Source organism: Oncorhynchus kisutch, unplaced genomic scaffold (genome assembly GCF_002021735.2).
Source record: "Oncorhynchus kisutch isolate 150728-3 unplaced genomic scaffold, Okis_V2 scaffold3840, whole genome shotgun sequence".
NCBI classification, from domain to species: Eukaryota; Metazoa; Chordata; class Actinopteri; order Salmoniformes; family Salmonidae; genus Oncorhynchus; species Oncorhynchus kisutch.
The window spans coordinates 204,417-325,472 of record NW_022265785.1 but is presented as its reverse complement, the minus strand read 5'-3'; the positions used below and the strand labels follow the sequence as shown (position 1 = coordinate 325,472).

The following is a 121,056-nucleotide window of genomic DNA, read 5'->3' as shown; positions in this document are numbered from 1 at the left end:
GACGTCACCGATTGAAACGCTATTAGCGCGCACCGCTAACTAAGCTAGCACCTACTGATCAACCTATTGTGTGTATTGACACTTCATATTGGACAAGTCCACTAAGATGTCACCATACACCATTAAAGCCTCACAATGTAAGACATACATCATCAGAGTGGGCCTCCAACTTAAATGTAAACAATGGAGCAAATGCATCACATGTGAACATCACTTGATTATCAGAGGTGTGTATGACATCAGATAGAACTACTCAGACATTCCAAATATCACTTGATTATCAGAGGGGTGTATTATGACATCAGATAGAACTACTCAGACATTCAAATATCACTTGATTATCAGAGGAGTTTATTATGACATCAGATAGAACTACTCAGACATTCCAATCAGGCTTCATCCATATCATGAAGGTGATATTGATCCAACCATTTCCAAAGTCATACCGGGCTGATGGAAACAGGATATGCCTGTATACCTTTCTAAATGCCGACAGACGATTTGTTACTTCGTTTGACATGGTGGGGTCTTTTGTGTCAGTAAAAATGTATAAACGAGAATTGGCGGTATTAATCCTTTATGCGCAAATATTGATTTTATAACGATAATGTCTTCGTTAACTTGGAGTCACGCGATGATATATTGTGTGGTCTCCCACTACGACTTGGGAACCCATGCAGTTTATTAGGGCTACAGAGTAAATAAATGATGAACTTCACAGGGTGGTGAAAGTGCACGTGATGAGCTTGATGCTCCTTTCCAATACATTTTGAGGGTCTTCTGGTGACATGATGATGATTGATGCTTGGTTGCCATTTGACAAATAAAATAATGTCGCTCTTATCCATAATAATCTCATCATGTCGGTAGCCTACCAGCAATGTATCTTTGAGCTGTTGGCTACAGTGCACGGGACAAGAGGACTTTTGCTATATAACTCAACGGTTTTTCAAAACCATCAGTAGAGTTGAAAATGCAATGGAAACCCATTCAACTTGCACTTTTTCACTCAGTACATGGAATCCAACAGGAAAACATTTTTTCCGTGCCTTACGTCATCACGCAAAGACTTTATCTGCAATAAACATGTTGATGCAACATTTCCGGTGGGAAATGCGTATATTGTTTCATGCAGATTTGAGAATATTGACATGAAAATCTGTCGCAAATTGCATGGAAATTTAGCTACTAATGTAGATATTGATCCGACACCTGCCGCTTATTCAAACCAGCCCACTGGGCACAGACATCAGTTCAACATCTAGTTTCTATTTACATTTCTTTGATTCGTCAACTAAAGTGAATTCAACATGAAATCAACACAAAATGTCCACCTGTCATTGGATTTAGGTTGCCAGTTGGGTGAAACACAAAATGTCACCAGTAACTGGTTACCAGTTGTGTGAAAATTTATAAAAAAATACCTTATGTAGATGGATTTTACAAATCCAATCCGTTTTCCACAAGGGTCATCACATGGATTTGTTCTGTTCAAATCAAATCAAATGTTATTGGTCACATACACATGGTTAGCATATGTTATGGTCACATACACATGGTTAGCAGATGTTATTGGTCACATACACATGGTTAGCAGATGTTATTGGTCACATACACATGGTTAGCATATGTTATGGTCACATACACATGGTTAGCAGATGTTATTGGTCACATGCACATGGTTAGCAGATGTTATTGGTCACATACATATGGTTCGCAGATGTTATTGGTCACATGCACATGGTTAGCAGATGTTATTGTGAGTGTAGTGAAATGCTTATGCTTCTAGATCCGACAGTACAGCAGTATCAAACAGATAATATCTAACAAATTCCACAACTAAACCTAATACACATAATCCAGTAAAGGAATGGGAAATATAGAAGTAGAAAACATGGATGAGCAGAAACACAGCAGCTAAGATGCAATATATAGTGAAGAATAGATAGTGAAGGATACAGTATTTACAGTTGAAGCTAAAGATTACATACACTTAGGTTGGAGTCATTAAAACTCATTTTTCAACCACTCCACACATTTCTTGTTAACAAACTATAGTTTTGGCAAGTCGGTTAGGACATCTGTGTCATTTTTTAAAAATCTGCCAAGATCTCAGAAAAAAATGGTAGACCTCCACAAGTCTGGTTCATCCTTGGGAGCGATTTCCAAATGCCTGAAGGCGTCCTCTGGTCTGATGAAACAAAAATAGAACTGTTTGGCCATAATGACCATCGTTATGATCGGAGGAAAAAGGGGGATGCTTGCAAGCCGAAGAACACCATCCCAACCGTGAAGCACACAGGTGGCAGCATCATGATGTGGGGGTGCTCCGCTGGAGGAAGGACTGGGGCACTTCACAAAATAGATGGCTTCATGGGGGAGGAAAATTATGTGAATATATTGAAGCAACATCTCAAGACATCAGTTAAAGCTTGGTCGCAAATGGGTCCAAATGGACAATGACGCCAAGCATACTTCCAAAGTTGTGGCAAAATGGCTTAAGGACAACAAAGTCAAGGTATTGGAGTGGGCATCACCACACCCTGACCTTAATGCTATAGAAAACAGATCATTTTTACCCTTTAAAAAATAGTTATAGGGGGAGGTCCGGGGGATGTCTGTCTTTGAAAGGGTCATTGTAATATTTAAGATGTCCCCTTTACTGATGACCTAAACCTAAAAGTCAAGGGGTCTGAATACTTTCCAAATAAACTGTAAGTGATTGAGGAGAGAGCATCATTGCTATATTCTAATTACAATCATTGACCCATAAGGGAACACACGACCAAAGCAATGCGTGACCCATGCAGAATTAAAACAATATTCATCTTAATGAGAAGTATAATCGAATAAACAAATGGTTGCTGGTGGGAACATCAACATTGTATTTAGTTAGGATTTCATAAGGCCAGGAATGTCATTGAGAATAACAATAGACAATTGTTAATGTTGCTAGTTTAGGGATGAAGATAACATTGAACCTTCACTAAGGATGTTTTTTTAATTTGACGTGGAAACAATGTTATTCAACCAGTGGGAGGCTTGTAAAAGCCCACAGGAAAGTGGAATGAGGAACTCTTCATTGAGACAATCATGAAACAGCAATCTGTGGGTGAGTTGTAGTGGATATTATAATATAAGGATCTGCTGGAGTCCAAGTCAAACCAAGATTCTTTATTTCTGAGCTCAGAGAGAACAACAGAGTTTGGTATTTGGTATTTTACTAGGATCCCCATTAGCTGTTGCAAAAGCAGCAGCTACCCCTCCTGCGGTCAACACAAAACATGACACAATTGTCACGTCTCTCGTCGGAAGGCATGGACCAAAGCGCAGCATGGTAAGTGTTCATGATTTTTATTTAATCAAAAAACATTCAAACAAAATAACAAAGAGAAGAACGAACAGTTCTGTAAGGCAAATCAACTATACAGAAAACAACTACCCAAAAAACACAGGTGGAAAAAGGCTGCCTAAGTATGATTCACAATTAGAGACAACGATAGACAGCTGCCTCCGATTGGGAACCACACTCGGCCAAAAACAAAGAAATACAAAAACACATAAAAAGGAACATAGAATGCCCACCCTAGTCACACCCTGGCCTAACCAACATAGAGAATAAAAGCTTCTCTATGGCCAGGGCGTGACAGCCGCTCTGTTCTGGGCCAGCTGCAGCTTTACTAGGTCTTTCCTTGCAGCACTGGACCACACGACTGGACAATAATCAAGATTAGACCAAACTAGAGCCTGCAGAACGTGCTTTGTGGAGAGTAGTGTCAAAAAAGCAGAGCATCTCTTTATTATGGCTAGACCTCTCCCCAGCTTTACAACCATTGAATCTATATGTTTTGACCATGACAGTTTACAATCTAAGGTAATGCCAAGTAATTTAGTCTCCTCAACTTGTTCAACAGCCACACAATTCATTACCAGATTCAGCTGAGGTCTAGAACTTGAGGAATGATTTATACCAAATACAATGCTCTTAGTTTTAGAGATGTTCAGGACCAGATTATTACTGGCCATGCATTCCAAAACAGACTGCAACTATTTGTTAAGGGTTTCAGTGACTTCATTAGCTATGGTTGCTGGTGCTTATATAGTTGAATCATCAGCATACATGGACACACATGCTTTGTTTAATGCCAGTGGCAGGCCATTGGTAAAAATAGAAAATAGTAGAGGGCCTAGAGAGCTGCCCTGCAGTACATCACACTTCATATGTTTGACATTAGAGAAGCTTCCATTAAAAACCCTCTGAGTTCTATTAGATAGATAGCTCTGAATCCACATTAGAGGTTGAAAAGCCATAGCACAAACATTCTTAAACAAAAGGTTATGGTCAATAATATCAAAGGCTGCACTGAAATCTAACAATAGAGCTCCCACAATCTTCTTGTTATCAATTTCTCTCAACCAATCATCAGTCATTTGTGTCACATGTTGAGTGCCCTTCTCTATAAGCATGCTGAAAGTATGTTGTTCATTTGTTTACAGAAATATAGCATTGTATTTGGTAAAATACAATTTTTTCCAACAGTTTGCTAAGAGCTTGCAGCAATCTTATAGGTCTGCTGTTAGAACCAGTAAAGGCCGCTTTACCACTCTTGGGTAGTGGATTAATTTGGCTTCCCTCCAGGCAAGAGAACAAAGACCTTCCTCTAGGCTCATATTTAAAATATGTCAGATAGCTGACTCTATAGCCACTCCTACTGTCCTCAGTAGCTTTCCACCTAAGTTGTCAATGCCAGGAGGTTTGTCATTATTGATCGATAACAATTTTTCCACCTCTCCCACACTAACTTTACAAAAAACAATTTCATCTGGTAAAAACAGGTCAACACATTATAGGCAACAATATAAGACAACGGGAGCACTGTGTATGTTCTCTGATGAATTGTAAGAAAAATGAGATGTGAAATATCAATATACACGCTAAGAGTAGTAATTTCTCTCTCCTGTGTGGATTCTCTAATGACATTTAAGTGATTATGAGTAATATGTTTTCCCAAAGTCTAACCTTCTGTAAGACTTCTCCTCTGTGTCATGCTCTTTCAGGCTTCGTAAATGGGCAAAAGCTTTGCACTCCGGGAGGGAGTGGTAATGAATCTCCCATCTGTGTATTTTCTCATGTTGGTTCAGGCTGTTTTTATGGTAAAAACTCCTTCCACACTGGGAGCAGTGGTAAGGCTTCTCCCCTGTATGTAATAGCTCATGGGCTTTCAGGATTCCTGAACGGCTGAAACACTTCCCACACTGGGAGCAGTGGTATGGCTTCTCCCCTGTGTGTACTAGCCCGTGTCGTTTCAGGCTCCCTAACCGCTTAAAACACTTCCCACACTGGGAGCAGTGGTAAGGCTTCTCCCCTGTGTGTACTAGCCCGTGTCGTTTCAGGCTCAATAACCGCTTAAAACACTTTCCACACTGGGAGCAGTGGTAAGGCTTCTCCCCTGTGTGTACTGGCCCGTGTCGTTTCAGGCTCAATAACCGCTTAAAACACTTTCCACACTGGGAGCAGTGGTAAGGCTTCTCCCCGGTGTGTATTCTTTCATGGTCTTTCAGATTCCCTGAATGGTTGAAACACTTGCCACACTGGGAGCAGTGGTAAGGCTTCTCCTCTGTATGTATTCTTTCATGGCCTTTCAGATTCCGTAACTGCTTAAAACACTTGCCACAGTGGGAGCAATGGTAAGGCTTCTCCCCTGTATGTACTAGCTCATGGGCTTTCAGGATTTGTGACCGGCTGAAACACTTTCCACACTGGGAGCAGTGGTAAGGCTTCTCCCCTGTGTGTATTCTTTCGTGGACTCTCAGATTCCCTAACCGCTTAAAACACTTGCCACAGTGGGAGCAGTGGTAAGGCTTCTCCCCTGTGTGTATTCTTTCGTGGCCTTTCAGATTCCCTAACCGCTTAAAACACTTGCCACAGTGGGAGCAGTGGTAAGGCGTCTCCCCTGTGTGTATTCTCTCATGTTGTTTCAGGGCCCCTAACCTGTTACAACCCTTTCCACAGTCAGAGCACTGGTGTCTTCTTGATGGTTTGGACATCCCTGGCTCTGGTTCTTCTGAGTCTGGTCTTTCTCCTGCCAAAGACAGTGTTTAAAAGAAAAAATAGAGACCGAAAGAAACCTCCACATGATAAAATAATAATAATAAAATAATTTTGCACGCCCAATTTTTCAGTTTTTGAAATTGTTAAAAAAGTTTGAAATATCCAATAAATGTCGTTCCACTTCATGATTGTGTCCCACTTGTTGTTGATTCTTCACAAAAAAATACAGTTTTATATCTTTATGTTTGAAGCCTGAAATGTGGCAAAAGGTCGCAAAGTTCAAGGGGGCCGAATACTTTCGCAAGGCACTGTATCAATACTCTTACACAAATGCTTGATTTGCTATGGTTGAAAAGCATATTTTGAAAATCTGAGATGACAGTGTTGTTAACAAAAGTCTAAGCTTGAGAGCAAATATATTTATTTCATTTCATTTGCGATTTTCATGAATAGTTAACGTTGCGTTATGCTAATGAGCTTGAGGCTATAACTGGATACAGGTTTTTTTTATAGCCAAACGTGAACAAAACGGAGCGATTTGTCCTACACAAATAATATTTTTTGAAAAACTGAACATTTGCTATCTAACTGAGAGTCTCCTCATTGAAAACATTGAAGTTCTTCAAAGGTAAATTATTTTATTTGAATGCTTTTCTTGTTTTTGTGAAAATGTTGATGGCTGAATTCTAGGCTTAATGCTATGCTAGCTATCAATACTCTTACACAAATGCTTGTTTAGCTTTGGTTGAAAAGCATATTTTGAAAATCTGAGATGACAGTGTTGTTAACAAAAGTCTAAGCTTGAGAGCAAATATATTTATTTCATTTCATTTGCGATTTTCATGAATAGTTAACGTTGCATTATGCTAATGAGCTTGAGGCTATAAATAGAATCCCGGATCCGGGATTGCTCGACGCAAGAAGTTAAGGAGAAGTTTATCTAAAGTTCCATGCATAACACTTGTATTTTCATCAACATTTATAATGAGTATTTCTGTAAATTGATGTGGCTCTCTGCAAAATCACTGCATGTTTTATAACTACTGAACATAACACGCCAATGTAAAATGAGATTTTTGGATATTAATATGCACTTTATCGAACAAAACATACATGTATTGTGTAACATGAAGTCCTGTGAGTGTCATCTGATGAAGATCAAAGGTTAGTGATGCATTTTTATCTCTATTTGTGCTTTTTGTGACTCCTCTTTGGCTGGAAAAATGGCTGGGTTTTTCTGTGAGTTGATGGTGACCTACCATAATCGTTTGTGGAGCTTTCGCTGTAAAGCATTTTTTAAATCAGACACTGTGGCTGGATTAACGAGACTTGTATCTTTAAAATGGTGCCTAATACTTGAATGTTTGAGGAATTTGATTTATGAGATATCTGTTAATTTGTATTTGGCACCCTGCAATTTCATTGGCTATTGGCGGCAGAACCCTGTTCCCAGACAGGTTAAGACTCCATAATGTGTCATCATTAGATGCTACAGGACTCCTTTAAGACTCCATAATGTTTCATCATTAGATGTTACAGTCCTCCTTTAAGACTCCATGTTTAGAATGTGTCTGGAAGCGCTACTCTATTCTACTCTCATCCTTTCAGTTTTAATAATATTTAATAATAATAATGTTATAACAGGTAATAACTAACTTTAATAACTAGGGTTAATACCTGCCTGGCGCTCCAACAAAATATTTATTTACCCCCCTCTAACAATACCGCTACAGAATTAGCATAGTAGGCCATGTAATTTAAGGTAATCTGAAATATTTAGGACTAACTTATTCCTTGCCACCCATTCTGAAACTCACTGCAGCTCTTTGTGTTGCTGTCATTTCAGTTGAAAAAAAAGCTGCATTGAAGTCTAGCAAAACTGCCCCAACAATATTTTAATCATCATCAATTTCTCTCAACCAATCAGTCATTTGTAAGTGCTATGCTTATTGAATGTCCTTCCCTATAAGCTGAAAGTATCAATTTGTTTACTGTAAAATAGCATTGTATCTACAACTAACTATTATTATTATTTTTTTAAATATAAGGGTTGGTAACAGGCTGATTGGTCGGCTATTTAAGCCAGTAAAGGGAGCTTTACTATTCTTGGGTAGTGGAATGACTTTAGCTTCCCTCCAGGCCTGAGGGCACACACTTTCTAGTAGGCTTAAATTAAAGACAAGGCAAATAGGAATGGCAATATTGGCCGCTATTATCCTCAATTTTCCATCCACGTTGTCAGACACCGGTGACATGTCATTGTTGATTTGTTTTCCAAAAATGTCATTGAAGACGCTCCAAAGATTTTTACTATCATCCTTCATGTAATTTATTTTTGTTTCATTGTGTAGTTTCTTCTTTTTATTCAGTTTAGTCACATGATTTCTCAATTTGCAATACGTTTGCCAATCAGTTATTCAGCCAGACCTATTTGCCATCTCTTTTGCCTCCCTCTTCATCATACCATTTTGTAATTCCTCATCAATCCACGTGGATTTAACAGTTTTTACAGTCATTTTCTTAATGGGAGCATGCTTATTAGTAACTGGGATAAGCAGTTTCAAATGTGTCAAGGGCAGTGTCTGGTTGCTCATCATTACACACCACGGACCAACAAATATTATTTACATCAACAACATAGGAATCACCACAAAAAATGTATGATCTCTTATACACAATATTAGTCCCAGCCTTAGTAACGGTGTTTTTTCTAGACATGGCTACTATATTGTGATCACAACTACTGATGGATCTGGATGCTGCTTTAAAACCCATTTCTGCAGCATTAGTAAAGATATGATCAAAACATGTTGATGATTTCATTCCTCTACTGTTTGTAACTACCCTGGTAGGTTGACTGATAACCTGAACCAGGTTGCCAGCACTGGTTACAGTTTGAAGCTTTCTCTTGAGTGGGCAGCATGATCACAGCTTTCCTCCAGTATTAGTTAATTAATTAACAGTGTCTTGAGTTTAGTTTGCCTGTTCTACAGTCTAGTAAAGATAGGGGCGTTGATTGGGACAGCCAATGTAATATCCATAATGTTTTAAGGAAAAGTTTTTGTAAAACAAGCACCTTACATTGGATCGTTGAAACTTTCTCTCCAAAGCTAACTTTCATCAAGGTTTTATATGGCCAATTGGTTTCTCTCTATTCATTGGCAGAATCCTTTTTCAGTGTTATGATATTCATAACATCCATATCCACCAGTCTATCTTCCTGTCAACTAACATAACTCCACTGGTTGTCCTGGTAACAGATACCAGTGGTCAGATCTATTGTATTTGTTCAAACTAAACTACAGCACTTACTTTGATGTGTCAAATCTGATCCTTTCATCTCTTCTCCTCCTCTCACAGTTCCACTCAGCCCTGTTGTTTTCCTGCAGTCCACCAGCAGCACAGACAACCTCTTCATACCCAGCAGTAAGGTGCTACCGGGAGAGGCACGATACAGGGACTCCGGGAGAGAGGAAGGGCTAGCGTTGTCCTGGTAACCATAAAGAGGAGACACAGACACACATCATTATGGATGCTGATGTCACTGTTGTCATGAAGTGCTCTACAGAAACCCAGCCCAGGCCCCGATAGAGCAAGCTGTATGCTAGACCAGACCAAGCTGTACCATCTGGTGTTCTGATCTGGAGAGACTCTTCTCAGCCTCGTCAGCATCAGGATGCTGTTGAGGCTCCCCAGAGGATCCAGGATAGTCATGTCTCTCTCCTGTGGGGAAGAGAACATGAAACCGATTGTAAACTTATGATCTTCTATTGCAATCACAGTCTTACAAGAGGCATTAATATGTCTAAATAGGGCCTAAAATGGCCACTTTCATCATGATTTCCGAAAATATTGTTTGTGATGCAAATGTAAAAGGCTCGTTCCACAAATTGGTTGGCTTTTGCGTCCCATTGATCTTTTAAGTAGAAAATATGCACCAATATTGAATTTTAAAAGACTGTTATATTAGACGAGGTGCACTTTAATGTAGACCACATGGAGAATTCAATACATCTAATTTAAAAGTCATAGTTTGTGGGGAATAGTTTGTGCCCCTGTTTAAGACAGTACTCACTGGTGTTAATCTGATATTCTGTCTCTTCCTCTTTCACTCCCAAAACGTCTTTCTCCTTCACCTTTATTGAGATAGCATCCTCTTCCTCTCTAAAAGGTTCTTTCTCTTCTTTCACTATAACAGCCTCCTCTTCTTTCACTATAACAGCCTCCTCTTCTTTCACTGTAACAGCCTCCTCTTCTTTCACTGTAACAGCCTCCTCTTCTTTCACTGTAACAGCCTCCTCTTCTTTCACTGTAACACCCTCATCTTCCACGACAATGTTCAGTCCCAGAGCTTCTTTTTCCGTCCAGCAGACCACCTCTTCATTAGCAAGGGAGGAGTAGTTTAGTGAACTCATGGTCAGGGATGTTAGCTAGTTAGTTAGCATTAGCGACTAGCCTAGTGCTAACCTCAGTATCAATCTTTAACACGTTTTCAAATTTAACAAGAACATTAGGTTAAAGGTCATCGGATGATAAGTCAACAGAAATGCGTTTAAAACACTGAGATTAGGTAATGTTCACAAACACGGTGTAAAGCGTCAATCTATCGGTTTTATGTTGGCTAGCAAGCTACTGAGGTGGTTGAAAGAGTAGCCGTGTTGTTCCTGAAGAAGCGTCCCGTCCAGTCCATTATACGTCACGCAAGAAGCATCACCTGAAAGACGCCCATCGCCATCTGCTGACTGGAGTGGGTAACGCAGTTTGGAAACAATAGTTACTACACTTTTGTATTGGAAAGAACGTCATAATAATTTAACAATAAACTGATACATTTTCTCTTGCGTCTTACAAATAATACGTTCCTGTACACAGACGTAGAAGCTTAATATGAATATGTAGATGATGAATAAATACATCTATGAATAGGTAGTGTGTTAATATACATTTGCTCTGTTCATTTTCACATTCATTTTTATTAGATGTGACCATACTATTCCCTTAAAGCTATGCTCTATAAGATACAAATCGTCCTGTACAGAGCAAATGCATCACATGCAAATAGCACTTGATTATCTGTAGTGCTTTACACTGGGTAGACAAAACATTAAGAACACCTGCTCCTTCCATGACCGTAGACTGACTAGGTGAATCCAGGCTAAAGCTATGAACCCTTATTGATGTCACTAGATAAATCCACCTCAGTCAGTGTAGATGAAGTGGGGAGACAGGTTAATAAGGAATTTTAATCAGTGAGACATGAGACATGGACTGTGCATGTGTGCCATTCAGAGGGTAAATGGGGAAGACAAAATATTTAAGTTACTTTGAACGGGGTATGGTAGTAGGTGCCAGGCGCCCCGGTTTGTGTCAAGAACTGCAACGCTGCTGGGTTTTTCAGCTCAACAGTTTCCCATGTGTTCCAAGAATGGTCCACCATCCAAGCAGTGGCGGTCAGTGCCATTTAAGATGAGGCAGGACCATTTGTTTTTTCATGAGCATGGCCTTATTTCTATTACAGCATATTGGATGACTGTCATTCATATTCCATTCACCTTGTTCAATGTAACAGTGGTAGGTTTAGGCTACAACATGATACTAACATTTCCCCTATACCCATCATGAGGTAGCAACCTAGCTTATGAATGAACGTGTAGAATGTAGGTTCACACAGGTCGAGAGAACATTTTGAGGTCACTGACAGTGACACATTCAATATCGACTTGCACACTCTCGCCTGCATCTAGCTGAAATAGAGATTCTATTGGACAAATTCACGTATGTTTATCCTGGTTGTGTTCCGTTTAAGAAACATTTGTCAACAGAATCGGCTGAATGAAGACGCCCCTGATCATGCATAAACACAGTTCACTTTCATTACAGACACGTTGTATTCCTTCTTGCATCTATTTGCTCTCCTCTTATCACCTTCTCCCTTTGTTTCTGGACTTCAATTGCACAACACAACACATTCCCTCAGAAGAGACTAATTGAGTCTCTTCTGAAGGAAAAGGCGGAGGTTCCTAGTCCATATTAGGTTCCTCTCTAAAGCTAACTTTTATCAAGGTTTTATATGGTCTATTGGTTTCTCTCTTTTCATTGGCAGAATCCTTTTTCAGTATTATGATATTCATAACATCCATATCCACCAGTCTATCTTCCTGTCAACTAACAGTACTCTGCTGGTTGTCCTGGTAACAGATACCAGGCCATCTTCCTGTCAACTAATAGAACTCTGCTGGTTGTCCTGGCAACAGATACCAGTGGGCAGATGTATTTTATTTGTTCAAACTGAACTACAGCACTTACTTTGATGAGTTAAATCTGATCCTTTCATCTCTTCTCCACCTCTCACAGTTACACTCAGCCCCGTTGTTTTCCTGCAGTCCACCAGCAGCACAGACAACCTCTTCATACCCAGCAGTAAGGCGCTACTGGGAGAGGCACGACATGGGGACTCCGGGAGGGAGGAAGGGCTAGCGTTGTCCTGGTAACCATAAAGAGGGGACACAGACACATATCATTATGGATGCTGATGCCACTGTTGTCATGAAGTGCTTTACAGAAGCCCAGACCAGACCCCGATAGAGCAAGCTGTATGCTAGACCAGACCAAGCTGTACCATCTGGTGTTCTGATCTGGAGAGACTCTTCTCTTCCTCGTCAGCATCAGGATGTTGTTGATGCTCCCCAGAGGATCCACGATAGTCACGTCTCTCTCCTATGTGAACGAGAACAGCAAACAGACGGTAAACTTATGACCGTCTATTACAATCAAGAGGCATGAATATGTCAAAAATGGCCACTTCCATCATGATTTTGTAAAATATTGTTTCTGTTGCAAATTTAAAGGGTCATTTCCACAAAATGGGTGCCTTTTACATCCCTTTGATATGTTAAGTAGATTTTAAAAGCCTGTTATATTAGATGAGGTGAACTTTAATGTAGACGACATGGAGAATGAGAATTCAATACATCGAAGTCCCAAAAACATATGTACCAATGGCAGATTATCCCTTAAACAATTCCCACAGTACTGAACGACATATTCAAGTGTTGAACTGAAGTAGAATGCCCCTTTAAAACAATACATTATTTCAAGAACTACATAGTGTCCCTGTTTTTAAGACAGTACTCACTGGTGGTAGTCTGATCTTCAGCCTCCTCCGCTTTCACTCCCAAAACGTCTTCCTCCTTTTTTATTGAGATAGCCTCCTCTTCCTCTTTTACTCTAAAAGGTTCTTCCTCTTCTTTCACTACATTCTCTACTTTCAATGTTATGGCATCTTCCTCGTTTTTGATTCTGAAAGCTTCTACCTCCTCCCCTTCCACTTTGACAACCTCTTTCCCATCTTCCTCTTTCACTGTAATATCATCCTCTTCTTCTTTCAATGTGATTGCGTCCTCTTCCTCCCTTTTCATCCTGAAAGCTTCTTCCTCTCCTTTCACCAGAGCTTCTTTCTCGGTCGAGCTTTGTGAGCTCATGCTCCGGTCGATTAGCCTAATGCAGTATCAATTTAGTAACACATTTGCTAATTTAACAAGCAAATTACGTTAAAATGAACTAGTAGATGGGTAAACATAATTATATTCAAAACACTAAGAGTAATATACACACGATTGGTCTAAAGAGCTTCAAAGACTCAACTTTATGTTCGCTAGCAAAGCAACACGTTGGTTGAATCAGAAGTCTTTTGTCGCTGTTGAAGAAGCCTCCAGTTCCGTCCACTAGATTATACGTCACGCAAGCAGCATCACCTGAAAGACTCATATCGCCATCTGCTGACTGGAGTGGGTAACGCAGACTGGAAAAATATTAATAACAATGTTTATTCTGGCAAGCCATGTCATGCGAAGAAATTTAAAAAGAACCAGATGTTATGTTTTCTCTTACTTCTTACAGCCAATACTTTACTCCAGGGCTGACCTGCCCGTTAGACAGGATTAGGTGACAGATTAAAGAGTTTTCCACTTTTGTCATCGTTATTCTGAACCGACTGCCTGCAAGTCATCGTTAAATTTGCCTAAGTGATATGTATTTTCCTTCAAGTTTCTGAAGAGGAAACAGTCAGGAAATGCCCCTGTCTGAGTGCATTTGTCTACCACTATGTGTAGCTGTTAGCGATGATGCTAATGACAACCATCTTCTGGTTGATGGAAAAGCTTTCCCAAAAAATCTTGTCAATTAAATGTTAACTACAAAGTAGTCTATGCCTCCCTGGCAGAATGATATCATGACTATTTGCATCAATCCAGTTGTGATTTGTTCAGCAGACTCTGCAATCACATGTGTGCTACAGAGACACCACTAACCAAGCAAGGCTCTTGTGTGCTACAGAGACACCACTAACCAAGCAAGGCTCTTGTGTGCTACAGAGACACCACTAACCAAGCAAGGCTCTTGCTGGTGTCACTTCAATTAAAGGGTATCTACACACAAAAATGAACATGTCTTAGATTTTTCTCAGACTTCAAAAGTGGTCTCCTGATGTGGTTTAAGTGTTGTCGTGGACTTAGAACATCCAATGTTGTTGTTTTCTATTAACAGTGTGATTTAGAGACAAACAGGGACAAATCAGAAACCTGGAAAAACTAAATGGAGAAAATGGAATTAGGTTCAATAAAACGGATTAGATAGAGATGTTATAGAGCCATAAATATTCTATACATTTTCTCTCATTACTGTATTATCTAGGGATAGTGTAGAGTAACAGCTGTATCCTGAAGTGACCTTTAACCTCCCTGCTCCTCAATACTTCTTCCACTGGATCAAAGCTTCAGCCAAGTAGGATACATGATGGTGGCAACACATGGAGGTGGGTTGGATATAGTCATGGTAGGATACATGATAGTGACAACACATGGAGTTGGGTTGGATATAGTCATGGTAGGATACAATGAGCAGCAAGATGTTCTTTACCATTCGGCCATCAGGTTTGCCACTAATGCTGCTTATAGGACACATCACTGCACTCTATACTCCTCTGTAAACTGGTTGTCTCTGTATACCAGTCGCCATACCCACTGGTTTAATGCTTATTTATAAAACCCTCTTAGGCCTCACTCACCCCTATCTAAGATAACTACTGCAGCCCTCATCCTCCACATACAACACCCATTCTGCCAGTCACATTCTGTTAAAGGTCCCCAAAACACACACATCCCTGGGTCGCTCCTCTTTTCAGTTCGCTGCAGCTAGCGATGGGAACAAGCTGCAAAAAACACTCAAATTGGACAGTTTTATCTCCATCTCTTCATTCAAGGACTCAATTGTGGACACTCTTACTGACAGATGTGGCTGCTTCGTGTGATGTATTGTTGTGCCCAATAATGTATGTACCATGTGGTGTTGCTACCATGTTGTTGTTATGTAGTGATGCTACATGTAATAATAACATGTATGATTTAGAAAAAGTTCTTTAGTAAAAAACATTAGTGACATAATTTAATTATTTTATTAAATGTTGTATTTAATATTACATAGTAAACTTTAACAATGGTAATATGTATGTTTAAATGACTACTAAATTTCTCTCTCTCTTTCTCTCCCCTTGGCTGCGAATGTTAAGGGTTAAGAAGTTGTGAATCTAGGGGGCCCTTGCACACAGGGGAACTATATGGACACAAAATAATTAACAACCTGGTCCCCCAGGTGTCTTTGAAAACATCTGTTTTACTAACGTCCTAAACAGATCATTTAAAAAAAATTGTTCTAGGGGGGGATGTCTCAGTCTTTGAACGGGTCATTGTACTCTTTAACTATGCTTCCTTTACTGATGACCTAAACAGATCACTTTTGACCTTTAAAAAATAGTTGTCAGCTATCCAGATATAATGGTCAAGAGGTCGTGAACCTAGAGGGGCCCTTGAACACATGTTGTGTTTAAGTACATATGTTTTCTGTTTATGAAGGAATAAATGATTGAGAGGATAGAGACCACAAAATAAAAGATAACTGTATTCTTGAACGATGTGCCCTTTACTAGTGACTTAAACAGATCATTTTACTCCACGAATAACCTTTTACTGCAGGGGGCTAAAACAGGGGCCTTCAATGCTGCAGAAATGTTTTGGTACCCTTCCCCAGATCTGTGCCTCAACACAATCCTGTCTCGGAGCTCTATGGACAATTCCTTCAACCTCAGGGCTAGGTTTTTGCTCTGACATGCACTGTCAACTGTGGGACCATATAAAGACAGGTGTGTGCCTTTCCAAATTATGTCCAATCAATTGAATTTACCACAGGTGGACTCCAATCTAGTTATAGAAACATCTCAAGGATGATCAATGGAAACAGGATGCACCTGAGCTCAATTTCGAGTCTCATTCAGCAAAGGGTCTGAATATTTATGTAAATCATTTTGTGTTTAATACATTTGCAAAACATTTATAAAAAAGCTTGTCTCCGCTTTGTCATTTTGGGGTATTTTGTGTCGATTGTTGAGGACATGGTTTTATTTAATCCATTTTAGAATAAGGCTTTTAACGTAGTAAAATGTGAAAAAAGTCAAGGGGTCTGAATACTTTCCAAATAAAGTAGGGTAGCCTAGGGGCGGCAGGGTAGCCTAGGGGCGGCAGGGTAGCCTAGGGGCGGCAGGGTAGCCTAGGGGCGGCAGGGTAGCCTAGGGGCGGCAGGGTAGCCTAGGGGCGGCAGGGTAGCCTAGGGGTGGCAGGGTAGCCTAGGGGTGGCAGGGTAGCCTAGGGGTGGCAGGGTAGCCTAGGGGCGGCAGGGTAGCCTAGGGGCGGCAGGGTAGCCTAGGGGCGGCAGGGTAGCCTAGGGGCGGCAGGGTAGCCTAGGGGCGGCAGGGTAGCCTAGGGCCGGCAGGGTAGCCTAGGGGCGGCAGGGTAGCAACCACTCACAACTAACAGTGGGAAAACAGGCTACCAAAGTATGGTTCTCAATCAGTGTTAGAGCCAATTTGGACATATTTGTATAGAAGACTGAACATATGGAGCTCCATGTACATTTGTGTAAATATATTAAATATTAATGTAAATGATGAAATATTAGGTACCTTTATGATGTATATTTACCTGATTGAGATATATTCATTTGTTGTCAGTGTAACTCAGTTTTTGGCCCCCCCTCTTGCCTAGTCATTGTATTGTGGTAAGTGTGTTAGGATAAAGGCAGGAAGTTGGGCCTTCGGGAGGGGGAGTACTTGCTAGATGCGGGAGCGGTATAGTTTTTTGACCATACAGACAGGTCATAATATGTATTTTCCATATCAAGTATTCTATGCTTTAAGTTGATTGGAGAATCATTTATTTGTTAGATATAAGAAGAATAAACATTTATTTTGCACCATATCTCTGGATGTCATTGAATGTTTGGCCGTTTGGAAACCTTGAGTGTGGACTGTATGCGTACCAAACAACCCCGCTTCAGGCTTGGGCAGTGGCTATGGTAAAGAGGATAGGAAGCCACTACAATCAGAGACAAGGAAGCCACTACAATCAGAGACAACGAAAGACAGCTGTCCCTGATTGAGAACCATACCAGGCCAACACATTGAAATAAAAAAACCTAGACATACAAACATAGAATGCCCACCCACATCACACCCTGACCAAACAAAAAATAGAAACATACAAAGCAATCTACGGTCAGGGCGTGACACCCATAAGAGAACACATGACCAATGCCAGGCATGACACATATAGAATTAAAATAACATTATTCTTAATGAGAAATATAATCTAGTAAACAAATGTTTGCATAACCAAAGACATGAAAACGGGTGGGAACATTGTATTTAGCTAGGATTTCATAAGGCCAGGAAGGTCATTGAGAGTAACAATAGACATTAGTTAATGTTGCTAGCAAAACATGACACATAACATCAATAGACAAGAACAGATCAAGGACAGAACTACATACATTTAGCAAAAGGCACACGTAGCCTCCATATCAATGCATACACACAAACTACCTGGGTCAAATAGGGGAGAGGTGTTGCTTGATCTGTTTTTTGAAACCAGGTTTGCTGTTTATTTGAGCAATATGAGATGGAAGGAAGTTCCATGCAATAAGGGCCCTATATAATACTGTACGCTTTCTTGAATTTGTTCTGGAATCTTGTGAACTGTGAAAAGACCCCCGGTGGCATGTCTGGTGGGATAAGTGTGTGTGTCAGAGATGTGTGTAATTTGACTTGAAGAACTTTGATGATATCTGTACATTACAGGAACACCTGTGATGACAAAAGTACAATGATTCATGTTTTGCTTTAGCTTGAGATAAAGAATCAGTGGTAGACACCTAGCAAGTGCATGAAAAGGTCAACTGTACATAGTCAGATGTCTGTGTGTTGAAACTATATTTTAGGTAACAGATGGATAAAGGGAACTAAGAGTTCCTGTTGATACTATGTTCCAGTCTTACATGACTAGGTAGTGGATTAATTGGGCTTCCCTCCAGGCCTGAGAACAAAGACCTTCCTCTAGGCTCATGTTAAAAATATGTCAGATAGGAGTGGCTATAGAGTCAGCTACTGTCCTCAGTAGCTTTCCATCTAAGTTGTCAATGCCAGGAGGTTTGTCATTATTGGATCGATAACAATTGTTCCACCTCTCCCACACTAACTTTACAAAATTCAAAACTTGCACTGCTTTTCTTTCATGATGTTTTTTTCCATCATTCTTTATATCATTGATCTTGGCTTCTTAATAAGTTTATTATTTTGATTGAGTTTGGTCACATAATTTCTCAGTTTGCAGTACGTAAGCCAGCCAGATGTGCAGCCATACTTATTAGCCACTCCTTTTGCCCCAACTCTTTCAAACATACAGTTTTTAAATTCCTCATCAATCCATGGAGCCTTAACATATCTAACAGTCAGTTTCTTAACAGGTACATGTTTATCAATAATTGGAAGAAGCAATTTCATCTGGTAAAAACAGGTAAACACATTATAAGGCAAGAATATAAGACAATGGGAGCACTGTGTATGTTCTCTGATGAGTTGTGAGTCAATGAGATGTGAAATATCAATATACATGCTAAGAGAAGTAATTTCTCTCTCCTGTGTGGATTCTCTAATGACGTTTAAGTGATTGTTATGAGTAATATGTTTTCCCAAAATCGAACCTTCTGTAAGCCTTCTCCTCTGTGTCTCATGTTATTTCAGGCTTCCTAAATGGGCAAAAGCTTTGCATCCTGGGAGGAGCGGTAATGCATCTCCCCTGTGTGTATTATCTTGTGCTGTTTCAGGGTCCCTAACTGGTTGAAACACTTGCCACACTGGGAGCAGTGGTAAGGCTTCTCCCCTGTGTGTATTCTCTCGTGCTGTTTCAGGGCCCCTAACTGGTTAAAACACTTGACACAGCGGGAGCAGTGGTAAGGCTTCTCTCCTGTATGTATTCTTTCGTGTCTTTTCAGATCCCCTTCCCCGTTGAAACACTTGCCACACTGGGAGCAGTGGTAAGGCTTCTCCCCCGTGTGTATTCTTTCGTGTTTTTTCAGATACCCTGCCCAGGTGAAACACTTTCCACACTGGGAGCATTGGTAAGGCTTCTCCCCTGTGTGAATTTTCTCATGGGCTTTCAGGTGTCCTTTCTCGCTATACATCTTTTCACATTGCGAGCAATGGTAAGGCTTCTCCCCTGTGTGTATTCTCTCATGTCGTTTCAGCTTCCCCAAATCGTTAAAACCCTTTCCACACTGGGAGCAGTGGTAACGATTTTCCCCTGTGTGTATTACCTTGTGCTGTTTCAAGGTCCCTAACTGGTTGAAACACTTTCCACAGTGGGAGCAATGGTAAGGCTTCTCCCCTGTGTGTATTCTCTCATGTCGTTTCACCTTGCCCATATCGTTAAAACGCTTTCCACAGTGGGAGCAATGGTAAGGCTTCTCCCCTGTGTGTATTCTCTCATGTCGTTTCAGCTTCCCCAAATCGTTACAACCCTTTCCACACTGGGAGCAGTGGTAAGGCTTCTCCCCTCTGTGTATTCTCTCATGTCGTTCCAGCTTCCCCAAATCGTTAAAACGCCTTCCACACTGGGAGCAGTGGTAAGGCGTATCCCCTGTGTGTATTCTCCCGTGTCGTTTCAGCTTTCCCAAATCGTTAAAACCCTTTCCACACTGGGAGCAGTGGTAAGGCTTCTCCCCTGTGTGTATTCTCTCATGTCGTTTAAGCTCATTTAAGTGGTTACAACCCTTTCCACAGTGGGAACACTGGTGTCTTCTTGCTGGTTTGGACGTCCCTGGCTCTGGTTCCTCTGAGTCTGGTCTTTCTCCTGCCAAAGACAAGTGTGTTTTTTTAAATAGAGACCCGAATGAAACCTCCACATATAAAACGGCCTTGCTACGAGGGTAAATCCTAATCAGATCCCTCAATAACCTAAGGCCAGTTTTAACAATCTCAGTGTGATTTTAAAACAAATGTTGTCGAGTTTCCTGGTAATTACTGACAATGTTTACACTACTTATTTATTCATTCTGTTTGTCAGAACACAAAAAACTAAACAGTTCTAGGACACTCAAGACACAGACGTCACTGGATTCCAATCGAGCAGGTAGTTCTAAATATATAACTTTCATAGCTGTATGATACAGAATGCGACCTACAGTCGTGGCCAAAAGTTTTGAGAATGAAAAATATTAATTTCCACAAAGTTTGCTGCTTCAGTGTCTTTAGATATTTTTGTCAGATGTTACTATGGAATGCTGAAGTATACTTACAAGCATTTCATAAGTGTCAAAGGTTTTTATTTACAATGACATTAAGTTGATGTAGTGTCAATATTTGCAGTGTTGACCCTTCTTTTTCAAGACCTCTGCAATCCGCCCTGGCATGCTGTCAATTACCTTCTGGGCCACATCCTGACTGATGGCAGCCCATTCTTGCATAATCAATGCTTGGAGTTTGTCAGAATTTGTGGGTTTTTGTTTGTCCACCTGCCTCTTGATGATTGACCACAAGTTCTCAATAGGATTAAGGTCTGGGGAGTTTCCTGGCCATGGACCCAAAATACTGATGTTTTGTTACCCTTGCCTTATGGCAAGGTGCTCCATCATGCTGGAAAAGGCATTGTTCGTCACCGAACTGTTCCTGGATGGTTGGGAGAAGTTGCTCTTCGAGGATGTGTTGGTACCATCTTTATTCATGGCTGTGTTCTTAGGCAACATTGTGAGTGTGTCCACACCCTTGGCTGAGAAGCAACCCCACACATGAATGGTCTCAGGATCCTTTACTGTTGGCATGACACAGGACTGATGGTTGCGCTCACCTTGTCTTCTCCGGACAAGCTTTTTTCCAGATGCCCCAAACAATCGGAAAGGGGATTCATCAGAGAAAATGACTTTACCCCAGTCCTCAGCAGGTCAATCCCTGTAACTTTTGCAGAATATCAGTCTGTCCCTGATGTTTTTCCTGGAGAGAATTGGTTTCTTTGCTGTCCTTCTTGACACCAAAAGTCTTCGCTTCACTGTGCGTGCAGATGCACTCACACCTGCCTGCTGCCATTCCTGAGCTCTGTACTGGTGGTGCCCCGATCCCGCAGCTGAATCAACTTTAGGAGATGGTCCTGGCACTTGCTGGACTTTCTTGGGTGCCCTGAAGCCTTCTTCACAACAATTGAATGGCATTTTAATGGCATCGGACCGAGGCTCTGCATCTGTCCTCGTGCTCCTAGACCTTAGTGCTGCTTTTGATACCATCGATCACCACATTCTTTTGGAGAGATTGGAAACCCAAATTGGTCTACACGGACAAGTTCTGGCCTGGTTTAGATCTTATCTGTCGGAAAGATATCGGTTTGTCTCTGTGAATGGTTTGTCCTCTGACAAATCAACTGTAAATTTCGGTGTTCCTCAAGGTTCCGTTTTGGGACCACTATTGTTTTCACTATATATTTTACCTCTTGGGGATGTTATTCATTCATTAATGTTAACTTTCACTGCTATGCGGATGACACACAGCTGTACATTTCAATGAAACATGGTGAAGCCCCAAAATTACCCTTGCTAGAAGCATGTGTTTCAGACATAAGGAAGTGGATGGCTGCAAACTTTCTACTTTTAAACTCGGACAAAACAGAGATGCTTGTTCTAGGTCCCAAGAAACAAAGAGATCTTCTGTTGAATCTGACAATTAATCTTAATGGTTGTACAGTCGTCTCAAATAAAACTGTGAAGGACCTCGGCGTTACTCTGGACCCCGATCTCTCTTTTGAAGAACATATCAAGACCATTTCAAGGACAGCTTTTTTCCATCTACGTAACATTGCAAAAATCTGAAACTTTCTGTCCAAAAATGATGCAGAAAAATTAATCCCTGCTTTTGTCTCTTCTAGGTTAGACTACTGCAATGCTCTACTTTCCGGCTACCCGGATAAAGCACTAAATAAACTTCAGTTGGTGCTAAATACGGCTGCTAGAACCAAAAAATTTGATCATATTACTCCAGTGCTAGCCTCTCTACACTGGCTTCCTGTCAAAGCAAGGGCTGATTTCAAGGTTTTACTGCTAACCTACAAAGCATTACATGGGCTTGCTCCTACCTATCTCTCTGATTTGGTCCTGCCGTACATACCTACACGTACGCTACGGTCACAAGACGCAGGCCTCCTAATTGTCCCTAGAATTTCTAAGCAAACAGCTGGAGGCAGGGCTTTTTCCTATAGAGCTCCATTTTTATGGAACGGTCTGCCTACCCATGTCAGAGACGCAAACTCGGTCTCAACCTTTAAGTCTTTACTGAAGACTCATCTCTTCAGTGGGTCGTATGATTGAGTGTAGTCTGGCCCAGGAGTGGGAAGGTGAACGGAAAGGCTCTGGAGCAACGAACCGCCCTTGCTGTCTCTGCCTGGCCGGTTCCCCTCTTTCCACTGGGATTCTCTGCCTCTAACCCTATTACAGGGGCTGAGTCACTGGCTTACTGGGGCTCTCTCATGCCGTCCCTGGAAGGGGTGCGTCACCTGAGTGGGTTGATTCACTGATGTGGTCATCCTGTCTGGGTTGGCGCCCCCCCCTTGGGTTGTGCCATGGCGGAGATCTTTGTGTGCTATACTCAGCCTTGTCTCAGGATGGAAAGTTGGTGGTTGAAGATATCCCTCTAGTGGTGTGGGGGCTGTGCTTTGGCAAAGTGGGTGGGGTTATATCCTTCCTGTTTGGCCCTGTCCGGGGGTGTCCTCGGATGTGGCCACAGTGTCTCCTGACCCCTCCTGTCTCAGCCTCCAGTATTTATGCTGCAGTAGTTTGTGTCGGGGGGCTAGGGTCAGTTTGTTATATCTGGAGTACCTCTCCTGTCCTATTCGGTGTCCAGTGTGAATCTAAGTGTGCGTTCTCTAATTCTCTCTTTCTCTCTCGGAGGACCTGAGCCCTAGGACCATGCCCCAGGACTACCTGACATGATGACTCCTTGCTGTCCCCAGTCCACCTGACCGTGCTGCTGCTCCAGTTTCAACTGACCTGAGCCCTAGGACCATGCCCCAGGACTACCTGACATGATGACTCCTTGCTGTCCCCAGTCCACCTGACCGTGCTGCTGCTCCAGTTTCAACTGTTCTGCCTTATTAATATACGACCATGCTGGTCATTTATGAACATTTGAACATCTTGGCCATGTTCTGTTCTAATCTCCACCCCACATAGCCTGGTTCCTCTCTAGGTTTCTTCCTAGGTTTTGGCCTTTCTAGGGAGTTTTTCCTAGCCACCGTGCTTCTACACCTGCATTGCTTGCTGTTTGGGGTTTAAAGCTGGGTTTCTGTACAACACTTTGAGATATCAGCTGATGTACGAAGGGCTATATAAATAAATTTGATTTGAACCGCTCTCCTTGAAGTTCTTGATGATCCAATAAATGGTTGATTTTGGTGCAATCTTACTGGCAGCTATATCCTTGCCTGTGAAGCCCTTTTTGTGCAAAGCAATGATGACGGCACCTGTTTCCTTGCACGTAACCGTGGGTGACATATGAAGAGCAATGATTCCAAGCACCACCCTCTTTTTGAAGCTTCCAGTTTTGGGGGGGGGATTCAGTTCAATTGCATGGAAAATAGGGACATTGTAATTGATTGCAATTCATCTGAACACTCTTCATAACATTCTGGAGTATATGCAAAAAGCCATCATACAAACTGAGGCAGCAGATTTGGTGAAAATTAACATGTGTCATTCTCAAAACTTTTGGCCACGACTGTACACACTTCCTTAAACATAAAATAAGTAAATAAGTCATTTTAAGTGGAAGTCCAAAACTTGTTTTTATGTTGAAGACACAAAGCACATCAGTAAAATCTCCCCGTTGTTGAAAGGGTTCAACACCTGCTGTTTTAGTGGCCCAATTTCTTATTTAGACGTTCACAGATTTAACATTTTGACTATCGCTGATGTCATATTTTGGGTAAAGTAAAAAATAAAGTGAAATATTTGGAAAGATGTTCCTAAAACTGATAATAACTACAATAAACAAATTATAAATGCAACATGTAAAGTGTTGGATGTTTAATGAGCTGGGAAAAAAAGATTGCAGAATTTTTTACATCCCTGTTAGTTAACATTTATTCTCTGCCAAGATAATCCATCAACCTGACAGGTGTGGCATATCAAGAAGCTGATTGAACAGCTTGATTATTACACAGGTGCACCTTGTGCCGGGGAAAATAAAAGGCCACTCTAAAATATGCAGTTTTGTCACAACACAATGCCACAGATGTCTCAAGTTTTGAGGGTGCGTGCAATTGGCATGCTGACTGCAGGAATATCCACTAGAGTGGTTACCAGATAATTGAATGTTCAATTCTCTACCAGAAGCCTTGCAACGTCATTTTAGAGAATTTGGCAGTACATCCAACTGGCCTCACAACCACAGACCACATATAACGACGCCAGCCCAGGATCCCCACAGCATCTGAGACCAGCCACCCGAGTTGTATTTCTATTTGTAATGAAGCCCTTTTGTGGGGAAAAAATCATTCTGATTGGCTGGGCCTGGCTCCGCAATGGGTGGGCTTATGCCCTCCAGGGCCCACCAATGGCTGCACCCCTCAGTCATGTAAAGTCCATAGATTAGGGCCTAATTGATTTATTTACAATGACTGACTTATATGAACTGTAAATCGTTGAAATGGTTGTTTATATTTTGGTTCAGTATACACACAGACACAGTGCATTCGTTAAGTATTCAGACCCCTTCGCCTTTTCCAAATTTTGTTTCATTTCAGCATTATTCTAAAATTGATTAAATTGTTTCCCCCCTCGCCAATCTAATCTCAGAAAAAAAAAGAAATGTCCTCTTACAGTCAAATGCGTTTATTTTCAGCAAACTTAAGATGTGTAAATATTTGTTGGAACATAAGATTCAACAGCATACAATAAACTGAACAAGTTCCACAGACATGTGACTAACTGAAATGGAATAATGTGTCCCTGAACAAAGGGGGAGTGTCAAAATCAAAAGTAACAGTCAGTATCTGGGGAGCTGGAAACAGCAGAAGGGTAGCCTAGTGGTTAGAGAGTTGGACTAGTAACCGAAAGGTTGCAAGTTCATATCCCCGAGCTGACAAGGTACAAATCTGTCGTTCAGTTAACCCACTGGCCGTCATTGAAAATAAGAATTTGTTCTTAACTGACTTGCCTAGTTAAATAAAGGTAAAATAAAAATAAATACAAAATCTGGTGTGGCCACCAGCTGCATTAAGTACCTACAGGCCCTCAGTCCAGCCTCTCTCAGCCTATTGCGGACAGTCTGTGCACTGATGGAGGGATAGTGCGTTCCTGGTGTAACTTGGGCAGTTGTTGTTGGCATCCTGTACCTGTTCCGCAGGTGTGATGGTCGGATGTCCCGATCCTGTGCAGGTGTTGTTACACGTGGTCTGCCACTGCGAGGACGATAAGCTGTCCGTCCTGTCTCACTGTAGCACGGTCTTAGGCGTCTCACAGTACAGACATTGCAATTTATTTCCCTGGCCACATCTGCAGTCCTCATGCCTCCTTGCAGCATGCCTAAGGCACATTCACACGGTTGAGCAGGGACCCTGGGCATCTTTCTTTTGGTGTTTCCAGATTCAGTAGAAAGACCTCTTTAGTGTCCTAAGTTTTCATAACTGTAACCTTAATTGCCTAACTTTTGCAAGCTGTTGGTGTCTTAACGACCGTTCCACAGGTGCATGTTCATTAATCGTTTATGGTTCATTGAAGCATGGGAAACAGTGTTTAAACCATTTACAATAAAGATCTGTGACGTAATTTGGATTTTTTACCAATAATCTTTGAAAGACAAGGTCCTGAAAAGATACGTATATTTTTTTGCTGAGTTTAGTTTGTATATGTTTTATGAGTTGAAAGGTGTTTTTTTCTCAGACATAAACAAACAACTCCAGGTGAAAGACAAAGGCCATAGCTGTAATAAAATAACAAATTAACTGGCAAAGCAGCAGAGTGAGGCCCGCACCCAGCAACGTCACGAGTCACATTTTGCAGCTGTTTCAAAACAGCACTACAGGGAGAGAAAGGGGGAGAGGGAAAAAATCCACGGGACTAGTTTCAATGTATGGAATCACTTAGAAGTTTCTGGATTTTGGGTAAACTTCTCCTTTAAAGCATCCAACTCCATAGTAATTCATCATTAGATGCTACAGTCCTCCTTTAAGACTCCATCATGTTTAGAATGTGTCTGGAAGCACAACTCTATCTATTCAACTAACTTTAATAACTAGGGTTAATACCTGCCTGGCGCCCCAACAAAACTTGATCTATACCCCCCTCTAACAATACCGCTACAGAATTAGCATAGTAGGCCATGTAATTTAAGGCAATCTGAAATATTTAGGACTAACTTATTCCTTGCCACCCATTCTGAAACTCACTGCAGCTCTTTGTAAGTGTTGCTGTCATTTCAGTTTCTGTGGTAGCTGACGTGTACAGTGTTGAGTCATCCGCATACAGACACACTGGCTTTACTCAAATGTCGTTGGCATGTCATTGGTAAAGATTGAAAAGGGTAGGTGCCAAACAGCTGCCCTGGGGAATTCCTTATTCTCCCTCGATTTTGTTGTACAGGCTTCCATTAAAGAACACTCTCTGTGTTCTGTTAGACAGGTAGCTCTGGGGTGGCAGGTAGCCTAGTGGTTAAAGCGGTAGGCCAGTAACCAAAAGGTTGCTGGATCTTATCCCCGAGATGACAAGGTAAAACTCTGTCGTTCTGCCCCTGAACAAGGCAGTCCTAGGCCGGCATTGAAAATAAGAATTTGTTCTTAAAGGTTAGCTTTTTTTGGAACTCTTTATCCACAATATAGCAGGGGGTATAAAGACATACGTTTTTTCAGCAGCAGAATATGATCGATAATGTCAAAAGCCGCACTGAAGTCTAACAAAACAGCACAAACAATATTTTTATCATCATCAATTTCTCTCAGCCAATCAGTCATTTTTAAGTGCTGTGTTTATTGAATGTCCTTCCCTATAAGCCTGATCACAGCTTTCCTCAGTATTAGTTAATTAATTAACAGTGTCTAGAGTTTAGTTTGCCTGTTCAACAGTCTTGTAAGGATAGGGGGGTTGACTGGGACAGCCAATGTAATATCCATAATGTTTCAAGGATAAGTTTTTGTAAAACACGCACCTTACATTGGATCATCTTGAAATTTTCTCTCTAAAGCTAACTTTCATCAAGGTTTTATATGGTATATTGGTTTCTCTCTTTTCATTAGCAGAATCCTTTTTCAGTGTTACATCCATATACACCAGTCTATCTTCCTGTCAACTAACATAACTCCACTGGTTGTCCTGGTAACAGATACCAGTGGGCAGATCTATTGTATTTGTTCAAACTAAACTACAGCACTTACTTTGATGAGTCAAATCTGATCCTTTCATCTCTTCTCCTCCTCTCACAGTTCCACTCAGCCCCGTTGTTTTCCTGAAGTCCACCAGCAGCACAGACAACCTCTTCATACCCAGCAGTAAGGTGCGACCGGGAGAGGCACGACACATGGACTCCGGGAGGGAGGAAGGGCTAGCGTTGTCCTGGTAACCATAAAGAGGGGACACAAACGCACATCATTATGGATGCTGATGTCACTGTTGTCATAAAGTGCTCTACAGAAACCCAGCCCAAGCCGATAAAGCAAGCTGTATGCTAGACCAGACCAAGCTGTACCATCTGGTGTTCTGATCTGGAGAGACTCTTCTCTGCCTCTTCAGCATCAGGATGTTGTTGAGGCTCCGCAGAGGATCCACCATAGTCATGTCTCTCTCCTGTGTGAATGAGAACATCAAACAGATGGTAAACTTATGATCTTCTATTGCAATCACAGTCTTACAAGGGGCATGAATATGACTAAAAAGAGCCTAAAATGGCCACTTTCATCTTGATTTCTTAAAAAAATATTTGTGTTGCCTTTTTATATTTTAAGTAGAACATACGCACCAATATTGAATTTTAAAAGACTGTTATACTAGATGAGGGGAACTTTAATGTCGACCACATGGAGAATTCAAAACATCTAATTAAAAAGTCCCAAAAGTATATGAACCAATGGCAGATCGACCATTTAACAATTCCTACAGTAAGAATGCCCATTAAAAACCCCACATTAGTTCAACAACTGCATAGTTTGTGTCCCTGTTTTCAAGACAGTACTCACTGGTGTCAATCGGATCTTCTGTCTCCTCCTTTTTCACTCTCAAAACGTCTTCCTCCTTCACGTTTATTAAGATAGCATCCTCTTCCTCTCTAAAAGGTTCGTTCTCTTCTTTCACAATAACAGCCTCCTCTTCCTCCTTTTTCACTCTCAAATATTCTTTCTCCGTAAAGCAGACCTCCTCTTCATTAGCAAGGGAGGAGTAGTTCAGTGAGCTCATGGTCAGGGACGTTAGCTAGCTAGCATTAGCGACTAGCCTAGTGCTAACCTCAGTATCAATCTTTAACAAGTTTGCAAATTGAACAAGCACATGAGGTTAAAGTTCACCAGTAGATACGTCAACCGAAATTTGTCTAAAACTCTGAGATTAGCTCATGTACAATAACATGGTCCAAAGAATCAATATTTTAGTTTTATTGTCAAGCAGGCTACCGAGGTGGTTGAAAGAGTTGGCGCCTTGTTGTTCCTGAAGAAGCGTCCCGTCCAGTCCATTATACGTCACGCAAGAAGCATCACCTGAAAGACGCCCATCGCCATCTGCTGGCTGGAGTGGGTAACGCAGTTTGGAAACAATAGGTACTACACTTTTTGTGTTGGAAAGAACGTCATAATAATTTAACAATAAACTGATATATTTTCTTTTACGTCTTACAAATGATACTTTCCTGTACACAGACGTAGAAGCTTAATATGAATATGTGGATGATGAATAAATACTTCTACGAATAGGTAGTGTGTTAAAACACATTTGTGTTATTACTCTGTTCATTTTTCACATGAGTTTTTATTAGATGTGACCATAATTTTCCCTTAAAGCAACGCTCTATACAATACAAATCATCCTGTAAACAACAGAGCAAATGCATCACATGCAAATAGCACTTGATTATCTGTAGTGCTATACACTGGGTAGACAAAACATTAAGAACACCTGCTCCTTCCATGACTTGAATGATGAATCCAGGCTAAAGCTATGATCCCTTATTGATGTCACTAGTTAAATCCACTTCAATCCGTGTAGATGAAGGGGGGAGACAGGTTAAATAAGGAATTTTAAGCCTTGAGACATGAGACATGGTAGACAAAATATTTAAGTTACTTTGAATGGGGTATGGTAGTAGGTGCCAGGCGCCCCGGTTTGTGTCAAGAACTGCAACGCTGCTGGGTTTTTCAGCTCAACAGTTTCCCATGTGTACCAAGAGTGGTCCACCACCCAAACAGTGGTGGTCAGTGCCGTTTAAGATGAGGCAGGACGATTTGTTTATTCATGGCCTTATTTCTATTACAGCATATTAGATGACTGTCATTCATATTCCGTTCATGTAACAGCGATAGGTTTAGACTACTACATGATATTAACATTTCCCCTATACCCATCATGTAACAGCGATAGGTTTAGGCTACTACATGATATTAACATTTCCCCTATACCCATCATGTAACAGCGATAGGTTTAGGCTACTACATGATACTAACATTTCCCCTATACCCATCATGTAACAGCGATAGGTTTAGGCTACTACATGATACTAACATTTCCCCTATACTCATCATGAGGTAGCAACGTAGCCTATGAATGAAAGTTTAGAATGTAGTGGTCAAGTTCCTCAGTGCTCCGTTCCTCTCCTTGCTTCTTTTGTATGCTGTTCTCCACTGTTTACGCTTCTCATTTGAATATTAATTAGTAAAAATGAATTGTAATAACAAGGTTTAAATTAATTCTATATTTATTTCAATTCATTATACTGGACATTTCAATATATATACAGAATCAGTCAGTGGGACTGAAATATTACCAGAGCTCAAGAATGACCCAAATACTGTTAGAATAGAAATGGTTTTCGCTGTCTGTTATTTTTTCACATCTAAATGTGGCCATACAACTCCCTTAAAGTGAAGGTAGCTAAATGTAACCACATGTAACATATGGATCTGCATTAGTATAGCATCACAAGTCCCTATTGCAAAGTTACACCTCTCTTTTCTATTTTTCCAGTACATAAAACCCATCAGAATTCCAAAGAATGCCGAAGTCATGTCAGAATTGTTTTTTTTACAGGCTGTGAAGTAATATGGAGGACCCGGCTAGCCAGCCTATCCCCTACAATGTCAACTCTGACAGAAATATCTTCAAATAGATCACTGCAAATGAAACCAAATCGTGTGCACTCATGACTAGTGGTTGTCTGTCATAGTTGAAGTGTACCTATGATGAAAATGACAGGCCTCTCTCATCTTTTTAAGTGGGAGAACTTGCACAATTGGTGGCTGACTAAATACTTTTTTGCCCCACTGTATATATATTTATGCACAGTGGGGAGAACAAGTATATGATACACTGTCGATTTTGCAGGTTTTCCTACTTACAAAGCATGTAGAAAAGCATGTAGGGGTCTGTCATTTTTTTATCATAGGTACACTTCAACTGTGAGAGACGGAATCTAAAACAAAAATCCAGAAAATCACATTGTATGATTTTGTGAGTACACCCCTCACATTTTTGTAAATATTTAAGTATATCTTTTCATGTGACAACACTGAAGAAATTACACTTTGCTACAATGTAAAGTAGAGAGTGTACAGCTTGTATAACAGTGTAAATTTGCTGTCTCCTCAAAATAACTCAACACACAGCCATTCATGTCGAAACCGTGAGTACACCCCTAAGTGAAAATGTCCAAATTGGGCCCAAAGTGTCAATATTTTGTGTGGCCACCATCATTTTCCAGCATGGAGTACACGTCCTGGTAATCCGTCTGGCCCTGCATTGTGATCTGAGGACCCATGCCAAACCTTTTCAGTCTCCTGAGGGGGAATAGGTTTTGTCGTGCCCTCTTTATATAGCCAAATTATTTTTCACCCAGGAAGCTCGGGTAAACAGTGGTTGTTGTGCACTGCTGCCACTACCATGCCTGGAGTCCATTTTGACTTTGTTGATATGAGCTGTGTTAGCGAGCTGCGATAGCGAGCTGTGCGGATAAGCAGCTAACTGCCTATGTAACAGTATAACTTTAGACCATCCCCTCGCCCATACCCGGGAGCGAACCAGGGACCCTCTGCACACATCCACAACAGCCTCCCACGAAGCATGGTTACCCATCGCTCGTTACCCAAAAGCCGCGGCCCTTGCAGAGCAAGGGGAACCACTACTTCAAGGTCTCAGAGCAAGTGACGTCACCGATTGAAACGCTATTTAGCGCGCACCGCTAACTAAGCTAGCACCTACTGATCAACCTATTGTGTGTATTGAACATTCATATTGGACAAGTCCCACTAAGATGTCACCATACACCATTAAAGCCTCACAATGTAAGACATACATCATCAGAGTGGGCCTCCAACTTAAATGTAAACAATGGAGCAAATGCATCACATGTGAACATCACTTGATTATCAGAGGTGTGTATGACATCAGATAGAACTACTCAGACATTCCAAATATCACTTGATTATCAGAGGGGTGTATTATGACATCAGATAGAACTACTCAGACATTCCAAATATCACTTGATTATCAGAGGAGTTTATTATGACATCAGATAGAACTACTCAGACATTCCAAATCAGGCTTCATCCATATCATGAAGGTGGATATTGATCCAACCATTTCCAAAGTCATGACCGGGCTGATGGAAACAGGATATGCCTGTATACCTTTCTAAATGCCGACAGACGATTTGTTACTTCGTTTGACATGGTGGGGTCTTTTTGTGTCAGTAAAAATGTATAAACGAGAATTGGCGGTATTAATCCTTTATGCGCAAATATTGATTTTATAACGATAATGTCTTCGTTAACTTGGAGTCACGCGATGATATATTGTGTGGTCCTCCCACTACGACTTGGGAACCCATGCAGTTTATTAGGCTACAGAGTAAATAAATGATGAACTTCACAGGGTGGTGAAAGTGCACGTGATGAGCTTGATGCTCCTTTCCAATACATTTTGAGGGTCTTCTGGTGACATGATGATGATTGATGCTTGGTTGCCATTTGACAAATAAAATAATGTCGCTCTTATCCATAATAATCTCATCATGTCGGTAGCCTACCAGCACTGTATCTTTGAGCTGTTGGCTACAGTGCACGGGACAAGAGGACTTTTGCTATATAACTCAACGGTTTTTCAAAACCATCAGTAGAGTTGAAAATGCAATGGAAACCCATTCAACTTGCATTTTTCACTCAGTACATGGGAATCCAACAGGAAAACATTTTTTCCGTGCCTTACGTCATCACGCAAAGACTTTTATCTGCAATAAACATGTTGATCCAAACATTTCCGGTGGGAAAATGCGTATATTGTTTCATGCAGATTTGAGAATATTGACATGAAAATCTGTCGCAAATTGCATGGAAATTTAGCTACTAATGTAGATATTGATCCGACACCTGCCGCTTATTCAAACCAGCCCACTGGGCACAGACATCAGTTCAACATCTAGTTTCTATTTACATTTCTTTGATTCGTCAACTAAAGTGAATTCAACATGAAATCAACACAAAATGTCCACCTGTCATTGGATTTAGGTTGCCAGTTGGGTGAAACACAAAATGTCACCAGTAACTGGTTACCAGTTGTGTGAAAATTTATAAAAAAATACCTTATGTAGATGGATTTTTACAAATCCGTTTTCCACAAGGGTCATCACATGGATTTGTTCTGTTCAAATCAAATCAAATGTTATTGGTCACATACACATGGTTAGCATATGTTATGGTCACATACACATGGTTAGCAGATGTTATTGGTCACATACACATGGTTAGCAGATGTTATTGGTCACATACACATGGTTAGCATATGTTATGGTCACATACACATGGTTAGCAGATGTTATTGGTCACATGCACATGGTTAGCAGATGTTATTGGTCACATACATATGGTTCGCAGATGTTATTGGTCACATGCACATGGTTAGCAGATGTTATTGTGAGTGTAGTTAAATGCTTATGCTTCTAGATCCGACAGTACAGCAGTATCAAACAGATAATATCTAACAAATTCCACAACTAAACCTAATACACATAATCCAGTAAAGGAATGGGAAATATAGAAGTAGAAAACATGGATGAGCAGAAACACAGCAGCTAAGATGCAATATATAGTGAAGAATAGATAGTGAAGGATACAGTATTTACAGTTGAAGCTAAAGATTACATACACTTAGGTTGGAGTCATTAAAACTCATTTTTCAACCACTCCACACATTTCTTGTTAACAAACTATAGTTTTGGCAAGTCGGTTAGGACATCTGTGTTAATGACACAAGTCATTTTTTTTTTTAATCTGCCAAGATCTCAGAAAAAAATGGTAGACCTCCACAAGTCTGGTTCATCCTTGGGAGCGATTTCCAAATGCCTGAAGGCGTCCTCTGGTCTGATGAAACAAAAATAGAACTGTTTGGCCATAATGACCATCGTTATGATCGGAGGAAAAAGGGGGATGCTTGCAAGCCGAAGAACACCATCCCAACCGTGAAGCACACAGGTGGCAGCATCATGATGTGGGGGTGCTCCGCTGGAGGAAGGACTGGGGCACTTCACAAAATAGATGGCTTCATGGGGGAGGAAAATTATGTGAATATATTGAAGCAACATCTCAAGACATCAGTTAAAGCTTGGTCGCAAATGGGTCCAAATGGACAATGACGCCAAGCATACTTCCAAAGTTGTGGCAAAATGGCTTAAGGACAACAAAGTCAAGGTATTGGAGTGGGCATCACCACACCCTGACCTTAATGCTATAGAAAACAGATCATTTTTACCCTTTAAAAAATAGTTATAGGGGGAGGTCCGGGGGATGTCTGTCTTTGAAAGGGTCATTGTAATATTTAAGATGTCCCCTTTACTGATGACCTAAACCTAAAAGTCAAGGGGTCTGAATACTTTCCAAATAAACTGTAAGTGATTGAGGAGAGAGCATCATTGCTATATTCTAATTACAATCATTGACCCATAAGGGAACACACGACCAAAGCAATGCGTGACCCATGCAGAATTAAAACAATATTCATCTTAATGAGAAGTATAATCGAATAAACAAATGGTTGCTGGTGGGAACATCAACATTGTATTTAGTTAGGATTTCATAAGGCCAGGAATGTCATTGAGAATAACAATAGACAATTGTTAATGTTGCTAGTTTAGGGATGAAGATAACATTGAACCTTCACTAAGGATGTTTTTTTAATTTGACGTGGAAACAATGTTATTCAACCAGTGGAAGGCTTGTAAAAGCCCACAGGAAAGTGGAATGAGGAACTCTTCATTGAGACAATCATGAAACAGCAATCTGTGGGTGAGTTGTAGTGGATATTATAATATAAGGATCTGCTGGAGTCCAAGTCAAACCAAGATTCTTTATTTCTGAGCTCAGAGAGAACAACAGAGTTTGGTATTTGGTATTTTACTAGGATCCCCATTAGCTGTTGCAAAAGCAGCAGCTACCCCTCCTGCGGTCAACACAAAACATGACACAATTGTCACGTCTCTCGTCGGAAGGCATGGACCAAAGCACAGCGTGGTAAGTGTTCATGATTTTTATTTAATCAAAAAACATTCAAACAAAATAACAAAGAGAAGAACGAACAGTTCTGTAAGGCAAATCAACTATACAGAAAACAACTACCCAAAAAACACAGGTGGAAAAAGGCTGCCTAAGTATGATTCACAATTAGAGACAACGATAGACAGCTGCCTCCGATTGGGAACCACACTCGGCCAAAAACAAAGAAATACAAAAACACATAAAAAGGAACATAGAATGCCCACCCTAGTCACACCCTGGCCTAACCAACATAGAGAATAAAAGCTTCTCTATGGCCAGGGCGTGACAGCCGCTCTGTTCTGGGCCAGCTGCAGCTTTACTAGGTCTTTCCTTGCAGCACTGGACCACACGACTGGACAATAATCAAGATTAGACCAAACTAGAGCCTGCAGAACGTGCTTTGTGGAGAGTAGTGTCAAAAAAGCAGAGCATCTCTTTATTATGGCTAGACCTCTCCCCAGCTTTACAACCATTGAATCTATATGTTTTGACCATGACAGTTTACAATCTAAGGTAATGCCAAGTAATTTAGTCTCCTCAACTTGTTCAACAGCCACACAATTCATTACCAGATTCAGCTGAGGTCTAGAACTTGAGGAATGATTTATACCAAATACAATGCTCTTAGTTTTAGAGATGTTCAGGACCAGATTATTACTGGCCATGCATTCCAAAACAGACTGCAACTATTTGTTAAGGGTTTCAGTGACTACATTAGCTATGGTTGCTGGTGCTTATATAGTTGAATCATCAGCATACATGGACACACATGCTTTGTTTAATGCCAGTGGCAGGCCATTGGTAAAAATAGAAAATAGTAGAGGGCCTAGAGAGCTGCCCTGCAGTACATCACACTTCATATGTTTGACATTAGAGAAGCTTCCATTAAAAACCCTCTGAGTTCTATTAGATAGATAGCTCTGAATCCACATTAGAGGTTGAAAAGCCATAGCACAAACATTCTTAAACAAAAGGTTATGGTCAATAATATCAAAGGCTGCACTGAAATCTAACAATAGAGCTCCCACAATCTTCTTGTTATCAATTTCTCTCAACCAATCATCAGTCATTTGTGTCACATGTTGAGTGCCCTTCTCTATAAGCATGCTGAAAGTATGTTGTTCATTTGTTTACAGAAATATAGCATTGTATTTGGTAAAATACAATTTTTTCCAACAGTTTGCTAAGAGCTTGCAGCAATCTTATAGGTCTGCTGTTAGAACCAGTAAAGGCCGCTTTACCACTCTTGGGTAGTGGATTAATTTGGCTTCCCTCCAGGCAAGAGAACAAAGACCTTCCTCTAGGCTCATATTTAAAATATGTCAGATAGCTGACTCTATAGCCACTCCTACTGTCCTCAGTAGCTTTCCACCTAAGTTGTCAATGCCAGGAGGTTTGTCATTATTGACCGATAACAATTTTTCCACCTCTCCCACACTAACTTTACAAAAAACAATTTCATCTGGTAAAAACAGGTCAACACATTATAGGCAACAATATAAGACAACGGGAGCACTGTGTATGTTCTCTGATGAATTGTAAGAAAAATGAGATGTGAAATATCAATATACACGCTAAGAGTAGTAATTTCTCTCTCCTGTGTGGATTCTCTAATGACATTTAAGTGATTATGAGTAATATGTTTTCCCAAAGTCTAACCTTCTGTAAGACTTCTCCTCTGTGTCATGCTCTTTCAGGCTTCGTAAATGGGCAAAAGATTTGCACTCCGGGAGGGAGTGGTAATGAATCTCCCATCTGTGTATTTTCTCATGTTGGTTCAGGCTGTTTTTATGGTAAAAACTCCTTCCACACTGGGAGCAGTGGTAAGGCTTCTCCCCTGTATGTAATAGCTCATGGGCTTTCAGGATTCCTGAACGGCTGAAACACTTCCCACACTGGGAGCAGTGGTATGGCTTCTCCCCTGTGTGTACTAGCCCGTGTCGTTTCAGGCTCCCTAACCGCTTAAAACACTTCCCACACTGGGAGCAGTGGTAAGGCTTCTCCCCTGTGTGTACTAGCCCGTGTCGTTTCAGGCTCAATAACCGCTTAAAACACTTTCCACACTGGGAGCAGTGGTAAGGCTTCTCCCCTGTGTGTACTAGCCCGTGTCGTTGTCGTTTCAGGCTCAATAACCGCTTAAAACACTTTCCACACTGGGAGCAGTGGTAAGGCTTCTCCCCGGTGTGTATTCTTTCATGGTCTTTCAGATTCCCTGAATGGTTGAAACACTTGCCACACTGGGAGCAGTGGTAAGGCTTCTCCCCTGTATGTATTCTTTCATGGCCTTTCAGATTCCGTAACTGCTTAAAACACTTGCCACAGTGGGAGCAATGGTAAGGCTTCTCCCCTGTATGTACTAGCTCATGGGCTTTCAGGATTTGTGACCGGCTGAAACACTTTCCACACTGGGAGCAGTGGTAAGGCTTCTCCCCTGTGTGTATTCTTTCGTGGCCTTTCAGATTCCCTAACCGCTTAAAACACTTGCCACAGTGGGAGCAGTGGTAAGGCGTCTCCCCTGTGTGTATTCTCTCATGTTGTTTCAGGGCCCCTAACCTGTTACAACCCTTTCCACAGTCAGAGCACTGGTGTCTTCTTGATGGTTTGGACATCCCTGGCTCTGGTTCTTCTGAGTCTGGTCTTTCTCCTGCCAAAGACAGTGTTTAAAAGAAAAAATAGAGACCGAAAGAAACCTCCACATGATAAAATAATAATAATAAAATAATTTTGCACGCCCAATTTTTCAGTTTTTGAAATTGTTAAAAAAGTTTGAAATATCCAATAAATGTCGTTCCACTTCATGATTGTGTCCCACTTGTTGTTGATTCTTCACAAAAAAATACAGTTTTATATCTTTATGTTTGAAGCCTGAAATGTGGCAAAAGGTCGCAAAGTTCAAGGGGGCCGAATACTTTCGCAAGGCACTGTATCAATACTCTTACACAAATGCTTGATTTGCTATGGTTGAAAAGCATATTTTGAAAATCTGAGATGACAGTGTTGTTAACAAAAGTCTAAGCTTGAGAGCAAATATATTTATTTCATTTCATTTGCGATTTTCATGAATAGTTAACGTTGCGTTATGCTAATGAGCTTGAGGCTATAACTGGATACAGGTTTTTTTTATAGCCAAACGTGAACAAAACGGAGCGATTTGTCCTACACAAATAATATTTTTTGAAAAACTGAACATTTGCTATCTAACTGAGAGTCTCCTCATTGAAAACATTGAAGTTCTTCAAAGGTAAATTATTTTATTTGAATGCTTTTCTTGTTTTTGTGAAAATGTTGATGGCTGAATTCTAGGCTTAATGCTATGCTAGCTATCAATACTCTTACACAAATGCTTGTTTAGCTTTGGTTGAAAAGCATATTTTGAAAATCTGAGATGACAGTGTTGTTAACAAAAGTCTAAGCTTGAGAGCAAATATATTTATTTCATTTCATTTGCGATTTTCATGAATAGTTAACGTTGCATTATGCTAATGAGCTTGAGGCTATAAATAGAATCCCGGATCCGGGATTGCTCGACGCAAGAAGTTAAGGAGAAGTTTATCTAAAGTTCCATGCATAACACTTGTATTTTCATCAACATTTATAATGAGTATTTCTGTAAATTGATGTGGCTCTCTGCAAAATCACTGCATGTTTTATAACTACTGAACATAACACGCCAATGTAAAATGAGATTTTTGGATATTAATATGCACTTTATCGAACAAAACATACATGTATTGTGTAACATGAAGTCCTGTGAGTGTCATCTGATGAAGATCAAAGGTTAGTGATGCATTTTTATCTCTATTTGTGCTTTTTGTGACTCCTCTTTGGCTGGAAAAATGGCTGGGTTTTTCTGTGAGTTGATGGTGACCTACCATAATCGTTTGTGGAGCTTTCGCTGTAAAGCATTTTTTAAATCAGACACTGTGGCTGGATTAACGAGACTTGTATCTTTAAAATGGTGCCTAATACTTGAATGTTTGAGGAATTTGATTTATGAGATATCTGTTAATTTGTATTTGGCACCCTGCAATTTCATTGGCTATTGGCGGCAGAACCCTGTTCCCAGACAGGTTAAGACTCCATAATGTGTCATCATTAGATGCTACAGGACTCCTTTAAGACTCCATAATGTTTCATCATTAGATGTTACAGTCCTCCTTTAAGACTCCATGTTTAGAATGTGTCTGGAAGCGCTACTCTATTCTACTCTCATCCTTTCAGTTTTAATAATATTTAATAATAATAATGTTATAACAGGTAATAACTAACTTTAATAACTAGGGTTAATACCTGCCTGGCGCTCCAACAAAATATTTATTTACCCCCCTCTAACAATACCGCTACAGAATTAGCATAGTAGGCCATGTAATTTAAGGTAATCTGAAATATTTAGGACTAACTTATTCCTTGCCACCCATTCTGAAACTCACTGCAGCTCTTTGTGTTGCTGTCATTTCAGTTGAAAAAAAGCTGCATTGAAGTCTAGCAAAACTGCCCCAACAATATTTTAATCATCATCAATTTCTCTCAACCAATCAGTCATTTGTAAGTGCTATGCTTATTGAATGTCCTTCCCTATAAGCTGAAAGTATCAATTTGTTTACTGTAAAATAGCATTGTATCTACAACTAACTATTATTATTATTTTTTTAAATATAAGGGTTGGTAACAGGCTGATTGGTCGGCTATTTAAGCCAGTAAAGGGAGCTTTACTATTCTTGGGTAGTGGAATGACTTTAGCTTCCCTCCAGGCCTGAGGGCACACACTTTCTAGTAGGCTTAAATTAAAGACAAGGCAAATAGGAATGGCAATATTGGCCGCTATTATCCTCAATTTTCCATCCACGTTGTCAGACACCGGTGACATGTCATTGTTGATTTGTTTTCCAAAAATGTCATTGAAGACGCTCCAAAGATTTTTACTATCATCCTTCATGTAATTTATTTTTGTTTCATTGTGTAGTTTCTTCTTTTTATTCAGTTTAGTCACATGATTTCTCAATTTGCAATACGTTTGCCAATCAGTTATTCAGCCAGACCTATTTGCCATCTCTTTTGCCTCCCTCTTCATCATACCATTTTGTAATTCCTCATCAATCCACGTGGATTTAACAGTTTTTACAGTCATTTTCTTAATGGGAGCATGCTTATTAGTAACTGGGATAAGCAGTTTCAAATGTGTCAAGGGCAGTGTCTGGTTGCTCATCATTACACACCACGGACCAACAAATATTATTTACATCAACAACATAGGAATCACCACAAAAAATGTATGATCTCTTATACACAATATTAGTCCCAGCCTTAGTAACGGTGTTTTTTCTAGACATGGCTACTATATTGTGATCACAAGTGATCACAACTACTGATGGATCTGGATGCTGCTTTAAAACCCATTTCTGCAGCATTAGTAAAGATATGATCAAAACATGTTGATGATTTCATTCCTCTACTGTTTGTAACTACCCTGGTAGGTTGACTGATAACCTGAACCAGGTTGCCAGCACTGGTTACAGTTTGAAGCTTTCTCTTGAGTGGGCAGCATGATCACAGCTTTCCTCCAGTATTAGTTAATTAATTAACAGTGTCTTGAGTTTAGTTTGCCTGTTCTACAGTCTAGTAAAGATAGGGGCGTTGATTGGGACAGCCAATGTAATATCCATAATGTTTTAAGGAAAAGTTTTTGTAAAACAAGCACCTTACATTGGATCGTTGAAACTTTCTCTCCAAAGCTAACTTTCATCAAGGTTTTATATGGCCAATTGGTTTCTCTCTATTCATTGGCAGAATCCTTTTTCAGTGTTATGATATTCATAACATCCATATCCACCAGTCTATCTTCCTGTCAACTAACATAACTCCACTGGTTGTCCTGGTAACAGATACCAGTGGTCAGATCTATTGTATTTGTTCAAACTAAACTACAGCACTTACTTTGATGTGTCAAATCTGATCCTTTCATCTCTTCTCCTCCTCTCACAGTTCCACTCAGCCCTGTTGTTTTCCTGCAGTCCACCAGCAGCACAGACAACCTCTTCATACCCAGCAGTAAGGTGCTACCGGGAGAGGCACGATACAGGGACTCCGGGAGAGAGGAAGGGCTAGCGTTGTCCTGGTAACCATAAAGAGGAGACACAGACACACATCATTATGGATGCTGATGTCACTGTTGTCATGAAGTGCTCTACAGAAACCCAGCCCAGGCCCCGATAGAGCAAGCTGTATGCTAGACCAGACCAAGCTGTACCATCTGGTGTTCTGATCTGGAGAGACTCTTCTCAGCCTCGTCAGCATCAGGATGCTGTTGAGGCTCCCCAGAGGATCCAGGATAGTCATGTCTCTCTCCTGTGGGGAAGAGAACATGAAACCGATTGTAAACTTATGATCTTCTATTGCAATCACAGTCTTACAAGAGGCATTAATATGTCTAAATAGGGCCTAAAATGGCCACTTTCATCATGATTTCCGAAAATATTGTTTGTGATGCAAATTTTTTGCGTCCCATTGATCTTTTAAGTAGAAAATATGCACCAATATTGAATTTTAAAAGACTGTTATATTAGACGAGGTGCACTTTAATGTCGACCACATGGAGAATTCAATACATCTAATTTAAAAGTCATAGTTTGTGGGGCATAGTTTGTGCCCCTGTTTAAGACAGTACTCACTGGTGTTAATCTGATATTCTGTCTCTTCCTCTTTCACTCCCAAAACGTCTTTCTCCTTCACCTTTATTGAGATAGCATCCTCTTCCTCTCTAAAAGGTTCTTTCTCTTCTTTCACTATAACAGCCTCCTCTTCTTTCACTATAACAGCCTCCTCTTCTTTCACTGTAACAGCCTCCTCTTCTTTCACTGTAACAGCCTCCTCTTCTTTCACTGTAACAGCCTCCTCTTCTTTCACTGTAACACCCTCATCTTCCACGACAATGTTCAGTCCCAGAGCTTCTTTTTCCGTCCAGCAGACCACCTCTTCATTAGCAAGGGAGGAGTAGTTTAGTGAACTCATGGTCAGGGATGTTAGCTAGTTAGTTAGCATTAGCGACTAGCCTAGTGCTAACCTCAGTATCAATCTTTAACACGTTTTCAAATTTAACAAGAACATTAGGTTAAAGGTCATCGGATGATAAGTCAACAGAAATGCGTTTAAAACACTGAGATTAGGTAATGTTCACAAACACGGTGTAAAGCGTCAATCTATCGGTTTTATGTTGGCTAGCAAGCTACTGAGGTGGTTGAAAGAGTAGCCGTGTTGTTCCTGAAGAAGCGTCCCGTCCAGTCCATTATACGTCACGCAAGAAGCATCACCTGAAAGACGCCCATCGCCATCTGCTGACTGGAGTGGGTAACGCAGTTTGGAAACAATAGTTACTACACTTTTGTATTGGAAAGAACGTCATAATAATTTAACAATAAACTGATACATTTTCTCTTGCGTCTTACAAATAATACGTTCCTGTACACAGACGTAGAAGCTTAATATGAATATGTAGATGATGAATAAATACATCTATGAATAGGTAGTGTGTTAATATACATTTGCTCTGTTCATTTTCACATTCATTTTTATTAGATGTGACCATACTATTCCCTTAAAGCTATGCTCTATAAGATACACATCGTCCTGTACAGAGCAAATGCATCACATGCAAATAGCACTTGATTATCTGTAGTGCTTTACACTGGGTAGACAAAACATTAAGAACACCTGCTCCTTCCATGACCGTAGACTGACTAGGTGAATCCAGGCTAAAGCTATGAACCCTTATTGATGTCACTAGATAAATCCACCTCAGTCAGTGTAGATGAAGTGGGGAGACAGGTTAATAAGGAATTTTAATCAGTGAGACATGAGACATGGACTGTGCATGTGTGCCATTCAGAGGGTAAATGGGGAAGACAAAATATTTAAGTTACTTTGAACGGGGTATGGTAGTAGGTGCCAGGCGCCCCGGTTTGTGTCAAGAACTGCAACGCTGCTGGGTTTTTCAGCTCAACAGTTTCCCATGTGTTCCAAGAATGGTCCACCATCCAAGCAGTGGCGGTCAGTGCCATTTAAGATGAGGCAGGACCATTTGTTTTTTCATGAGCATGGCCTTATTTCTATTACAGCATATTGGATGACTGTCATTCATATTCCATTCACCTTGTTCAATGTAACAGTGGTAGGTTTAGGCTACAACATGATACTAACATTTCCCCTATACCCATCATGAGGTAGCAACCTAGCTTATGAATGAACGTGTAGAATGTAGGTTCACACAGGTCGAGAGAACATTTTGAGGTCACTGACAGTGACACATTCAATATCGACTTGCACACTCTCGCCTGCATCTAGCTGAAATAGAGATTCTATTGGACAAATTCACGTATGTTTATCCTGGTTGTGTTCCGTTTAAGAAACATTTGTCAACAGAATCGGCTGAATGAATACGCCCCTGATCATGCATAAACACAGTTCACTTTCATTACAGACACGTTGTATTCCTTCTTGCATCTATTTGCTCTCCTCTTATCACCTTCTCCCTTTGTTTCTGGACTTCAATTGCACAACACAACACATTCCCTCAGAAGAGACTAATTGAGTCTCTTCTGAAGGAAAAGGCGGAGGTTCCTAGTCCATATTAGGTTCCTCTCTAAAGCTAACTTTTATCAAGGTTTTATATGGTCTATTGGTTTCTCTCTTTTCATTGGCAGAATCCTTTTTCAGTATTATGATATTCATAACATCCATATCCACCAGTCTATCTTCCTGTCAACTAACAGTACTCTGCTGGTTGTCCTGGTAACAGATACCAGGCCATCTTCCTGTCAACTAATAGAACTCTGCTGGTTGTCCTGGCAACAGATACCAGTGGGCAGATGTATTTTATTTGTTCAAACTGAACTACAGCACTTACTTTGATGAGTTAAATCTGATCCTTTCATCTCTTCTCCACCTCTCACAGTTACACTCAGCCCCGTTGTTTTCCTGCAGTCCACCAGCAGCACAGACAACCTCTTCATACCCAGCAGTAAGGCGCTACTGGGAGAGGCACGACATGGGGACTCCGGGAGGGAGGAAGGGCTAGCGTTGTCCTGGTAACCATAAAGAGGGGACACAGACACATATCATTATGGATGCTGATGCCACTGTTGTCATGAAGTGCTTTACAGAAGCCCAGACCAGACCCCGATAGAGCAAGCTGTATGCTAGACCAGACCAAGCTGTACCATCTGGTGTTCTGATCTGGAGAGACTCTTCTCTTCCTCGTCAGCATCAGGATGTTGTTGATGCTCCCCAGAGGATTCACGATAGTCACGTCTCTCTCCTATGTGAACGAGAACAGCAAACAGACGGTAAACTTATGACCGTCTATTACAATCAAGAGGCATGAATATGTCAAAAATGGCCACTTCCATCATGATTTTGTAAAATATTGTTTCTGTTGCAAATTTAAAGGGTCATTTCCACAAAATGGGTGCCTTTTACATCCCTTTGATATGTTAAGTAGATTTTAAAAGCCTGTTATATTAGATGAGGTGAACTTTAATGTAGACGACATGGAGAATGAGAATTCAATACATCGAAGTCCCAAAAACATATGTACCAATGGCAGATTATCCCTTAAACAATTCCCACAGTACTGAACGACATATTCAAGTGTTGAACTGAAGTAGAATGCCCCTTTAAAACAATACATTATTTCAAGAACTACATAGTGTCCCTGTTTTTAAGACAGTACTCACTGGTGGTAGTCTGATCTTCAGCCTCCTCCGCTTTCACTCCCAAAACGTCTTCCTCCTTTTTTATTGAGATAGCCTCCTCTTCCTCTTTTACTCTAAAAGGTTCTTCCTCTTCTTTCACTACATTCTCTACTTTCAATGTTATGGCATCTTCCTCGTTTTTGATTCTGAAAGCTTCTACCTCCTCCCCTTCCACTTTGACAACCTCTTTCCCATCTTCCTCTTTCACTGTAATATCATCCTCTTCTTCTTTCAATGTGATTGCGTCCTCTTCCTCCCTTTTCATCCTGAAAGCTTCTTCCTCTCCTTTCACCAGAGCTTCTTTCTCGGTCGAGCTTTGTGAGCTCATGCTCCGGTCGATTAGCCTAATGCAGTATCAATTTAGTAACACATTTGCTAATTTAACAAGCAAATGACGTTAAAATGAACTAGTAGATGGGTAAACATAATTATATTCAAAACACTAAGAGTAATATACACACGATTGGTCTAAAGAGCTTCAAAGACTCAACTTTATGTTCGCTAGCAAAGCAACACGTTGGTTGAATCAGAAGTCTTTTGTCGCTGTTGAAGAAGCCTCCAGTTCCGTCCACTAGATTATACGTCACGCAAGCAGCATCACCTGAAAGACTCATATCGCCATCTGCTGACTGGAGTGGGTAACGCAGACTGGAAAAATATTAATAACAATGTTTATTCTGGCAAGCCATGTCATGCGAAGAAATTTAAAAAGAACCAGATGTTATGTTTTCTCTTACTTCTTACAGCCAATACTTTACTCCAGGGCTGACCTGCCCGTTAGACAGGATTAGGTGACAGATTAAAGAGTTTTCCACTTTTGTCATCGTTATTCTGAACCGACTGCCTGCAAGTCATCGTTAAATTTGCCTAAGTGATATGTATTTTCCTTCAAGTTTCTGAAGAGGAAACAGTCAGGAAATGCCCCTGTCTGAGTGCATTTGTCTACCACTATGTGTAGCTGTTAGCGATGATGCTAATGACAACCATCTTCTGGTTGATGGAAAAGCTTTCCCAAAAAATCTTGTCAATTAAATGTTAACTACAAAGTAGTCTATGCCTCCCTGGCAGAATGATATCATGACTATTTGCATCAATCCAGTTGTGATTTGTTCAGCAGACTCTGCAATCACATGTGTGCTACAGAGACACCACTAACCAAGCAAGGCTCTTGTGTGCTACAGAGACACCACTAACCAAGCAAGGCTCTTGTGTGCTACAGAGACACCACTAACCAAGCAAGGCTCTTGCTGGTGTCACTTCAATTAAAGGGTATCTACACACAAAAATGAACATGTCTTAGATTTTTCTCAGACTTCAAAAGTGGTCTCCTGATGTGGTTTAAGTGTTGTCGTGGACTTAGAACATCCAATGTTGTTGTTTTCTATTAACAGTGTGATTTAGAGACAAACAGGGACAAATCAGAAACCTGGAAAAACTAAATGGAGAAAATGGAATTAGGTTCAATAAAACGGATTAGATAGAGATGTTATAGAGCCATAAATATTCTATACATTTTCTCTCATTACTGTATTATCTAGGGATAGTGTAGAGTAACAGCTGTATCCTGAAGTGACCTTTAACCTCCCTGCTCCTCAATACTTCTTCCACTGGATCAAAGCTTCAGCCAAGTAGGATACATGATGGTGGCAACACATGGAGGTGGGTTGGATATAGTCATGGTAGGATACATGATAGTGACAACACATGGAGTTGGGTTGGATATAGTCATGGTAGGATACAATGAGCAGCAAGATGTTCTTTACCATTCGGCCATCAGGTTTGCCACTAATGCTGCTTATAGGACACATCACTGCACTCTATACTCCTCTGTAAACTGGTTGTCTCTGTATACCAGTCGCCATACCCACTGGTTTAATGCTTATTTATAAAACCCTCTTAGGCCTCACTCACCCCTATCTAAGATAACTACTGCAGCCCTCATCCTCCACATACAACACCCATTCTGCCAGTCACATTCTGTTAAAGGTCCCCAAAACACACACATCCCTGGGTCGCTCCTCTTTTCAGTTCGCTGCAGTGAGCGATGGGAACAAGCTGCAAGAAACCCTCAAACTGGACAGTTTTATCTCCATCTCTTCATTCAAGGAGTCAATTGTGGACACTCTTACTGACAGATGTGGCTGCTTCGTGTGATGTATTGTTGTGCCCAATAATGTATGTACCATGTGGTGTTGCTACCATGTTGTTGTTATGTAGTGATGCTACATGTAATAATAACATGTATGATTTAGAAAAAGTTCTTTAGTAAAAAACATTAGTGACATAATTTAATTATTTTATTAAATGTTGTATTTAATATTACATAGTAAACTTTAACAATGGTAATATGTATGTTTAAATGACTACTAAATTTCTCTCTCTCTTTCTCTCCCCTTGGCTGCGAATGTTAAGGGTTAAGAAGTTGTGAATCTAGGGGGCCCTTGCACACAGGGGAACTATATGGACACAAAATAATTAACAACCTGGTCCCCCAGGTGTCTTTGAAAACATCTGTTTTACTAACGTCCTAAACAGATCATTTAAAAAAATTTGTTCTAGGGGGGGGATGTCTCAGTCTTTGAACGGGTCATTGTACTCTTTAACTATGCTTCCTTTACTGATAACCTAAACAGATCACTTTTGACCTTTAAAAAATAGTTGTCAGCTATCCAGATATAATGGTCAAGAGGTCGTGAACCTAGAGGGGCCCTTGAACACATGTTGTGTTTAAGTACATATGTTTTCTGTTTATGAAGGAATAAATGATTGAGAGGATAGAGACCACAAAATAAAAGATAACTGTATTCTTGAACGATGTGCCCTTTACTAGTGACTTAAACAGATCATTTTACTCCACGAATAACCTTTTACTGCAGGGGGCTAAAACAGGGGCCTTCAATGCTGCAGAAATGTTTTGGTACCCTTCCCCAGATCTGTGCCTCAACACAATCCTGTCTCGGAGCTCTATGGACAATTCCTTCAACCTCAGGGCTAGGTTTTTGCTCTGACATGCACTGTCAACTGTGGGACCATATAAAGACAGGTGTGTGCCTTTCCAAATTACCAATTACCAAATTACCAAACAACCCCGCTTCAGGCTTGGGCAGTGGCTATGGTAAAGAGGATAGGAAGCCACTACAATCAGAGACAACGAAAGACAGCTGTCCCTGATTGAGAACCATACCAGGCCAACACATTGAAATAAAAAAACCTAGACATACAAACATAGAATGCCCACCCACATCACACCCTGACCAAACAAAAAATAGAAACATACAAAGCAATCTACGGTCAGGGCGTGACACCCATAAGAGAACACATGACCAATGCCAGGCATGACACATATAGAATTAAAATAACATTATTCTTAATGAGAAATAGAATCTAGTAAACAAATGTTTGCATAACCAAAGACATGAAAACGGGTGGGAACATTGTATTTAGCTAGGATTTCATAAGGCCAGGAAGGTCATTGAGAGTAACAATAGACATTAGTTAATGTTGCTAGCAAAACATGACACATAACATCAATAGACAAGAACAGATCAAGGACAGAACTACATACATTTAGCAAAAGGCACACGTAGCCTCCATATCAATGCATACACACAAACTACCTGGGTCAAATAGGGGAGAGGTGTTGCTTTATCTGTTTTTTGAAACCAGGTTTGCTGTTTATTTGAGCAATATGAGATGGAAGGAAGTTCCATGCAATAAGGGCCCTATATAATACTGTACGCTTTCTTGAATTTGTTCTGGAATCTTGTGAACTGTGAAAAGACCCCCGGTGGCATGTCTGGTGGGATAAGTGTGTGTGTCAGAGATGTGTGTAATTTGACTTGAAGAACTTTGATGATATCTGTACATTACAGGAACACCTGTGATGACAAAAGTACAATGATTCATGTTTTGCTTTAGCTTGAGATAAAGAATCAGTGGTAGACACCTAGCAAGTGCATGAAAAGGTCAACTGTACATAGTCAGATGTCTGTGTGTTGAAACTATATTTTAGGTAACAGATGGATAAAGGGAACTAAGAGTTCCTGTTGATACTATGTTCCAGTCTTACATGACTAGGTAGTGGATTAATTGGGCTTCCCTCCAGGCCTGAGAACAAAGACCTTCCTCTAGGCTCATGTTAAAAATATGTCAGATAGGAGTGGCTATAGAGTCAGCTACTGTCCTCAGTAGCTTTCCATCTAAGTTGTCAATGCCAGGAGGTTTGTCATTATTGGATCGATAACAATTGTTCCACCTCTCCCACACTAACTTTACAAAATTCAAAACTTGCACTGCTTTTCTTTCATTATGTTTTTTTCCATCATTCTTTATATCATTGATCTTGGCTTCTTAATAAGTTTATTATTTTGATTGAGTTTGGTCACATAATTTCTCAGTTTGCAGTACGTAAGCCAGCCAGATGTGCAGCCATACTTATTAGCCACTCCTTTTGCCCCAACTCTTTCAAACATACAGTTTTTAAATTCCTCATCAATCCATGGAGCCTTAACATATCTAACAGTCAGTTTCTTAACAGGTACATGTTTATCAATAATTGGAAGAAGCAATTTCATCTGGTAAAAACAGGTCAACACATTATAGGCAACAATATAAGACAACGGGAGCACTGTGTATGTTCTCTGATGAATTGTGAGTCAATGAGATGTGAAATATCAATATACATGCTAAGAGAAGTAATTTCTCTCTCCTGTGTGGATTCTCTAATGACGTTGAAGTGATTGTTATGAGTAATATGTTTTCCCAAAATCGAACCTTCTGTAAGCCTTCTCCTCTGTGTCTCATGTTATTTCAGGCTTCCTAAATGGGCAAAAGCTTTGCATCCTGGGAGGAGTGGTAATGCATCTCCCCTGTGTGTATTATCTTGTGCTGTTTCAGGGTCCCTAACTGGTTGAAACACTTGCCACACTGGGAGCAGTGGTAAGGCTTCTCCCCTGTGTGTATTCTCTCGTGCTGTTTCAGGGCCCCTAACTGGTTAAAACACTTGACACAGCGGGAGCAGTGGTAAGGCTTCTCTCCTGTATGTATTCTTTCGTGTCTTTTCAGATCCCCTTCCCCGTTGAAACACTTGCCACACTGGAGGCAGTGGTAAGGCTTCTCCCCTGTGTGTATTCTTTCGTGTTTTTTCAGATACCCTGCCCAGGTGAAACACTTTCCACACTGGGAGCATTGGTAAGGCTTCTCCCCTGTGTGAATTTTCTCATGGGCTTTCAGGTGTCCTTTCTCGCTATACATCTTTTCACATTGCGAGCAATGGTAAGGCTTCTCCCCTGTGTGTATTCTCTCATGTCGTTTCAGCTTCCCCAAATCGTTAAAACCCTTTCCACACTGGGAGCAGTGGTAACGATTTTCCCCTGTGTGTATTACCTTGTGCTGTTTCAGGGTCCCTAACTGGTTGAAACACTTTCCACAGTGGGAGCAATGGTAAGGCTTCTCCCCTGTGTGTATTCTCTCATGTCGTTTCACCTTGCCCATATCGTTAAAACGCTTTCCACAGTGGGAGCAATGGTAAGGCTTCTCCCCTGTGTGTATTCTCTCATGTCGTTTCAGCTTCCCCAAATCGTTACAACCCTTTCCACACTGGGAGCAGTGGTAAGGCTTCTCCCCTCTGTGTATTCTCTCATGTCGTTCCAGCTTCCCCAAATCGTTAAAACGCCTTCCACACTGGGAGCAGTGGTAAGGCGTATCCCCTGTGTGTATTCTCCCGTGTCGTTTCAGCTTTCCCAAATCGTTAAAACCCTTTCCACACTGGGAGCAGTGGTAAGGCTTCTCCCCTGTGTGTATTCTCTCACGTCGTTTAAGCTCATTTAAGTGGTTACAACCCTTTCCACAGTGGGAACACTGGTGTCTTCTTGCTGGTTTGGACGTCCCTGGCTCTGGTTCCTCTGAGTCTGGTCTTTCTCCTGCCAAAGACAAGTGTGTTTTTTTAAATAGAGACCCGAATGAAACCTCCACATATAAAACGGCCTTGCTACGAGGGTAAATCCTAATCAGATCGCTCAATAACCTAAGGCCAGTTTTAACAATCTCAGTGTGATTTTAAAACAAATGTTGTCGAGTTTCCTGGTAATTACTGACAATGTTTACACTACTTATTTATTCATTCTGTTTGTCAGAACACAAAAAACTAAACAGTTCTAGGACACTCAAGACACAGACGTCACTGGATTCCAATCGAGCAGGTAGTTCTAAATATATAACTTTAATAGTTGTATGATACAGAATGCGACCTACAGTCGTGGCCAAAAGTTTTGAGAATGAAAAATATTAATTTCCACAAAGTTTGCTGCTTCAGTGTCTTTAGATATTTTTGTCAGATGTTACTATGGAATGCTGAAGTATACTTACAAGCATTTCATAAGTGCCAAAGGTTTTTATTTACAATGACATTAAGTTGATGTAGTGTCAATATTTGCAGTGTTGACCCTTCTTTTTCAAGACCTCTGCAATCCGCCCTGGCATGCTGTCAATTACCTTCTGGGCCACATCCTGACTGATGGCAGCCCATTCTTGCATAATCAATGCTTGGAGTTTGTCAGAATTTGTGGGTTTTTGTTTGTCCACCCGCCTCTTGATGATTGACCACAAGTTCTCAATAGGATTAAGGTCTGGGGAGTTTCCTGGCCATGGACCCAAAATACTGATGTTTTGTTACCCTTGCCTTATGGCAAGGTGCTCCATCATGCTGGAAAAGGCATTGTTCGTCACCGAACTGTTCCTGGATGGTTGGGAGAAGTTGCTCTTCGAGGATGTGTTGGTACCATTCTTTATTCATGGCTGTGTTCTTAGGCAACATTGTGAGTGTGTCCACACCCTTGGCTGAGAAGCAACCCCACACATGAATGGTCTCAGGATCCTTTACTGTTGGCATGACACAGGACTGATGGTTGCGCTCACCTTGTCTTCTCCGGACAAGCTTTTTTCCAGATGCCCCAAACAATCGGAAAGGGGATTCATCAGAGAAAATGACTTTACCCCAGTCCTCAGCAGGTCAATCCCTGTAACTTTTGCAGAATATCAGTCTGTCCCTGATGTTTTTCCTGGAGAGAATTGGTTTCTTTGCTGTCCTTCTTGACACCAAAAGTCTTCGCTTCACTGTGCGTGCAGATGCACTCACACCTGCCTGCTGCCATTCCTGAGCTCTGTACTGGTGGTGCCCCGATCCCGCAGCTGAATCAACTTTAGGAGATGGTCCTGGCACTTGCTGGACTTTCTTGGGTGCCCTGAAGCCTTCTTCACAACAATTGAATGGCATTTTAATGGCATCGGACCGAGGCTCTGCATCTGTCCTCGTGCTCCTAGACCTTAGTGCTGCTTTTGATACCATCGATCACCACATTCTTTTGGAGAGATTGGAAACCCAAATTGGTCTACACGGACAAGTTCTGGCCTGGTTTAGATCTTATCTGTCGGAAAGATATCGGTTTGTCTCTGTGAATGGTTTGTCCTCTGACAAATCAACTGTAAATTTCGGTGTTCCTCAAGGTTCCGTTTTGGGACCACTATTGTTTTCACTATATATTTTACCCCTTGGGGATGTTATTCATTCATTAATGTTAACTTTCACTGCTATGCGGATGACACACAGCTGTACATTTCAATGAAACATGGTGAAGCCCCAAAATTACCCTTGCTAGAAGCATGTGTTTCAGACATAAGGAAGTGGATGGCTGCAAACTTTCTACTTTTAAACTCGGACAAAACAGAGATGCTTGTTCTAGGTCCCAAGAAACAAAGAGATCTTCTGTTGAATCTGACAATTAATCTTAATGGTTGTACAGTCGTCTCAAATAAAACTGTGAAGGACCTCGGCGTTACTCTGGACCCCGATCTCTCTTTTGAAGAACATATCAAGACCATTTCAAGGACAGCTTTTTTCCATCTACGTAACATTGCAAAAATCTGAAACTTTCTGTCCAAAAATGATGCAGAAAAATTAATCCCTGCTTTTGTCTCTTCTAGGTTAGACTACTGCAATGCTCTACTTTCCGGCTACCCGGATAAAGCACTAAATAAACTTCAGTTGGTGCTAAATACGGCTGCTAGAACCAAAAAATTTGATCATATTACTCCAGTGCTAGCCTCTCTACACTGGCTTCCTGTCAAAGCAAGGGCTGATTTCAAGGTTTTACTGCTAACCTACAAAGCATTACATGGGCTTGCTCCTACCTATCTCTCTGATTTGGTCCTGCCGTACATACCTACACGTACGCTACAGTCACAAGACGCAGGCCTCCTAATTGTCCCTAGAATTTCTAAGCAAACAGCTGGAGGCAGGGCTTTTTCCTATAGAGCTCCATTTTTATGGAACGGTCTGCCTACCCATGTCAGAGACGCAAACTCGGTCTCAACCTTTAAGTCTTTACTGAAGACTCATCTCTTCAGTGGGTCGTATGATTGAGTGTAGTCTGGCCCAGGAGTGGGAAGGTGAACGGAAAGGCTCTGGAGCAACGAACCGCCCTTGCTGTCTCTGCCTGGCCGGTTCCCCTCTTTCCACTGGGATTCTCTGCCTCTAACCCTATTACAGGGGCTGAGTCACTGGCTTACTGGGGCTCTCTCATGCCGTCCCTGGAAGGGGTGCGTCACCTGAGTGGGTTGATTCACTGATGTGGTCATCCTGTCTGGGTTGGCGCCCCCCCCTTGGGTTGTGCCATGGCGGAGATCTTTGTGTGCTATACTCAGCCTTGTCTCAGGATGGAAAGTTGGTGGTTGAAGATATCCCTCTAGTGGTGTGGGGGCTGTGCTTTGGCAAAGTGGGTGGGGTTATATCCTTCCTGTTTGGCCCTGTCCGGGGGTGTCCTCGGATGTGGCCACAGTGTCTCCTGACCCCTCCTGTCTCAGCCTCCAGTATTTATGCTGCAGTAGTTTGTGTCGGGGGGCTAGGGTCAGTTTGTTATATCTGGAGTACCTCTCCTGTCCTATTCGGTGTCCAGTGTGAATCTAAGTGTGCGTTCTCTAATTCTCTCTTTCTCTCTCTCTCTCGGAGGACCTGAGCCCTAGGACCATGCCCCAGGACTACCTGACATGATGACTCCTTGCTGTCCCCAGTCCACCTGACCGTGCTGCTGCTCCAGTTTCAACTGTTCTGCCTTATTAATATACGACCATGCTGGTCATTTATGAACATTTGAACATCTTGGCCATGTTGTGTTCTAATCTCCACCCCACATAGCCTGGTTCCTCTCTAGGTTTCTTCCTAGGTTTTGGCCTTTCTAGGGAGTTTTTCCTAGCCACCGTGCTTCTACACCTGCATTGCTTGCTGTTTGGGGTTTAAAGCTGGGTTTCTGTACAGCACTTTGAGATATCAGCTGATGTACAAAGGGCTATATAAATAAATTTGATTTGAACCGCTCTCCTTGAAGTTCTTGATGATCCAATAAATGGTTGATTTTGGTGGAATCTTACTGGCAGCTATATCCTTGCCTGTGAAGCCCTTTTTGTGCAAAGCAATGATGACGGCACCTGTTTCCTTGCAGGTAACCGTGGGTGACATATGAAGAGCAATGATTCCAAGCACCACCCTCCTTTTGAAGCTTCCAGTTTTGGGGGGGGGATTCAGTTCATTTGCATGGAAAATAGGGACATTGTAATTGATTGCAATTCATCTGAACACTCTTCATAACATTCTGGAGTATATGCAAAAAGCCATCATACAAACTGAGGCAGCAGATTTGGTGAAAATTAACATGTGTCATTCTCAAAACTTTTGGCCACGACTGTACACACTTCCTTAAACATAAAATAAGTAAATAAGTCATTTTAAGTGGAAGTCCAAAACTTGTTTTTATGTTGAAGACACAAAGCACATCAGTAAAATCTCCCCGTTGTTGAAAGGGTTCAACACCTGCTGTTTAAATGGACCAATTTCTTATTTAGACGTTCACAGATTTTCAACATTTTGACTATCGCTGATGTCATATTTTGGTCAAAGTAAAAAATAAAGTGAAATATTTGGAAAGATGTTCCTAAAACTGATAATAACTACAATAAACAAATTATAAATGCAACATGTAAAGTGTTGGATGTTTAATGAGCTGGAAAAAAATGATTGCCGAATTTTTTATATCCCTGTTAGTTAACATTTATTCTCTGCCAAGATAATCCATCAACCTGACAGGTGTGGCATATCAAGAAGCTGATTGAACAGCTGGGTTATTACACAGGTGCACCTTGTGCCGGGGAAAATAAAAGGCCACTCTAAAATATGCAGTTTTGTCACACAACACAATGCCACAGATGTCTCAAGTTTTGAGGGAGCGTGCAATTGGCATGCTGACTGCAGGAATATCCACTAGAGTGGTTACCAGATAATTGAATGTTCAATTCTCTACCAGAAGCCTTGCAACGTCATTTTAGAGAATTTGGCAGTACATCCAACTGGCCTCACAACCACAGACCACATATAACGACGCCAGCCCAGGATCCCCACAGCATCTGAGACCAGCCACCCGAGTTGTATTTCTATTTGTAATGAAGCCCTTTTGTGGGGAAAAACTCATTCTGATTGGCTGGGCTTGGCTCCGCAATGGGTGGGCTTATGCCCTCCAGGGCCCACCAATGGCTGCACCCCTCAGTCATGTAAAGTCCATAGATTAGGGCCTAATTTTTTTATTTACAATGACTGACTTATATGAACTGTAAATCGTTGAAATGGTTGTTTATATTTTGGTTCAGTATACACACAGACACAGTGCATTCGTTAAGTATTCAGACCCCTTCGCCTTTTCCAAATTTTGTTTCATTTCAGCATTATTCTAAAATTGATTAAATTGTTTCCCCCCTCGCCAATCTAATCTCAGAAAAAAAAAGAAATGTCCTCTTACAGTCAAATGCGTTTATTTTCAGCAAACTTAAGATGTGTAAATATTTGTTGGAACATAAGATTCAACAGCATACAATAAACTGAACAAGTTCCACAGACATGTGACTAACTGAAATGGAATAATGTGTCCCTGAACAAAGGTGGAGTGTCAAAATCAAAAGTAACAGTCAGTATCTGGGGAGCTGGAAACAGCAGAAGGGTAGCCTAGTGGTTAGAGAGTTGGACTAGTAACCGAAAGGTTGCAAGTTCATATCCCCGAGCTGACAAGGTACAAATCTGTCGTTCAGTTAACCCACTGGCCGTCATTGAAAATAAGAATTTGTTCTTAACTGACTTGCCTAGTTAAATAAAGGTAAAATAAAAATAAATACAAAATCTGGTGTGGCCACCAGCTGCATTAAGTACCTACAAGCCCTCAGTCCAGCCTCTCTCAGCCTATTGCGGACAGTCTGTGCACTGATGGAGGGATAGTGCGTTCCTGGTGTAACTTGGGCAGTTGTTGTTGGCATCCTGTACCTGTTCCGCAGGTGTGATGGTCGGATGTCCCGATCCTGTGCAGGTGTTGTTACACGTGGTCTGCCACTGCGAGGACGATAAGCTGTCCGTCCTGTCTCACTGTAGCACGGTCTTAGGCGTCTCACAGTACAGACATTGCAATTTATTTCCCTGGCCACATCTTTCTTTTGGTGTTTCCAGATTCAGTAGAAAGACCTCTTTAGTGTCCTAAGTTTTCATAACTGTAACCTTAATTGCCTACCGTCTGCAAGCTGTTGGTGTCTTAACGACCGTTCCACAGGTGCATGTTCATTAATCGTTTATGGTTCATTGAAGCATGGGAAACAGTGTTTAAACCATTTACAATAAAGATCTGTGACGTAATTTGGATTTTTTACCAATAATCTTTGAAAGACAAGGTCCTGAAAAGATCCGTATATTTTTTTGCTGAGTTTAGTTTGTATATGTTTTATGAGTTGAAAGGTGTTTTTTTCTCAGACATAAACAAACAACTCCAGGTGAAAGACAAAGGCCATAGCTGTAATAAAATAACAAATTAACTGGCAAAGCAGCAGAGTGAGGCCCGCACCCAGCAACGTCACGAGTCACGTTTTGCAGTTGTTTCAAAACAGCACTACAGGGAGAGAGAGGGGGAGAGGGAAAAAATCCACAGGACTTCTCCTTTAAAGCATCAGACTCCATAGTAATTCATCATTAGATGCTACAGTTCTCCTTTAAGACTGGAAGCACTACTCTATCTATTCAACTAACTTTAATAACTAGGGTTAATACCTGCCTGGCACCCCAACAAAACTTTATCTATACCCCCCTCTAACAATACCGCTACAGAATTAGCATAGTAGGCCATGTAATTTAAGGCAATCTGAAATATTTAGGACTAACTTATTCCTTGCCACCCATTCTGAAACTCACTGCAGCTCTTTGTAAGTGTTGCTGCCATTTCAGTTTCCGTGGTAGCTGACGTGTACAGTGTTGAGTCATCCGCATACAGACACACTGGCTTTACTCAAATGTCGTTGGCATGTCATTGGTAAAGATTGAAAAAGGTAGGTGCCAAACAGCTGCCCTGGGGAATTCCTTATTCTCCCTCGATTTTGTTGTACAGGCTTCCATTAAAGAACACTCTCTGTGTTCTGTTAGACAGGTAGCTCTGGGCGGCAGGTAGCCTAGTGGTTAAAGCGGTAGGCCAGTAACCAAAAGGTTGCTGGATCTTATCCCCGAGATGACAAGGTAAAACTCTGTCGTTCTGCCCCTGAACAAGGCAGTCCTAGGCCGGCATTGAAAATAAGAATTTGTTCTTAAAGGTTAGCTTTTTTTGGAACTCTTTATCCACAATATAGCAGGGGGTGTAAAGACATACGTTTTTTCAGCAGCAGAATATGATCGATAATGTCAAAAGCCGCACTGAAGTCTAACAAAACAGCACAAACAATATTTTTATCATCATCAATTTCTCTCAGCCAATCAGTCATTTTTAAGTGCTGTGTTTATTGAATGTCCTTCCCTATAAGCCTGATCACAGCTTTCCTCAGTATTAGTTAATTAATTAACAGTGTCTAGAGTTTAGTTTGCCTGTTCAACAGTCTTGTAAGGATAGGGGGGTTGACTGGGACAGCCAATGTAATATCCATAATGTTTCAAGGATAAGTTTTTGTAAAACAAGCACCTTACATTGGATCATCTTGAAATGTTCTCTCTAAAGCTGACTTTCATCAAGGTTTTATATGGTCTATTGGTTTCTCTCTTTTCATTAGCAGAATCCTTTTTCAGTGTTACATCCATATACACCAGTCTATCTTCCTGTCAACTAACATAACTCCACTGGTTGTCCTGGTAACAGATACCAGTGGGCAGATCTATTGTATTTGTTCAAACTAAACTACAGCACTTACTTTGATGTGTCAAATCTGATCCTTTCATCTCTTCTCCTCCTCTCACAGTTCCACTCAGCCCCGTTGTTTTCCTGAAGTCCACCAGCAGCACAGACAACCTCTTCATACCCAGCAGTAGGGTGCGACCGGGAGAGGCACGACACATGGACTCCGGGAGGGAGGAAGGGCTAGCATTGTCCTGGTAACCATAAAGAGGGGACACAAACGCACATCATTATGGATGCTGATGTCACTGTTGTCATAAAGTGCTCTACAGAAACCCAGCCCAAGCCGATAAAGCAAGCTGTATGCTAGACCAGACCAAGCTGTACCATCTGGTGCTCTGATCTGGAGAGACTCTTCTCTGCCTCTTCAGCATCAGGATGTTGTTGAGGCTCCGCAGAGGATCCACCATAGTCATGTCTCTCTCCTGTGTGAATGAGAACATCAAACAGATGGTAAACTTATGATCTTCTATTGCAATCACAGTCTTACAAGGGGCATGAATATGACTAAAAAGAGCCTAAAATGGCCACTTTCATCTTGATTTCTTAAAAAAATATTTGTGTTGCAAATGTAAAATGGTTGTTCCACAAAATGGGTGCCTTTTTATATTTTAAGTAGAACATACGCACCAATATTGAATTTTAAAAGACTGTTATACTAGATGAGGGGAACTTTAATGTCGACCACATGGAGAATTCAAAACATCTAATTAAAAAGTCCCAAAAGTATATGAACCAATGGCAGATCGACCATTTAACAATTCCTACAGTAAGAATGCCCATTAAAAACCCCACATTAGTTCAACAACTGCATAGTTTGTGTCCGTTTTCAAGACAGTACTCACTGGTGTCAATCGGCACTTCTGTCTCCTCCTTTTTCACTCTCAAAACGTCTTCCTCCTTCACGTTTATTAAGATAGCATCCTCTTCCTCTCTAAAACGTTCGTTCTCTTCTTTCACAATAACAGCCTCCTCTTCCTCCTTTTTCACTCTCAAATATTCTTTCTCCGTAAAGCAGACCTCCTCTTCATTAGCAAGGGAGGAGTAGTTCAGTGAGCTCATGGTCAGGGACGTTAGCTAGCTAGCATTAGCGACTAGCCTAGTGCTAACCTCAGTATCAATCTTTAACAAGTTTGCAAATTGAACAAGCACATGAGGTTAAAGTTCACCAGTAGATACGTCAACCGAAATTTGTCTAAAACTCTGAGATTAGCTCATGTACAATAACATGGTCCAAAGAATCAATATTTTAGTTTTATTGTCAAGCAGGCTACCGAGGTGGTTGAAAGAGTTGGCGCCTTGTTGTTCCTGAAGAAGCGTCCCGTCCAGTCCATTATACGTCACGCAAGAAGCATCACCTGAAAGACGCCCATCGCCATCTGCTGGCTGGAGTGGTAACGCAGTTTGAAAACAATAGGTACTACACTTTTTGTGTTGGAAAGAACGTCATAATAATTTAACAATAAACTGATATATTTTCTCTTACGTCTTACAAATAATACGTTCCTGTACACTGACGTAGAAGCTTAATATGAATATGTGGATGATGAATAAATACTTCTACTAATAGGTAGTGTGTTAAAACACATTTGTGTTACATTTCTCACATTTTTCACATTTCAAATATCTCCAATCCAAAGTTAAATCTAGAATTGGCTTCCTATTTCGCAACAAAGCATCCTTCACTCATGCTGCCAAACATACCCTTGTAAAACTGACCATCCTACCAATCCTCGACTTTGGTGATGTCATTTACAAAATAGCCTCCAATACCCTACTCAACAAATTGGATGCAGTCTATCACAGAGCAATCCGTTTTGTCACCAAAGCCCCATATACTACCCACCATTGCGACCTGTACGCTCTCGTTGGCTGGCCCTCGCTTCATACTCGTCGCCAAACCCACTGGCTCCATGTCATCTACAAGACCCTGCTAGGTAAAGTCCCCCCTTATCTCAGCCTGCTGGTCACCATAGCATCTCCCACCTGTAGCACACGCTCCAGCAGGTATATCTCTCTAGTCACCCCCAAAACCAATTATTTCTTTGGCCGCCTCTCCTTCCAGTTCTCTGCTGCCAATGACTGGAACGAACTACAAAAAGCACTGAAACTGGAAACACATCTCCCTCACTAGCTTTAAGCACCAACTGTCAGAGCAGCTCACAGATTACTGCACCTGTACATAGCCCACCTATATTTTAGCCCAAACAACTACCTCTTTCCCTACTGTATTTAATTAATTTATTTATTTTGCTCCTTTGCACCCCATTATTTTTATTTATACTTTGCACATTCTTCCATTGCAAATCTACCATTCCAGTGTTTTACTTGCTATATTGTATTTACTTTGCCACCATGGCTTTTTTTTTGCCTTTACCTCCCTTATCTCACCTCATTTGCTCACATCGTATATAGACTTGTTTATACTGTATTATTGACTGTATGTTTATTTTACTCCATGTGTAACTCTGTGTCGTTGTATGTGTCGAACTGCTTTGCTTTATCTTGGCCAGGTCGCAATTGTAAATGAGAACTTGTTCTCAACTTGCCTACCTGGTTAAATAAAGGTGTTCTCAACTTGCCTACCTGGTTAAATAAAGGTGTTCTCAACTAGCCTACCTGGTTAAATAAAGGTGTTCTCAACTAGCCTACCTGGTTAAATAAAGGTGTTCTCAACTAGCCTACCTGGTTAAATAAAGGTGTTCTCAACTAGCCTACCTGGTTAAATAAAGGTGTTCTCAACTAGCCTACCTGGTTAAATAAAGGTGTTCTCAACTAGCCTACCTGGTTAAATAAAGGTGTTCTCAACTAGCCTACCTGGTTAAATAAAGGTGTTCTCAACTTGCCTACCTGGTTAAATAAATAAATAAAAAGACATACACCATCAGAGTGGGCCTCCAACTTAAATGTAAACAATGGAGCAAATGCATCACATGTGAACATCAATTGATTATCAGAGGAGTGTATTATGACATCAGATAGAACTACTCAGACATTCCAAATATCACTTGATTATCGGAGGTGTGTATTATGACATCATATAGAACTACTCAGACATTCCAAATCAGGCTTCATCCATATCATGAAGGTGGATATTGATCCAACCATTTCCAAAGTCATGACAGGGCTGATGGAAACAGGATATGCCTGTACACTTTTCTAAATGCCGACAGACGATTTGTTACTTCGTTTGACATGGTGGGGTCGTTTTGTGTCAGTAAAAATGTATAAACGAGAAGTGGCGGTATTAATCCTTTATGCGCAAATATTGATTTAATAACGATAATATCTTAGTTAACTTGGAGTCACGCGATGATATATTGTGTGGTTCTCCCACTACGACTTGGGAAACCATGCAGTTTATTAGGCTACAGATTAAATAAATGATGAACTTCACAGGGTGGTGAAAGTGCATGTGCTGAGCTTGATGCTCCTTTCCAATACATTTTGAGGGTCTTATTCTGGTGACATGATTGATGCTTGGTTGCCATTTGACAAATAAAATATTATCACTCTTATCCATAATAATCTCATCATGTAGGTAACCTACCAGCACTGTATCTGTGAGCTGCTGGCTACAGTGTACAACTCAACGGTTTTTCAAAACCATCAGTAGAGTTGAAAATGCGATGGAAACCCATTTTGGAAACCCATTTAACTTGCATTTTTCATTCAGTACATGGGAATTCAACAGGAAAACATTTTTTCCGTGCACTACGTCATCACGCAAAGACTTTTATCCGCAATAAACCTGTTTGATGCAAACATTTCCAGTGGGAAAATGTATATATATATATATATATATATTGTTTTATGCAGATTTGAGAATATTCACATGAAAATCTGTAGCAAATTACATGGAGATTTAGCTACTAAGGTGGATATTGATCCAAAAACCTGCCGCTTATTCAAACCAGCCCACTTGGCAAAGACCTCAGTTCAACATTCAGTTTCTCGTTACATTTCTTTGAAACGGATTTTGGTTGCCAGTTGTGTGAAAATTAATAAAAATACCTTATATAAATCCAATCCGTTTTCCACATTGAATAAACATCATCACATGGATTTGTTTTGTTGAAATCAAATCAAATCAAATGTTATTGGTCAAATACACATGGTTAGCAGATGTTATTGGTCACATACACATGGTTGTCAGATGTTATTGGTCACATACACATGGTTAGCAGATGGTATTGGTCACATACACATGGTTAGCAGATGTTATTGGTCACATACACATGGTTAGCAGGTGGTATTGGTCACATACACATGGTTAGCAGATGGTATTGGTCACATACACATGGTTAGCAGATGTTATTGGTCACATACACATGGTTAGCAGATGGTATTGGTCACATACACATGGTTAGCAGATGGTATTGGTCACATACACATGGTTAGCAGATGGTATTGGTCACATACACATGGTTAGCAGATGTTATTGGTCACATACACATGGTTAGCAGATGGTATTGGTCACATACACATGGTTAGCAGATGTTATTGGTCACATACACATGGTTAGCAGATGTTATTGGTCACATACACATGGTTAGCAGATGTTATTGGTCACATACACATGGTTAGCAGATGTTATTGGTCACATACACATGGTTAGCAGATGTTATTGGTCACATACACATGGTTAGCAGATGTTATTGGTGACATACACATGGTTAGCAGGTGTTATTGGTCACATACACATGGTTAGCAGATGTTATTGGTCACATACACATGGTTAGCAGATGTTATTGGTCACATACACATGGTTAGCAGATGTTATTGGTCACATACACATGGTTAGCAGATGTTATTGGTCACATACACATGGTTAGCAGATGTTATTGGTCACATACACATGGTTAGCAGATGTTATTGGTCACATACACATGGTTAGCAGATGTTATTGGTCACATACACATGGTTAGCAGATGTTATTGGTCACATACACATGGTTAGCAGATGTTATTGGTCACATACACATGGTTAGCAGATGTTATTGGTCACATACACATGGTTAGCAGATGTTATTGTGAGTGTAGTGAAATGCTTATGCTTCTAGATCCGACAGTACAGCAGTATCAAACAGATAATATCTAACAAATTCCACAACTAAACCTAATACACATAATCCAGTAAAGGAATGGGAAATATAGAAGTAGAAAACATGGATGAGCAGAAACACAGCAGCTAAGATGCAATATATAGTGAAGAATAGATAGTGAAGGATACAGTATTTACAGTTGAAGCTAAAGATTACATACACTTAGGTTGGAGCCATTAAAACTCATTTTTCGACCACTCTACAAATGTCTTGTTAACAAACTATAGTTTTGGCAAGTCGGTTAGGACATCTGTGTTAATGACACAATTAATTTTTCCAACAATTGTTTACAGACAGATTATTACACAATCCCAGTGGGTCAGAAGTTTACATACACTAAATTGACTGTGCCTTTAAACAGCCTTGGAAAATTCCAGAAAATTATGTCTATAGCTTCTGATAGGCTAATTGACATCATTTTAGTCAATTGGAAGAGCACCTGTGTATGTATTTCAAGACCTACCTTGAAACTCAGTGCCTCTTTACTTGACATCATGGGAAAATAAATAAAAATCTGCCAAGATCTCAGAAAAAAATGGTAGACCTCCACAAGTCTGGTTCATCCTTGGGAGCGATTTCCAAATGCCTGTAGGCATCCTCTGGTCTGATGAAACAAAAATAGAACTGTTTGGCCATAATGACCATCGTTATGATCGGAGGAAAAAGGGGGATGCTTGCAAGCCGAAGAACACCATCCCAACCGTGAAGCACACAGGTGGCAACATCACGTTGTGGGGGTTCTTCACTGCAGGAAGGACTGGGGCACTTCACAAAATAGATGGCATTATTGGTGAAAATGATGTGAATATATTGAAGCAACATCTCAAGACATCAGTCAGGAAGTTAAAGCTTGGTCGTAAATGGGTCTTTCAAATGGACAATGATGCCAAGCATACTTCCAAAGTTGTGGCAAAATGGCTTAAGGACAACAAAGTCAAGGTATTGGAGTGGGCATAACAACGCCCTGACCTTAATGCTATAGAAAACAGAGCATTTTTACCCTTTTAAAAATAGTTATAGGGGGAGGTCCAGAGGATGTCTGTCTTTGAAAGGGTCATTGTAATATTTAAGATGTCCCCTTTACTGATTACCTAAACCTACAAGTCAAGGGGTCTGAATACTTTCCAAAGAAACTGTAAGTGATTGAGGAGAGAGCATAATTGCTATATTCTAATTACAATCATTGACCCATAAGGGACCACATGACCAAAGCAATGCGTGACCCATGCAGAATTAAAACCATATTCATCTTAATGAGAAATATAATCGAATAAACAAATGTTTGCATAACCAAAGACATGAAAACGGGTGGGAACATTGTATTTAGCTAGGATTTCATAAGGCCAGGAATGTCATTGAGAATAACAATAGACAATAGTTAATGTTGCTAGTTTAGCGATGAAGATAGTGAAGGTTCATCAATGTTAAGCATGTTTTTTAATTTGACGTGGAAACAATGTTTATTCAACCAGTGGGAGGCTTGTAAAAGGCCACAGGAAAGTGGAATGAGGAACTCTTCATTGAGACAATCATGAAACAGCAATCTGTGGGTGAGTTGTAGTGGATATTATAATATAAGGATCTGCTGGAGTCCATGTCAAACCAAGATTCTTTATTTGAGCTCAGAGAGAACAACAGAGTTTGGTATTTGGTATTTTACTAGGATCCCCATTAGCTGTTGCAAAAGCAGCAGCTACCCCTCCTGCGGTCAACACAAAACATGACACATAATTGTCATGTCTCTCGTCGGAAGGCATGGACCAAAGCACAGCGTGGTAAGTGTTCATGATTTTTATTTAATCAAAAAACATTCAAACAAAATAACAAAGAGAAGAACGAACAGTTCTGTAAGGCAAATCAACTATACATAAAACAACTACCCAAAAATCACAGGTGGAAAAAGGCTGCCTAAGTATGATTCCCAATTAGAGACAACGATAGACAGCTGCCTCCGATTGTGAACCACACTCCGCCAAAAACAAAGAAATAGAAAACATAGAAATAAAGAAACTGGAATTCCCACCCGAGTCACCCCCTGGCCTAACCAAAATAGAGAATAAAAGACCTCTCTATGGTGTGACAATAATACAGAACATCAATAGACAAGAACAGATCAAGGACAGAACTACATACATTTTGTAAAAGGTACACGTAGCCTACATATCAATGCATACACACAAACTACCTGGGTCAAATAGGGGAGAGGGGTTGCTTTATCTGTTTTTTGAAACCAGGTTTGCTGTTTATTTGAGCAATATGAGATGGAAGGAAGTTCCATGCAATAAGGGCCCTATATAATACTGTACGCTTTCTTGAATTTGTTCTGGAATCTTGTGAACTGTGAAAAGACCCCCAGTGGCATGTCTGATGGGATAAGTGTGTGTGTCAGAGATGTGTGTAATTTGACTTGTAAGAACTTTGATGATATCTGTACATTACAGGAACACCTGTGATGACAAAAGTACAATGATTCATGTTTTGCTTTAGCTTGAGATAAAGAATCAGTGGTAGACACCTGGCAAGTGCATGAAAAGGTCAACTGTACAAAGTCAGATGTCTGTGTGTTGAAACTATATTTTAGGTAACAGATGGATAAAGGGAACTAAGAGTTCCTGTTGATACTATGTTCCAGTCTTACTTCCAGTCTTACATGACTAGGTAGTGGATTAATTTGGCTTCCCTCCAGGCCTGAGAACAAAAACTTTCCTCTAGGCTCATGTTAAAAATATGTCAGATAGGAGTGGCTATAGAGTCAGCTACTGTCCTCAGTAGCTTTCCATCTAAGTTGTCAATGCCAGGAGGTTTGTCATTATTGATCGATAACAATTTTTCCACCTCTCCCACAGTAACTTTACAAAATTCAAAACTTGCACTGCTTTTCTTTCATGATGTTTTTTTCCATCATTCTTTATATCATTGATCTTGGCTTCATATTAAAGTTTATTATTTTTGTTGAGTTTGGTCACATAATTTCTCAATTTGCAGTATGTAAGCCAGCCAGATGTGCAGCCAGACTTATTAGCCACTCCTTTGGCCCCAACTCTTTCAAACATACAGTTTTTAAATTCCTCATCAATCCATGGAGCCTTAACATATTTAACAGTCAGTTTCTTAATAGGTACATGTTTATCAATAATTGGAAGAAGCAATTTCATATGGTAAAAACAGGTCAACACATTATAGGCAACAATATAAGACAATGGGAGCACTGTGTATGTTCTCTGATGAGTTGTGAGTCAATGAGATGTGAAATATCAATATACATGCTAAGAGAAGTAATTTCTCTCTTCTGTGTGGATTCTCTGATGACGTTTAAGTGATTGTTATGAGTAATATGTTTTCCCAAAATCTGAGCTTTTATCCTCTGTGTCATGTTCTTTCAGGCTTCCTAAATTGGCAAAAGCTTTGCACCCTGGGAGCAGTGGTAAGGCTTCTCCCCTGTGTGAATTTTCTCGTGAGCTTTCAGGTGTCCTTTCCGGTTAAACATCTTTCCACATTGTGAGCAGTGGTAAGGCTTCTCCCCTGTGTGAATTTTCCCGTGAGCCTTCAGGTGTCCTTTGTGGTTAAACATATTTCCACATTGTGAGCAGTGGTAAGGCTTCTCCCCTGTGTGAATTTTCTCGTGAGCTTTCAGGTGTCCTTTCTGGTTAAACATCTTTCCACATTGTGAGCAGTGGTAAGGCTTCTCCCCTGTGTGAATTCTCTCATGCTGTTTCAGATCCCCTGACTGGTTGAAACTCTTTCCACACTTGGAGCAATGGTAAGGCTTCTCCCCTGTGTGTATTCTCTCATGTTTTTTTCAGATCCCCTGACCAGTTGAAACTCTTCCCGCACTGGGAGCAGTGGTACGGCTTCTCCCCTGTGTGAATTCTCTCATGCTGTTTCAGCTCCCATAACTGGTAGAAACACTTCCCACACTGGGAGCAGTGGTACGGCTTGTCCCCTGTGTGTATTCTCTCATGTTTTTTCAGATCCCCTGACCGGTTGAAACTCTTCCCACACTGGGAGCAGTGGTAAGGCTTGTACCCTGTGTGTATTCTCTCATGTTTTTTCAGATCCCCTGACCCATTGAAACTATTTCCACACTGGAAGCACTGGTGTCGTCTTGCTGGTTTGGACGTCCCTGGCTCTGGTTCCTCTGAGTCTGGTCTTTCTCCTACCAAAGACAGTGTTTTTGGTAGAGACCCGAATGAAATCTCCACATGATAAAACAACAGTGCTATGAGAGTAAATCCTAATCGGATCTCTCAACCTGAGGCCAAACAAATGTAGAGCTTCCTGTTTTACAAGTCAGAACACAAAAAACTAAACAGTTCTAGCACACTGAAGACACAGACTTTGCTAGATTCCAATTGAGCAGGTGGTTCTAAATATATAACTTTCATAGCTGTATGATACAGAATGCGACCTACACACTTCCTTAAACATAAAATAACTAAAGAAGTAATTTTGTGTAATAGTTATTACATCAAAGACACAAAGCACATCAGTAACATCTCCCCGTTGTCGAAAGGGATCGACACCTGCTGTTTAAATGGACCAATTTCTTATTTAGACGTTCACGGGTTTTCAACATTTTGACTATCGCTGATGTCATATTTTGGGTAAAGTAAAAAATTTGGTGAAATATTTGGAAAGATGTTCCTAAAACTGATAGTAACTACAATAAACAAATTATAAACGCAACATGTAAAGTGTTGATGTTTCATGAGCTGAAAAAAAAGAATTTTTTACATCCCTGTTAACATTTATTCTCTGCCAAGATAATCCATCCTACTGACAGGTGTGGCATATCAAGAAGCTGATTGAACAGCTTGATTATTACACAGGCGAACCTTGTGCTGGGGAGAATAAAAGGCCACACTAAAATTTGCAGTTGTCACACAACACAATGCCACAGATGTCTCAAGTTTTGAGGGAGCGTGCAATTGGCATGCTGACTTTAGGAATATCCACTAGAGCTGTTACCAGATAATTGAATGTTCAATTCTCTACCAGAAGCCGTCTCCAATGTCGTTTTAGAGAATTTGGCAGTATATCCAAATGGCCTCACAACCACAGACCACATATAATGACGCCAGACCAGGATAGAAAACACTGAAGTTTCTAAAACTGTTTGAATGATGTCTATGAGTATAACAGAACTCATATGGCAGGCAAAACCATGAGAAGAAAATCCAAACAGAAAGTGAGAAATCGAATTTCAAAACACTGCCTATTTAAATCCCTGGTAGTTATGGATGTGCTTGCACTTCCTAGGGCTTCCACTAGATGTCACCGTCTTTAGAACCTGTTTTGAGGATTCTACTATAAAGGAGGGGCTCATAGGAGCTATTTGAGTGAGTGGTCTGGCAGAGAGCCTGGGTCTCATGACGCGCGCTCCCTAGAGAGTTAGCTCCCGTTCCAATGCTTTTCTTCAGACAATGAAATTCTCCGGTTGGAACCTTATTGATGATATGTTAAAAACATCCTAAAGATTGATTGCAGACATGTTTTGCAGACTTGTTTCTATGACCTGCAACGGAACTTTGAGTTTTTGTCATGGAGGAAATGGTCGCGCCTCATGAAGATGGATTACTGGGCTGAACACGCTAACATCAAGTGGCTAAATGATGGGCTTTATGGAACTTTATGGAACAAATCAGTCATTTATTGTCGAACTGGGATTCCTAGGAGTGCCTTCTGATGAAGATCAAAGGTAAGTGAATATTTAGTGTTTTTTCGAACTAATGTTGACTCCAAGATGGCAGAGTTGTCTTTGGCTTTTATGCTTTTTCCGTAAAGTTTTTTTGAAATCTGACACAGCGGATGCATAGAGGATAAGTCCATCTTTAATTCTGTGAATAACACTTGCATCTTTTATCAATGTTTATTATGAGTATTTCTGGGAAATTCACCAGATGTTTTGGAATCAAAACATTTCTGCACGTAACGCGCCAATGTAAACTGAGATTTTTGGATATAAATATGCACATTATCGAACAAAACATACATGTATTGTGTAACATGATATCCTATGAGTGTCATCTAATGAAGATCCTCAAAGGTTAGTGATTCATTTTATCTATATTTCTGCTTTTTGTGACTGCTATCTTTGGCTGGAAACATGGCTGTGTTTTTAGGACTTGGCTATGAGCTAACATAATCACATGTTGTGCTTTCGCTGTAAATCATTTTTTAAATCGGACACGGTGGGTAGATTAACAAGATGTTTATCTTTCTTTTGCTGTATTGGACATATTACATAAGTTTAAAAAAAAATTTGAATTTCGCTCGCTGCCTTTTCAGCGGAATGTTCTCGTGGGATTCCGCTAGCGGAACACCTTTCCCATCAGGTTAACGACCGTTCCACAGGTGCATGTTCATTAATTGTTCATGGTTCATTGAACAAGCATGGGAAACAGTGTTTAAACCCTTTACAATGAAAGACAAGGTCCTGAAAAAGATCCGTAAATATTTTTGCTGAGTTTATTTTGTATATGTTTTATGGGTTGAAAAGTGTTTTTTCTCAGACATACAGTGCCTTGCGAAAGTATTCGGCCCCCTTGAACTTTGCGACCTTTTGCCACATTTCAGGCTTCAAACAAAGATATAAAACTGTATTTTTTTGTGAAGAATCAACAACAAGTGGGACACAATCATGAAGTGGAACGACATTTATTGGATATTTCAAACTTTTTTAACAAATCAAAAACTGAAAAAATGGGCGTGCAAAATTATGAAAGACAAAGGCCATAGCTGTAATAAAATAACAAATTAACTGGCAAAGCAGCAGAGCGAGGCCCGTATCCAGCAACGTCACGAGTCACGTTTTTGCAGCTGTTTCAGTACAACACTACAGGGAGAGAGAGGGAAAAAAATCCAGTGGACTAGTTTTAATGTATGGAATCACTTAGGAGTTTCTGGATTTTGGGTAAACTTCTCCTTTAAAGCATCAGACACCATAGTAATTCATCATTAGATGCTACAGTCCTCCTTTAATTGGGATAGGGGGCAGCATTTTCACTTTTGGATGAAAAGCGTGCCCAGAGTAAACTGCCTCCTAATCAGTCCCAGGTGCTAATTTGTGCATATTATTAGTAGTACTGGATAGAAAACACTCTAAAGTTGCTAAAACTGTTTGAATGATGTCCGTGAGTATAACAGAACTCATATGGCAGGCAAAAACCTGAGAAAAAATCCAAACTGGAAGTGGGATATCTGAGGTTTGTAGTTTTTCAACTCAGCCCCTATTGAAGATACAGTGGGATATTGGTTATGTTGCACTTCCTAATGCTTCCACTAGATGTCAACAGTCTTTAGAACGTTGTTTGACGCTTCTACTGTGAGGGGGGGCTGAATGAGAGGGGAATGAGTCAGAGGTCTGGCAAAGTGCCTTGGTCTCGTGAATATTTATAATGCTATTTCTGACTAATGTTGACTGCGCAACATGGTGGATATTTCTTTGGCTGGTTTGGGCTCTGAGCTCCGTACTCAGATTATTGCATGGTATGCTTTTTCCGCAAAGTTTTTTTGAAATCTGACACAGCGGTTGCATTAAGGAGAAGTTTATCTAAAGTTCCATGCATAACACTTGTATTTTCATCAACATTTATAATGAGTATTTCTGTAAATTGATGTGGCTCTCTGCAAAATCACTCCATGTTTTGGAACTACTGAACATAACACGCCAATGTAAAATGAGATTTTTGGATATTAATATGCACTTTATCGAACAAAACACACATGTATTGTGTAACATGAAGTCCTGTGAGTGTCATCTGATGAAGATCATCAAAGGTTAGTGATACATTTTTATCTCTTTGTGCTTATTGTGACTCCTCTTTGGCTGGAAAATTGGCTGGGTTTTTCTGTGACTTGGTGGTGACCTAACATAATCATTTGTGGAGCTTTCGCTGCGAAGCATTTTTGAAATCAGACACTGTGGCTGGATTAACGAAACTTTATCTTTAAAATGGTGCTTAATGCTTGAATGTTTGAGAAATTTGATTTATGAGATTTCTGTTGATTTGTATTTGGCACCCTGCAATTTTATTGGCTGTTGGCGGCAGAACCCCGTTCCCATACAGGTTAAGACTCCATAATGTTTCATCATTAGATGCTACAGTCCTCCTTTAAGACTCCATAATGTTTCATCATTAGATGCTACAGTCCTCCTTTAAGACTCCATAATGTTTCATCATTGGATGCTACAGTCCTCCTTTAAGACTCCATAATGTTTCATCAATAGATGCTACAGTCCTCCTTTAAGACTCCATAATGTTTCATCAATAGATGCTACTGTCCTCCTTTAAGACTCCATAATGTTTCATCATCAGATGTTACAGTCCTCCTTTAAGACTCCATGTTTAGAATGTGTCTGGAAGCGCTACTCTATTCTACTCTCATCCTTTCAGTTTTAATAATATTTAATAATAATGTTATAACAGGTAATAACTAACTTTAATAACTAGGGTCAATACCTGCCTGGCGCCCCAACAAAATATTTCTTTACCCCCCTCTAACAATACCGCTACAGAATTAGCATAGTAGGCCATGTAATTTAAGGTAATCTGAAATATTTAGGACTAACTTATTCCTTGCCACCCATTCTGAAACTCACTGCAGCTCTTTGTTAAGTGTTGCTGTGATTTCAGTTTCCGTGGTAGCTGACGTGTACAGTGTTGAGTCATCCGCATACAGACACACTGGCTTTACTCAAAAGTCGTTGGGATGTCGTTGGTAAAGATTGAAAAAAGTCAGGTCATCATTTTTAAGGAAATGTTTTTGTAAAACAAGCAGCTTACATTGGATCATCTTGAAACTCTCCCTCTAAAGCTAACTTTATCAAGGTTTTATATGGTCTATTGGTTCCTCTCTAAAGCCAACTTTATCAAGGTTTTATATGGTCTATTGGTTCCTCTCTAAAGCTAACTTTTATCAAGGTTTTATATGGTCTATTGGTTCCTCTCTTTTCATTGGTAGAATCCTTTTCAGTGTTATGATATTCATAACATCCATATCCACCAGTCTATCTTCTTGTCAACTAACAGAACTATGCTGGTTGTCCTGGTAACAGATACCAGTGGGCAGATTGTATTTTATTTGGTCAAACTGAACTACAGCACTTACTTTGATGTGTCAAATCTGATCCTTTCTTCTCTTGTCGTCCTCTCACAGTTCCACTCAGCCCCGTTGTTTTCCTGCAGTCCACCAGCAGCACAGACAACCTCTTCATACCCAGCAGTAAGGCGCTACTGGGAGAGGTACAACACGGGGACTCCGGGAGGGAGGAAGGGCTAGCGTTGTCCTGGTAACCATAAAGAGGGGACACAGACACATATCATTATGGATGCTGATGCCACTGTTGTCATGAAGTGCTTTACAGAAATCCAGCCTAGACCCCGATAGAGCAAGCTGTATGCTAGACCAGACCAAGCTGTACCATCTGGTGTTCTGATCTGGAGAGACTCTTCTCTGCCTCGTCAGCAGGATCAGGATGTTGTTGATGCTCCCCAGAGGATCCACGATAGTCACGTCTCTCTCCTGTGTGAACGAGAACAGCAAACAGACGGTAAACTTATGACCATCTATTGCAATCAAGAGGCATGAATATGTCTAAAATGGCCACTTCCATCATGATTTTGTCAAATATTGTTTGTGTTGCAAATGTAAAGGGTCATTTCCACAAAATGGGTGCCTTTACATCCCTTTGATATTTTAAGTAGATTTTAAAAGCCTGTTATATTAGATGAGGTGAACTTTAATGTAGACCACATGGAGAATGAGAATTCAATACATCGAAGTCCCAAAAACATATGTACCAATGGCAGATTATCCCTTAAACAATTCACACAGTACTGAACGACATATTCAAGTGTTGAACTGAAGTAGAATGCCCCTGTAAAACAATACATTATTTCAAGAACTACATAGTGTCCCTGTTTTTAAGACAGTACTCACTGGTGGTAGTCTGATCTTCAGCCTCCTCCGCTTTCACTCCCAAAACGTCTTCCTCCTTTTTGATTGAGATAGCCTCCTCTTCCTCTTTTACTCTAAAAGGTTCTTCCTCTTCCTCTTTTACTCTAAAAGGTTCTTCCTCTTCTTTCACTACATTCTCTTCTTTCAATGTTATGGCATCTTCCTCGTTTTTGATTCTGAAAGCTTCTACCTCCTCCCCTTCCACTTTGACAACCTCTTTCCCATCTTCCTCTTTCACTGTAATATCATCCTCTTCTTCTTTCAATGTGATTGCGTCCTCTTCCTCCCTTTTCATCCTGAAAGCTTCTTCCTCTCCTTTCACCAGAGCTTCTTTCTCGGTCGAGCTTTGTGAGCTCATGCTCCGGTCGATTAGCCTAATGCAGTATCAATTTAGTAACACATTTGCTAATTTAACAAGCAAATGACGTTAAAATGAACTAGTAGATGGGTAAACATAATTATATTCAAAACACTAAGAGTAATATACACACGATTGGTCTAAAGAGCTTCAAAGACTCAACTTTATGTTCGCTAGCAAAGCAACACGTTCGTTGAATCAGAAGCCTTTTGTCGCTGTTGAAGAAGCCTCCAGTTCCGTCCACTAGATTATACGTCACGCAAGCAGCATCACCTGAAAGACTCATATCGCCATCTGCTGACTGGAGTGGGTAACGCAGACTGGAAAAATATTAATAACAATGTTTATTCTGGCAAGCAATGTCATGCGAAGAAATTTAAAAAGAACCAGATGTTATGTTTTCTCTTACTTATTACAGCCAATACTTTACTCCAGGGCTGACCTGCCCGTTAGACAGGATTAGGTGACAGATTAAAGAGTTTTCCACTTTTGTCATCGTTATTCTGAACCGACTGCCTGCAAGTCATCGTTAAATTTGCCTAAGTGATATGTATTTTCCTTCAAGTTTCTGAAGAGGAAACAGTCAGGAAATGCCCCTGTCTGAGTGCATTTGTCTACCACTATGTGTAGCTGTTAGCGATGATGCTAATGACAACCATCTTCTGGTTGATGGAAAAGCTTTCCCAAAAAACCTTGTCAATTAAATGTTAACTACAAAGTAGTCTATGCCTCCCTGGCAGAATGATATCATGACTATTTGCATCAATCCAGTTGTGATTTGTTCAGCAGACTCTGCAATCACATGTGTGCTACAGAGACACCACTAACCAAGCAAGGCTCTTGTGTGCTACAGAGACACCACTAACCAAGCAAGGCTCTTGTGTGCTACAGAGACCCCACTAACCAAGCAAGGCTCTTGCTGGTGTCACTTCAATTAAAGGGTATCTACACACAAAAATGAACATGTCTTAGATTTTTCTCAGACTTCAAAAGTGGTCTCCTGATGTGGTTTAAGTGTTGTCGTGGACTTAGAACATCCAATGTTGTTGTTTTCTATTAACAGTGTGATTTAGAGAGAAAAACAGACAAACAGGGACAAATCAGAAACCTGGAAAAATGAAATGGAGAAAATGGAATTAGGTTCAATAAAACGGATTAGATAGAGATGTTATAGAGCCATAAATATTCTATACATTTTCTCCCATTACTGTATTATCTAGGGATAGTGTAGAGTAACAGCTGTTTCCTGAAGTGACCTTTAACCTCCCTGCTCCTCAATACTTCTTCCACTGGATCAAAGCTTCAGCCAAGTAGGAAACATGATAGTGGCAACACATGGAGTTGGGTTGGATATGGTCATGGTAGGATACATGATAGTGGCAACACATGGAGTTGGGTTGGATATAGTCATGGTAGGATACATGATAGTGACAACACATGGAGTTGGGTTGATATAGTCATGGTAGGATAGATGACAGTGGAAACACATGGAGGATATATTTGTTGGATATAGTCATGGTAGTAGGATACATGATAGTGGCAACACATGGAGTAGGGTTGGATATAGTCATGGTAGGATACATGATAGTGACAACACATGGAGTAGGGTTGATATAGTCATGGTAGGATACATTGAGTGGCAAGATGGATAGGACACCTCACTGCACTCTATACTCTGTAAACTGGTTATCTCTGTATACCAGTCGCAAGACCCACTGGTTTAATGCTTATTTATAAAACCCTCTTAGGCCTCACTCACCCCTATCTAAGATATCTTCTGCAGCCCTCATCCTCCACATACAACACCCGTTCTTGACAGTCATATTCTGTTAAAGGTCCCCAAAGCACACACATCCCTGGGTCGCTCCTCTTTTCAGTTCGCTGCAGATAGCGATGGGAACTGTCTGTCTATATAAGGTCCCACAGTTTACAGCGCAAGTCAGAGCAAAAACCAAGCCATGAAGTCGAAGGAATTGTCCGTAGAGTGCCGGCACAGATATGGGGAAGGGAGACAACAACAAAAAATGTGCCGCATTGAAGTTCCCAAAGAACACAGTGGCTACGATCGTTCTTAAAAGGAAAAGTTTGGAACCACCAAGGCTCTTCCTAGAGCTGGCCGCCTGGCCAAACTGCGCAATCAGGGGAGAAGAGCCTTGGTCTGGGAGGTTACCAAGAACCTGATGGTCACTCTGACAGAGATCTAGAGTTCCTCTGTGGAGATGGGAGACACCAACACTTGCCTAAATAGCCCATATGCCACCATAGGAAGTGTTATGTGTTTTTCGCGATGAGCCTTGGTCAATTTAGCTCAGTGTATGCCACCCTATCTGTCACCTTTTTTAATTGATTTTTTTCACCTTTATTTAACCAGGTAGGCTAGTTGAGAACAAGTTCTCATTTACAACTGCGACCTGGCCAAGATAAAGCATGTCTGTTCACACTGCTAACACAGAGTTACACATGGAGTAAACAATTAACAAGTCAATAACACAGTAGAAAAAAAAGAGAGTCTATATACATACCTAATCTGGGACCGAGAGACTGAAAAACAGCTTCTATCTCAAGGCCATCAGACTGTTAAACAGCCACCACTAACATTGAGTGGCTGCTGCCAACACACTGTCAATGACACTGACTCAACTCCAGCCACTTTAATAATGGGAATTGATGGGAAATGATGTAAATATATCACTAGCCACTTTAAACAATGCTACCTTATATAATGTTACTTACCCTACATTATTCATCTCATATGCATACGTATATACTGTACTCTATATCATCGACTGCATCCTTATGTAATACATGTATCACTAGCCACTTTAACTATGCCACTTTGTTTACATACTCATCTCATATGTTATACTGTACTCGATATCATCTACTGTATCTTGCCTATGCTGCTCTGTACCATCACTCATTCATATATCCTTATGTACATATTCTTTATCCCCTTACACTGTGTATAAGACAGTCGTTTTTTGGAATTGTTAGTTAGATTACTTGTTCGTTATTACTGCATTGTCGGAACTAGAAGCACAAGCATTTCGCTACACTCGCATTAACATCTGCTAACCATGTGTATGTGACAAATAAAATTTGATTTGATTTGATTTAATCCTGCCTAATAGGCAGGCCAATCCTGGAGGAAAGTATTGGCTGTAAGAAGTAAGAACATAACATCTGGTTATTTTTAAATGACTTCTTATGACATTGCTTGCCAGACTGAACATTGTAATTCATATTTTCCAATTTGCGTGACCCAAACCAGTCAGCAGATGGCGATATGAATTTTTCAGGTGATGCTTCTTACGTGACGTATAATCTAGTGGACGGGACAGGAAGCTTCTTCAACAGCGACAAAAGGCTTCTGATTTAACCACGCTATGCTTTGCTAGCAAACCTAAAACCGAAACATTGGAGCTCTTTAGACCAATCTTGTGTATATTACTCTTAGTGATTTCAACATAATTCTGTTTACATATCTACTGGTTCATTTAAACGTAATTTGCTTGTTAAATTAGCAAATGTGTTACATTGATACTGCGCTAGGCTAATCTCCCGGAGCATAAACTCACTAATCTAGACGGAGAAAGAAACTGGTGAAAGGAGGCAAAGAAGCTTGAAGAATGAATAAGGAGGCGATCACATTGAAACAAGAGGATGATATTACAGTGAAAGAGGAACATGGGAACGAGTTTGTCAAAGTGGAAAAAGAGGTAGAAGCTTTCAGAATCAAAAAGGAGGAAGATGCCGTAAAATTGAAAGAGGAGGAAGACCCTTTTGGAGTAAAAGAGGAGGATATCTCAATAAAAGAGGAAGACGTTTTGGGAGTGAAAAATGAGACTGAAGATCCGATTACCACCAGTGAGTACTGTCTTAAAAACGGGCACAAACTATGCAGTTGTTTTTAAAGGGGCATTATACTGAAGTTCTACACTTGAATATGTTGTTCAGTACTGTAGGAATTGTTTATTAAGTGGCAATCTGCCATTGGTACATATATTTTTGGAACTTCAAAGATGGATTTATTGAATTCTCTATGTGGTCTATATTAAAGTGCACTTATTCTAGTATAGCCGGGTTTTAAAATATAATATACAGTGCATTTCTACTTAAAATATCAAGTGGACGCAAAATGCACCCATTTTGTGGAACGGCCCTTTTACATTTGCATCACAGTGGTGGGAAAAGTACCCAGTAAAAGTGAGTCACCCAGTAAAATACTACTTGAGTAAAAGTTCAAATATACTGAAGTATCAAAAGTATATAAATAATTTCAAATACCTTATATTAAGCAAACCAGATGGTGCCATATTCTTGTTTGTTTTTATTTCATTGACGGATAGCCAGGGACACACTCCAACTCTCTGACAATCTACAATTGAAACGTGTGTTTAGTGAGTCCGCTAGATCAGAGCCAGTAATGATTACCAGGGATGTTCTCTTGATTAGTGAGTGAATTGGACCATTTTCCTGTCCTGCTAAGCCTTTGAAATGTAATGAGTACTTTTGGGTGTCAGGGAAATGTATGGAGTAAAAAGTACATTTTCTTTATGTATGTAGTGAAGTAAAAGTACAATTAGTCAAAAATAGTAAAGTACAGATTCCCTGGAAAGCTACTTAAATAGTACTTATAAGTATTTTTTACTTAAGTACTTTACACCACTGATCACACACAATATAAAAAAACCACAATTAAAGTGTCTAATTTAGTCCCCTTTTAGATATGTATTCATTCCTCCTGTAAGACTCTGTGATTGCAATAGAAGTTGATAAGTTTACCATATTTTTGATGTTCTCATTCACACAGGAGACAGACATGACTATCGTGGATCCTCTGGGGAGCCTCAACAACATCCTGATGCTGATGAAGTAGAGAAGAGTCTCTCCAGATCAGAACACCAGATGGTACAGCTTGGTTTGGTCTAGCATACAGCTTGCTCTCAGGGTCTGGTCTGGGCTTCTGTAAAGCACTTTTTCAACAGTGACATTAGCATCCATAATGATATGCGTCTGTGTCCCCTCTTTATGGTTACCAGGACAACGCTAGCCCCTCCTCCCTCCCGGAGTCCCCGTTTCGTACCTCTTCCGGTAGCACCTTACTGCTGGGTAGGAAGAGGTTGTCTGTGCTGCTGGTGGACTGCAGGAAAACAATGGGGCTGAGTGGAACTGTGAGAGGAGGAGAAGAGAAGAAAGGATCAGATTTGACTCATCAAAGTAAGTGCTGTAGTTTAGTTTGAACAAATATAATAGATCTGCCCACTGGTATCTGTTACCAGGACAACCAGCAGAGTTCTGTTAGTTGACATGAAGATGGACTAGTATCTTTTACCAGTGGGGCTGTCCCCGACTAATACAAATCTTGTTTGACTTAGCCACCTGTTCTTTTCACCAATCAATTGGTGCAAATGTTAAACATGTATTTCTATATATACACTACCGTTGAAAAGTTTGGGGTCACTTAGAAATGTCCTTGTTTTTGAAAGAAAATAATTTTTTTGGTCCATTAAAATAACATTGACAATCAAAGCCACAAATGCTGATGCTCCAGATACTCAACTAGTCTACAGGAGGCCAGTTGTATTGCTTCTTTCATCAGAACAACAGTTTTCAGCTGTGCTAACATAATTGCAAAAGCGTTTTCTAATGTTCGATTCGCATTTTAAAATGATAAACTTGGATTAGCTGATAATGGGCCTCTGTAGATAATAATGGGCCTCTATGTAGATAATCAGCCATTTTCCGCCTCAACATTAGCAATGTCTACACTGTATTTATGATAAATTTAATTATATTTTAACTGACAAAAGGACATGTATATCCTAACACGATCCGTGTTGTTAACAGCATTCTGCATGAATTCCGACTCAACTTGCAACAAAACAATTTTATGAAATCAAATTTTAGCAATCAAACGTAGCTTAACACGGTCAAGTTCGGTTTCTGTGCAATCCTCAGACACTCTAGAAGGCAACCAAACATGTTTCATAATTCTACATTACGTATTGGCTATACAAGACCTGAATTAGCCCATGAAGGTTCTTGGACCAATGACCACCGATCGTTTTGAAACCTAGCTAGATAGCCAATGAGCTGGGATTTCCAGCAGTATGTGAACGCCGTTTGTAGGACAAACAGCCATCATGCTAGAGCTGTGCACAACAGAGTTCATTCTCTGGTGAAAGGAAACCAGATGCACGGTAGTTTACGTTTCACAGCAGTTCGTTCTCTTCTACAGACTTCTCAAGTCTGAAAAAGTTAAACATGGTTACTAAGAGTGGAAAAGCTAAATCTCAGTCCAAGTATAATCATTTTGATGATATTATTGCAGAAATTGACCAGGAGAGTGACACAGAAGGAATGGATGAGGACTCTGTGAGCGACCAGAGTTTTGATTCCAGCGCGGAAGAAATGTTTTTGGAAGGAGAAGATCCACTTTTTGATCAGTAAGTAAAACAAGTTTTTACTTCTCATGCTAATGCAGTTGTTTAAATAGTTGCATATGTATTTATATATATACATACACACACACACACACAGTCAAAGTTTACATACACTTAGTTTGGAGTCCTTAAAACTCGTTTTTCAGCCACTCCACAAATTTCTTGTTAACCTCTCTGGTACAAGTGCGTCCCACCTCGACAACAGCCAGTGAAATTGCAGGGCGCCAGATTAAAAACAACAGAAATCCCATAATTAAAATTCCTCAAACATACAAGTATTATACACCATTTTAAAGATAAACTTGTTGTAAATCCATCCATATTGTCCTGTTTCAAATAGCCTTTATGGCGAAAGCACACCAAACAATTGTTAGGTCAGCCCCTAGCCACAGAACCATACAGTCATTTTCCAACCAAGGAGAGGTGTCACAAAAGTCAGAAATAGCGATTAAAATTAATCACTTACCTCTGATCATCTGGTGGCACTCCCAGGTCTCCATGTTAAACAATAAATGTTTGTTTTGTTCGATAATGTCCCTCTTTATGACCAAAAACCCCCTTTTTGTTCGCACGTTTAGTCCAGTAATCCGAAGGTGCGGGCACAAAGTCCAGACAAAGTTTTTAAAAAGTACAATAAAAGTTTGTAGAAACATGTCAAACTGTAGTATGATCTAAAATAAGGACGCGCAACAATGAGGTTCTAGCTCCAGCCTGTTTATTAACCTAACCCTTGCATGTCCTACATAGGTACGGATAACCCCAAGGGACATTTTCAATCCTCAGGTTGTTTTTGTCATAAATAATAAAATAATATTTCAACCGGAGAAAAGCTTCGTCAATAGAAAAGGAGAAACAAGTAAGACGCGCTTGGCTCATGTCTGGAAATGTCCACTGTCCTCTCATTGAAAGTGCTGTATCACCCTCATTTGTCAGAGTAAAAGCCTGAAACAATGCCTAAACACTGGTCACATGTAGAGGAAGCCATAGAGCTCGTGAACTGGGTCTTAAGTCTTTGTTTGGTGGAAAGGCTTTCAATGGAAAAACAGCCTTTCAAAATAATAGTACTTCCTGGTTGTATTTTCCTCGTTTTCACCTGCCATATCCATTCTGTTATACTCGCAGACATTATTTTAACAGTTTTGGAAACTTTAGTTTTCTACCCAAATCTACTAATTATATGCATACCCTAGCTTATGGACCTGAGTAGCAGACAGTTTAAAAACCTGTCTAGGACAGGTGTTCCTCTAGGGAAACGTTTCAACAAAAATTGCCCGAAATGTCATTATTATAAATTAAATCAGAAGTGCAATACACCAAATGAAAGCTAAACCTCTGGTTAATCTAGCCACCATGTCAGAATTCAAAAAGCTTTACTGCAAATGTGATTATCGATCAGAAATAGCAATAAAATTCATCAATTACCTTTTGAAGATCTTCTTCTTTTGTCAACACTAAAGGTCACGACAAAACAATAGTGTCATTTTGTTCAATATAATCCATTTTTATAGCCTAACAGGAAACATTTTGTAAACGGCTTGGCGTAAATTCCGTGTCCTTCAACTTTGGACGTAACGTTCAATGTAATTACTCAATCTAAACGGACGTTTATCGAGTCATGTTTGGTTTCATTGCAATCCTCTGTTTGTTAGTAAAACAACCACACTTCATGGTTCTTTTCTGGGACATATTGACCGAAAGGAACTGATTTGAACACAGCAAACAATGACTGTATTTCGGACCAATGACCACTGATCGTCTTGAAATCTAGCTGGGTAGATAGCCAATGAGCTCAGGTAAACGACAACATGTGATGGTTCTATCCAGGAAGACTATCGTTTGTGGGAAACTCAAGCGTATAGATACAACCATTCGCCATTGAAAACTCTACGAGGCAGCCACGCTGGTTACGTGCAGCATTTCTGTTTTGAGAGCATTTTCAGAGAATAATTATGGCAAGTAAATCTTTAAAATCGAAGGCAAAGACAAAGTATACAGATCTACACGATATCATTGACGATATTGATAGAGAGTGAATTACTACAAGATGAGTCAGACCAGACAGTGACTATTCTTTTCACTCTAAATGGAGAAGATTCTGTGTTGGATTGGTGAGTAACGTTGTTTGAAATGAATAATATAAAATATTATTCATTTGAGTTGTTTGAGATATATATATATTTTTTGCCATATATAAAAATATGACGAGGACATGAAATATAAAGTACACATGTGTATAAAGTAAACATTGCTCTACATTGTGGGTGTATCTGTGTGTCTGTATATATTACATATATTTTTACATGTCCATTCCATGTTTAGATAAAATACAGCACCTCACCTTAGTGGATGTTTACTTACTCTATATATAATCTGTGTCTGTTTTGTCTTTATTTCACAGTCCCAGCGATTCTGATTGGGAGCCCATACTGCCAAGGTGCAAATCCCCCACTGAAGCTGGTCCATCCAGCCGGACCCCTGCTGTCTCCGGCACCACACCTACCCCCGCCCGGCCATCAAGAGGTGTGAAGCCGGTGACAAAGAAGCGGAGGAAGGGAAGTGTGGAACCTGCTGGCAGTGCGGAGGAGGGTCGTTGGCACTCTGTGCTGGAGGAGGATGTGGCCCCACCACCTCCAATTTTCAGACCAAAGAGGCCACCAGGTCCTCAGCTGGACATGAACTCCAAGTACAGCCCCATGCAACTTTTTCAGTTGTTTTTCACCTCGGCAGTTGTTGATTCCCTGGTGTTGAACACTAATAAGTACGGAGCTAAGAAGCAGGCAGGCAAGAAAGAGACATGGAAGCACATTTCCAGGTCAGATCTTTTTTGTTACTTTTCTATGGTCATTTACATGGGTCTTGTGAAGCTAAAAACCCTGAAGGACTACTGGAAATCTGCACCCCTCTATCAACTGCCTTTCCCCACCACGGTCATGTCATGCAAAAGGTTTCTGACAATCTCACGGGCGCTTCATATCAGTGACCCAGAAGTTGATAAGGACAACGAGACGAAACGAGGCACGGCAAGGTTTGATAAGCTCTGCAAAATTAAACCTCTCTACCTCGACATCATTGAGGCCTGCAATACTTATTTTCAGCCTGCCCAGAACCTTTCCATAGATGAGAGGATGGTAGCCAGAAATGGCCTAAAACACTACATGCGTAACAAACCGACTAAATTGGGTTACAAACTGTTTGTTTTGGCCGATTCTGCGTGTGCATACACGTGCAATTTTTTTGTCTATGAGGGTAAGAACAGTTGTGCGACCGGTAAGGGATTTAGCTATGACTCCGTTATGCAGTTATTAGATTTTCAGCTGCTAGGGAAGGGCTACAAACTGTTTGTGAATAACTTTTACACAAGCCCTACCCTGTTCACAGACCTGAGGAAGCTGGATGTGTGGGCCTGTGGCACCATTCGGACCAACAGAGTGGGCTTTCCGAAAACCAGGGTGAACGACATGCCTAAGAAGGCTGAGCGGGGTACCATGAGATGGATCCGTGAAGATGGCCTGCTGTTTGTGAAGTGGATGGACACCAGAGAGGTGGCGATGTGCTCCACTATCCACAAGTCCTTCAGTGGTGATCACGTCGTCAGGCGTGTGAAGGACGCTACAGGGGCATGGACCACCAAAAATGTCCGCATTCCAACTGCAGTAAAGGACTACAACAAGAGCATGGGGGGAGGTGTGGGCCTATCATATGCGCTGATAGGATACTATAATGTTCTCCACAAAACCATGAAATGGTACAAGACATTGTTTTATCATTTCATTGACATTGCTGTGGTGAATGCCTTCATCCTCCAGAAGGAAATGGCCAAGAGCTGTGGACAGCCCCCCATCTCACAGCTAGCCTTCAGAGAGCTGCTCATCCAGGAGCTTGCTAGCTACAGCACTGTAGCACCTTCATTCCCCTCTACCTCTGTCCCTTCTGCTCCTTCAACCAGTGGTGTGCACATGCTTAAATTCCTTATTGCAGGCAGGAATGAGTGCAAAAGGGGCTTATTAAGGAGGCTTTGTTGTGCTCTTTGCCACAAGAAATCCTCTGTCGGCTGCACCACCTGTTCAGTGACCCTCTGCTTCACAGCAGAAAGAGACTGCTATGGGCTATGGCATCAGCAGCACAATATTGTGTAGAGGGTCTTCACATTATTGAACATTGAGTGTAAATAATTACCCTTGTTATTTTTTATTTTTTGAAATATTCATTTTTTTCTTCAATTTTTCCTATATATTTTTCCTGTATATTTTTCCTGTATATTTTTCCTATATATTTTTACTGTATATTTTTCCTATATATTTTTCCTGTATATTTTTCTGGGTATGTTTGAATAATTGTTTTGTATATAGTTATTTGCATCAATGTTTCGATGTTCCAATTCGGCCACTTGGGTACATTTGGGAAACTTGTGAGGGACACCTGGGTGACTTCATGCTCAATGGCATGTACCTCACTCATTCCTGAAGGTATCTGTCTGAAACTTTGGGCAAATACTGTTGCCTACCTATGTTCTTATTTGAAATTAGCCCCAGTATCATAACTGAATGTTTGGCTGTTCTAGTTTATTTTAAAGATGCAACAACATTAAAAGAACAGAGAAACACCTGTGTATTTTCTTCTACCAGATCTATGGTGTTATATTCTCCTACATTCAATTCACATTTACACAACCTTCAGAGTGTTTTCTTTCAAATGGTACCAAGAATGTGCATATCCTTGCTTCTGGGCCTGAGCTACAGGCTGTTAGATTAGGGTATGTCTTCAGGCGGAAATTGCACAAAGTAACCCGAAGAGGTTTTTAATAAGGTACGGTAGGTTGAAAGGTTGGTCAGTTGGTTGGTAGGGTCTGTCAGCTGACAGACAGAGAAGATACATAATAAAGGTGTGGTAAAGGAGAGACTATGAGTAAGAAAGGGATCAGAGTAACCATAGCAACAGAGGACATGGTGTCAGCAGCAGCTCTCTACAAAACCTTTAAATGTTGCATCACTTCCAGTGGGCCTCAGAGAGACACATCTGGATGGCCTCAAATCTGCCCTTGGACAGATGTAAATGAGCTGTTGGCTAAATCTGGTGCTACGCATCACTTCTCACTTCTGAGACTTCTGACACCATTGAAATCAGTAGACATGAAAATTACCAGCACTCTGACTCTGTCCTGCACCAGGAGAGTCTAATGGACGAGAAACTAGAGAGAGAAAGATTTGTCCATTGCATGAACAGTTACAATTGATTTCCTCCAGCATTACAGCATTTAATCTCACAGTACATTAGTTGTAATGTCTGAGATGAGAGATTCATCATACCTGCTCTTGATGAAGAGTGACCACTGATATCTCCAGATGTCAGGATGTTGTAGAGACGTTTGTGAGGGTTGTGGAGACTTTGGGGATGTTGTGAGGTTTGGGAGGGTTGTGAAGGTGTTTGTTGGGGATGTTGTTGGGAGGGTTGTGAAGGTGTTTGTTGGGGATGTTGTAGAGAGGGTTGGGAGGGTTGTGAAGGTGTTTGTTGGGGATGTTGTAGAGAGGTTTGGGAGGGTTGTGAAAGTGTGTTCTCTATGTTGATCATCGGAACTCATTTGAAGGTAACCTATACACACAAATGGAAGTACGGAGGTAGTTTTGTGCCCCCAAAAATAAGGGGTTAAATATATGTAAAACAATATAAAACATTACCTGAGCTTTCTTATATCGCCTAGATATAGGACAGACACTTCAAAACCTGATTACTTAAAACAAATATATATGTATTTTTTTCCAGTTATTAAATGTGTTTTTCAATGCATTTCTATGGGCAATATTAGTAAAGTTACTACATGATTCTATATATGTTATTTCATAGTTTTGATGTCTTCACTATTATTCTACAAAGCAGAAAAAAGTAAAAATAATGAAAATCTCTGGAATGAGTAGGTGTGTCCAAACTTTTGACTGGTACTGTATATATAAATAAATTAAATATTGAATTTGGGCTTTACTAATATTGCCCATAGAAATGCAATGAAAAGACGTTTATAACTGGATTAAAATACCTATATATTTGACTAAGGTTTTGAAGTGTCCAAACTTTTGACTGGTATTACACATATATATATATTTATACCTAAAGGGGTCCTAGAATAAAAAATCAAACATCTAAATAATCCACAGTATGGCCATCTTAAAACAATTCCAACCAATAAAATACAGCTACATTTGGAGAGGACATCATTCGGAAAATATTCAGACACCTTGACTTTTTCCAGATGTTGTTACGTTACAGCCTTATTCTAAAATGTATTAAATTAAGTTTTTCCGTCATCACAAAAACCCATAATGACAAAGCAAAAACATGTTTTTAGGAATTTGAACTGAAATACTACATTTACATAAGTATTCAGACCCTTTACTCAGTACTTTGTTGAAGCACCTTTGGCAGCGATTACAGCCTCAAGCCTTCTTGGGTATGACAACACAAGCTTGGCACACCTGTATTTGGGTAGCTTCTCCCATTCTTCTCTGCAGATCCTCTCAAACTCTGTCAGGTTGGATTGGGAATGTTGCTGCACAGCTATTTTCAGGTCTTTCCAGAGATGTTTGTCGTGCCCTCTTTATATAGCCAAATTATTTTTCACTCAGGATGCTCCGGTAAACAGTGGTTGTTGTGCACTGCTGCCACCACCAGGCCTGGAGTCCATTTTGACTTTGTTGATAGCGAGCCGTGTTAGCTAGCCGTGTTAGCTAGTTGTCCGGCTAAAGACGTAGCAGCTAGCTGGCTACTGATCAACCTATTGTGTGTATTGAACATTCTTATTGGACAGCCTTACCTATAGAGTAGCACCACCACCCATCAGCCCATTCTCTTCTTGAAGTCAAAGCCCCAGTGTATTGTTGCTATAGGAGTTTATGATTAATAATCCTATTCATTTCAAGCCACACTAAGATGTCACCATACTTTTCATTTAAAGCCCCACTATGTAAGACATACATCATCAGAGTGGGCCTCCAATTTAAATGTAAACAATGGAGCAAATGCATCACATGTGAACATCACTTGATTATCAGAGGAGTGTATTATGACATCAGATAGAACTACTCAGACATTCCAAATCAGGCTTCATCCATATCATGAAGGTGGATATTGATACAACCATTTCCAAAGTCATGACCGGGCTGATGGAAACAGGATATGCCTGTATACGTTTCTAAATGCCGACAGACGATTTGTTACTTCGTTTGACATGGTGGGGTCTTTTTGTGTCAGTAAAAATGTATAAACGAGAAATGGCGGCATTAATCCTTTATGCGCAAATATCGATTTAATAACGATCATATCTTAGTTAATTTGGAGTCACGCGATGATATATTGTGTGGTCCTCCCACTACGATTTGGGAAACCATGCAGTTTATTAGGCTACAGATTAAATAAATGATGAACTTCACAGGGTGGTGAAAGTGCATGTGTTGAGCTTGATGCTCCTTTCCAATACATGTTGATGGTCTTCTTCTGGTGACATGATGATGATTGATGCTTGGTTGCCATTTGACAAATAAAATAATGTCGCACTCATCCATAATAATCTCATCATGTCGGTAGCCATGTCGATGCTTGGTTGCCATTTGACAAATAAAATAATGTCGCACTCATCCATAATAATCTCATCATGTCGGTAGCCTACCAGCACTGTATATGTGAGCTGTTGGCTACAGAGCGCGTGAGCACGACAAGAGCACGTTTGCTATATAACTCAACGGTTTTTCAAAACCCTCAGTAGAGTTGAAAATGCAATGGAAACCCATTTAACTTGCATTTTTCATTCAGTACATGGGAATTCAACAGGAAAACATTTTTTCCGTGCACTACGTCATCACGCAAAGACTTTTATCCGCAATAAATATGTTTGATGCAAACGTTTCCGGTGGGAAAATGCGTATATTGTTTTATGCAGATTTGAGAATATTCACATGAAAATCTGTCGCAAATTGCATGGAAATGTAGCTACTAATGTGGATATTGATCCAACACCTGCCGCTTATTCAAACCGTCCCACTGGGCACAGACATGAGTTCAACATCTAGTTTCTATTTACATTTCTTTGATTCGTCAACTAAAGTGAATTCAACATGAAATCAACACAAAATGTCCACCTGTCATTGGATTTAGGTTACCAGTAGGGTGAAACACAAAATGTCCACCGTCATTGGATTTAGGTTACCAGTAGGGTGAAAAACAAAATGTCACCAGTCATTGGATTTAGGTTGCCAGTAGGGTGAAACACAAAATGTCACCAGTCAGCGGTTACCAGTTGTGTGAAAATTAATAAAAATACCTTATGTAGATGGATTTTTACATCCAATCCGTTTTCCACATTGATCAAACATCATCACTTGGATTTGTTTTGTTCAAATCAAATGTTATTGGTCACATACATATGGTTAGCAGATGTTATTGGTCACATACACATGGTTAGCAGATGTTATTGGTCACATACACATGGTTAGCAGATGTTATTGGTCACATACATATGGTTAGCAGATGTTATTGGTCACATACACATGGTTAGCAGATGGTGTTGGTCACATACACATGGTTAGCAGATGCTATTGGTCACATACACATGGTTAGCAGATGTTATGGTCACATATACATGGTTAGCAGATGTTATTGGTCACATACACATGGTTAGCAGATGTTATGGTCACATACACATGGTTAGCAGATGTTATGGTCACATACACATGGTTAGCAGATGTTATTGGTCACATATACATGGTTAGCAGATGTTATTGGTGACATACACATGGTTAGCAGATGTTATGGTCACATACACATGGTTAGCAGATGTTATTGGTCACATACACATGGTTGTCAGATGTTATTGGTCACATACACATGGTTAGCAAATGTTATTGGTCACATGCACAGGGTTAGCAGGTGTTATTGTGAGTGTAGTGAAATGCTTATGCTTCTAGATCCGACAGTACAGCAGTATCAAACAGATGATATCTAACAAATTCCACAACTAAACCTAATACACATAATCCAGTAAAGGAATGGGAAATATAGAAGTAGAAAACATGGATGAGCAGAAACACAGCAGCTAAGATGCAATATATAGTGAAGAATAGATAGTGAAGGATACAGTATTTACAGTTGAAGCTAAAGATTACATACACTTAGGTTGGAGTCATTATAACTAATTTTTCAACCACTCCACACATTTCTTGTTAACAAACTATAGTTTTGGCAAGTCGGTTAGGACATCTGTGTTAATGACACAAGTCATTTTTCCAACAATTGTTTACAGACAGATTATTACACAACCCCAGTGGGTCAGAAGTTTACATACACTAAGTTGACTGTGCCTTTAAACAGCCTTGGAAAATGCCAGAAAATTATGTCTATAGCTTCTGATAGGCTAATTGACATCATTTGAGTCAATTGGAAGAGCACCTGTGTATGTATTTCATTATGGCTTCGTAATAAATTTGATTACATACTGCAAATTGTGTCACATAATAGGTCACATCATTTCTCAATTTGCAGTATGTAAGCCAGCCAGATGTGCAGCCAGACTTATTAGCCACTCCTTTGGCCCCAAGTTTTTCAAACATACAGTTTTTAAATTCCTCATCAATTTCATATGGTAAAAACAGGTCAACACATTATAGGCAACAATATAAGACAACGGGAGCACTGGGTATGTTCTCTGATGAATTGTAAGAAAAATGAGATGTGAAATATCAATATACATGCTAAGAGAAGCAATTTCTCTCTCCTGTGTGGATTCTCTAATGACGTTTAAGTGATTGTTATGAGTAATATGTTTTCCCAAAGTCTAAGCTTTTGTAAGCATTCTCTGTGTCATGCTCTTTCAGGCTTCCTAAATGGGCAAAAGCTTTGCACCCTGGGTGGAGTGGTAATGCATCTCCCATCTGTGTATTTTCTCATGTTGGTTCAGGCTGTTTTTATGGTAAAAACTCCTTCCACACTGGGAGCAGCAGTAAGGCTTCTCTCCTGCGTGTATTCTCTCGTGCTGTTTCAGATTCCCTGAATGGTTGAAACACTTGCCACACTGGGAGCAGTGGTAAGGCTTCTCCCCTGTGTACTAGCCCGTGTCGTTTCAGGTTCCCTAACCGCTTAAAACACTTGCCACACTGGGAGCAGTGGTAAGGCTTCTCCCCTGTGTGTATTCTTTCGTGGTCTTTCAGATTCCCTAACTGCTTAAAACACTTGCCACACTGGGAGCAGTGGTAAGGCTTCTCCCCTGTGTGTATTCTTTCATGGTCTTTCAGATTCCTTAACCGCTTAAAACACTTCTCGCAGTGGGAGCAGTGGTAAGGCTTCTCCCCTGTATGTACTAGCTCATGGGCTTTCAGGAATTCTGACCGGCCGAAACACTTCCCACACTGGGAGCAGTGGTAAGGCTTCTCCCTTGTGTGTATACTCTCGTGCTGTTTCAGGGCCCATAACCGGTTAAAACACTTGCCACACTGGGAGCAGTGGTAAGGCTTCTCCCCTGTATGTACTATCCCATGGGCTTTCAGGGTTTCTGACTGGCTGAAACACTTGCCACACTGGGAGCAGTGGAAAGGCTTCTCCCCTGTGTGTATTCTCTCGTGCTGTTTCAGGGCCCCTAACCTGTTACAACCCTTTCCACAGTAAGAGCACTGGTGTCTTCTTGCTGGTTTGGACATCCCTGGTTCTGGTTCCTCTGAGTCTGGTCTTTCTCCTGCCAAAGACAGTGTTTAAATGAAAAATAGAGACCGAAAGAAACCTCCACATTATAAAACGGGTAAATCCTAATCAGATCCCTCAATAACCTAAGACCAGTTTTAACAATCTTAGTGTGGGATTGGGATTGTGGCTTAGTGGGGTTTTCTAGGTAAGTCTATGGTTGCCTGAAGTGGTTCTCAATCAGAGGCAGGTGTTTATCGTTGTCTCTGATTGGGAACCATATTTAGGCAGCCATATTCTTTGAGTGTGTCGTGGGTGATTGTTCCTGTCTCTGTGTTTGTTGTCACCAGATAGGCTGTATAGGTTTTCACGTTACGTTTGTTGTTTTTGTATTGTTCGTATTTTCATCGTCATTAAACATGTATCAGGAATACCACGCTGCATTTTGGTCCGACTCTCTTTCACCTAAAGAAAACCGTAACAGGGTGCCCTGAAGCCTTCTTCACAACAATTGAACCGCTCTCCTTGAAGTTCTTGATGAACCGATAAATGGTTGATTTAGGTGCAATCTTACTGGCAGCTATATCCTTGCCTGTGAAGCCCTTTTTGTGCAAAGTAATGATGACGGCACGTGTTTCCTTGCAGGTAACCATGGGTGACAGAGGAAGAACAATGATTCCAAGCACCACCCTCCTTTTGAAGCTTCTAGTTTTTTTTGGGGGGGGGGGGTCAGTTCATTTGCATGGCAAAGAGGGACTTTGTAATTCATCTGATCACTCTTCATAACATTCTGGAGTGTATGCAAATATTCATCATAAACTTTGCCGAAAGACACATGTTTTACATATAATTAAAGATACACTGGTTCTTAATGCAACCGCTGTGTCAGATTTTTTTTTAAATGTTACGAAAAAAGCATACCATTCAATAATCTGAGACAATGCTCAGAAGTAAATATATTTCTCCGCTATGTTGGAGTCAACAGAAATACGAAATTACATCATAAATATTCCCTTACCTTTGATGATCTTTCATCAGAATGCAGTGCAAGGAATCCTAGTTCCGCAACAAATCATTGTTTTGTTCCATAATGTCCATTACTAGTGTCCAATTAGCTACTTTTGCTAGCACGTTTAGTTCACACGTCCAAAAACTGCCGCTGGTCCAGGCGAACTCGGACAAAAACTTCAAAAAGTGATATTCCAGGTCGAATAAACTGGTCAAACTAAGTAGAGAATCAATCTTCAGGATGTTATTATCATATATATCCAATAACGTTCCAACCGGAGCATTCATTTTGTCTACAGAGTAATGGAACGCAAGGCGATATAATGACTGGCATTCTGCCAGACCAGTGACTTAAATAGCTGCCATCCGGTCCCACATTACACTAGAGGCTTCATTCCACGTTCTACTGACTTGTTTTTAAGTCGAAGACACAAAGCACATCAGTAAAATCTCTCCGTTGTCGAAAGGGTTCGACACCTGCTGTTTAAATGGCCCAATTTCTTATTTAGACATTCACAGATTTTCAACATTTTGATTATCACTGATGTCATATTTTGGGTAAAGTAAAAAATAAGGTGAAATATTTGGAAAGATGTTCCTAAAACTGATAGTAACTACAATAAACAAATTATAAACGCAACATGTAAAGTGTTGGATGTTTAATGAGCTGAAAAAAAAGATTGCAGAATGTTTTACATCCCTGTTAGTTAACACATATTTTCTGCCAAGATAATCCATCCACCTGACAGGTGTGGAATATCAAGAAGCTGATTGAACAGCTTGATTATTTCACAGGTGCACCTTGTGCTGGGGAAAATAAAAGGCCACTCTAAAATGTGCAGTTTTGTCACAACAATGCCACAGATGTCTCAGAGTGGGCGTAAAATTGGCATGCTGACTGCAGGAATGTCCATTTTTATATTATATTTTTTTACATTGGAGACAGACACAAAGCACCCCAGTAATATTTCCCTGTTGTCGATAGGGTGGACACTGAGAAAAATTACAAGATTGTATTAATACTGTTTAGCCATCGAATAGCTTTGATGGGTACTCTCTCATCTGTGTCTATGGGACTGAGTTGGGCCTCTGGAGCTTGAGCTGACAATTGATTCATTACTTACTGATAAAAACCTAAAGCCGGGTTGGGGGGTTAAAACAACACCAGGTGCAGATGACCATAGGATGAACCCAGGATGGCTTGTGATGCCCCCCAATCAGCATGGGAGGGGTGGAACCAGCCCTGACTAAGCATTTATAAGAGCTCTGTTTTTCATTCAAAGTTAAGCTCTCGACAACACACTCAAGAGTGTGGGGTCAACAGCTTCATTATTGCAATCATTAATCTGAAACTGGAAACACATCTCCCTCACTAGCTTTAAGCACCAACTGTCAGAGCAGCTCACAGATTACTGCACCTGTACATAGCCCACCTATAATTTAGCCCAAACAACTACCTCTTTCCCTACTGTATTTAATTTTTATTTATTTATTTATTTTGCTCCTTTGCACCCCATTATTTTTTATTTCTACTTTGCACATTCTTCCATTGCAAAACTACCATTCCAGTATTTTACTTGCTATATTGTATTTACTTTGCCATCATGGCCTTTTTTGCCTTTACCTCCCTTCTCACCTCATTTGCTCACATTGTATATAGACTTGTTTATACTGCATTATTGACTGTATGTTTGTTTTTACTCCATGTGTAACTCTGTGTCGTTTTATCTGTCGAACTGCTTTGCTTTATCTTGGCCAGGTCGCAATTGTAAATGAGAACTTGTTCTCAACTTGCCTACCTGGTTAAATAAAGGTAAAATAAAATAAATAAATAAAAATCAATATTGAATAAACGTTCACAAATGTTGTACATTTTGACTATCACAAATGTCATTGATAGTTTTGGGGTAGATGTTGCTAAAAAAATATAAAACACACACAACAGCTTATTACTCAAAAATGTTGAACACAAATTTGTTTACATCGCTGTTAGTAAACATGTCTCCTTTGCCAAGATAATTCATCCACCTGACAGGTGTGGCATATCAAGCTGATTAAACAGCATGATCATTACACAGGTGCACCTTGTGCTGGGGAGAATAAAAGGCCACACTAAAATGTGCAGTTCTGTCACACAACACAATGCCACAGATGTTTCAAGTTTTGAGGGAGTGTGCAATTGGCAGGTTGACTGCAGGAATATCCACTAGAGCGGTTACCAGATAATTGAATGTTCAATTCTCTGCCCGAAGCCGCCTCCAACGTCATTTTAGAGAATTTGGCAGTACATCCAACTGGCCTCACAACCACAGACCACATATAACGAACAACGCCAGCCCAGGACCTCCACATCCTCTGAGACCAGCCACCCGAGTTTTATTTCTATTTGTAATGAAGCCCTTTTGTGGGGAAAAACTCATCCTGATTGGCTGGGCCTGGCTCCGCAATGGGTGGGCTTATGCCCTCCAGGGCCCACCAATGGCTGCTCCCCTGCCCAGTCATGTAAAGTCCATAGATTAGGGCCTAATTGATTTATTTACAATGACTGACTTATATGAGCTGTAAATCATTGATTTGTTTATATTTTGGTTCAGTATACACACAGACACAATGCATTCGTTAAGTATTCAGACCCCTTCACCTTTTACATATTTTGTTAAACAGGAAGTGGAAAATCCGAGGTTTGTAGTTTTTCAACTCAGCCCCTATTGAAGATACAGTGGGATATTGGTTATGTTGCACTTCCTAATGCTTCCACTAGATGTCAACCTTCTTTAGAACGTTGTTTGATGCTTCTACTGTGAGGGGGGGCTGAATGTGAGGGGAATGAGTCAGAGGTCTGGCAAAGTGCCTTGGTCTCATGACGCGCGGTCATGAAAGAGTTACAGACAATGGAATTCTCCGGTTGGAACATTATTGAACTTTTATGATAAAAACATCCTAAAGATTGATTCTATATATCGTTTGATATGTTTATACGACCAGTAATATAACTTTTTGGAATTTTCATCCGATCTTTCCGCAGGAAGTTGCACGCGCGTTTCGATTTGTTTACCAAACGCTAACAAAAGGATGTATATGGATATAAATGATTAACTTTATCTAACAAATCAAACATTGATTGTGGAACTTGGATTCCTGGGAGTGCATTCTGGTTAAGATCATCAAAGGTAAGTGAATATTTATAATGCTATTTCTGACTAATGTTGACTGCGCAACATGGTGGATATTTCTTTGGCTGGTTTAGGCTCTGAGCTCCATACTCAGATTGCATGGTATGCTTTTTCCGTAAAGTTTTTTTGAAATCTGACACAGCGGTTGCATTAAGGAGAAGTTTATCTAAAGTTCCATGCATAACACTTGTATTTTCATCAACATTTATAATGAGTATTTCTGTAAATTGATGTGGCACTCTGCAAAATCACTGCATGTTTTGGAACTACTGAACATAACACGCCAATGTAAAATGAGATTTTTGGATATTAATATGCACTTTATCGAACAAAACACACATGTATTGTGTAACATGAAGTCCTGTGAGTGTCATCTGATGAAGATCATCAAAGTTTAGTGATACATTTTTATCTCTATTTGTGCTTTTTGTGACTCCTCTTTGGCTGGAAAATTGGCTGGGTTTTTCTGTGACTTGGTGGTGACCTAACATAATCGTTTATGGAGCTTTCGATGCGAAGCATTTTTGAAATCAGACACTGTGGCTGGATTAACGAGACTTTATCTTTAAAATGGTGCCTAATGCTTGAATGTTTGAGAAATTTGATTTATGAGATTTCTGTTGATTTGTATTTGGCGCCCTGCAATTTCATTGGCTGTTGGCGGCAGAACCCCGTTCCCATACAGGTTAAGACTCCATAATGTTTCATCATTAGATGCTACAGTCCTCCTTTAAGACTCCATAATGTTTCATCATTAGATGCTACAGGCCTCCTTTAAAACCTCTTACGGATTATGCGCATTTTCGCAGCTTTTTGTTAAAAATCGCGCAACATTTCAGCATCCTGCTACTCATGCCAGGAATATAGTATATGCATATGATAAGTGTGTGTGTATAGAAAACACTCTGAAGTCTCTAAAACTGGTTAAATCGTGTCTGTGGCTAGAACATAACGTGTTTAGGAGTCAAAATCCTTCGAAAAACTGTTCACCAAAAACACAAAAATAATATCCATCAGCCAGTCAATGTATTGTCTAAGGCTGAAGAAAATACATGGCGATCCCCTGTAAACGCCTACAGCTTCCACACGATGTCGCCAGTGCTGGCATTTTGGGGCGGCTTTATCCTTGGTTTGGTAACGTGAGGCATTTCCTTTCTTGGGGCTCACCACAGGATGTTATGAATGTGAAAACATGGACGATGATTTCAAGACTTGCTGCTATCGAATACAGATCGCCCCGTGATCAATTTAATAGATTATTAACGTGTATTAATACCTAAAGTTGGTTTAGAAAAGTAATTTGAAGTGTAAAAGTATATAGGCAACTTTTGTCATTTTAAAAAGTGACGTTGCGTCTTGTAAAGGGGCATTTTTCTGGATCAGACCGGTCTTCAGCAAATCACATTTTGGGTATACAATGACGGATTTAATCGGGAAAAAGACCCAATTGTGATGTTTATGTGACATATAGGGGTGCCAAGAAAGAAGCTCGTCAAAGGTAATGAATGTTTCATATTTTATTTCTGCGTTTTGGGTAGCGCCGGCTACCGCAAAATCTGTTGTTTTGTTGACGGTCTGGTATTCTTGGGGGTGCATGCTATCAGATAATAGCTTCTCATGCTTTCGCCGAAAAGCATTTTACAAATCTGACTTGGTGGCTAGATTCACAACGAGTGTAGCTTTAATTCAGTACCTTGTATGTGTGTTTTAATGAAAGTTTGAGTTTTATCGAAAACTTTCGGTGGCGCTCTAAAATATCCGCTGATTTGATCCCGCCACAGGGACCTCCTCCCTAACAAGTTTTAAGACTACATAATGTTTCATCATTAGATGCTACAGTCCTCCTTTAAGACTCCATAATGTTTCATCATTAGATGCTACAGGCCTCCTTTAAGACTCCATAATGTTTCATCATTAGACGCTACAAGCCTCCTTTAAGACTCCATAATGTTTCATCATTAGACGCTACAAGCCTCCTTTAAGACTCCATAATGTTTCATCATTAGATGCTACAGTCCTCCTTTAAGACTCCATAATGTTTCATCATTAGATGCTACAGTCCTCCTTTAAGCCTCCATAATGTTTCATCATTAGATGTTACAGTCCTCCTTTAAGACTCCATGTTTAGAATGTGTCTGGAAGCGCTACTCTATTCTACTCTCATCCTTTCAGTTTTAATAATATTTAATAATAATGTTATAACAGGTAATAACTAACTTTAATAACTAGGGTTAATACCTGCCTGGCGCTCCAACAAAATATTTATTTACCCCCTTCTAACAATACGCTACAGAATTAGCATAGTAGGCCATGTAATTTAAGGTAATCTGAAATATTTAGGACTAACTTATTCCTTGCCACCCATTCTGAAACTCACTGCAGCTCTTTGTTAAGTGTTGCTGTCATTTCAGTTTCCGTGGTAGCTGACGTGTACAGTGTTGAGTCATCTGCATACAGATACACTGGCTTTACTCAAATGTCGTTGGCACGTCGTTGGTAAAGATTGAAAAAGGTAGGTGCCAAACAGCTGCCCTGGGGAATTCCTGATTCTACCTTGATTGTGTTGTACAGGCTTCCATTAAAGAACACTGTCTGTGTTCTGTTAGACAGGTAGCTCTGGGGTGGCAGGTAGCCTAGTGGTTAGAGCGGTAGGTCAGTAACCAAAAGGTTGCTGGATCTTATCCCCGAGATTACAAGGTAAAACTCTGTCGTTCTGCCCCTGAACAAGGTAGTCCTAGGCCGTCATTGAAAATAAGAATTTGTTCTTAACCGACTTGCATAGTTAAATAAAGGGTCGCTTTTTTTTGGAACTATTTATCCACAATATAGCAGGGGGTGTAAAGCCATACGTTTTTTCAGCAGCAGACTATGATCGATAATGTCAAAAGCCGCACTGAAGTCTAACAAAACAGCCCAAACAATATTTTTATCATCATCAATTTCTCTCAGCCAATCAGTCATTTTTAGGTGCTGTGTTTATTGAATGTCCTTCCCTATAAGCCGGATCACAGCTTTCCTCAGTATTCATTAATTAACAGCGTCTAGAGTTTAGTTTGCCTGTTCAACAGTCTTGTAAAGACAGGGGGGTTGACTGGGACAGGCAATGTAATATCCATAATGTTTTAAGGATACGTTTTTGTAAAACAAGCACCTTACATTGGATCATCTTGAAATTTTCTCTCTAAAGCTAACTTTCATCAAGGTTTTATATGGTCTATTGGTTTCTCTCTTTTCATTGGCAGAATCCTTTTTCAGTGTTATGATATTCATAACATCCATATCCACCAGTCTATCTTCCTGTCAACTAACAGAACTCTGCTGGTTGTCCTGGTAACAGATACCAGTGGGCAGATCTATTGTATTTGTTCAAACTAAACTACAGCACTTACTTTGATGAGTCAAATCTGATCCTTTCATCTCTTCTCCTCCTCTCACAGTTCCACTCAGCCCCGTTGTTTTCCTGCAGTCCACCAGCAGCACAGGCAACCTCTTCATACCCAGCAGTAAGGTGCTACCGGGAGAGGCACGACACATGGACTCCGGGAGGCTGGAAGGGCTAGCGTTGTCCTAGTAACCATAAAGAGGGGACACAGATGCACATCATTATAGATACTGTTGTCATAAAGTGCTCTACAGAAACGCAGCCCAAGCTGATAAAGTAAGCTGTATGCTAGACCAGACCAAGCTGTACCATCTGGTGTTCTGATCTAGAGAGACTCTTCTCTGCCTCGTCAGCATCAGGATGTTGTTGAGGCTCCGCAGAGGATCCACCATAGTCATGTCTCTCTCCTGTGTTCATGAGAACATCAAACAGATGGTAAACTTATGATCTTCTATTGCAATCACAGAGTCTTACAAGAGGCATGAATATGTCTAAAAAGGGCCTAAAATGGCCACTTTCATCTTGATTTTATTAAATATTGTTTGTGGTGCAAATGTAAAGGGTCGTTCCACGAATTGGGTGACTTTTGCATTCCTTTTAAGTATCAATTATGCAGCAATATTGTATTTTAAAAGCCTGTTATATTAGATGAGGTGCACTTTAACGTAGACCACATTGAGAATTTAATAAATCACATTTAAAAGTCTCAAAAATATATGTTCCAATGGCAGATTCCTACAGTACTGAACAACATATTCAAGTGTAGAACTTCGTTACAATGCCCTTTAAAACCACACGTGTTTTTAAGACAGGACTCACTGGTGTTAATCGGATCTTCTGTCTCCTCCTCTTTCACTCCCAAAACGACTTCCTCCTTCACCTTTATTGAGATAGCATCCTCTTCCTCTCTTTCCCCTTTAACATCCTCCTCTTTCATTCTGAAAGCTTCTACCTCCTCTTCCACTCTGGCTGCCTCTATCCCCTCTCCCACTCCTAAAGGTTCTTTATATTTTTTCACAGCAACATCCTCTTCTTCTTTCACTTTAACAGGCTCCTCTTCCTCATTTTTCATTCTGAAAGTGTCTACCTCCTCCTCTTCCACTGGGACAGCCTCTATCCCCACTTCCACTCCAAACGGAGATTTCTCTTCTTTCACTGTAACACCCTCTTCTTCTTCTTCTTTCACGACAATGTTCAGCGCCAGAGCTTCTATCTCCGTCGAGTAGACCTCCTCTTCTTTAGCAGGGGAGGAGTAGTTTAGTGAGCTCATGGTCAGGGATGTTAGCTAGTTATTTAGCATTAGCGACTAGCCTAGTGCTAACCTCAGTATCAATCTTTAACAAGTTTGCTAATTGAACAAGCACATTAGGTTAAAGTTCACCAGTAGATACGTCAACCGAAATGTGTTTAAAACACTGAGATTAGCTAATGTACATTAACATGGTCTAAAGAATCAATTATTCAGTTTTATGTTGGCTAGCAAGCTACCGAGGTGGTTGAAAGAGTAGCCGTGTTGTTGTTCCTGAAGAAGCGTCCCGTCCAGTCCTTCATGCAAGAAGCATCACCTGAAAGATGCACATCGCCATCTGCTGACTGGAGTGGGTAATGCAGTTTGGAAACAATAGTTACTACACTTATTGTATTGGAAAGAACGTCATAATAATTTAACAATAAACTTATATATTTTTTCTTACGTCTTTCAAATGATACTTTCCTGTACACAGACGTAGAAGCTTAATATGAATATGTGGATGATGAATAAATACTTCTACGAATAGGTAATGTGTTAAAACACATTTGTGTTATTACTCTGTTCATTTTTCACATTAGTTTTTATTAGATGTGACCATACTTTCCCCTTAAAGCAACGCTCTATACAATACAAATCATCCTGTAAACAACAGAGCAAATGCATCACATGCAAATAGCACTTGATTATCTGTAGTGCTATACACGGAGTATACAAAACATTAAGAACACCTGCTCCTTCCATGACTTAGAAAGACTAGATGAATCCAGGCTAAAGCTATGATCCCTTATTGATGTCACTAGTTAAATCCACTTCAATCCGTGTAGATGAAGGCGGGAGACAGGTTAAATAAGGAATTTTAAGCCTTGAGACATGAGACATGGACTGTGCATGTGTGCCATTTAGAGGGTAAATGGGGAAGACAAAATATTTAAGTTACTTTGAACGGGGTATGGTAGTAGGTGCCAGGCGCCCCGGTTTGTGTCAAGAACTGCAACGCTGCTGGGTTTTTCAGCCCAACAGTTTCCCATGTGTACCAAGAGTGGTCCAACACCCAAACAGTGGTGGTCAGTGCCGTTTAAGATGAGGCAGGACGATTTGTTTATTCATGGCCTTATTTCTATTAAAGCATATTAGATGACTGTCATTCATATTCCGTTCATGTAACAGCGATAGGTTTAGACTGCTACATGATATTAACATTTCCCCTATACCCATCATGTAACAGCGGTAGGTTTAGACTGCTACATGATATTAACATTTCCCCTATACCCATCATGTAACAGCGATAGGTTTAGGCTACTACATGATACTAACATTTCCCCTATACCCATCATGTAACAGCGATAGGTTTAGACTGTTACATGATACTAACATTTCCCCTATACCCATCATGTAACAGTGGTAGGTTTAGGCTACTACATGATACTAACATTTCCCCTATACTCATCATGTAACAGCGATAGGTTTAGGCTACTACATGATACTAACATTTCCCCTATACCCATCATGTAACAGCGATAGGTTTAGGCTACTACATGATACTAACATTTCCCCTATACTCATCATGTAACAGCGATAGGTTTAGGCTACTACATGATACTAACATTTCCCCTATACCCATCATGTAACAGCGATAGGTTTAGGCTACTACATGATACTAACATTTCCCCTATACCCATCATGTAACAGCGATAGGTTTAGGCTACTACATGATACTAACATTTCCCCTATACCCATCATGTAACAGCGATAGGTTTAGACTACTACATGATACTAACATTTCCCCTATACCCATCATGTAACAGCGATAGGTTTAGGCTACTACATGATACTAACATTTCCCCTATACCCATCATGAGGTAGCAACGTAGCCTATGAATGAAAGTTTAGAATGTAGTGGTCAAGTTCCTCAGTGCTTCTTTCCTCTCCTTGCTTCTTTTGTATGCTGTTCTCCACTGTTTACGCTTCTCATTTTAATATTAATTAGTAAAAATGAATTGTAATAACAAGGTTTAAATGAATACTGGACATTTCAATTTATATAGAGAATCAGTCAGTGGGACTGAAATATTACCAGAGCTCAAGAATGACCCAAATACTGTTAGAATAGAAATGGTTTTCTCTGTCTGTTATTTTTTCACATCTAAATGTGGCCATACAACTCCCTTAAAGTGAAGGTAGCTAAATGTAACCACATGTAACATATGGATCTGCATTAGTATAGCATCACAAGTCCCAATGCAAAGTTACACCTCTCTTTTCTATTTTTACAGTACATAAAACCGATCAGAATTCCAAAGAATGCCGAAGTCATGTCAGAATTGTTTTTTTTACAGGCTGTGAAGTAATATGGAGGACCCGGCTAGCCAGCCTATCCCCTACAATGTCAACTCTGACAGAAATATCTTCAAATAGTTCACTGCAAATGAAACCAAATCGTGTGCACTCATGACTAGTGGTTGTCTGTCATAGTTGAAGTGTACCTATGATGAAAATGGCAGGCCTCTCTCATCTTTTTAAGTGGGAGAACTTGCACAATTGGTGGCTGACTAAATACTTTTTTTGCCGCACTGTATATATATTTATACACAGTGGGGATGGGGAGAACAAGTATATGATACACTGCCGATTTGCAGGTTTTACTACTTACAAAGCATGTAGAATAGCATGTAGGGATCTGTAATTTTTATCATAGGTACACTTCAACTGTGAGAGATGGAATCTAAAACAAAAATCCAGAAAATCACATTGTATGATTTTTTGAGTACACCCTTCACATTTTTGTAAATATTTGAGTATATCTTTTCATGTGACAACACTGAAGAAATTACACTTTGCTACAATGTAAAGTAGTGAGTGTACAGCTTGAAAACAGTGTACATTTGTTGTCCCCTCAAAATAACTCCACACACAGCCATTCATGTCTAAACCACTGGCAACAAAAGTGAGTACACCCCTAAGTGAAAATGTCCAAATTGGGCCCAAAGTTTCAATATTTTGTGTGGCCACCATCATTTTCCAGCATGGAGTACACGTCCTGGTAATCCGTCTGGCCCTGCGTTGTGATCTGAGGACCCATGCCAAACCTTTTCAGTCTCCTGAGGGGGAATAGGTTTTGTCGTGCCCTCTTTATATAGACAAAATATTTTTCACCCAGGAAGCTTGGGTAAACAGTGGTTGTTGTGCACTGCTGCCACTACCAGGCCTGGAGTCCATTTTGACTTTGTTGATAGCAAGGTGTGTTAGCGAGTTGTGTTAGCGAGCTGCGTTAGTGAGCTGTGTTAGCGAGCTGTGTTAGCGAGCTGTGTTAGCTAGCTGTGCGGCTAAGCAGCTAACTGGCTACTGATCAACCTATTGTGTGTATTGAACATTCATACTGGACAGTTTTACCTATAGAGTAGCACCACCACCCATCAGCCCGTTCTCTTGAAGTCAAAGCCACAGTGTATTGTTGCTATAGGAGTTTTTGATTAATAATCCTATTTATTTCAAGCCCCACTAAGATGTCACCATACTATTCTTTTAAAGCCCCACTATGTAAGACATACATCATCAGAGTGGGCCTCCAACTTAAATGTAAACAATGGAGCAAATGCATCACATGTGAACATCACTTGATTATCGGAGGTGTGTATTATGACATCAGATAGAACTACTCAGACATTCCAAATATCACTTGATTATCAGAGGAGTGTATTATGACATCAGATAGAACTACTCAGACATTCCAAATATCACTTGATTATCGGAGGTGTGTACTATGACATCATATAGAACTACACAGACATTCCAAATCAGGCTTCATCCATATCGTGAAGGTGGATATTGATCCAACCATTTCCAAAGTAATGACCGGGCTGATGGAAACAGGATATGCCTGTACACTTTTCTAAATGCCGACAGACAATTTGTTACTTCGTTTGACATGGTGGGGTCATTTTGTGTCAGTAAAAATGTATAAACGAGAAGTGGCGGTATTAATCCTTTATGCGCAAATATTGATTTAATAACGATAATATCTTATTAAATCAAGAGTCACCCGATGATATATTGTGTGGTCCTCCCACTACGATTTGGGAAACCATGCAGTTTATTAGGCTACAGATTAAATAAATGATGAACTTCACAGGGTGGTGAAAGTGCATGTGTTGAGCTTGATGCTCCTTTCCAATACATTTTGAGGGTCTTCTTCTGGTGACATGATGATGATTAATGCTTGGTTGCCATTTGACAAATAAAATAAGGTCGCTCTCATCCACAATAATCTCATCATGTAGGTAGCCTACCAGCACTGTATATGTGAGCTGTTGGCTACAGTGCACGGGACAAGAGGACTTTTGCTATATAACTCAACGGTTTTTCAAAACCATCAGTAGAGTTGAAAATGCAATGGAAACCCATTTAACTTGCGTTTTTCATTCAGTACATGGGAATTCAACAGGAAAACATTTTTCCGTGCATTACGTCATCACGCAAAGACTTTTATCCGCAATAAACCTGTTTGATGCAAACATTTCCGGTGGGAAAATGCGTATATTGTTTTATGCAGATTTGAGAATATTCACATGAAAATCTGTCGCAAATTACATGGCAATGTAGCTACTAATGTGGATATTGATCCAACACCTGCCGCTTATTCAAACCAGCCCACTTGGCAAAGACCTCAGTTCAACATTCAGTTTCTCGTTACATTTCTTTGAAACGGATTTTGGTTGCAAATTGGGTGAAACACTAAATGTCACCAGTCACTGGTTACCAGTTGTGTGAAAATTAATAACAATACCTTTTGTAGATGGATTTTTACAAATCCAATCCGTTTTCCACATTGATCAAACATCACATGGATTTGTTTTGTTCAAATCACATGGTTTGGCAGATGTTATTGTGGTGGGAACATTGTATTTAGCTAGGATTTCATAAGGCCAGGAATGTCATTGAGAATAACTATAGACAATAGTTAATGTTGCTAGTTTAGGGATGAAGATAGTGAAGGTTCATCAATGTTAAGGATGTTTTTAATTTGACGTGGAAACAAAGTTTATTCAACCAGTGGGAGGCTTGTAAATACCCACAGGAAAGTGGAATGAGGAACTCTTTATTGAGACAATCATGAAATAGCAATCTGTGGGTGAGTTGTAGTGGATATTATAATATAAGGATCTGCTGGAGTCCAAGTCAAACCAAGATTCTTTATTTCTGAGCTCAGAGAGAATAACAGAGTTTGTTATTTGGTATTTTACTAGGATCCCCATTAGCTGTTGCAAAAGCAGCAGCTACCCCTCCTGCGGTCAACACAAAACATGACACATAATTGTCATGTCTCTCGTCGGAAGGCATGGACCAAAGCGCAGCGTGGTAAGTGTTCATGATTTTTATTTAATCAAAAAACACTCAAACAAAATAACAAAGAGAACAATGAACAGTTCTGTAAGGCAAATCAACTATACAGAAAACAACTACCCAAAAAACACAGGTGGAAAAAGGCTGCCTAAGTATGATTCACAATTAGAGACAACGATAGACAGCTGCCTCCGATTGGGAACCACACTCGGCCAAAAACAAAGAAATAGAAAACATAGAAATAAAGAAACTGGAATTCCCACCCGAGTCACCCCCTGGCCTAACCAAAATAGAGAATAAAAAGCCTCTCTATGGCGTGACAATAATACAGAACATCAATAGACAAGAACAGCTCAAGTGCAGAACTACATACATTTTGTATAAGGCAAACGTAGCCTCCATATCAATGCATACACACAAACTACCTGGGTCAAATAGGGGAGAGGTGTTGCTTTATCTGTTTTTTGAAACCAGGTTTGCTGTTTATTTGAGCAATATGAGATGGAAGGAAGTTCCATGCAATAAGGGCCCTATATAATACTGTACGCTTTCTTGAATTTGTTCTGGAATCTTGTGAACTGTGAAAAGACCCCCAGTGGCATGTCTGGTGGGATAAGTGTGTGTGTCAGAGATGTGTGTAATTTGACTTGTAAGAACTTTGATGATATCTGTACATTACAGGAACACCTGTGATGACAAAAGTACAATGATTCATGTTTTGCTTTAGCTTGAGATAAAGAATCAGTGGTAGACACCTGGCAAGTGCATGAAAAGGTCAACTGTACATAGTCAGATGTCTGTGTGTTGAAACTATATTTTAGGTAACAGATGGATAAAGGGAACTAAGAGTTCCTGTTGATACTATGTTCCAGTCTTACATGACTAGGTAGTGGATTAATTGGGCTTCCCTCCAGGCCTGAGAACAAAGACCTTCCTCTAGGCTCATGTTAAAAATATGTCAGATAGGAGTGGCTATAGAGTCAGCTACTGTCCTCAGTAGCTTTCCAAGTTGTCAATGCCAGGAGGTTTGTCATTATTGATCGATAACAATTGTTCCACCTCTCCCACACCAACTTTACAAAATTCAAAACTTGCACTGCTTTTCTTTCATGATGTTTTTTTCCATCATTCTTTATATCATTGATCTTGGCTTCTTAATAAGTTTATTATTTTTGTTGAGTTTGGTCACATAATTTCTCAATTTGCAGTATGTAAGCCAGCCAGATGTGCAGCCAGACTTATTAGCCACTCCTTTGGCCCCAACTCTTTCAAACATACAGTTTTTAAATTCCTCATCAATCCATGGAGCCTTAACAGTTAACAGTCAGTTTCTAAACAGGTACATGTTTATCAATAATTGGAAGAAGCAATTTCATCTGGTAAAAACAGGTAAACACATTATAAGGCAACAATATAAGACAATGGGAGCACTGTGTATGTTCTCTGATGAGTTGTCAGTCAATGAGATGTGAAATATCAATATACACGCTAAGAGAAGTAATTTCTCTCTCCTGTGTGGATTCTCTAATGTCGTTTAAGTGACTGTTATGAGTAATATGTTTTCCCAAAATCGAACCTTCTGTAAGCCTTCTCCTCTGTGTCTCATGTTCTTTCAGGCTTCCAAAATGGGCAAAAGCTTTGCATCCTGGGAGGAGTGGTAATGCATCTCCCCTGTGTGTATTATCTGGTGCTGTTTCAGGGACCCTAACTGGTTAAAACACTTGCCACACTGGGAGCAGGCTTCTCCCCTGTGTGTATTCTCTCGTGCTGTTTCAAGGCCCCTAACTGGTTAAAACACTTGCCACAGTGGGAGCAGTGGTAAGGCTTCTCTCCTGTATGTATTCTTTCGTGTTTTTTCAGATCCCCTGCCCCGACGAAACACTTGCCACACTGGGAGCAGTGGTAAGGCTTCTCCCCTGTGTGTATTCTCTCATGCTGTTTCAGATACCTTGCCGAGACTAAAAACTTTCCACACTGGGAGCATTGGTAAGGCTTCTCCCCTGTGTGTATTCTCTCGTGCTGTTTCAGATTCCATGACCAGGCGAAACACTTTCCACACTGGGAGCAGTGGTAAGGCTTCTCCTCTGTGTGCATTCTCTCGTGTCGTTTCAGACTCCCCAAATCATTAAAACCCTTTCCACACTGGGAGCAGTGGTAAGGCTTCTCCCCTGTGTGTATGCTCTCGTGTCGTTTCAGCTTCCCCAAATCTTTACAACCCTTTCCACACTGGGAGCAGTGGTAAGGCTTCTGCCTTTTGTGTATTCTCTCATGTCGTTTCAGATTCCCCAAATCATTAAAACCCCTTCCACACTGGGAGCAGTGGTAAGGCTTCTCCCCTGTGTGTATTCTCTCATGTCGTTTCAGCTTCCCCAAATCGTTAACACCCTTGCCACACTGGGAGCAGTGGTAAGGCTTCTCCCCTCTGTGTATTCTCTCGTGTCGTTTAAGCTCGCTTAACTGGTTCCAACCCTTTCCACACTGGGAACAATGGTGTCTTCTTGCTGGTTTGGACGTCCCTGGCTCTGGTTCCTCTGAGTCTGGTTTTTCTCCTGCCAAAGACAGTGTTTTTTAAAATAGAGACCCGAATGAAACCTCCACATGATAAAACGGCCTTGCTACGAGGGTAAATCCTAATCAGATCCCCCAATAACCTTAGGCCAGTTTTAACAATCTTAAGTGTGATCTTAAAACAAATGTTGTAGAGTTTCCTGGTAATTACTGACAATGTTTACACTACTTATTTATTCATTCTGTTTTCGTCAGAACACAAAAAACGAAACAGTTCTAGGACACTCAAGACACAGACGTCACTGGATTCCAATCGAGCAGGTAGTTCTAAATATATAACTTTCATAGCTGTATGATACAGAATGCGACCTACAGTAGTGGCCAAAAGTTTTGAGAATGAAAAATATTAATTTCCACAAAGTTTGCTGCTTCAGTGTCTTAAGATATTTTTGTCAGATGTTACTATGGAATGCTGAAGTATAATTACAAGCATTTCATAAGTGTCAAAGGTTTTTATTTACAATGACATGAAGTTGATGCAGTTTTTACGTTGAAGACACAAAGCACATCAGTAAAATCTCCCCGTTGTTGAAAGGGTTCGACACCTGCTGTTTTAGTTGCCCAATTTCTTATTTAGACGTTCACAGATTTAACATTTTGACTATCGCTGATGTTATATTTTGGGTAATGTAAAAAATAATGTGAAATATTTGGAAAGATGTTCCTAAAACTGATAGTAACTACAATAAACAAATTATAAAACGCAACATGTGAAGTGTTAGATGTTTAATGAGCTGAGAAAAAAAAGATTGCAGAATTTTTTATATCCCTGTTAGTTAACATTTATTCTCTGCCAAGATAATCCATCAACCTGACAGGTGTGGCATATCAAGCAGATTAAACAGCATGATCATTACACAGGTGCACCTTGTGCTGGGGAGAATAAAAGGCCACACTAAAATGTGCAGTTTTGTCACACAACACAATGCCACAGGTGTCTCAAGTTGAGGGAGCATGCAATCGGCATGCTGACTGCAGGAATATCCACTAGAGCGGTTACCAGATAATTGAATGTTCAATTCTCTACCAAAAGCCACCTCACAACTTCATTTTAGAGAATTTGGCAGTACATCCAACTGGCCTCACAACCACAGACCACATATAACGACGCCAGCCCAGGATCTCCACAGCATCTGAGACCAGCCACCCGAGTAGTATTTCTATTTGTAATGAAGCCCTTTTGTGGGGAAAAACGAATTCTGATTGGCTGGGCCTGGCTCCGCAATGGGTGGGCTTATGCCCTCAAGGGCCCACCAATGGCTGCACCCCTCAGTCATGTAAAGTCCATAGATTAGGGCCTAATTTATTTATTTACAATGACTGACTTATATGAACTGTAAATCGTTGAAATGGTTGTTTATATTTTGGTTCAGTATACACACAGACACAGTGCATTCGTTAAGTATTCAGACCCCTTCACCTTTTCCAAATGTTGTTACATTTCAGCATTATTCTAAAATTGATTAAATTGTTTTCCCCCCTCGCCAATCTAAACTCAGCAAACAAAAGAAATGTCCCCTCACTGTCAACTACGTTTATTTTCAGCAAACTTAAGATGTGTAAATATTTGTTGGAACATAAGATTCAACAACTTACATAAACTGAACAAGTTCCACAGACATGTGACTAACTGAAATGGAATAATGTGTCCCTGAACAAAGGGGGGGGGGGGGGGGGGGGGGTGTCAAAATCAAAAGTAACAGTCAGTATCTGGGGTGCCAGGGTAGCCTCGTGGTTAGAGAGTTGGACTAGTAACCGAAAGGTTGCAAGTTCATATCCCCGAGCTGACAAGGTACAAATCTGTCGTTCTGCCCCTGAACAGGCAGTTAACCCACTGGCCGTCATTGAAAATAAGAATTTGTTCTTAACTTTAAATAAAGGTAAAATAAAAATAAATAAAATATCTGGTGTGGCCACCAGCTGCATTAAGTACTGCAGTGCCTACAAGCAGCTGTTTCAGTACAGCACTACAGGGAGAGAGAGGGAGAGCAGCTGTTTCAGTACAGCACTACAGGGAGAGAGAGGGGGAGAGCAGCTGTTTCAGTACAGCACTACAGGGAGAGAGCAGCTGTTTCAGTACAGCACTACAGGGAGAGAGAGGGGGAGAGGGAAAAAATCCACTGGACTAGTTTCAATGTATGGAATCACCTTTTTTCTGTTTTTTTTCGAGTTTCTGGATGTTGGGTAAATAGTCATATAAATAGTAATTCATCATTAGATGCTACAGTCCTCCTTTAAGACTCCATCATGTTTCATCATTAGATGCTACAGTCCTCCTTTAAGACTCCATCATGTTTCATCATTAGATGCTACAGTCCTCCTTTAAGACTCCATCATGTTTCATCATTAGATGCTACAGTCCTCCTTTAAGACTCCATCATGTTTCATCATTAGATGCTACAGGCCTCCTTTAAGACTCCATCATGTTTCATCATTAGATGCTACAGTCCTCCTTTAAGACTCCATCATGTTTCATCATTAGATGCTACAGTCCTCCTTTAAGACTCCATAATGTTTCATCATTAGATGCTACAGTCCTCCTTTAAGACTCCATCATGTTTCATCATTAGATGCTACAGTCCTTCTTTAAGACTCCATAATGTTTCATCATTAGATGCTACAGTTCTCCTTTAAGACTCCATCATGTTTCATCATTAGATGCTACAGTTCTCCTTTAAGACTCCATCATGTTTCATCATTAGATGCTACAGTCCTCCTTTAAGACTCCATCATGTTTCATCATTAGATGCTACAGTCCTCCTTTAAGACTCCATAATGTTTCATCATTAGATGCTACAGTCCTCCTTTAAGACCCCATAATGTTTCATCATTAGATGCTACAGTCCTCCTTTAAGACTCCATCATGTTTCATCATTAGATGCTACAGGCCTCCTTTAAGACTCCATAATGTTTCATCATTAGATGCTACAGGCCTCCTTTAAGACTCCATAATGTTTCATCATTAGATGCTACAGTCCTCCTTTAAGACTCCATAATGTTTCATCATTAGATACTACTGTCCTCCTTTAAGACTCCATCATGTTTCATCATTAGATGCTACAGGCCTCCTTTAAGACTCCATAATGTTTCATCATTAGATGCTACAGTCCTCCTTTAAGACTCCATAATGTTTCATCATTAGATGCTACAGTCCTCCTTTAAGACTCCATAATGTTTCATCATTAGATGCTACAGTCCTCCTTTAAGACTCCATCATGTTTCATCATTAGATGCTACAGTCCTCCTTTAAGACTCCATCATGTTTCATCATTAGATGCTACAGTTCTCCTTTAAGACTCCATAATGTTTCATCATTAGATGCTACAGTCCTCCTTTAAGACTCCATAATGTTTCATCATTAGATGCTACAGTCCTCCTTTAAGACTCCATCATGTTTCATCATTAGATGCTACAGGCCTCCTTTAAGACTCCATAATGTTTCATCATTAGATGCTACAGGCCTCCTTTAAGACTCCATAATGTTTCATCATTAGATGCTACAGTCCTCCTTTAAGACTCCATAATGTTTCATCATTAGATACTACTGTCCTCCTTTAAGACTCCATCATGTTTCATCATTAGATGCTACAGGCCTCCTTTAAGACTCCATAATGTTTCATCATTAGATGCTACAGTCCTCCTTTAAGACTCCATAATGTTTCATCATTAGATGCTACAGTCCTCCTTTAAGACTCCATAATGTTTCATCATTAGATGCTACAGTCCTCCTTTAAGACTCCATCATGTTTCATCATTAGATGCTACAGTCCTCCTTTAAGACTCCATAATGTTTCATCATTAGATGCTACAGTCCTCCTTTAAGACTCCATCATGTTTCATCATTAGATGCTACAGTCCTCCTTTAAGACTCCATAATGTTTCATCATTAGATGCTACAGTCCTCCTTTAAGACTCCATCATGTTTCATCATTAGATGCTACAGTCCTCCTTTAAGACTCCATCATGTTTCATCATTAGATGCTACAGGCCTCCTTTAAGACTCCATCATGTTTCATCATTAGATGCTACAGTCCTCCTTTAAGACTCCATAATGTTTCATCATTAGATGCTACAGGCCTCCTTTAAGACTCCATAATGTTTCATCATTAGATGCTACAGGCCTCCTTTAAGACTCCATCATGTTTCATCATTAGATGCTACAGGCCTCCTTTAAGACTCCATCATGTTTCATCATTAGATGCTACAGGCCTCCTTTAAGACTCCATAATGTTTCATCATTAGATGCTACAGTCCTCCTTTAAGACTCCATCATGTTTCATCATTAGATGCTACAGTCCTCCTTTAAGACTCCATCATGTTTCATCATTAGATGCTACAGTCCTCCTTTAAGACTCCATAATGTTTCATCATTAGATGCTACAGCTCTCCTTTAAGCCTCCATAATGTTTCATCATTAGATGCTACAGTTCTCCTTTAAGACTCCATCATGTTTCATCATTAGATGCTACAGTCCTCCTTTAAGACTCCATCATGTTTCATCATTAGATGCTACAGTCCTCCTTTAAGACTCCATAATGTTTCATCATTAGATGCTACAGTCCTCCTTTAAGACTCCATAATGTTTCATCATTAGATGCTACAGTCCTCCTTTAAGACTCCATAATGTTTCATCATTAGATGCTACAGTCCTCCTTTAAGACTCCATAATGTTTCATCATTAGATGCTACAGTCCTCCTTTAAGACTCCATAATGTTTCATCATTAGATGCTACAGGCCTCCTTTAAGACTCCATAATGTTTCATCATTAGATGCTACAGTCCTCCTTTAAGACTCCATAATGTTTCATCATTAGATACTACAGTCCTCCTTTAAGACTCCATAATGTTTCATCATTAGATGCTACAGTCCTCCTTTAAGACTCCATAATGTTTCATCATTAGATGCTACAGTCCTCCTTTAAGACTCCATCATGTTTCATCATTAGATGCTACAGTCCTCCTTTAAGACTCCATCATGTTTCATCATTAGATGGTACAGTCCTCCTTTAAGACTCCATAATGTTTCATCATTAGATGCTACAGTCCTCCTTTAAGACTCCATAATGTTTCATCATTAGATGCTACAGTCCTCCTTTAAGACTCCATAATGTTTCATCATTAGATGCTACAGTCCTCCTTTAAGACTCCATAATGTTTCATCATTAGATGCTACAGGCCTCCTTTAAGACTCCATAATGTTTCATCATTAGATGCTCCAGTCCTCCTTTAAGACTCCATAATGTTTCATCATTAGATGCTACAGTCCTCCTTTAAGACTCCATAATGTTTCATCATTAGATGCTCCAGTCCTCCTTTAAGACTCCATAATGTTTCATCATTAGATGCTACAGTCCTCCTTTAAGACTCCATAATGTTTCATCATTAGATGCTACAGTCCTCCTTTAAGACTCCATCATGTTTCATCATTAGATGCTCCAGTCCTCCTTTAAGACTCCATAATGTTTCATCATTAGATGCTACAGTCCTCCTTTAAGACTCCATAATGTTTCATCATTAGATGCTACAGTCCTCCTTTAAGACTCCATAATGTTTCATCATTAGATGCTACAGTCCTCCTTTAAGACTCCATCATGTTTCATCATTAGATGCTACAGTCCTCCTTTAAGACTCCATAATGTTTCATCATTAGATGCTCCAGTCCTCCTTTAAGACTCCATCATGTTTCATCATTAGATGCTACAGTCCTCCTTTAAGACTCCATCATGTTTCATCATTAGATGCTACAGTCCTCCTTTAAGACTCCATCATGTTTCATCATTAGATGCTACAGTCCTCCTTTAAGACTCCATCATGTTTCATCATTAGATGCTACAGTCCTCCTTTAAGACTCCATCATGTTTCATCATTAGATGCTACAGTCCTCCTTTAAGACTCCATCATGTTTCATCATTAGATGCTACAGTCCTCCTTTAAGACTCCATCATGTTTCATCATTAGATGCTACAGTCCTCCTTTAAGACCCCATAATGTTTCATCATTAGATGCTACAGTCCTCCTTTAAGACTCCATCATGTTTCATCATTAGATGCTACAGTCCTCCTTTAAGACTCCATCATGTTTCATCATTAGATGCTACAGTCCTCCTTTAAGACCCCATAATGTTTCATCATTAGATGCTACAGTCCTCCTTTAAGACTCCATAATGTTTCATCATTAGATGCTACAGTCCTCCTTTAAGACTCCATCATGTTTCATCATTAGATGCTACAGTCCTCCTTTAAGACTCCATCATGTTTCATCATTAGATGCTACAGTCCTCCTTTAAGACTCCATAATGTTTCATCATTAGATGCTACAGTCCTCCTTTAAGACTCCATCATGTTTCATCATTAGATGCTACAGTCCTCCTTTAAGACTCCATCATGTTTCATCATTAGATGCTACAGGCCTCCTTTAAGACTCCATCATGTTTCATCATTAGATGCTACAGTCCTCCTTTAAGACTCCATAATGTTTCATCATTAGATGTTACAGTCCTCCTTTAAGACTCCATCATGTTTCATCATTAGATGCTACAGTCCTCCTTTAAGACTCCATAATGTTTCATCATTAGATGCTTCAGTCCTCCTTTAAGACTCCATAATGTTTCATCATTAGATGCTACAGTCCTCCTTTAAGACTCCATCATGTTTCATCATTAGATGCTACAGTCCTCCTTTAAGACTCCATCATGTTTCATCATTAGATGCTACAGGCCTCCTTTAAGACTCCATAATGTTTCATCATTAGATGCTACAGTCCTCCTTTAAGACTCCATCATGTTTCATCATTAGATGCTACAGTCCTCCTTTAAGACTCCATAATGTTTCATCATTAGATGCTACAGTCCTCCTTTAAGACTCCATCATGTTTCATCATTAGATGCTACAGTCCTCCTTTAAGACTCCATCATGTTTCATCATTAGATGCTACAGTCCTCCTTTAAGACTCCATAATGTTTCATCATTAGATGCTACAGTCCTCCTTTAAGACTCCATCATGTTTCATCATTAGATGCTACAGTCCTCCTTTAAGACTCCATAATGTTTCATCATTAGATGCTTCAGTCCTCCTTTAAGACTCCATAATGTTTCATCATTAGATGCTACAGTCCTCCTTTAAGACTCCATCATGTTTCATCATTAGATGCTACAGTCCTCCTTTAAGACTCCATCATGTTTCATCATTAGATGCTACAGTCCTCCTTTAAGACTCCATAATGTTTCATCATTAGATGCTACAGTCCTCCTTTAAGACTCCATAATGTTTCATCATTAGATGCTACAGTCCTTTAAGAGTCCATAATGTTTCATCATTAGATGCTACAGTCCTCCTTTAAGACTCCATAATGTTTCATCATTAGATGCTACAGTCCTCCTTTAAGACTCCATAATGTTTCATCATTAGATGCTACAGTCCTCCTTTAAGACTCCATAATGTTTCATCATTAGATGCTACAGTCCTCCTTTAAGACTCCATCATGTTTCATCATTAGATGCTACAGTCCTCCTTTAAGACTCCATCATGTTTCATCATTAGATGCTACAGTCCTCCTTTAAGACTCCATAATGTTTCATCATTAGATGCTACAGTCCTCCTTTAAGACTCCATCATGTTTCATCATTAGATGCTACAGTCCTCCTTTAAGACTCCATCATGTTTCATCATTAGATGCTACAGTCCTCCTTTAAGACTCCATCATGTTTCATCATTAGATGCTACAGTCCTCCTTTAAGACTCCATAATGTTTCATCATTAGATGCTACAGTTCTCCTTTAAGACTCCATAATGTTTCATCATTAGATGCTACAGTCCTCCTTTAAGACTCCATCATGTTTCATCATTAGATGCTACAGTCCTCCTTTAAGACTCCATAATGTTTCATCATTAGATGCTACTGTCCTCCTTTAAGACTCCATCATGTTTCATCATTAGATGCTACAGTCCTCCTTTAAGACTCCATCATGTTTCATCATTAGATGGTACAGTCCTCCTTTAAGACTCCATCATGTTTCATCATTAGATGCTACAGTCCTCCTTTAAGACACCATAATGTTTCATCATTAGATGCTACAGTCCTCCTTTAAGACACCATAATGTTTCATCATTAGATGCTACAGTCCTCCTTTAAGACACCATAATGTTTCATCATTAGATGCTACAGTCCTCCTTTAAGACTCCATCATGTTTCATCATTAGATGCTACAGTCCTCCTTTAAGACACCATAATGTTTCATCATTAGATGCTACAGTCCTCCTTTAAGACTCCATCATGTTTCATCATTAGATGCTACAGTCCTCCTTTAAGACTCCATCATGTTTAGAATGTGTCTGGAAGCACTACTCTATCTATTCAACTAACTTGAATAACTAGGGTTAATACCTACCTGGCGCCCCAACAAAACTTTATCTTAACCCACCCTCTAACAATACCGCTATAGAATTAGCATAGTAGGCCATGTAATTTAAGGTCATCTGAAATATTTAGGACTAACTTATTCCTTGTCACCCATTCTGAAACTCACTGCAGCTCTTTGTAAGTGTTGCTGTCATTTCAGTTTCCGTGGTAGCTGACGTGTACAGTGTTGAGTCATCCGCATACAGACACACTGGCTTTACTCAAATGTCGTTGGTAAAGATTGAAAAAGGTAGGTGCCAAACAGCTGCCCTGGGGAATTCCTGATTCTACCTTGTTTGTGTTGTACAGGCTTCCATTAAAGAACACTCTCTGTGTTCTGTTAGACCGGTAGCTCTGGGGCGGCAGGTAACCTAGTGGTTAGAGCGGTAGGCCAGTAAACGAAATGTTGCTGGATTGAATCCCCGAGCTGACAAGGTAAAACTCTGTCCTTCTGCCCCTGAACAAGGCAGTTGGGTTGTCATTGAAAATAAGAATTTGTTCTTAACTGACTTGCCTTGTTAAATAAAGAATCCTATTTTTTAAAAAAGAAGCTCTTTATCCACAATATAGCAGGGGGTGTAAAGCCATACATTTTTTTTCAGCAGCAGACTATGATCGATAATGTCAAAAGCCGCACTGAAGTCTAACACAACAGCCTAAACAATATTTTTATCATCATCAATTTCTCTCAGCCAATCAGTCATTTTTAAGTGCTGTGTTTATTGAATGTCCTTCCCTATAAGCCGGATCACAGCTTTCCTCAGTATTAGTTAATTAATTAACAGTGTCTAGAGTTTAGTTTCCCTGTTCAACAGTCTTGTAAAGATATGGGGGTTTACTGGGACAGGCAATGTAATATCCATAATGTTTCAAGGATAAGTTTTTGTAAAACACGCACCTTACATTGGATCATCTTGACATTTTCTCTCTAAAGCTAACTTTCATCAAGGTTTTATATGGACTATTGGTTTCTCTCTTTTCATTGGCAGAATCCTTTTTCAGTGTTACATCCATATACACCAGTCTATCTTCCTGTCAACTAACATAACTCCACTGGTTGTCCTGGTAACAGATACCAGTGGGCAGATCTATTGTATTTGTTCAAACTAAACTACAGCACTTACTTTGATGAGTGAAATCTGATCCTTTCTTCTCTTCTCCTCCTCTCACAGTTCCACTCAGCCCCGTTGTTTTCCTGAAGTCCACCAGCAGCACAGACAACCTCTTCATACCCAGCAGTAAGGTGCGACCGGGAGAGGCACGACACATGGACTCCGGGAGGGAGGAAGGGCTAGCGTTGTCCTGGTAACCATAAAGAGGGGACACAAACGCACATCATTATGGATGCTGATGTCACTGTTGTCATAAAGTGCTCTACAGAAACCCAGCCCAAGCCGATAAAGCAAGCTGTATGCTAGACCAGACCAAGCTGTACCATCTGGTGTTCTGATCTGGAGAGACTCTTCTCTGCCTCTTCAGCATCAGGATGTTGTTGAGGCTCCGCAGAGGATCCACCATAGTCATGTCTCTCTCCTGTGTGAATGAGAACATCAAACAGATGGTAAACTTATGATCTTCTATTGCAATCACAGTCTTACAAGAGGCATGAATATGTCTAAAAAGGGCCTAAAATGGCCACTTTCATCATGATTTCCTAAAAAAATATTTGTGATGCAAATGTAAAAGGGTTGTTCCACAAAATGGGTGCCTTTTTTACATTTTAAGTAGAACATATGCACCAATATTGAATTTTAAAAGACTGTTATACTAGATGAGGGGAACTTTAATGTCGACCACATGGAGAATTCAATACATCTAATTGAAAAGTCCCAAAAGTATATGAACCAATGGCAGATCGACCATTTAACAATTCCTACAGTAAGAATGCCCATTAAAAACCCCACATTAGTTCAACAACTGCATAGTTTGTGTCCCTGTTTTTAAGACAGTACTCACTGGTGTCAATCGGATCTTCTGTCTCCTCCTTTTTCACTCCCAAAACGTCTTCCTCCTTCACGTTTATTAAGATAGCATCCTCTTCCTCTCTAAAAGGTTCTTTCTCTTCTTTCACTATAACAGCCCCCTCTTCCTCCTTTTTCACTCTGAAATATTCTTTCTCCGTACAGCAGACCTCCTCTTCATTAGCAAGGGAGGAGTAGTTTAGTGAGCTCATGGTCAGGGATGTTAGCTAGCTAGCATTAGCGACTAGCCTAGTGCTAACCTCAGTATCAATCTTTAACAAGTTTGCAAATTGAACAAGCACATTAGGTTAAAGTTCACCAGTAGATACGTCAACCGAAATTTGTCTAAAACACTGAGATTAGCTCATGTACAATAACATGGTCCAAAGAATCAATCTTTTAGTTTTATTGTCAAGCAGGCTACCGAGGTGGTTGTAAGAGTTGGCGCCTTGTTGTTCCTGAAGAAGCGTCCCGTCCAGTCCATTATACGTCACGCAAGAAGCATCACCTGAAAGACGCCCATCGCCATCTGCTGGCTGGAGTGGGTAACGCAGTTTGGAAACAATAGTTACGACACTTATTGTATTGGAAAGAACGTCATAATAATTTAACAATAAACATATATATTTTTTCTTACGTCTTTCAAATGATACTTTCCTGTACACAGACGTAGAAGCTTAATATGAATATGTGGATGATGAATAAATACTTCTACGAATAGGTAGTGTGTTAAAACACATTTGTGTTATTACTCTGTTCATTTTTCACATTCGTTTTTATTAGATGTGACCATACTTTCCCCTTAAAGCAACGCTCTATACAATACAAATCATACTGTAAACAACAGAGCAAATGCATCACATGCAAATAGCACTTGATTATCTGTAGTGCTATACACGGAGTCTACAAAACATTAAGAACAGCTGCTCCTTCCATGACTTAGACTGACTAGATGAATCCAGGCTAAAGCTATGATCCCTTATTGATGTCACTAGTTAAATCCACTTCAATCCATGTAGATGAAGGGGGGAGACAGGTTAAATAAGGAATTTTAAGCCTTGAGACATGAGACATGGTAGACAAAATATTTAAGTTACTTTGAATGGGGTATGGTAGTAGGTGCCAGGCGCCCCGGTTTGTGTCAAGAACTGCAACGCTGCTGGGTTTTTCAGCTCAACAGTTTCCCATGTGTACAAAGAGTGGTCCACCACCCAAACAGTGGTGGTCAGTGCCGTTTAAGATGAGGCAGGACGATTTGTTTATTCATGGCCTTATTTCTATTACAGCATAATAGATGACTGTCATTCATATTCCGTTCATGTAACAGCGGTAGGTTTAGGCTACTACATGATACTAACATTTCCCCTATACCCATCATGTAACAGCGATAGGTTTAGACTACTACATGATACTAACATTTCCCCTATACCCATCATGTAACAGCGATAGGTTTAGACTGCTACATGATACTAACATTTCCCCTATACCCATCATGTAACAGTGGTAGGTTTAGGCTACTACATGATACTAACATTTCCCCTATACCCATCATGAGGTAGCAACGTAGCCTATGAATGAAAGTTTAGAATGTAGTGGTCAAGTTCCTCAGTGCTCCGTTCCTCTCCTTGCTTCTTTTGTATGCTGTTCTCCACTGTTTACGCTTCTCATTTTAATATTAATTAGTAAAAATGAATTGTAATAACAAGGTTTAAATTAATTCTATATTTATTTCAATTCATTTATACTGGACATTTCAATTTATATACAGAATCAGTCAGTGGGACTAAAATATTACCAGAGCTCAAGAATGACCCAAATACTGTTAGAATAGAAATGGTTTTCTCTGTCTGTTATTTTTTCACATCTAAATGTGGCCATACAACTCCCTTAAAGTGAAGGTAGCTAAATGTAACCACATGTAACATATGGATCTGCATTAGTATAGCATCACAAGTCCCAATGCAAAGTTACACCTCTCTTTTCTATTTTTCCAGTACATAAAACCGATCAGAATTCCAAAGAATGCCGAAGTCATGTCAGAATTGTTTTTTTTACAGGCTGTGAAGTAATATGGAGGACCCGGCTAGCCAGCCTATCCCCTACAATGTAAACTCTGACAGAAATATCTTCAAATAGATCACTTCAAATTAAACCAAATCGTGTGCACTCATGACTAGTGGTTGTCTGTCATAGTTGAAGTGTACCTATGATGTAATTGTATTATTTATTGTATTACAGACAGGGAGAGGTTGAACATGTTAGTGAAGACAGTTGCCAGTTGGTCAGCGCATGCTCGGAGTACACGTCCTGGTAATCCGTCTGGCCCTGTGTTGTGATCTGAGGACCCATGCCAAACCTTTTCAGTCTCCTGAGGGGGAATAGGTTTTGTCGTGCCCTCTTTATATAGCCAAATTATTTTTCACCCAGGAAGCTCGGGTAAACAGTGGTTGTTGTGCACTGCTGCCACTACCATGCCTGGAGTCCATTTTGACTTTGTTGATATGAGCTGTGTTAGCGAGCTGCGATAGCGAGCTGTGTGGATAAGCAGCTAACTGCCTACTGATCAACCCATTGTGTGTATTGAACATTCGTATTAGACTGTACAGCTGGCTAACTGGCTACTGATCAACCTATTGTGTGTATTGAACATTCATACTGGACAGTTTTACCTATAGAGTAGCACCACCACCCATTCTCTTGAAGTCAAAGCCACAGTGTATTGTTGCTATAGGAGTTTATGCCCCACTAAGATGTCACCATACTATTATTTTAAAGCCCCACTATGTAAGACATACATCATCAGAGTGGGCCTCCAACTTAAATGTAAACAATGGAGCAAATGCATCACATGTGAACATCACTTGATTATCAGAGGGGTGTATTATGACATCAGATAGAACTACTCAGACATTCCAAATATCACTTGATTATCAGAGGTGTGTATTATGACATCATATAGAACTACTCAGACATTCCAAATCAGGCTTCATCCATATCATGAAGGTGGATATTGATCCAACCATTTCCAAACTAATGACCGGGCTGATGGAAACAGGATATGCCTGTACACTTTTCTAAATGCCGACAGACGATTTGTTACTTCGTTTGACATGGTGGGGTAATTTTGTGTCAGTAAAAATGTATAAACGAGAAGTGGCGGTATTAATCCTTTATGCGCAAATATTGATTTAATAACGATAATATCTTAGTTAACTTGGAGTCACGTGATGATATGTTGTGTGGTCCTCCCACTACGACTTGGGAACCCATGCAGTTTATTAGGCT

At 40.2% G+C, this 121,056-nt stretch overlaps 4 protein-coding genes and 1 pseudogene across 4 annotated transcripts; all 5 read right to left on the bottom strand.

Annotated features, from left to right (window-relative positions):
- Positions 1-4,548: 4,548 nt before the first annotated feature.
- On the bottom strand, positions 4,549-19,972 carry LOC116372014 (zinc finger protein 91-like). The gene is made up of 4 exons (XM_031821083.1): positions 19,205-19,972; positions 12,672-12,713; positions 9,365-9,542; positions 4,549-6,083 (listed from the first exon to the last, which is right to left on the bottom strand). The coding sequence occupies exons 1-4, from the start codon at positions 19,856-19,858 to the stop codon at positions 4,990-4,992; spliced, it is 1,968 nt and encodes a 655-aa protein (XP_031676943.1). The 5' UTR covers positions 19,859-19,972; the 3' UTR covers positions 4,549-4,989.
- A 16,402-nt stretch (positions 19,973-36,374) lies between these two features.
- LOC116372013 (zinc finger protein 883-like) lies at positions 36,375-46,795 on the bottom strand. Its single transcript, XM_031821082.1, has 5 exons — positions 46,786-46,795; positions 44,916-45,140; positions 44,400-44,497; positions 41,122-41,299; positions 36,375-37,831 (listed from the first exon to the last, which is right to left on the bottom strand). The coding sequence occupies exons 1-5, from the start codon at positions 46,793-46,795 to the stop codon at positions 36,816-36,818; spliced, it is 1,527 nt and encodes a 508-aa protein (XP_031676942.1). The 3' UTR covers positions 36,375-36,815.
- A 417-nt stretch (positions 46,796-47,212) lies between these two features.
- LOC116372016 (zinc finger protein 436-like) lies at positions 47,213-59,532 on the bottom strand. The gene is made up of 4 exons (XM_031821085.1): positions 59,011-59,532; positions 58,493-58,590; positions 58,182-58,359; positions 47,213-50,854 (listed from the first exon to the last, which is right to left on the bottom strand). Exons 1-4 carry the CDS (start codon positions 59,225-59,227, stop codon positions 49,752-49,754), a joined length of 1,596 nt encoding a protein of 531 aa, XP_031676945.1. The 5' UTR covers positions 59,228-59,532; the 3' UTR covers positions 47,213-49,751.
- Positions 59,533-66,334: 6,802 nt separating this feature from the next.
- On the bottom strand, positions 66,335-98,653 carry LOC116372012 (zinc finger protein 431-like; annotated as a pseudogene).
- A 6,066-nt stretch (positions 98,654-104,719) lies between these two features.
- Positions 104,720-107,409, bottom strand: LOC116372011 (zinc finger protein 79-like; the record flags this gene model as incomplete). Its single annotated transcript, XM_031821081.1, has 1 exon — positions 104,720-107,409. A coding segment is annotated over one exon (861 nt), but the record flags the coding sequence as incomplete, so codon positions are not given.
- Positions 107,410-121,056: the final 13,647 nt, after the last annotated feature.

Coding starts and splice junctions, on each gene's coding strand:
- LOC116372014 (XM_031821083.1), bottom strand. CDS start 19,858: ATGGGCAAGGTGAAACGACATGAGAGAATACACACAGGGGAGAAGCCT. Junction 9,543..12,671: donor CCAGATCAGAACACCAGATG/GTACAGCTTGGT, acceptor TATGGTTACCAG/GACAACGCTAGCCCTTCCTC. Junction 6,084..9,364: donor ATCAGATTTGACACATCAAA/GTAAGTGCTGTA, acceptor TGTCTTTGGCAG/GAGAAAGACCAGACTCAGAA.
- LOC116372013 (XM_031821082.1), bottom strand. Junction 44,498..44,915: donor TGAAGATCAGACTACCACCA/GTGAGTACTGTC, acceptor TCGTTCACATAG/GAGAGAGACGTGACTATCGT. Junction 37,832..41,121: donor ATCAGATTTGACACATCAAA/GTAAGTGCTGTA, acceptor TGTCTTTGGCAG/GAGAAAGACCAGACTCAGAA.
- LOC116372016 (XM_031821085.1), bottom strand. CDS start 59,227: ATGAGCTCACTGAACTACTCCTCCCTTGCTAATGAAGAGGAGGTCTGC. Junction 58,591..59,010: donor AGAAGTGCCGATTGACACCA/GTGAGTACTGTC, acceptor TCATTCACACAG/GAGAGAGACATGACTATGGT. Junction 50,855..58,181: donor ATCAGATTTGACACATCAAA/GTAAGTGCTGTA, acceptor TGTCTTTGGCAG/GAGAAAGACCAGACTCAGAG.